The sequence below is a fragment of the Myotis nattereri genome (genome assembly GCF_964212035.1).
Source record: "Myotis nattereri genome assembly, chromosome: 1".
In the NCBI taxonomy this organism is placed as follows: Eukaryota; Metazoa; Chordata; class Mammalia; order Chiroptera; family Vespertilionidae; genus Myotis; species Myotis nattereri.
This window is the reverse complement of record NC_138075.1, coordinates 158810545-158954723: the sequence shown is the minus strand read 5'-3', so window position 1 is coordinate 158954723 and position 144179 is coordinate 158810545. Positions and strand designations below refer to the sequence as shown.

General features: G+C 39.8%; 1 long non-coding RNA gene across 1 annotated transcript; it reads left to right on the top strand.

Moving 5' to 3' along the window:
* Nucleotides 1–74411: 74411 nt before the first annotated feature.
* On the top strand, nt 74412–131932 carry LOC308515004. The gene is made up of 5 exons (XR_013995631.1): nt 74412–74640; nt 119644–119813; nt 127116–127258; nt 127924–128014; nt 131326–131932. It is a non-coding gene; the product is annotated as an uncharacterized lncRNA (long non-coding RNA).
* Nucleotides 131933–144179: the final 12247 nt, after the last annotated feature.

Sequence of the window (144179 nt, the reverse complement as noted above, 5' to 3'; positions counted from 1 at the left end):
TTGCATTATAAATACTATGTGCAATCATCAGCTCCAGGTGTAGGTCGACCCCCTGGTTTACTCCTATGTAATTTGAAGACATGACATTAAAGAGACCATTCTTCTGCACCTGGGATAAAAGAATAGTAGCAACTCAACACTGAAAATAGTTTTTTAGTAAGAATTAGTGAATAGCTTGCTGCATTTGCTGCTTCAGAAAATTTTCCTCATTCAAAACACCCATCCCATCCCAGCACTCACTGTTTTCAAACAACTTTGTAAATAACCAGGCTTCAATAAGTGATAGTTACATAGCAATTAAGAATGGTCCCTTCCCCAGATGGCTTAACCTTCCCTGCATCCTCAATCTGCCAGGCAGAGGAGGGCTTCTAGACACTGAAACAGAGTGTCCCTGGGTATCAGTGCTTGTGTGTGTGTGTGTGTGTGTGTGTGTGTGTGTGTGTGTGTAGTGGGGGGAGGGACTTGAATAGGAAAAGAACATAAACATCCATCTCATCTCCCATGGAGGTAGCAAAATAACTCTAGAAATTGATCATCTCCTACAAAGCTTGGATATTGTGTTGATGATGGACAATAGTCCTTAAGTACTTGCTAAGCCACAGCTTGGAGATGCTGGCACTGCCTTGGGATCTGGTTCAGTGTTGATGATGAATACTCTGGAATAGAGTGCTTTTGTTGTCTTTACATTGGAATTTGTTAGTGTTCTTAACTGAGATGGGGTAGATTTAATCTACATTAGCTGTCCACCAAGGAACTGGATGTGAAGGTGGCTGGATGACATGATCATAAAATAAGTGTTCTCCAAAATATGGCTAGTAAATAGTTTACTAATCTTTAAGACTGATGTACACAAAGAGCATGACAGCTGCTTAATATTTTATGAACCAAGCTCTGATGTGAAAGGCTGACAGGATCTCCATTAACTAGAAAGAATATACCAGGGCCACCATTTATGAACCTCTGGATGTTACAGAACAGAAATAAATGACTTGCCTACTAAATATCTCTCATCAGCAGTATTAGACTCTGTCCAGGAGAGTGAAATAGACTATATTCGCTATAATGCTAATTTACATTGCCAGTAATGAGTGTACATATTTAACTCATAGATAGGAAGTGTTATTGTACATGTAGCTTATGTCTATCCCACTCAGACTGATAAAGAAGTCTCTAGACAATTATAATTATGGGCAATTTGTAATAATAGTAAGAGTTGCTTTTTATTAGATATAATAAAAATCAATTTCACATTCAATTACCATTCTTGGCTATGCTGTGATAGATTTTTCTGGATAAAGCTAGTGTCAAAATAAAACTACTACTAATAATAGGAATACTGTTTTTCAGGACAATATTCTCCTTTTAAGATCAAAATACACTTCTTTAACTAAGGCCCCATTTGCACTTTTGTTTCATTTGCTTGGTGATAAAGGAACTTAAACAAACATTTCCATGTGCAATAGCACAAAGGCTCTTTTCAGGAGTGTGAGTACCATAGTAATTGAAGAAAGTGGAGAAAAATGGACTACAACAGGTGTGAGCTGAACATCAATTCAGCATTGATACACGCCTGCATCGCAGACAGACTCCCGAGTGGGGTCCATGCTATAGGATTAGTTACTCCCAAAGTCTTCTGCCGATTTAGGAAGATGGATTAGTATACTAATTTCTTAGGTTCAAGAGTCAGTCCTCTAAGCTTGAGGCCTCTCTTGTAATGTTATTTAAATAGTGTTTGTTTCACAGAAAATCTTCAATAATAATATTAAATGTCAATGTCAATGGCTACAAACATGATAGTGAGGAAGACCACAAGTGTCTGCTGTACTAGGATCCCATTTCTAAGCCTTCACACCTGGCTTCCTTTTGCCCTTCTGGCAAACTGCCTTTTATTCTCTATGTCTTTCATCTTATCATCATCTACTCCCAGAGAGTTTGGTGATACTACTTATCCCTTCCAGGTACATTTGTTTTGTGATAATAAAGAAAAGGGGTATATCGCAAAGTGTGAAAATTCAAGAATCTGTGAATTAAAATTAAATCCAATGGGGCGGTTTGTTTAGGGATGTTGCACAATGAGCTAGACGTGTGTCGTCCTGGGCTCTAATTTGAGGGCATCGGTTAACTGTGATCTTGGGGTAAATTGTTTAATTTCTTTGGGGACAGAAGGATATAATGTAGGAAAAAATCTTATCAAAACTAAAAGAAAGCCTGGCAGGAGTGGCTCAGTGGTTGAGCATCGACCTATGAACCAGGAAGTCATGATTCGATTCCCGGTCAGGGCACTTGTCCAGGTTGCAGGCTTGGTTCCCCATAGGGGGCATGCAGGAGGCAGCTAATCAATGATTCTTTCTCATCATTGATATTTCCAACTCTCTCTCTCCTTCTCTCTTCCTCTCTGAAATAAATACAAAGTATATTTAAAAAAAAAACTAAAAGTAAAAGCTCTGCATACCTGTCATAGAGTCAATTTTCTGCCCTTCCTGAAATGAAAGCTTTTCTTGAATGAGGTTATAGAGACAAGTCAAGGAGTGTTGGCCACTTTGGACTCTTTGCAGTGACTCCTTCATGACAGTTTGTCTCTGTCCATGCACATACTAGTGACAGTGTCAAAACCCCAGAGGAAAGAAAAGCTATGCAAACAACAGTCCCTTTCTTCCTGTAAAGAACTATTGTCTCACACTGGAAGCAATAATTGTTTCCTCAATCACTGGTTGAGATTCCTTGGATGTTAGCCAGAAAGCCTTCTGGAGTTCCCGCTAAGTAACAAGTTAAAGACTCATAAAAGAAATACGAGCATCATTTAGAAAAACTCAACTATTGGAGTTACTTGGAAAAGCAAATAACTCCACATACTCTGTGGTGTATATTATCTTAAAAGGAGCATCATGCATTAACACAATATTCTACCCTGTAGGTTGGTTAACAAAGAGTAGTCCAGATTCATGGCTTCAGACATCACTGGGGTGTGACATCATTACTACTGCAGTGGTGGAAGATGCTCAGCCAACTATTAACTGACTTGTTTTACTTTTATGTAAGTAAACATAAGAAAGTGTGTGTGTAAAGAAACACAACTAGATTTTGTCTGGCTTGTAATGAAACGATAACACTTTTCTTGGATGGTTCAAAAGAAAATGCCATAAATAGTTTATATGAACTGTGGTCTCCTCTGGTCCTAGCCTGCAATTTGTTTCTTTGCTCAGATGACTAGAAGTTCAGTTTTAAGGCATTTAACTAACCTGTGGTTTCCAGAGATTGTAGAAGAACCAACTCTGTTTAAAAATACTCCAACCAGCTTGTCTCATTATATAAATATTTGTCTTCTATATGACATTCATTTAGTAACTGTTAAAAATCCTTAATTCAATTATTCAACAAACATTTATTCCATAAAAGAAGAACAGAAAGTGGCTAAGAGACCAGGTGATGGGTGATGAGCTCAGCATGGACTTGTGGAGTTTGTGTCTGCTGGTTGTCCGGTGGAGCAGTCCAGCAGGCACCTGGATATGCATGTTTGGACCTGATAACTGGTTTAGAAGCCATCAGCATCGGCTGTGTATGAAGTCACCCTGAAAAATTATGGGGTTGGCAAGTGATGATGACAGAGGGAAGCCCATCAAACAGTAACAGTTGATGGTGTACAGAGGAGCTGACTAAAGAAGTCATCAGACAGGCAAGAAGGCCAGTCCCATGTGCTCTTTTGTGACATTACTTGTGATGTTTCTCCATATAACTTTATCTGAAGTTGTAATTCCAGAAAAGAGATATTTAGGGGAATTTATGTATTGAATTACAGTGAGTTTTATGAGAATATTGTTTGCCATGCTAAAATTTATTATTTTATATTCTCTAGTATACTTGTAGTGAGAGAAGAAATGGATGTGTATAATTAGATTATAACCAGATACAATATATAACATATTCATTAAGCAAAATTTTAACAGCTATTTTTTTAAAGAGCTGAGCAACTCAGAAATATAGCACCACTTCAGAACCCTCTATTGTTAGGTCTAGGGCAATGATGTTATCAGAAATATATGCATATATTCAAATACACAAGGACTTAACTTTCACTGTCCATAAGAGATTTTTCTAGTCCTTCAGGTACTTATCTAAATAAGTAGTAGATACTGTCCCTCTTCTCAAGAAATACACAGCCTGTACTTCTAAACAAAAGCTCTTAAGTTACATCCAAAGTTATAAAACTACCTTGGTAATTTATTAGCTCAAAAGTATATGCTCACATTCTCAGAGTGTGAGGCATCATTTAAATTATGCTGTGATAGGAAATAGAAGATAGTGTTTGCAATCTCTTAAGAAAGCCATTTACCCATTCCTAAAGGTATTCCAGAGTGAAATTCTGTCATTCCTAAGGACAGTCTCCCAAATCATTATTCTTGAAAGTAAATTTTACTTTGAATCAACTTAAAATTTAGGTCATGAATTGCCTTCAGTGTAATTTTGTGTGTATGCGAATGGCGGTGGCAGTAACCAAATCTCAATCCTGTGTTAATAATGCTTGAGCATTTTTTTCAAGAGTCTGTTCATCTTGTGTTCACATAAAGCAGAAACTGATTGAGCCTCAAGGCCTCTGAACCTCCTTGGAGAAGATTATTTTTCCTTTGGATTTATGCAAACACACCCAGGCATGCACACACTCACACACACACACACACACACACACACACACATGAGACAGTCTTTCAAACTTTTCTAATGAACTCTACCCTCTGAAAAATACATTATCCCAAGAGCAAAAGGTCTCTTAAAAGTCCCCACATACTTTGCCACTCTAGTTTTTTCTTATTCCTCTCATTTTATTTTATTTTTTTACATCTTTTCACATTTCTTATTAAGTACCAACTATCTATAGGTTTCATTCATTGAAAATCCTTCCGGATAAATAGATATAAATAGAAATTACATATCTACTTGTGTGTGCAAAATTGAATTTAAACCTGCATTAATCATTAACACAGTTTATGTACAGAAACTAAGGGTTGTAGTAACTTTGCTGGCTGCAGGACTTGCATTGGAAACTAGATGGTGTCGTTCTAAGGTTTAAGATGATCCCGTGTTTTGTGAGACCAACCAGACTGAAGTATGAAGTAATTCACATATGCAATGGAAACTGGGTAATCCTGGGCTCCAGCATCGGAGGCTCTGTCCTCACTCTTGCACAGCTCCACTGCTGACCTTGCACAAGACCATCAGCTCTGTGAGGACACAGACTGTATCTGTTTTGCCTGTTGCATCTCTAGTAATAATGAAGAATTGTGCTCAATAAATATTTGACAAATGAATGAATGCTGAGTGGACATTGGATGGATGGATGATGACCCTAGCCCAACCACAAGGATGGATTTTTTTTTATTTTGACACTGGGAAATGACAGCTTTGGTGGTGCACACTAACGGGGTCTTCTATGTTAGTTTTATACTAAGTTAACAAAGTTTCAGTAGATCCCCAGCAACATATAGTTGAGTGTATACATCACTCTAAAGAAAATGCCTCCAAAATCTGGGCACAAGTCATCTTTGACAATTAAAAGAAGTTGAAGTACAATGGCTATAAGTGGCCATCTGCAGACTAACCCACTCTGAGAAATGGTTTAAAGTGCCTTCAGCTAAAGCACCTAAAATGCTCCTATAAACACATTGAAAGACATATGTATGCTCAAGCAAGAATGGAATGTTACTAAAGAGTGTTGTGATCCAATAAATTGCATTAAAACTCAAGGGCCTGAAGTAACTGCATCATGCACATAAAAAGGAAAATTGGACAATAGTAATCCATCAGGGTTTATCCATTGAGTCATTCTTGGCTGCCAGATCCTCCCCAATTCATCTCCCGGAGATGGACTTCTTTGCCTTTCCATAGGGTGGCCCCATTCTCAGCAGGAGAGATTGAAAGAGTTCCAACCCTTTAGTCTGGACCTCAGCATTGAGCATCTTTTCTGTTTGCCTGACTTTGTTTTAAACTTATCTTAGTCTGACCATTGTGCTAATGTCATCCAAGCAAGAAACACACTGAGTATAATTAACAATAACCTTTGGTTCCCTGACAGGAAAATGCTATTGACCTTTCAAAAATATGAACCGTGGAGTTCCCTATAGGATGTTACAAGCTTTGTGGGAAGATGGTCCCAATGGTCTCCAAGTTTGGGAAATTCTGTATGCTATGTCCAATTTAAGTAGACTTACAATTCAAATCAGCATGTTAAAGATTGAGAAGTGCTATGGTAAAGAAATCCATGTGTCTGTTTGAGCTCAACATTTACCAGTGTTTGTTGAATAAATAAATTTTAAAAAATCAAGCCAGGAATTTTATTTCCTGAGTCCATGTTCATCAAACATCCTGACAGTTCATTTGATGCCCAAGATACCTTGATACCAAGAAGAATTACTCTATAAGGTACTTGTATTTTAGCAAACGGAATCTTGTATGCAGAAAAGAACTTTAGGGGCCCATGGACTCCAAGATAGAGAGTGCTATAATTATTTCACAACATTTGTCAAGGGTACAGAAAATGTGAGGGGCTTGCTTATTTTTGTCATCCTTGCCCTCAGATAAGAGTGACCTCCCCAAGATGCTGCCACTTGGAAGGTCCTTGCAAAACTATGGCCATTTTCTTTCATTAACTGCAGCCAATATAGACCATCACTGCCTGGTTACCCCTGTTCATTTCTTCTTCTTTATCTGGTAGTTGGGAAAGGATGTGATAATTCTGCCTCATATTTTTTGTTAAAAGTAACACATCTGCTTATGTTTTGTGTTTGTTTTTTTTTTAAGTAGCAGCCCTAGCTGGTTTGGCTCAGTGTATAGAGAGTCACCCTGTGGATTGAAGGTTTGATTCTGGTCAAGGGCACATGCCCAGGTTGAGGGCTCGATCTCCAGTGGGGGGCATGCAGGAGGCAGCTAGTCAATGATTCTCTCTCATCATTGATATTTCTATTTATCTCTCCCTCTACCTTTCTGAAATAAATAGAATTATATAAAAAAGTAGCATTAACATCTTGAAGAAACCCTGGGAATTACATGTAGATGGCAAAATAATATAATAAACTGAATTACACATACTTTGCTTTAGTTAACAAATCAAAGAGGTTGTATAGAATATGCAGCTTAGAGTGAGCAAATAGACAGATAAATGCAACCACTTTCTTACACTGATCTTTAGATCATTTACATGAAGGATCTGATACCCAGTGATGTTTAGAGTTTATAAAATATAAACCATAACAGTGCCTATCTTATTTGGTTATTGAGAATATTAAGTTAAAAAATACATACGAAGTAATTAGCACAGCGCAAGGCATGACACAGGGTAGGGATGCAAGCTATTTCAAGTATATTGATCTGAAAATGAAAGGTCCTTAACTCAGCTTACCAGGCTTGCTCTCCTCCCCCAGCCCCCAATTATACTCTCCATCTGACGTTCCCAGCGCCATTTTAGGCTCCCACTTTTGCCTTCTTTGGCCAAGTGTCTGACATTTACATGAAGACATGGTGACTCTATTTTGAAGTGTGGCACTTCCAGGGCCTCATCTCAAGGTCTTGTCTACCGTGGTACCCTGGCCAGTTGAGATTCCCTCACTTCTGTGCTTGGTCTGGGGTAGATAAGTCTATCTATTTAACTAACTTTGAGTGTCACTCAGTAGGGACACTCATGCCCCTTTCCGGGGTCATTGCTTTTGTTTCCAGCCACCTCTCATTTCCTCTTGCTCAATGCTGACCATGCATTTGCCTCAGACTTAGCCACCTGAAATCTTCCCACTCCTTCAACAGAATTTTTTACAGGAACTTGAATTTCAGAAGCTAGTTTTATTTCTAAACACTCTGGCTCTTGTCAGGGCCAGATTTGAAACCATGGAGCTTGACTAAGTAGTTACTAATCTGTTTGGTTTCCATTTAAACTTCTTCCCCCCCCCCCATATGCTCATTACTGTGGTTTATATTCAGCTTCTGATGATAGCTAACCATTTTGTGAAGCCTGGAGCATAATAGGTATTAAAAGCTCAAGCCTTCTCATGCATCTGCTATTTGTTTTCCCTCCCTCCTAATTAGTGGGTCTACATTCTCCTTTGTCTTGTTTCTAATGTATTTGTGAAATATTGTCTAGCTGCCCTTTGTTTCTCTTGCTAGTTGCATCTCATATTGTGCTTTGGCTTTCCGGCTCTGTCCCCATATCACACGTGCCCTATTCCCTTACCCTTGCCTTCAGCATTGTGCCCTCATTTTCCCTTTGCATGTCATTTTCTCCTGGCAGCTTAAAACTCAGCGTGGGTTTTGCTTTCCATAGAATCACTAGCTGGGTGAAAGCTTGAGGACAAGCTCTCAAGTGCTGGAGAATAAGAATATTTGGCTCTTATGGTATATAGTGCTTGGCAAAAATTTTAAAGTATTCAAGCATGTTCTGGAAAGTTAACCTACACTGACCCAGCAGGCTTGTCGTTTGGCCATGGTCTGGGTAATCTAGAGTTTTCAGTAATAACGTTGGTTGATTTTAGTGACAGTTGGACAGAGTGTCAGGTATGAAAGGGCTTTCACACCAGCTCTTCTGGTCCTTTCCCACTGCCCTGAAAATTGGGAGAAATATTGGGATTCTCCATAGATCTTTAAATACATGCTTATACAGTTGTCAGGGGACAGTCTAATGTTGTCATATAGTTTTTAAAATGTGAAGCACATTCAAATATTTTGTCTATTGCCTGACCCGATGAACTGAAAGATTTAGTAGACCCAATTCTGAAGTGAAATACAGAGCAGTGAAGTTTGTAACTGTGGTTTGGATTTCCTCAGCTAGTAATAAGGGTGGAGCGGGGGGGGGGGGGTGCTAAGGGCATGGGACCCCTCTCCTGCTTAACCAGCCAGAATTTCCTGGGCTCATCTAGACTGGAGGCCTCCTTATATCCCTTGGGCTACAAAGACCACATCTGTCACTCTAGAGTAACTAGGAGGCAGAGAGCCTCACTGATTCACCTGTGTCTCATAGGTATCTCCAGAACTAAATGTTTGCTGGTTTAACCAGGTCTAACTCCATGTTCTCATTAGCTTTGAAGACAGGACAGGCCTTTCAGCCTGGCCTAGCTCAGCATCTGGGAGGTGGTTTTTATCAATGGAAAAAACTGCATTTGTTCACCTATAAGAAAGCTTTCTTGAGGAGAATGGGACCTGACAGGAACATTACAGACATTCTTTAATTTTCAGCACTTTGCTTTCATGGAATACATCTGTCAGGATTATTTTTCTTTTCTTTTTCTCCTACAAGGAAGTCAAATTAGCTATTGACTTGTGAAGTTCCAATGCTTCTGCAATGTTATCCTAAATGGTACTAATGCAGACACATCTAACATATGATAACAAAAGCTGTCAAAAGTAATGTTGTGGTCATTTCATTTATTAAAGTTCCAATTCATTCACTCATAGTCTGAATTTTTATTTTTTTATTTAGCCTAATATTAGCCGCATTTATTTGCTTAGAAGATTTATCCAAAGTATACATATGTCTCTGTTTTAACAGGATTTCCTGAGCCTGACCCTTTAAATAATTGTTTCTAGAGATCAGTAGAGGTTCTGCTTCAAAAATACATGGAACCTGCCCCCAAACAGCCAAGTAACTTGCCCAACTCCTATTCTGGTAGTTTAGCAACTCCCCTTATGCTAAATTCTGTTTCTAGTTTGCTAGTTGGCCTATCTCCCTAATATCTATGCCAGACTTCCCTTAGCCCCGTATTCATATTGAGCCGCAGATCATCCTATTTGATGTTGTTTTGCTTTTTTGTTGACTTAGTGCACTTCTGCTATTTTTTACTAAAACTTGGCTCTTATTTATCCCCCTCCTGACTCCTTTCGGATTGAACTCTTGACAAATTTTTGTCCACTTGGAAAGCTCGGTTGGCCTCACCGCATGTGTCTGGCTCCCAGCAAAGTGCTTCCCTATCCACCTGGGGAAATCAATCTTAGATGGTAGCCTCTCAGCTTCTCTGTCCTCTTCTGCACCTCGGGGGCCTGGGTCACTGATAGGATGTTCCTTGAGTATGCTGCCTTTTGTGTCTCTTGCCACCTTGTAATGTGCTATATCTACTCTGACATCCATCAGGTAAAGGTATGTACCAACACTGGGTTCAAATATTTAGCTTCTTTCAGGTTCTGTGCATCACCACTTAGTACTTAATTAAAAATTTTACTGAGTTTTGATTAATACTTTTCAGCTCAAGGTAAGAGAGAACTCCTCCTCTTGTAGTGTTTGGAATTACAGGATCATTACATTCAAAGGGTTCATAAACATCCTCCAGTATAGTCCTCTCCCAACATCTAAGAGAAAACTAGAGCCCGTAGAGATTAAGTCCCTTCTCCAAGGTCACACACACAGTGGCATACCAAATTACAGGCACATATATCCTGCTTTGTATTGTATTTTTCCTTTATCACAGTCGTTTCAATCAGACACAATTAATGTACACATGTTTGTGTGAAATCTGGGCTGGTGTAAGTTCAATGTTTGTCTTAGGGCCATTTCTAAGTATAGTTCTGGACCTAGGGAAAGCATCACCTTCTCACACCTGCTCACAACAATTTTAATTAAGATCAGAGAGAAAGATAAAGAAGTGACAAAAAGGGAAGCATCATTTTCCCATGAGAGTAGAAGATGGGTTAGGTGTTGTTGCTGAGAGACCGCCCTGGTCTATTAATGACAGGAGGAGATGCTAAGTGTGATTGGGGTGTCCAGATAGCTGGGTGGGTTTCAAGAAGATAGTGGGTGGTTATGACACGACTTGTCACCTTTTCAATGGAAATGAAATACAATAATGCTAGCGAGGCCATTGTATTTGTACGAAAAACTGGCACACCCCAGGTGTGGGCGGCTAGAAAGCCAGTGAAGGAAATGCCATTTTATAAAAGATTTTCTAGCACATTAACTGCATAATTCCTCAGCAGGATCGCACGCTCTGTGCAAAGCACAGCCCTCTCCCACATAATTGCCAGAGTGGGATTGCTTCTGGAAGAGTGTCAGAGCTCTTGTGGAGAGTTATGGCAGCACTTCAGCACCTACTGAGACTACGCCCTCGTCCTGCTCCCTTCGCCTCCCTTTTTAGTGCTGCCAATCAAAATTGCTCCCTAAAACTGGGCTCATTTCATGAGATGTCTGACATTAGCACTTGCTGATGTCTTCAATGCACTTGACTAAGGTATTCAGGCTTCAAAGGTGAAATACGGGCTCTGAGTGTCAGCCTGAACTCCAGGAGAGAGTCACATGTCAAAACATCATACAGTGGGGCCTTGACTTACGACTTACGAGTGTCCCGACTAACGAGTTTTTTGAGATACCAGCTGTCTCTCGGCCGATTTTTTGCATTGAGTTGACAGAGTAATTTGAGTTAACGAGCTCCTTAACAAGCTCGGTCTCAGAACGAATTAAACTCATAAGTCAAGGCCCCACTGTATTTCTTACTATATGAGCTGAGCTGACCAAAGTCAGGATTGTGAAGGGTTGACAGCCTCCCCACTTTTCTCACTATACTCTCATGTCCTTCTTCATACCCAGAATTCTCATACCAGGAAGGCAAAACGTGCATACATTGGCTAAAAGAGTGAACTCAAGGGCAGACAGCCTGGGTTTGGATGAAAACTGGCTCCACCTCTTTCTCCTTCAGGGCAGTTACCACCCAGACTGGGATGCCTGTATCTTATTTCAATTCTCCTCAAGCTGTTCCAAAGTCCAGTCACAGAGTAAAGGATACTCCCAATAATGCCTGCGGATGACCACAGTGACTGAAGCTTGGATGAGATAAATGGCAGGGAGCAAACTTCAACGAATGTTAGATATTATTATGTCCCTGGTGGATATTTCATGGCAGAAATTAATACATTCACATCTTAATTAATTTGTGAATTTTTCATGCATCTCTCTAGCAGTTTTAGCTTTCAACAACGAGTGAGGCCATGTACAAGATCACGGGGGTCCCTCAAAGGGTGGGAAAGCCGGCCTGTGTTAGATAAATGGAGTTAAACACAGCCACACAAGGCCGGGCTTGTTTGATCATAGTGCATGTAGATACCAGGCTGAGAAAGATGCTCCTGCACTGAGTGGGCTGTGGCAGAACTGATGATTTTATCCAGGACTAGGGGAACGTGTCCCCTTCCAAGCTTCAGAGGAGTCGAGGGAGGAAATGCAAACTCAGCAGAGATGAATTTTTCTGTTCTCTCTCTCTCTCTCTCTCTCTCTCTCTCTCTCTCTCTCTTTCCCTTAATGCTGCTGAATATTTATTTTCTGCCATCTTCTCTCTCCACATCTAGGGACATAATTTACACAGGACCCCCAAGGGTAATTAAGCCAGCAGTTCCTTTGCCAGGAAAATGAGAAAAGCCAGCTCTCAGTAAATTCTGAATTCCACTACGGATGTTGCAGAAACAGAACTGGAAACAGCTGCAGTTTATCTGGGCTGCCGAGTTGACTATAATTTGCTGTTACCCTCACCCTTACTACATAGCAATCAGTGTACAGAAGTACAGAATTTGAAGATGATGAATGTTTTATTTCTCAAAATAAACAGTGGCAATTTAGAAACACATTTATGTATTTTACATTTATTTTTTCATAGAGTAAAAGTATATTGGAAACTTCCTTGGTGTCAGAATCCTCACATGCACTTGTCAAACATATCATCATGACAAGCTAATGTGGAATTTGGATTTAAATAATAGACTTCAGATATATTCCGTGAAGTTTCTGATTGTTTTTTTTTTTTTTTTTGCACTGACTGAGCAATGCTTATTCCTTACTTGTGGCCAGGTATTTTAAAGGTGTCAGTCGTGCGTTCCAAAAGTTGGTGCTAGACCAAGATGTGAGGACTTTTTTAAGTTAATTTTTCATCCACGTAGCAAATTCCAGCCACTGAATAAGTTTCCTTTGTTGGAGTAGCCTCCTCAGTCTCATCATTTGCATATTCATATTCTTCATATTTACAGCCCTCTCACGTATTCTCACCAGAGCTGGTTATTATTATTGTCTCTTACCAAATCTAAGATGCATGGTTTTTAAGACCCAGCGTTATTTCATTTACCACTAAGCAAGAAAAGGTACTGCCCACTGCAATATGCTACACCAGTAGTTGTTAGGATGTTTCCCTGTTGCAGAGATGTTCAATAAGAAAAAAATCTGATCTTAGAATCCATGAAATATGTAATCACTACTTTTCAGAGGAGAAAACTAGTGTAGTGACTGATAATAGGACACATGTGTAACATCTTAATCAATAAAGAAAAAAAGTAAAAAAAAAGTTTACATAGAAGCTCCCAAGATCTTTCTAACTTGGCGTTGTGACCTTGAGTAGTCACAAATTCCCTCCGTGCTACCTTTTTTCCCTTTGTTTAACATGAAGTTAGCAATGATGATAATAGAGTAATAGCAAGGCACAGTGGGATACTGGGCTAAAAGGGATGTTTTGAATTCAAATAATCCTGCTGGCCCCTGTCAAGGTCACTTGATTTCTCTTTTACCAGGTGGAATGAGGTTCATTTTTCCTAATTATTAAATAGAAATGTTCAAGTGCTATATATTAGTGTTTGAAAATTATGCAGTAGTAGGAGAGATTTCAGATCAAATTAATGACTTTTAGTGAGAGCAATTAAGACAATACATGATGTAACTTCGAGGAGGATTTGGGATGATCTCATTGTATAAATATGGCTGATTTTAATACACAGCATAACTATGTGATTTCATGAGTTTACACAGCTAGTGCATGCCAGCTTCATTACATATATGGAATTAGTAGTGAAGACTTGGCATGATGTGTATAAAACGTGATCAGATACTGTGCAGAGTCCAGCTGTGGACAGACAGCTCAGAGAGTGTTTCATGTGTTCAGTACCCTCTCACCATACTTGGGTTTTTTTGTTTTATTATTTTGTTTATTTGCCTATTTATTTATTTTCAAAATCTTTATTGTTGAAAGTTTTACACATGTCCCCTTTCCTCCCCCCCCATTAACGCCTTCTCGCCCACCCCTGCCCCCTGCCCCAGGCCTTCACCACACTATTGTCGGTATTTTCATATCTCCTTTCAAGTCAAAATGCCACAGGCAAAGCGTTTTGGTCCTTGCTGCTATTACACATGTATATTATCTCTTCTGTAACTCCTTCTTTTTCATCAATGCCAAATAGCTGTGCTTTGCAAAGCATCCAGAAGTCATCCTGATTTTGCTGATGAGGGAATGGAGGGTACAATTTATTGGGTGCAATAATTTGAATCGCACCAAATGGTGACAATGGCAGTTTCAGGAATTAGCACTCATGCATGTTCTTGAGTCCTTAGTTCTATGTTTAAGCCAAGGTTCAAACAATCTTTGGCTACTTGTTTTCTTTGGAACATGATCTAAAAAGCATCTCTCTTGCCAATGTGGCTATCTCAGACCCCCAACTATTTTCAATCACACCAGCTGCTCTCCTCACCAGGTAACGAATCCACAAGCTTATCGACTCTTCCTGCCTCATCTTAAGCCTCTGCTCTCAGCCAGGACACATGGCACTGCCCTTAGGACACTTTCTGGACCATGAAGCTTCTGGCACTTGATCATCTTATCTGCCTTGTGCTTGTTGCCTCATGTGTTAGTGTTCTTTCAGTGGGTTACTGTGGAGTAGGAGGGGCCATGTCTTTTTTATTTTATTTTATTTTACTTTATTTTATACTTCAACTGGATTTTTATGAACATATGACTATTACTTCATAACAAAATCCATATTTGATTCAGTTTAATTATCACCCATCAGTAGGCCAGTTGTGTTCTTAACCAAATGATTGAAAACCAATCCCATGAATGGATGAGTCTATAGCTAGTCTAGGGCCATTTCTCTCAATAAATTTCTTCCTTTCCACTATTCCAAACTGAGTTTTACCGTCTCTCATTCCAGAATATTTGACATCAAAAACTTTATATTTGCAAACATTCCCTGAGGACCTAGGGATAACATCTTCTAAAGCCCTCAGGGGTTCTGTGTACTTGGCATAGAATGTGAATGAGCTGTCAGGAGGCAACCATAAGAAGTGGATGGCTTTAGGGTGTTCGAGGAGGTGATGGATGGTGGGAGGTCTGCTGGCAAGAGGAAGCAGCTAGGCTTTTGTTTAGAGAAGGAACCCAGGCTTTGCTTACATACATTACTTTTGCCCTTTCTTTGGAGTTAATTTGGAGGGTGGGAGGGTCTGTAGCAAAGTGAATTTTGAATGTTTGTATTTTTAAAAATTGAAAGTCTTTAAAGGAAGTAGATGCTTTGTAACAAACTTATGTTATATCTTTTAGATGAAATGATGCTATCATCTTGGCTATGTTACTGTAATTTGAACTATTATGAGTGGGAGGCTCTGCTAAAACAATCTTGAGATCATAGGATGAACAGTTTTCTGTATTACTCTTGTTTTTGGCATTTCTCTCTCTTACTTTATACTGAATGAAGAAGAATTTTATTTAATTTGACAAAAGCATTTACTCCTATGAGTTGATAGATTTCATCTTCTTCTTATAAAGTTTTGAAATAGAAAAAAGGGGAAAATATTCTGACCTTAACAAGTTGATATAGAAGGCTAAAGGAAATGCTGCCCTTTCAACAAATCAGGACTGGTGTGAGGGTGATCTGGTTGTGACATCATGGCCCTTTGATAGCTAGAGTTGGTAGGGTAATGTCCTTTCTTAAGTATGGCATAGCAAACTCAGAAGAAAGGGACAAAAATCCCCAGGCCTCCTGAACTGTTCAGGTATTAAGGTACCCACCATTTGGTCCATTATTCACGCTTAGCTTGAATCTCTTAATGGACACTGATTATTATCATTGTGCCATAATCTGTAAACAAAAGAGTGGGTGTCCCAGAGGACCTCTAGAAAACAGCCACCTTCACATCCTTTTCATTGTGTCAGGTGCACTACTGAATGGTTGAGCCTCCCTTTTAAGCAAAATGTATCTTCTTAGAAAAGAAATAGGCTAAAATTATCAGAAGAGTATTTATTTTAAGTTTACTAGAGAGGCAAGAGTGTTGACTTGTCTTCCCACTAAGAATAATAGCTGATCTTTCCATCTTCTGATGACAAAGAAAATTCCAAGAAGAAACTAAAGAGTTGACTGTGGGTTTAACAGGAGGGCAGGAGCTTCCAAGAAGAAGAAACCAAAATGTCTTTAATTGATCCTGTTTAGAGTTCCCAGAAGTATCTGCACTGAACCTTCCAGAAGGAAGACATTATATGCATGATAGTAAAGAAATCATTTTTTCCTGACGTAATGGTATGGAACTATTGACACTTGGTGTCCTGAATTCTAAGTCCTGTCACTATAGATTTTGCCATCAGAAACACTAATATTTACTGAGTTCCAACTGTAGGAAGATAAAATGAAGGGGAGGCATGCTGATTGATGACAGAAAATTTCTAAATTGTTTACTTTATTTCTACCTTGATACAAAGAGCTACTTAGTTTATAAAAATTGAATAACCAGAAAGAAAAATTAGGGTAACTTTGACAGACTCTCATGGTCCTTTAGGAATAGATCTGTTTCAATACACATGTGATTTAAGGTTATAATAATTTAATTCAGCAGATACCTATCTATTCAAGGTCTAATAATTGCAATCTCTTGTTGGTTCTATAAAAACAAGTTAGAGGAAAAATACACAATTCTTGTATTGAAAAATATTTTAATCAATTTGAAAGAGAAACCATGATTGCAAAGCATTAACCTCAATAAAGAAAAAAAATTATAAGGATATATGCACCCCTATATTCATAACAGCACAATTCACCATAGCTAAGATCTGGAAACAGCTTAAGTGTCCATCAGTAGATGAATGGGTTATAAAACTGTGGTACATCTACACGATGGAATACTATGCTGCTGTAAAAAAGAAGGAATTCTTACCATTTGCAACAGCATGGATGGAACTGGAGAGCATTATGCTAAGTGAAATAAGCCAGTCAATGAAGGAAAAATACTACATGATCTCACTCATTTATGGATAATAAAGACCATTATAAATTTATGAACAAAAATAGATACAGAGGCAGAGCAGCCTCGAACAGACTATCAAACTACAGTGGGAAGGCCAGGGAGGGTGGGAGGGCAGGAGGTGGGTGGGTAAGAGATCAACCAAAGGACTTGTATGCATGCATATAAGCATAACCAATGGACATAAGACACTGGGGGGTAGAGGAGGCCAGGGGATTGTCAAGGGCAACAAAAAAAGGACACATATGTAATACTCTTTGTAATACTTTAAGCAATAAAACAATTAAAAAATTATAGTAAGCCTTTTTATGGTCCTTATTGTGGGTTATAGGCTGTTCTAAGTGGTTTATATTTATTCCTTTAATTTTTACAACAACCCTTAAAATAGGTGATTTTTTTTTTCATGTATAGATGAGGAAACTGAAGCACAGATAGGTTGATATAACTTATCCAAGGTATCATGGTAGAACTAATGTCCCAGCTCAGGAGAGCAGTTGCAGTTCTGTATTGATTACCACTACACAGATACACACACACACACACACACACACACACACACACACACACACACTGTCCCACAGACAAAAAGCCCCATGCTAGGGGGGCTTCAAATGTTGACTTTATTTACTTACTAGAGGCCCAGTGCATGGGATTCATGCACTGGGGGTGGGGGTGGGGTCCAGGCATGGCCTGTGGGGATCAGCCTGTGGTGGGAGCACTGCTCATCCAGGTCAGCCAAGCAGCTGTGGACCTACCCTCTGAGCAGCTGCTCCCCGGTCCGGCATTTTCAGTGGAGCCGGAGCACTCACCTCTCCAGGGGACCCTGTAGGGGCGGGCCCAGGGACATTAGCAATCTGAAGCAGCAGAGTAGGCCTCAGTTCTGCTGTGGCCACAAACCCATCTCCCAGCCTCTCTAGGGTCAGCTCTGCAAGCCCGGCGGCAGCTCTGCATGGCCTGCGGGCTTCTGGAGGAGGCAGAAGGGAGCAAGGAGGAGAAGCCTGGGGGAAGGAGGCAAGGTTCCTATCCGTGGGCTGGGGGTTCGCAGGCTGCTTATCCCAGTCAGCCAAGTGGTGCTCCCATGGTGGTAGCACACTGACCACCAGGGGGCAGCTCCTGCATTGAGCGTCTGCCCTCTGGTGGTCAGTGTGCGTCATAGTGACTGGTTGACCAGTCATTCTGGTCATTCCACCGTTCAGTCGTTGGGCTTTTAGTATATAGGATTATATATGTATAGTGACATACTATTTTGCAAACAGTCAGAATAATATGTTTTTAGAAACAGATATGGGTTAAAAACCCTTGAATCGCTGTCTGTCTAATGCACAACTTCATCCATACTCCCTCACAGGCCTACAGGGCCTCCATGTCCTTCTGAGCTCCTCCTCTCCCTTATCCATCACCCATTAGTTCCCTGGCCTTTCTATTCTGGAAACATCCCATGCTCATTCTCTCTTCAATCCCTGTGCATTTGCTATTTCTTTTATCTAGAAGACTTGTACCTGAGCTCTGTGCATGGCTCACTCCTTTCTTATTGAGATCTCTGCTCAGATATTACCTCCTTGGATATGATCTACAATGGTCATCCCATCACCTCACCCACACATTTTCTTACTGCTGTTACTTTCTTTTTGATGCTATCACTACCTAAAAATTCATCATTTATGTATTTGTTCACTGTCTGTAAAACTTCTGCTAGAACATAAATCCTAAGTAGAGCTGTATTAAATCCATTTTGTTCACTGCTACCGCCCCAGTGACAAGAACACAGCCCCATACAGTATCGGTTCCTATAAGTATTTGGTAAATAAATGAATGACTAAATTAAAAAAAACAAAAAACAAAAACCTGATAAAACATCACTCCAGGGAAGATAAACATTTTGTCAGGTAAAAATAAGTTTAAAAGATTTTGATATTTTATATACAACTCTCCTCATTCTCATGTTTCCAGTACCACATCTCTGAATAGTACAACCTAAAAGAAGCTCTGCTGAGAACTTATTTTTCTAGGTAGGTAGATGCGGGAGGAGCTAGGAGCCTTTCTGAATCAACTATTAATGACTGACTTTTCATCAGTGAAAATGTCAACTTTTCATTCAGGCTAACAGCATTTCGAGGTTTGTGAATAAACATGACTATCATGATGCAGAGTGCATGTAGAGGGGTCATCACTAAAATGAATACTCAACCAAGAAATCACTAATAAATTAATATTAATGGCAATATAATTTTAACTTATTTTCTAGAAAAGGGGGAAAGCATCTAGTAGTGTTATGCATGGGCAAGGACACAGGTTCAGAAGCCGAACTCTTCCTTGGTCATGTAGAAATGCCTGTGCAGATGTTTCACCTTGGTTGCTGACATAGCACAAATCAAGTTCATTGGCCAGATCGATGCAGAGTCACTGGAGTCCATTCCACCTTCTAACTCACTGTTGTGCATGTTGATAGGGCAACTGAAAACACTTAATTCTTTGAGTCCTCCAGGAATGTGTTAAGGTACCACGGAGATTTCCTGGAGTGGGACTGCAGTGGTCACTGTCCCACTTTTCCAAGACTGCACCAAAGCTAAAATAGTGTGTTGGCGGGACATATGGTTAATCTTGAAGAAAATCTGCCAAAGAATGGCAGGAAAGTCTCAAAGATTATTCTCTAAATGAAGGTTTTCCTCCTGGGATGGGCTGGAAATATTTCTGTAGTAGAATGTCACAAGTAGACATGATAGAAATAGAAAAATTTACTCAAAGAAAACTTCATGAATCCATCATGTCCCATCTCACTGCAGCCACCTCTAATTCTTCCAGTACCTCAAGTCATTTATATAAGGGGAATTAACACATCAGTAGGAAATAAAGTTAAAGTTTTTTATCCCTGAGTGTGTCTAATTCTGAAAAAAACTACATATTTCTCAGTGAAAGAATGTTCTCAGCTTGCCCAACTATACAGCCACCTTAGGATTTAAGACATTTGATCATTATTATTTCATTAATAGAAAATATGCTTCTCTTTCTTTTATGAAATTTGGGTGAAGAAAGTATTGAAACGATAAGCAATTAGATACAGGCTTAACCAATATTCCTGACATTCTTTTCTGTGGAATATTGGAAAACCTCCTTGAATAATTCCTAATTGGGGCCATGGTTTAGAGAAATCTGACCGACAGCACATTAAAGATGGCTTGAGCAGTTCAAGTGCATGCTGAGGCTCTCTGATCTAGGTTATTTGGCTTAAGGATTTGAGAAAGCAAATGGAAGCAGCTGCACTAAGGATTTTCTGCAATTAGGTTCATGCAGATTTGGGAAGTTGCTTATTAGGTCTGTCACTTTCAATCCATCTGGTATTTTCATGTGTGAGTAGGACTGCGAGTAGCTCAGTGGGGTCAGTGGCTTTCCTTTTACCTGCTAGACAGCATTGCGCAACCCTCAGGGCTTATCTGCTGGAGGCAGGATGCACAATTTGGCTGCCAATTGCAAAACACATGAATTTTTAATTTTTCTGTGTGAGACAGCACAGACACTTTCTAAGAGTTCCAGTTTGGACCAGTGTAAGCCTTAGGTAGCATTCCCAAGTTGTTATGGCTTTTTAATTTTAATTTTTTTCTAAGTGCTCTTTCCCCTGGTGCCTTATGTAATACATAAAACTAAAGGTAAACACTGTGGAAAGCTGGTTATTTCACTTTATTTTATCACCAGTCTACTATTGATTGAGAAAGCTACAGATGAAATTAAATGGTACTTCTGGAATAGGACTTTACTCCTTCAAACTTCTGCTAAATTTGAGGACTTTTAATATTAGTGATTATATCTGATCTCAAATTTTTAGCACCATTCTCCCTTATACCTTTCTCCCCAAAATGTGGTTATATGGTGTCAGCCTTCATTTGGATAAAGGAAACTGAAATTTAAAGACATTCAGATGAATGCCACATGATATTACACATCCTGCTCTTGCCACAACTTCCTCTGTTTCCCATCCCAATTACCATAAATTTTCAATGCAGTTTTGGTGATGCACTTATTTGGCAATTTTTTTTTTATTACCACTTCCTCTCTACCCACTAACTTAACTGCATGGGATTATGCTGAGGAATACCGTATCCTCTGAATTATATGGTTATGATTAATCCCAGGACTAATTCCTAATATTTGTACTGTGGTTTTTTTTTGTTTTTTTTTGTTTTGTTTTGTTTGTTTGTGTTTGTGTGTGTGTGTGTGTGTGTGTGTGTGTGTGTGTTTTGTTTTGTTTTTTTGCAGTTGCAGCTGGCCTCTTTAGACTTTGAGAACAGTATTTTCCAAATAGGCACAGAGTTTATTGGTTTCTCCAGCTTGTTTTATTTCATTTATACTCAGAGTTTAAATGTGCCAAAAAATGATATCCAGGTATGCCCTGTTTTTTCTGGTAATGTGGTGTCATTGCAGGGACACGGATTTATTTAGGAAGATGAAGTAGCTACTTATTCCCTTTCATATTGGCAATTGTAAAGTGGGACCTGGAAAATATTCAACCTCTAGCCTGTGCATTTTGGCAAATGGTTTCCATGCTCTCCCTCCCAAAAGGGGTAGGGTGAGGTTGGTAAAGTGATTCCATCACTTAGCACAATGCAGCTTTGAAGGAAAAATAAATAAAACAAATAGGCCTTTGAAATTGGTGGTAGTGTCAGATATTCCACAAATTGGTGCAAATGCTGTTAGGTATTTTGCTTTTCAAAATTGTTGTTTCCTTGAAGTATTTCTAGATGTTAATAGAGGTAGGATTAGATGCTGCCTTTCATGTTTTGGACTTAGATGCTATAGAATCAGGAAATAACTACAGCCAGGCTACTGAAAAATAAGAAGAAAGAAAAGAAAAGGGGTCATTTTAATGTAATGTTGAAGTCCTTAAGACTTGAGGCAGGAGCAGCTGAAGTAAGACAGCGAATTGCTTATGACCAAACGTATAATCTGAATACCAAACATCCCCAAATATCCACCATCTGGTTAAAGTATAGCCCTTGTCCGAATCTCCTCTATGGAAGATGATTTTAATATGCACGGGACATGGAGTGGTGTGGCAAATGATAGGTGCTCCATGTATGTATTCTTCCATAGCCCTGGGTTAGAACTGTTTCCTAATGTTAATTTCTGAAGTCTCTTCTCTTCCTTAAGTTTTGTCAAGTCCTGGACCTTCTCTCTTTCTTAATGAAAACTAGAGTGGGGTAGGGAATGGGTGGGTCAGTATGGTGGCTGTCTCTGGAAGTCAAGTTCTACCAAATGATTTCTGGTATGCTACTTTGGTATTAGAAGAGAAACAAATATTTGAGAAGCTTTTGATACTATCTGAAGAGGCCTTTAAGAGTCCTACTCACTGCAAAATCGGTTAGCAGTATAGATTCTCTATGAATTGGATTATTTATCACTAGACATACATATGTGTGGGCATGCACGTGCACACACACATACACACACACACACACAAGGCTGCAACACTCCCAACATAATCATTCTGAGAATTTGATGAGAGGTGGGTGAAAAGTAAAAGAGTACAGGACTCAAGGATAAAGAACTGATAATTTCTTACTAAAATGGACACCCTAAAGAAGATTTTCTTCTTTTTTTTTTAACATAGAGTAGTACATTTTATTAATTCTAGTGTTGGGTATGAATTATTTTAAATACATGCCCTGTTATTAAAATATAATTTGATTCTTTGTATTTTCTTTTTTAAAATTAAATTTATTGGGGTGACATTGGTCGAGATGATCATATAGGTTTCAGGTAAAGGTTTCTATGTCACAAGATACGTATATTGCACCATGTGCCACCACCCAGAAGTTTTTCTTCTTGATTTTACTGTTGCAAGAGGTTTAACAATTGATTCAAAGTAAAACTATTTTTAAGTATAAGTGAAGACTGACTTCTTCCGGAAAGATGGAATAGATGTACTTTTCCTTATTCCTCCTGCTGGAGTTCCTGGGTATTATGTATAAAACAAATATGAGAAGACACTGATAGAACAACTAGACAGAAAGTCTGCAAAGATATAGAAGAATTTAACAATACCATCAATCACAGCACTGAAATTATACAGTGTGTTCTCCAATAACAATGTAATCAAACTAGAATGAATTTGGGAAAGATAATAAAAATATCTAAACTTATTAAAACTAAACAGCCTACTTCTAAATAATCCATAGGCCATGGGGAAATATCAAAGGAAATACTAAATATTGTACTGAATAATAATTGATGCACTGCATATCAAAATTTATGGGACACAGCTAGAACAGTGTGGGGAGAGAAATTTTTAGCACATTAAATGCATAATTAGAAAAGAAGTAAAGTCTCAAATCAATAATCTATATTTTCACCTCAAGGACCTATCAATAGCAGAGCCAAATAAACTCAAAGCAAGTAAAAAAAGAAGAAAATAATAAAGAACATAAAACATTGAAAGAAAAAGTATGTAAATAATATAGCATTTTAAAAATAAACTGTGAAATATCTAGCAAGGATGAAAAAAAGAGTATGTAAATTACCAATATCAGAAATGAAACAGGAGACATAAATACACAACCTACAGACATGAAAAGAACAATAATAAAATACTGCAAAAAACTTTACACACCAATATATTGGAAAACTTTGATGAAATGGACCACTTCCTCAACAAACAAATAACCACAATTCAGCCAACATGAAAAGTTTGTATAGCTGTATAACTATTAAGTTATATTTTAAATTATTCTCTAAAGACAATTTCCAGGCCCTGATGATTTCACAAGAGAATTTGGGACCCTGATATCAAAACCAAATACATAAAAATGAATTAATATCAATTCTACACTATCTCTTCCCCCAAAAAACAAAACCAAAAAACAGAATAGCAGGAAACATTTCCCAATTCTTTTCATGAAGCTGGTGTTATCAAAATTGGACAAAGACAATTCACAGAAAGAAAACTGAAGACAAATTTTCTTCATGAATATAATACAAAAATCCTTAATAAAATATTAGGAGTTAGAATTCAGCAATATATTAAAAAGAATTATACATCAAGGCCAAGTAGAGTTAATTTTAGGGATGCAAACCTCATTCAATATCTGACATTTAATTAATGTAATACACCATATTGGCAGACCAGAAATAAATAAATAAATAAAATGATAGCAACAACTGATGCAGAAAATATTTGCCAATTATTTATGACAAAAACTTTTAGGAAAAGATGAATAGAGGACAACTTCCTTACTTGATAAAGAACATTACAAAAAACCTACAACAAACACTATATTTAGTTATTAAGGACTGAATCCTTTCTCCCTGGGATCAATAGCAAGAAAAAGATGTCTGCTCTTCATTCATATTCAATACAGTGCTAGAAATTTTTTGCCAGTTTACTAAGGCAGAGAAAGACATAAAGATCAGAATGGAAGAAACAAAAATATCGTACTCTCATATGATATTATGGCCTATATAGAAAAACCTAAAGTATATACAAGCAAAACCTCCTAGAAGTAGTATGTTTAGCAAGGTTACAGAATATAAGATAAACATATAAAAATGAATTGTATTAGAACTACTAGCAATGAACAGATGGACACTAAAGTTAAAACTACAATATCATTTGCAAATGATAGACAACAAACTTCAATATACTTCACATAGATTTAACAAAACATGAATAGGAGTAATACATTTAAAAGTGTATAATGCTGATGAAAGAATTCAAAGAAAATCTAAGTAAATGGAGAGACATACTATGATCACTGATTGAATGACTCCACATAGTAAAGATGTCAATTCTGCCTAAGTTGATAAGTAAGTGAAATGCAATTCCTATGTAAACCACAGTTTTTTGTATATATAAACAATATTATTCTAAAATTTATGTGTAAAGGTGAAGAAACCAGAATATTATCTAAAACAATTCTGAAAAAGGATTCAGTGGGAGGAATCAGTCTAACTGATTACAATATCTATTACATAGCTATGATAATTAAAACTTTGTGTTATTGGTAGAACAAGAAATGCCTAGATCCATGGAATAGAATAGTAAAGAACCCTGAATTAGACCAATGCAAATATGCCAAATTGATTTTTGATAAAAATGCAGAGCATTCAATTGTGTTAAAATAATTAGACATTCATAAACAAATAAATGAGCCTGAGGGTGCTCCCATCCAAGGACAGGGGAATTGGCAGGGGAAGAGATTAACCAAAGAACTCATATGCATATATGTATAACCCATGGACACAGACAATAGTGTGGTAAGGCCTGGGGCTGGAGGTGGAACCAGGGTGAGGGGGCTAATGGGGAGGGGAAGGGTGACATCTGTTATATTTTCACAAATAAAGATAAATTAAAAAATAGATGGGATCTCTCTGTATTATGTCTTACAGCTGTACATGAATCTACAACAATGTCAATTAAAAGTTCAATTCAACAATAAAAAGCTAAGTGAATACCCTAAGTAATAATGTTCCAGGCAACAAAGTAAAATAGATCTTACCCCCAAATGCCACATGATTATTATTTAATGCACAAATGAGATTTGAAATAGAAGCTTCAATTTACAGGTTGCAGTTCCCATGCCTCAAGTAAACGTTACGGAAACACTGTTCCTTGTTCTAGCTTATATGGTGAGGCTGACGTTTACCCTCATGGTTCATGGAACTTACACTTAGCAAAAGTGAAACGTAGACTGACTTCACCTGCCTCCACGTATGTCCCACTCTTGCCCTAGTCGTGGTTTCTGGTGCCTGAAATCACCATTACTGGTGCGGGATTACCATTCTGTGCAATCTCATCCCAGCCTGCTTCCATTTGAGAGACCCGCATTAGCACTCTTCCCTTCCTTTCCCACCCTTGCCCCAATTTAACCTGCCCATCCAAGTTACCAAGCGAAGAAACTAGAGCAGTATATAATCAGGTGCAAATTACTAGTAAGTTTACCCCTCCTTCTGGATGTGTTTCTTTTTAAAGAAACAAAATTAATTTAAATTACTCTCCTGTTGGTAGAATGCTTTGGGGAGACCCAGTTGTTCATAGGTGGGTAGTGGTTGTAAAAGAGTAGGAAAGACAAAATGTAGTCTCTCTTTGACTTTTCACATCTGGATTTCAGTGACAGAGAACCAGGAGGGCTAGAAAAACGCCAAACTTGTATGTTTCTCCTGCCCTTTCTTCTGCCTGCAACTCTCTCCCACCTCCTTCTGGTCCTTCTCTAATTTGTAAGTAAATAGTTTAATGAGACCATTAATTGCGTTACATTAGTTTGCGTGCAAATGACCTTTTTAATGAAATGGGGTAATCAAAATTTAGATGCAAATCCCTACTCCCTAATTTTTCATGGATTTAACACTCTCACTCACATGGCTTGTTGTTGTTACACAGCGCCTTCCAGCAGCGTGGCTCTGCATTAGCTATTAGCTCTGTGATGGGCAAGAGGGTAGAGGAAGGGGAAGCTTGACTACACTCAGCCAAATAAAGCTTCTCCAAAAGGCATTGTCTCGTGAACTTAGAAGGCATCATGCACAGTATGTGTCTAGTCCCGCTCATCTAACTGCGATCTTATGTGGCACATTTTTCTTCCTCATCTCTTACTCATTTTGCAACCACTGGCAGTCAGAGTAGTTGAGCTCCAAGTGTTCTCTCTTAATCATCCAAGAGACTTGGCCCTGTTTCCCCATTGTTAGCCAATCTGCCACTTTTGGCCTGACCACCCACCTCCTTTCCCAGTTTCAATAATGCTGCCCTCCCCTGGTTCTCATTAATACGGGGCTGCAAGCTGTCTAGTCATAATCTGCCTTTGGATAGGTCATTGGCCTTTCAAACTTAACACTTTCATAAATGAGCTGCCAACCCTACCATAAACCTGTGTCTCTCCATTTCTGTCTCTGTTTATGTTCTCTTGTTCTTGGCCCTCTGCTTCATAAATGCAGGTATGTCCCCAAGAGTTACGCTTTGGTGCTCTCGTCTTTTCTTTTCCCCCCTTACTTTCTTTTACCACCCCATCTCCCTTCACCATTGATCCCTGCCTCCAATTCGTGGTCACCCCGCCTTCCCTGTTGCATTTATCACAGACCTTTGACTATAGTTAGGGGTGTTACACACTCCAGATCCTGGAGGGCGAGAGGCACAAAGGAGCAGGTAGCATTCACTGGGGGACGATTTCAGTCTTGTTTATCATAAAGACCTTCAGTTTCTATCTTGTGTTATAGGAATAAATATATGTTTTCTTTCCTTTTGTCTGTCAACCTGCTTTGGGGCAAGAGCCATCACTATTCATGTATGTATCCATCCAAACAAGTATTCAGCAACAGATGCTTAGTGAGTACCCACTGTGTGCCAGGTCCTGTGCTAGGGCTTTGGGAACATGAGGTAAAAATATAAAGAGCATTAAGAGCAACCAGGTTTCAAGGACAAAGCTAAGAAAAAAAAAACAATTAACTAGGATACCACTATCAGAGTATAGGTAAGAAATATAGGTACCTTCCAAAGGAGGGGTGGTATTGATGGAAATAAGTAGACAGATGTGAGAGAGATAAAAGGCTTACATAGAATCATCTTTCAATGGTATTTACTGAATAAATGAAGCAACTTTATTTGCCATAAAAGAAAGGAGTGGCTTATTAAAAAAATCAGGATTTGGAGCTGTACAGATCTGTTTGAATTCCTCTAAACTCTTCTGTTTATTAACTGTATGGCTTTGGGCAAATTACTTAACTCTCCAAGCCTCACTTTCCTTCTGTATAAAATAGAGATATGGGCAAAACCCACCTCATAGGTTTTGTTTCAGAGATTAAATAAGGAAATGCATGTAAGCAATTAGTAAGGTCTGGCATGAACAAAATGATCAATACATTACCATGGCTATTAAACATTGTTACTGTTATTAAATGACCAATATATTACTACTATTTACATGATGATAAATGTTAAATGTAACTACTTAAAGAGTGACAAATTGAAATATCACTCTATTTAATAGAAATAAATACTTTTATTTCAATTAGATTGTATACACTATTTCCTGGGAAATGTGGATCAAGTCTAACTAGTGAGTTTGCTCTGCTGGGACGGAAGGAGCCATTGAAGAATACAGCAAATAGAAGTGCCCAAATGTGTCTGTCTCCACACACACACACACACACACACACACACACACACACACACACAGTCCAAAATGGTTAATTGGAGTCATTTTGACTGTGGCACTGTCAGAAAACAACAGATAGCTATTTCATCTACTAGGAATGCTTATTTATTTATATCTTTGATCGTGGTTTTCTTCAAAATTAGCCGTCCAAAGTGACTGACCTTTATCGAAGAAACGAATTTAAGTTTTGCCACAGGCTTCTTTCCTTCTGTGGTGGGTTTCTTTTCTGCAGGCTTCTTCTCCGCGGCTGGTTTCTTGGTAGATGCAGCCTCTCTCCCACCAAAGGCGGATTCTGCTTCTTGATGCCGACAGCCTTCTTTCCTTCCTTCCCGACCACAGGCTTCTTGCCTAGAACCCCCTTCTCATGTGATTTGGTTTCTAGAGTTGCTGCTGCTTTATCCACCTGGAGAGTATGGTTCTTGGCCTAGAGAAGAATGGTCTTTGCATAGGGATTTAGGTTCCACATGATGCTCAGGTTTTTCAGGGGAGTCTTCTTCAGGATTCTGCGATGAGTTTTCCTGTGCGGTGCACAGAGGGCTCTTTGGGTCCTGGGCTTATCACGATTCTGCTTCGGTGTGCATTGAGCATCGTGTGCATGGGAAGGTTGTAGTTACTTCTTATGAGGGAGGCAGCTCTACGCCAAGTGCCATATAGCCATCTAACTTGCGGAAAGCACTTTCAGTCCAAACGCAGAAACAGCCCACATGCCCACTAGGAGCAAGTTTCAAAATGTTCAGTTTGCTTATATTAAGCAGGTAATTTCAGGGATGTTTCTGAAGGCTTTGATGATACTGTTGTCCTCATTACAGATGACGCAAGGTCCCCTGTGCTGGATAGGTTTCTCATTTTGCCCTTTCCAGCTCTCATTTGCTGAGAGGCATAGACCTTTTTTATGTCAATCCAGGCCTTAAGTTTCTTTCCTTTACACACACACACACACACACACACACACACACACATACATACACACAGACACACACATACACACACAGAGACACATACACACACAGAGACACACACACAGACACACACACACAAACACACACACACACACACACACTGAGTGGCCAGATTATTATGACCACCTGACATCTGTAGGCAAATTAGCTATAATTTCGCTCTGAAGTTGCTAGAGGGCCAGACCATTATAAATAGGGAAGCAGGTTGTTTACCGCGACAGTAGAAGTGATTTTTTTCTGAAGGTATGGGTAAACAACACGATTTAACAGCCTTTGAACATGGGATATATTTGAACGTGAGTGGCCAGATTATTATGACCACCTGACGTTTGTAGGCAAATTAGCCATACACTGCATCCTATGGGATATGGGAGCCAAAGACCTGTTCAAACACCTTTGCTGTCTGCAGTTACCAAGATAAAACGTCTCCAATTCGCACAGGAACACAAGGATTGGACAGTCGAGCATTGGAAAAAAGTCATGTGGTCCGATGAATCATGTTTCCAGTTGCATCATGCAGATGGCAGAGGGAGAATTTGGCGGAAACAGCATGAAAGCATGCAGCCCACATGCATGAATACAACATTCAAGCTGGTGGGGGCAGTGTTATGGTTTGGGGCATGTTTTCCTGGCATGATTTGGGTCCTTTAATTCGTGTGGAACAACGTCTGAATAGCACAACACACCTAAGTATCACTGCTGATTGAGTTCATTCTGTCATGTTGATGGCGTATCCCAATGGAGATGGCTTCATCCAACAAGACAATGCGCCATGCCATGGTGCTTGTATTGTGCAGGAGTGGTTTCAAGAACATGAGGGAGACTTTATCTTGCTTAGGTGGCCCCCACAATCACCAGATCTCAATCCAATTAAGCATTTGTGGGACGAAGTTAAAAGAGCCATCTAGCAGCTGGTTCCACAACCATCAGATCTCACAGAACTGGACAGTGCTATTCATCAGGCATGGTGTCAGATTCCTCGCATCACCTTTCAACATCTCACGGAGTCAATGCCAAGAAGAATCGCAGCAGTATTGAAGGCAAAGGTGGCCCAAGGAAGAACTGATGGGGTGGCCATAATAATCTGGCCGGTCATAATAATCTGGCCACTATATATATATATATATATATATATATATATATATATATATATATTATTGATTTCAACAGATGAGCACACACCATGGCAGGGAGAGGAGAAGGCCCCACTCCACTCAACCCAGTGGCTCCCACAGGAAAACTTCTGCTAGAAATTTTAATCTTTTTTTTTAATGAAGGGAGAAAGCACGAGGTGCTCAGTGGAACAGTTCTGGTTGTCTGTGGACTGTGCTGTGCTCAAGTACAGGGAACATTTATTAAAATATGGGTGATTTTCCAGATACCTTTGAGGTCTTCAACAGATAAAGCTGCTTTGATAACCTTAGGTTCTGTACTAGTTCTTGGTTAAGGGGCTTTTTTGAGATACAGAGTGGAAAGGGTAATTTTCCTTTTACTATCCAACATATTAAAGCTGCACAGCTATTTACTGACATGGTGAATAGCTATCTAATGTTCTCCATATAATGTGAACTTTGTTCTTGATTCTCTTATTTACAAAGGAAAAATTATTTTAATGAGGTAAGGTAGACTTTGAATGCAATCCTTAATTGCTTATAGACTAATATTAACTTAAAATAATTCTAGCAGATGGTATCCTAATACACCCTAGATGGGTTTCTTTTATTGCTGTTCAGCTAAATTGATCTACTTTGTTGTATGTATCCTATATAATAAAAGCCTAATATGCTAACTGTCCGATCGACTAGTCGGCCATTCAACCAATAAAAGTGTAATATGCTAATGATATGCTAAGGCCGCTCAACTGCTTGCTATGACATGCACTGACCACCAGAAGGCAGACGTTCAATGCAGGAGCTGCCCCCAGCTGGCAGGCCCCAATCACTGGATGGGGCCTGCCGGACAACCTCCTGGTCCCAACCCCTGGTTGGCAGAGCCCCATCGCCTAATTGGGGTGGCAGCAGACGTGGCCCCTTTCCCAGGGGGACTGAAGGCTGGCTCCCTCTTTGGGGCCAGTGGCTAACCTCCTGGGTCTCTCCCCCAGGCCAGCAGGCCCGAATTGGCCTGCCACCCACCTGCCATAGTGGTGGTTGGCTCCTCCCCCCAGCTGGCAGGCCTTGATCCCCTGATCAGGGCTGGCCGGGAGGAGGAACCAGGATGTTGGCCAGCCGGCAAGCCCTGATCTCCTGATTGGGGCCAGGACTCGGACTGAGATGGGGAAGTGGGGGTGGGCACCCGGGTGGGGGCGACAGGGACGGAGATGCGATGAGGATGCAGGGTGTCTGCTGAGCTCGCTCTCACTCTCCCTGCTTCCTTCCCCCAGGACACTAGGGCTCATGCGCCTGGAGAAGACCCTGTGCTCAGGTGCCGGAGCCCGACCCTCACCTGCACAGACTCTTCCAGGTGAGCTGGGCCACAGCCGCTGGGACTGTAGGTGCCGGTCAGGCTCCCCGTGGGTTTGAGCAGGAGCTGGTCTGTGAGGCTGGCTGGGAGAGAGCCCGCTGCCTTCCCAGCTGCCTTGCAGCGCCACTGGGCAGCCCAGAGGCCCATGCTGCACCCCGGCCTGCGGTACTCGGCTGCGCTCACCGCATCTCCACGTGAGGACTTGGGTGCCATGACTCAGGCAGAGGGGGGGATGTGGGGGTCCAGTGGCCCAAGTGCTACCCAGGGCCCAGAGGTTAGCTGAGACCTGCCCTTCCATGCCAGACACTTGAGCTTCGATCACCAGCCAGGACTAGGGACTGCACCCATATGTGAATTTTGTGCACCAGGCCTCTAATAGATTCATATGAATGCTTGTCTGAGATATCAAAAGTCCGGAGTTTAATCATATTATACCTCTCATACAGGTCTTTGATAATGATTGTAACATTGAGATAATAAACATTTTGGGAACATGAACTATGCCTTTTACATAATCTCCCTCCACTCACTCTCCTGTGCCAAGTACTGGGCTGAATACATAATAGATGTTCAATAAATCCTTACTGATTTATTTAGTGTTTATGAGAACTTTACTATAGAATATCATGGTGAGTAATTTTTACATATAAATAAAATAATAAGCTGAAGAAGAAAATGTCAAATCTTCCAATAATGTACCTATTGCTTTTTTAAACTAATTAGAACAAATCAATTAGATTTTGTATGTATCAATTTTCCCATTTGTAAGATGAGTTATGGAAAATGAATGACTCCAATATTAAGAGAATTTGGAATATACTGTGGTATTTCAATGCCATTTCTTTGGGAATGGTCAAGACATTGGGTTACTCACTTTTCACATTTTATCAATCAGTAACAAAATGTCCATATAGCCTTAGGAATGGAAGTGCTTATATCAATCCAATTTGACTTTAAAGGAAAACATTATTAATTCCAATATTTCAAAATCTACTTCTATTTATCTTGTGGCAACTGTCTTTTAGTGCCTTTTTAAAGGAAAAGTAGTCAACTGGACATATGGTGATTCTTACAGAATGGTAGATAGTACAAGATTAAAATTCATTCACTCACTCAATGTTTATGAAGCACAGGCTCTGTGCTGGCAAAGACTGCTCTACTTTTCAGCATTCACCCTCTATTGTGGGAGATATTAGCATAAACCTCAGGGATTTCACTGTAGTAATGCTGTAGGGCCCTGAGAAGAAGGAACCATTGGGTCCTCAAGGGGTGAGCATATATGCTGCTTCATGTTGTCAGGAAAAGGCCAGAGGTAGGTTGGCAAAGTGGCACTTTTTAGGCAGAAGAAGCATCAGCAGCAGAATTGAAGCAATGTGGGCACAGAGAAGGCAATGGCTTATTAAGACATTTGAGCTGTGTACTAACTGCCATGAGATTGAACTCATTGTGGTAAAATATATATAACAAAATTTATTGTTTTAATGATTTTTAACTGTACATTTGGTGGCATTAAGCACATTTACCTTGTTGTGCAACTATCACTACCATCCATCTCCAGAACTTTTTCCTTCTTGCAAAACTGAAACTCTTTACCCATTAAATAATAAATCTCCATTTCTCCTTTACTCCAGCCCCTGGCAAGCAACATTTTACTTTGTTTTCTCTATGAATTTGACTATAGTTTTTTCATATAATTGGAATCATACAATATTTGGTTTTTTTTTATGACTGGCTATTTCACTCAGTACAATGTCTTCAAGATTCACCAATGTTGTATCATGTATCAGAATTTCCTTTATTTTTATTTTTTAATATATTTTTATTGATTTCAGAGAGATAGAAACGTCAGTGATGAGAGAGAATCATTGATCAGCTTCCTCCTGCAGGCCCCCTACTGAGGATCAATCTGGCATCCAGGTATGTGCCCTGACCGGGAATCAAATCATGACCTCCTGGTTCATAGGATGATGCTCAACCACTGAGACACCCTGGGCCAGGCTCCCTTCTGTTTAATAGTGACTAATATTCACTATATGTATGTACCACATTTTATTCATTCTCCAGTGGATGAACTTGGGTTGCTTTCATCTTTTGGGTATTGTGAGTAATGCTACTATGAACATGGGGGTATGGGTATTTCTTTAGAATAGTGATTTTGTTTCCTTTGGATATGTACTCAAAAGTAAAATTGCTGCCCTGGCTGGTTTGGCTCAGTGGATGGAGTATTGGCTCTCAGACTTCATGGTCTGGGGGTGGGGAGGGTTCAAATCAGGTCAAGGGCAAGTACCTCAGTTGCAGGTTCCATCCTGGCTCTGATAGGGGTGCTTGTGGGAGGCAACCAATCGCTGTGTGTCTCTCACATTGATGTTTCTCTGTGTTTCTCCCCCTCCCTTGCACTCTCGCTAAAAAAAGAATCAATGGAAAAATAGCCTAGGGTGCAGATTAACAACAAAAATGTCTCCTCCCCATTTCCAGAGGCATTTGGTGGTAACAGTCTTTGAGAAAGCTCTATTATTTAAAAACATAAAAAGTGAAATTGATGGATGATATTGTAATTCTATGTTTAATTTTTTGAGGAACTGCCATATGGCTTTCCACAGTAGCTACAGTTTTACATGCCCAAACAAGGCTTGATATTACAGGATTTTAAGCTAGGGAGAGAGACTGAGTAGTTTGGTTTAGAGAGTTCACTGTCTTCCTGCTGTGTGGAAAATGGATAAGAGGTGGGAAGGCTGGAGGTAGGCTGTCATGTAACCAGTTTAGAGATGAGAAAGATGTAAACTAAGGCTGGTCCTGTGTGGATAAGAATAGTATGAGGGAATGAGGTATAGGGGAGGTAAAAGAGTATAAAGAGGAGATAAATGGTGATGGAAGGAGACTTGACTTTGAACGGTGAACAACACAATATACACATGATGTATTACAGAATTATACACTTGAAACCTATATAATTTGATTAACCAATGTCACTTGAATAAATTCAATAAAAAATAGATGATAAGTTGCAGAGATTTATTTTTTGAGAGGTGCAATCAAGTGCTTAATGAAGTTATGCCATAGTGGTATTACTGATAATAGTCCTTGCCATGAGGGAAATTAAGGAAAGAATAAATTCTTAGTCACTATATTACCTCAGAAGGGGTGGAGAATGGAATAGCACAAGCAGTGAGAGGGAGAGAGAAAGGGATGAGAAAAGGAAGAGGAAAGAGTGGAATATGAAAATCCAAGGAAAAAAGAAAAAAGACCAAAGAAACTGATCTGATGTATATATTCATGAAAACATGACCATATGGGTTTATATGCAACATAAATTTTTTTATTATTTTATTAAGATGTACTTGAGAAATGGTGGACAAAGGAAGAGATGAGGGAGGTATAAATGTTTCTCAAATAAGAATGAGGTAGTTCTAGAAAATTCCAGGTAGTTCAATCACTTTGATCATTTGGTTTAACTGAATTGCCTGTTTAACAGAGCAAAAAGAGCACACTGGTTTTGTGTGTGAATGTAAAAGACACTTTTGTTTCAGAGACGAGATAGGAATTCACATTCCAAAATGATTCACAAATACTCTTTCACGAAAGCAAGAAACTTACCATAAACAGTTGAGTTCAGCTGAGAAAATCCTAAGATTAGAAATACAGTCGAGTTGCCACTCATAGTCGGGGAAACATAGGGCCCTCTTCCTATGTTTTTAAGAGAAATTAGAAGGAAGATTATCTTCTGAAGATATTGAAGAGAAAGAACAAAAGAGTACCAAGTGAATTAAAACTATTTCTACTGGAGATGCTGCTGGAGACTTCATTTAGTCATATTTTAGAGTGGATATGCAATGCAAACAAGGGTAATTTCTGTGCAAGACAATTCTGCCTTTATTGAATATGTCTGGATGGAGTTTTTGAAGCACACTGAATACAATGCATTGAATAGATGTTAATGTTAGGGAAGGGGCTGGATTGAAGTACCTAAACTCATTTGATTATTCTTGAGGAAATTTTCTTGCCAAGCAAGTTTCTCTAACCTTGATCTTGGGAGATAAACTGCCTCAGCGCAGGCAGAATCAAGTGGTTTTCTAATTGTGATGAGATTTAAGTATTCTTTAGCTTGCCCCTATAGACATTTAAATAGTATTGATTTTCTTTTTCTTTTTGTTTATAATAGTCACAGGAGAGCAAATAATGATTAATTTTGTAAAAACTTCATATCATCTACCCAAATAATGCTGTATTTTTATATGACCTTCTTATTTTCAGCTTGGGAGGTCATCTTTTGGAGGTGAAATATCTCCCATTCTAAGACTCTTCTTTTTGTATGAAGGTTTATCTTCAGTTCCACATAGCCTTTCTTTACTAATTGCCTTGGGTAACTTGTATCAATTTCAGATTTATGGTTTCCACATGATGACAATCCAATTTACCTCATAGGAACAAGAGGATCATTCTCAGTCCAGATCCTTCTAGTAATTCATAACTTACCCACACATTCCTACATCCTTCACTTCTGCCTCCTTTTCTTTATTTTTTATTCTAATTATCTATCTATTTATCTATCACTTATCTATATTTTTACATTATTGTATATGAGTGTATGTATGCATGAATAATTTCAAAATTATTGTGTATGTGCTGTCTCTCTGAACAGACATTATCACAAGAAGGCACTTCCATTTCTTTAAAAATATATTTTCTTCTCCAAAATCATTAAAGATAGGCTTGACTTTAATGAGCACTCATTAGTGTGTCTGACTGAACGAAGTCCAAAATGTCACCTCAGTAAAACTTTATGGTTCAGAGAAGGACATTTTCCAGAGAATAGTCCTACTAGGCGAACTGGCAGATGTCATGTGATAAAGGATAAAAGTGATTTCTGCTCACAGCAGTTTTGCAAGTTTTCAAACCGAAATTTCCAACTACAGTCTCTGCCCCCCTCCCCCCCATAATTTTTAACGATAGGATTGTTTCCAATCTGGACAAAACTGACCTATTTTGCTATCTGTAATCAGGCAAATCAAAGGCTCATATTACCCGTGTCTTAATATCAAATGGACATTAGTCTCAAAAATGATGAACAATTTATTAAAATTCAAGTATTTTAGTATTTTTATTCCATGACAATATGGCAAGAGTGATGTGTTTCCTCATGACATGCCATGCCAGGGAATTTTATTGGAAGGATCATCAAATGTGATTTTTCAGATAACTAACAAAGAATTATCATGCCATAAAACACTCTGTACTCTGCCCTGGAACCCTAGAAGCTCTGAATACTCTGAACCTCTGCACCAAATTGTTACAAAACTGGAAGTTTGTTCTAAATAATGTGCCTGGTATGCATGTATAAATATAAATCTGCCACACTTTCCCCCTAATCTGGGATATACTCATGTAGATTGAAAATTAGACACAGACAACAGTTGGTGAAGGCCAGTGGGGGACAGGGGGAGGGTTGGGTGAAGAGGGCAAAGGAAGAGGGATAGGCGACATCTGTTAATAGTGTCAACAATAAAAAAAGAAAACAAATGGAAAACGAATTATGTTGCTGAAATTATAGAGTTTATGAAGCTATTGAATTGAAATAATCAACTTTACTCCTGAAATCTTGCCATTTTACTCACTTTTCTCACATTTAAATTTTAATTGCTTTCAAATAATCCATGGTCTACTTTATGATAAAATTTCTTCAGCATATTGAAAATCCCAAGTATTGCCCTAAAAGTGGCAAAATGTTTTGGTATGTGATGTCTAGATGGTAATCTTTAACTACAATTGTTATTTTTACTTGACTGGCTTATATAGAAATCCAAGTTTAATGAAATTGAGTGCTGCATACTCATTGAATTATGTGAATATTTGGGGGGCCCTAACTGAAATGATTAAATGATGTAAATTAACAAATGAGAGAAGATACATGAAAAACACAACATGATTGGATGCTATCAAAATAATGAATGCTAGGCTGAGCTGACACAGAAAAATGTGTCTAGTTTCTACATGGTCAGAGGTGAGGAATCTCAGTGCACTGTCAGTATACATAGACTTTTCTAATTAAATTTTTTTAATCCAGGGGCTGGTTGTCACTCTGGGTAAAGGCTGTGACAGGACTAACATGTTTTGACTCTTTGTTAAGAGAGGTACTTTACAGAGCTGAGGTGTCATTCTTATTAGGTTAAACTATTATCCTTCAATATTTATGTTCTGCACAGTGTGGATTACATGAAGGGGACTTTTAGTGAAAAAGTTGGTTTGAAAATACGTTACTCATACATGAGATGTAATGGTGCTCCTAGAGGCATTTTGCAGGACTGGGTGTTTAAGGTCCATGTGGAACTGTGTTCTCTGATGATTTAATGAAGATTTGACAGGGACTCCCATGGCTTTTCTTGGAAGTTAATTTAGCTACCATCACCACTCCCCCACTCACAATGTTGCCACTTTCAGTTGGGGAGAATGTTCAAGTATATCATCTCTGTCTTTGCTGAGGATTTTGAACAAAAACACCTATTCTCTATGTGATTGTTTTTCCTTAAAGAAAAAGAATGGAACCTATAGTAATTTGCTGGTTCAAATTAGTATCAATTTCTAAGAATATATCTGTTTAATTTCTTTATACTGTACTAGAGGCCTGGTGCACAAAATTTGTGCACTGGGTGGGCGGGGAGGGGGGGTCCCTCAGCTCAGTCTGCCCCCTCTCACAGTCTGGGATCCCTCAGGGATGTCCTACTGGTGGTTTAGGGGAGCAGGGAGCAGGCCTAAGCCATAGTCTGGCCTCCCTCTGCAGGAGGTGACCAGTGGGCCGATTGGTATGGTGCAGGCAGTGAGTGGCCGGCCCCATCCCCAATTGTGCCACAGCCACTGGTGGCCTCCCTCTGTGGGAGGCAACCCCAGCAGACCTATCTGGGGATGGTGTTGGACAGCCCTGCCCTGAATTGCCCCACCGCTGCTGCCACCCATGGCCTCCCTCTGCAGGAGGTGTCCAGGTGGGCGATCAGGGGATGGCACCAGCCCCCATCGCCCACTGCCACTGGTTGCTGCCGCTCCCCCACCCCATTGCTGTCCCCTCCCTATGCCTGCTGGCATGCACCTTAGCTGGCCTGGTGACACCTGCTCACCGGCCCTGCCCCCCACTGACCAGTTGTTCTGCCATTTGGTCGATTTGCATACTACACTTTTATTATATAGGATTGCTTTACTTGGAGAAAGATTTATCCACCAAAATGAGCTCTAGAAGGAATGTTTTTCAAGGTGTGGTCCTACATTTTAACAGGCAACCCAGATGAGTGTTATGCATTGTATTATTTGCGAGGATCTCTTTTGAAGTGTGGCACTTCAGTAAAGAGACATTGGCTCATTAAAATTATGTCTCTGGCAGGCCCACATTCAGTATCTGATTTTTCTTGTTAAAAATTGAGCACCCAATATCTCTTTATCAATCTATGTAGACTCATAATGTTTCCACATCTTGAAACTCCCCATACTCACAGAGCATTGAGTGACTTTGATAAGAATTTTAAGGGATCATGCAGGAAAGCTAATTTATGTGATAGGAATGTGTAGTAGATAGATAATATCCTAGATTAGGAGAAAAGATGGCACATTACCCTTCCATGGTGGTGGCTGAAGGCAGAAAAACAAACATTGCAGCAAAGAAAGAGCACTAAGTCTGTCTCCTGTCCTAATTGTTTGGCTATTGCTGAACTAAGCAAGCTCCCTTACACTGTTCCTTTTCCTCAGTACCTTCTCCCAATAATTAGAATCACTCATTCAACGAAGTTGCCCAAACTGGAAAACCTGGGCTAATACCATTTGCTTTGTTTGGTTTCATCCCTGTGTAATCAGCCAAATAGTTCCATCAGGTTTCCTCATAAATATGTCTCTGATCCACTGCCTCTGTCTAGTCCTAGTCCCCAACATCAGTCTCTCTTTTTCTTGGGCCCCAAAACACTGCAGCTGTCTAAATTTATCCTTCCCACAGCCACCAGAATGGTTCACTTAAAATGAAAGCAAGACCAGGATGCTCCCATGCTTGACATTCTTCACTTTTCTTCCTTCTGTGGAATAAAATCTAAGCTCCCTGCTATGGTATATAAGACCCTCAGTGGTCTGTCCTCTACCTACTTCTAAGGCCGTTGCAGAAGTCAGGCCTGACTGGTGCTGCCAGTGGCCGGGACCTGGGCCTGACTTGCTGCAGCACCAGCCACCATGGACCCAGGCCTGACTGCTGCCCCAAGCCCCCCATGCCCCCCTTCCTGTGTCCCCTCCGGGGCTGCCTGAGCCGGCGCAGCAGCACAGCAGCTTGGGCATCCCCCCCTGTCTCTGTCTGTCTCCACTCTGGGCCTCACCTGTGCCCGCAGCCTCCTCCTGACCCATCCTGACTGTTATGGCGTCTTGGCTAATTTGCATATTACCTGTTTTTATATATACAGATTCCCACAGATTCCCATAGAGATAAATCTTTATGTTGAGAGACAGTGGATACAATGATAAAAATGTCGAAACACTATCATAATAGTAATATTACCTGTCATTTATTGAGCAGTTAATCTCTTTGTGTTTTAGTATCTATAAAATGGGAATATTTGTAACTGTGTGATGATTAAATGACAAAATACATGTAAAGTGCATATGTAGTACATAACGGTCTATGGCCAAGTACTCAATAAGATTTAATAAATCTAGGTACCAGGCACCAGGCAAAACACTCTCCAGAAACCATCTAATTTGCTTCTGAACATAAATCTATGTGGTAAGTATTTTTATTTCCATTCTTACAGATGATAAAACTGAGGACCAAAAGTTAGATAATCTGACCAAGTTATACACTGAATGAATAACTTCTAGAATCTGGATAGTTTGACTCTACGCCCATGTTTTTCAAATATTTAACTAGTTCAGTCATTTGTTTTGGTGGCTATATATTTCTTTCAGAATGAAGACTAGGATTAATGGCTCCACTTTACTGAGTTGTTAGGCAATATAATAAGAAAATGCTCCTATCAAATGCTTTTAAAAATAAATAATAAATCAAGTTGGCTTACTAAAATGAATGTTTCATAGCAGTAGACTATAACTGGTTTATTTCTACTTTAGGGATGTTTGGCTCCCCACAAACTATTTATTGGGATTTGCTTATGTAATAAATAATACACTGGCTTTCATTATTATATAAAAGAAATCATTCAATAAAAAATTTTAAAGCAAAAACAGGGACCTAAAAAAGTCATAAATAAAAGTTTGTGACTGTTGTATTACAAATACAACTTACCTTACTTCAATTTCTCATTCCTATTTTGCTACAAATATTTTTGTATTATTTAAATGGTTATGCATGAAAACCATCATTACTAATTCATTTGGTATTCATTATAAGACCTTTAATCATGATGTACTAATTTAATATAAATGTGGATATAATGTATAATTTCTAAATGATTCATTGTAATTTACCAGTTAAATAGACTATTGTTATTTCAATAGCTTCTCAAACACACATCAAAGTAAAATGTTTTGTTTCTTTATATAATAGCCAAAGTTAAAGAAAGAACCAAAGCAGTTCCCTTTCTTCAGAATGTAGATACAGTAGCGTAATATCCAATAGAAAGGTGGGACCATAGAAATCATGAAAAAAATCCAGTCTAAAACTACCCACAGTCAAAAACACAAACAAATGTACTTTGGTATGTTTATACTGAAATTTATGGAGGTAAAATACAAACCTTCAGATCCACTCCAATCCATGAGACAAACCATTCAGAAGAAATAAGCAGTTTGGCTTTTCAAAAGCTGAGACATAAGAGAAGGAAGCTTTTGACAATAACCACCCAGCCTTAATGTGGCCCTGACTTCTCACATGGTGACTTGGCCCTTTCCATCTGTGCTGGGAGTGAGACACTGGCAACTCATGTGTAATAATAATTTTAAAAAATTGAAAATACAAACCAAGAAGAGGTGTCTGGAAAGAGCAAAATAAGACATTGCAGCAGCCACATGTTGCTCTCTGAGAGCCATTCCAGAAACCATAGAAGAAATCCTCTCCACTTCTGAAACAGCCTCACCCCACGACTCAAGTGGAAAATGCTTATACATCCTCTAGTCAAATGACAAACATCCCTATGCATATACTACAGAAAGGGAAATTTTATTTCCTATTGGGGGAAATTAAGGGAGGAAGGGACAGAAAATGTAGTTGACCTACTTACCAACTTGCTGCCTTGAGTTCTTTATAAGTGCTTTTAGGACCCTTTTCCATTGTCTGACCTTCAGCTAATTCTTCCTCATCGCTGTTGGATCTGCTTTAAACCTCCTGGCAACAGCTTCCTAAATTCATGCAGAAACCCCAGAGGAACTAACCCGGGCATGTTTACCACAATTATTTTTAAAGAATATTTTATAGAATACACTATAAAGATAGGAAACCTTAAATAAAATAGTATTCAGTGGTATGAAATGTGTATGCTGCTTTTGTACAGAAGACAAAAAATACACTTTATTATGAAAGACTCGTTTTAGCTCTGATGTTTAGCAGTTGCTGTCTCTAAATCACAAATAACTAAATCATGGTATTAAAAAGCCATCGCAGAGGCCAGCATCTAAGCTTTCTTGTGAGTGTGTATGTGTTTGCGTGTCGGGGTATGCTTAATGAATCAGTCAGAACAGGAACGGTCTGGGTTCTTTCCTTCTGTGTTCACAGTATCTGTTCATTGTCTTTCTTATTGCTCTGTCTAGTCCAAATTTGGCAGCAAGAAGATTAGAACCCTAATTTCCCCACTCTCAGCTCATCCACACACCCTTGGAGGCTCTCTGACCTTTCAGGAGAATTAAGAGGATAATCCTGCAGAAGCTATAAGGTTTCTTCAATTTCCAGATGCTGCTATTTTCCAATTCTATAATTCTAATTCTACTCTGCTCCAATAAAAGCAATTAACTCATTTTAAAATGGTGTCTTTCTTCACATCACTGCCAACTATAGCAAGGAAAGTTTCTGATCATAAACACTGACAATTATGTGGGTAATCTCATTTGCTCTCCTGTATTTCCCTACATTGCAATCTCCAGATTTTTTTTTAACACAAATAAGCTTCCTATTCATCTTGATTATCCTGAGGTTCTGAAATTTGGCTTTGCACTGTTATGCCTCTTTCAGAAATGGGCAGGAAAGAGACAGTTAATTTCAGTGACAATTGTTGCACCGCCCCTGGGAGGATTCTGGGAAGGGGTGCTTTATAAACACAAAGCACGCTGCAAAGAAGGTTGTATTCATCCACATACCATCTCATGAGGTGGGTGTGCTGTGAACATTGTTAGAACAAAGCTGCCAGTGCCACAAATAGAACAGAGATGATTTTCTTTCACTGCACGAAGAGTGACAACTTTTCCCTCATATTTCTTAAGGGGAATGATTCACTGGATTGCTTTGTGCATGCCAGCTTACATGTATTTGTCTGATCACTCACAAATGTCACCTGAAGACTTGTTCAGAGGAGAAGAAATATCCCAAGCTTATAAGTGTATACATACGCAGAAACTTCCCACTGCAAACCCCATGGGAAGAGATTCCTATGGTATATTGAAATATAAAGGGTAGAGCATCTGTTGAACAAGAAAATGAAAACGTCAGCTCTGGACAGTCATGCCTTACAAGTGCAGGTCCTTTGCATTACTCATCATTGCTCTTAACATTTTAATAAAGATTATGCTGTAACAGCGTGAATTTTATTTTAGCAATGAAGCTAAGAAATGGAAGGCCACGTAATTAAATCTATTATCAATGACTGAATAAAGAGATGTAGAATTGACTCTCATGTGAGGCCAATCACTTTAACAGACCGCGTGAAAATTATTACTCTAATGCACCAGTGAAATGTTATAGTGTCTCTTGAGGGCAATTCCTGGTAGCATCCGAAGGAGTACATAAAGAGATATGACCATGAAGCACCATCAAGAAGCTATCTAAAAAGAACAATTAAACAAAGGACTCATAACTCTATTGGAATATTCCCTCTTCCTTATGACTAATTGGGAATGCACAATTACAAACCAAAACCCATATCCAGAAAAGCACATATACTCCCTGTCTAATTATTAGGTGTACTAATTAAGATTGACATATGATTTATGTCAGTGTTTTATTTGGTATGTTTAATTTTTAGACTCTTCACATGATGGAAGTCAAGTCACTTTTTAAAAAAATATATTTTATTTATTTTTTACAGAGAGGAAGGGAGAGGAATAAGGAGTTAGAAACATCGATGAGAAAGAAACATCGATCAGCTGCCTCCTGCACACTCCCCACTGGGGATGTGCCCACAACCAAGGTACATGCCCTTGGTTGGAATCGAACCTGGGACCCTTGAGTCCGCAGGCCGACGCTCTATCCACTGAGCCAAACCGGTTAGGGCAAAGTTACTTTTTTTGATCATTAAAATGAGCAAACAATGGCTAGTTGTATATAGATAGGAGAATATCTCATATTCCTAACCCACAAAAAGATCACAAGTATGCTATTGACAGCTCTCTTGAGAAATACAATTTTATAACTTGTAAAGTTCAGGAGTAAACATTTTCTATGTACAATGCTTTGAATTGCCTTTTTGGAGTCCTTCTTTCATTTTCTCATTGGACAAACTGAAGTCTTTAGACTAGGCTGGTAGATGGAATGGATATAAAATGAAACTAATCTTAGGAAGACCTGACTTCTCTTTTCATTTCACTAACTAAGGTGAAGCAAAACCAAAGACAGTGAGCAATCTTGAACTTGGTCAAACTGGTTGATTTTATTTATGGGCAAATATGTCTTCTTCATATTGTGAGGGTAAAATTGGCTAATGTAAAACTTACTTCACGTGTAGGTGGCTGAGTGATGACAGAGAGGTCAATGCCATTGGAGGGAGTTTTTGTCACTTACAGTTTCCAAGAGAAGAGGGCACACCAGGACATGGAGGGGAAAGCACCAGGCTTTGTCAGAAGGCAGAAGAGTGACAGGAATGCAAGTCTCAGAGCCTATGTTTTGTTCCACAGGAAGGAAGGTGCAAGGAAGGCTAGCACAGCCTTAGGATTGGATAGTTTAAATAATTTCAGTGGGCCATAACATTGGCCCCTGGTTGTCTAGTACCTAGTTCTGGGGTGATTTGGAACAGGGGAAATATTGGCCCAATGTGTGAGAATTAGAAAAGGGAGGTAGTTGGAGGGTGGACTGGTGATTGCTTGGTTTGTATATGTTTTTGCAGATGTTTGCAGGCGTGATGGTCTGAGTGTCTGTGTTTACCTCAAATTAATATGTTGAAATCCTAACCTCCAATGTGATGGCATTAAGAGGTTGGGCCTTTGGGAGATGCTGAGGCTGTGTGAGCAGAGCCCTCATGAATGGAATTAGTGGAAGGGACCCCAGAGAGGTCCCTAGCGCCTTCTGCCACATGAGGACAAAGGGAGGAAGGTGTAAGCTGTGAGCCAGGAAGAGGATCCTCACCATAAGAAGACCATGATTGATTTTGGACTTCCAGCCTCCAGAAATGCGAGCCATACATTTCTGTTGGTTATAAGCCACCCAGTCCACAATATTTTATTATAGCAGCCCAAATGGGCTAAGATGGCCAGAAGATTTACTGTCTTTAAAAATTAGCTAGGCCCTGGCTGGGAGGGTCAGTTGGTAGGAGCATCTTCCATACGTCAAAACCTTTCGGTTCGATCCCTGGTCAGGGTGTATAAGGAAGACAACTTCACCCTCTCCAAAAATCAATAAAAACATATCCTTGGGTGAGGATTAAAAAAAAAAAGGAAGAATTAGAGTCCTGGGAAGAGCAGTCTGTCAAGAATTAGCAAGGCCGCCCAAGATGTCAAAGCATCATAAATTATAGACAATTTAAAAGTATTGTTTGAAAAAGAAAATTTTCTTTAGTGTGAATTTGACAAATAATACAAACTTTATTGCTGTCTTGAATAGTCACAATGCCTATTAGCATATTTAAGTTTATGTGATATTCTACAGTAAAGTAACCTTCTTGTAAGTACTGCGCGCTAACCGATTGCGCCACTGGAGCTCCAGCCTTCTTAATAGTGTTTAACCCAAAATTTCTTACATTGATTGGCCTATGCAACCAACACCTATTGATATTTAGCAGAACAATAATCTTACAAAACCATATATTTTAAACCAATTTTTTCATATTTTAAATTCTGTGGGTTTTATAAATCTTCTGTTGCACATTAATCATAACATACATTTCACATACTCTGTGTATTCATAATAATTTATGCTTCAAAAATTAATATATGCATTGTGATATTTGGGAACAGTTATCTTTCTAAACAGAGGTTTTCTTCATGAAATGAAAGGTATAAATACAATCACCAGTTTCTAAAGTGGAATAATCTTCTCAAAGACATTTAATGTGCAAACAACTTGCAGTTCTTTTTCAGAGTACATGTGTAAATAATTATTGTTCACCCACTTACAGCAGTTCCTACAATGCTAATTCCTATATGTGCTTAAAGATATAGGAAAAACAATTCTTAACATTAATAAGTTTAAGAAGATCCAAAACATGGCAATTGAGGATTCAGAATCATGCATTGCTAGAAATAACTTTTGCCTAAATTGGACCTTTTCCATATGCAATGAGACCTGATACTGTATTATTTCATGTGCCACTAAGCCCACACTTGTGCCAGGGAATAATTATTTTGAGTTATTAGAAGGAAAATGAGGCATAACATTTGCATGATTTCCTCTATACTATAGAAATGAGTCAACAATTTACTATTAAAAGGGGGAAAAAATCATCCCATAAAATCTTGAGCTCTTCAAAGAAAGAAATGATATTGTTGTCCTTCATCATCTTCTCAAGTCTCACTGACCCAATTATAAATTTTCCAATAGCATCATATGTAATCCAAATGGAAAAGTACTGACAATATCTTAGCCCTTCCAGAATATCTGTTAATGGGATGATATCTCTGAGTCTAAAATGACCAACTCAAAAGGGGAAAATGGAGAGTAAGAAAGTCCATTACCTCAGCTTCAGAGTTAAATTGTTACTGAGAGAATTTTTTCTTTGTCATGCATTTCTGACTCCTCCCTCACTCCTGCCCCCTGCCCCAGATTCTTTTTATGGTAGTTAAAAGCAAAAGCTCACTTCACTAGTTTATGAATTCATTCTTCATTCAATAAATACTTATTATGAGCCCAAATAGCCAGGCACTTGGTGGAAGACAAAGTCCCAGTGCTCACAGAGCAAAGTCTAACACTAGTAACAACCAATCTTACCTAATAATAGACAAACATGTAAATTAACCATCCCTCCGCTACACTCACCAGCCAATCAGGAGAGTATGCAAATTAACCCAACAAAGATGGCGGTTAATTTGTATACATAGGCACAAAGCTGCAGAGCGAAGACTGAAGGTGGCTCCGGCTGGAGCATTGAAGACTGAAGGGGGCTCCGGCCAGAGCAGTGAAGACTGAAGGCTCCGGCCAGAGCAAAGGCCTGGGTCCCGGGTGCCAGAGGAAAACCAGTGCCGGCAGCCAGAGGAAGGGAAGGCCTATTGCACAAATCTCTTTGTGCAACAGGCCTCTAGTAAGAAAATACACAATTAAGGTCATAAGTAAGTAAACATGAAATACATAGCAAAATATGATATACAGAAAATAAAAATGTTGATGTGGAGGTGAATGTCTTGTTCGCTGCTATGAATTCAGTGGTCAAGGAAGAAATCTCTAAGGAGATGACTGAACTGAATGAAAAGAAAAAAACAGGATATAGCGTTCCATTAAAATATTTCTCCTTTCAAAATACACTGGGCAAGATTCCTCATCATCTGAATAATATTGATGTGTAAGTAATAAAACATGATTAATGATATTTGGAGATAAAAATAAGCTAATGGAATGTTTAGAAAAGAAGGATTTATTGGAATATAGATGACTCTTTGAAGTAGTTGTTAAACAACCACCTTCAAATGCTTAAGCTCCATACAAAATGCGTTTAATTTCCTTTAATTTGGGAGTTAGGAAACCTTGACCTTCTTGTCCTTTATAGCAATGATTCTCAAATGAGGTAGTCTCAGACTCACTTGGGAAACTAGTTAAAATACAAATATCTCATCTGTACCTCTAGTGATTCCAATAAGGAGTATATCCCAGTATTGCTATGACTTAACCTCAAACTGAAGGAGCACTAGGCTGGGCCAGTAGAGCTTAAGCTGTAGGTATCTGCATGCAAAGAAAGGAATTGAGTTAGAAAGTGGGAAAGCTTGTTCTTTAGTGAACTTCAACAATGAACTAAGGTCAAGGGGATTTACCAACCAGGGGTTTTCTAAAGGGATTGATGGAAGTCTGGGGTCCTTGCAACATTACTCTGAGGCCTGTAGTGTGAAACTAGAGTAACTCTTCTTTTGACTTTTATATATTGGGCTTGTATATATAATTTCACTTGGAAAAATGCTCTGTTTATTAAAAAATTACACACCATTGAACTATTCAGTGGAGAAAGAGCTGAGAACTATAACTCCATGGCCCAGGCAAGGCCCAGAGTCCACAAAAATTCTAGACACTAGAAATGAAAAGTGAGATCCTGGGACCCAGACCAAATCTATAGGTCAAGCTTAATAATGCTTGGTTAATATTTTTAATGCTCAGTTAAGCTTTCTTTGCACAGAAAAAGGTGAACAAGGTTAAAATGTGAATAATAATTATTATTTCCATTTATTAAGAAGCCATTAAGTTACAGGACTGAACACTTTATGTCATTTATTCTGAACAATGAATCTTTGAGGAAGTGTTAATATTTTAATTTTCAAAGTGATTAAGCTGAAGGTTGGAAATATTAAATAAGTGGCCCAAGGTCCACTGGAAGACCTGAGATTTAACCTGGATTGGTTTGATCCCATAGATCATGTTCTTAATCACAACTTACAAGATCTCATCTTAGAACAAGTAGGGCCTGTTTTTAGTAGGGAGAATTATAGACAAGTTGATGAAGTAGTCATGATACTTAACTCTTTTCCATCACAACTTTTATGCAGTTTGCATATCAATCCAGATAAACTATTACTAATAAATACTGAGGGAAATGTAGAAAGATGGCACCCTTTTACTTCTCCACCTATTGCAGAATGTGAAAGGCAGTCCTTGCTTGAGGATAAAGGAAGTGGTATAAGAAATCAGGGATGTACAAGTTGTTTGCCAATGAGATATTGGAACATGAACAATAAGCCAGTCAAAGAAAGACAAGTGTCACATGATCTCACTCAGATGTGGAATCTAATGAACAAAATAATCTGATGAATAAAGTAGATCCAGAGATATTGAAGCATGCAACAGACTGACACAATTCAGAGAGAAGTGGCGCGGGGGGGCAAGAAGAGATTAACCAATGAACTTACATGCATATATGCATAATCCATGGACAGAAAATAGTGCTGGGAAGGTCTGGGGAGGGGATATTTCCAGGTAAAATGGGACAATAAATATATATTTTAAAAAGAAATGAAGAAATTGTCCAGTTTTATCAAACCATATCAAAGGAAACCAATTACTTTAACCAATTCTTTATACTTTTACCCTCTGGTTGTTCCCAAACCAGATAAAATATTCAACTGCTGTTAGTAATTTGCACTTTATTGTGAATGCTTTTACAGCTAAAATTGTTCCAGACAGAAGTGATGGAGGTCTGCTTCCAGAAATGTGTGGGGCTAAAGAAAAGCATGATCTATTGTGTCCATGAGCTACTAAATCTTATAACCACAGACCCTGCAATGTTATTCAGATTTAATAATTTATTTAGAATTCTCTCTCATGCATTATATTCCTGATGAATCCAAATAAAACTCAAAAATATATTTTCCTCTAATTATTATATAATTCTCTTTTTTCGTTTTGGACAAATTTAAAGAGGGATTTAACTTCTCTGTTTTTTAAATCTAAAATTAGATATAATAACAACTAGTGCCCCAGTGCATGGATTCATGCACATTGAAAGGAAATTAAGTAGAAGATGGCTGGTGGGGAGGGACTGGGCAAGATGGGCCAGACACGCCCTGTAGCCAACTTCCCGTGGTTCCTTCCAGGCTGGCCACACCTGGGGCAGTGCTGCAGCTTGAAGGGCATCTGCAGAGTGAGTGGGGTCCCTCCGGCAGATGGAGTCCCTCGGCCTTGCCTGTGGGGATCAGGCCAAAACTGGCTCTCTGACATCCCCTGAGGGGTCCCAGATTGAGAGAGGGCAGTTCTCAGGTGTCACACCCAGGAATCGGGCTTCCTCCTCTCTGGTTCTGGGGTGCATCACCCAAGAAACGCCATTGCCAAGTCACTGCAGCTCAGCAGCTCCTGAATTGAGCATCTGCCCCTTGGTGGTCAGTGCACATCATAGCTACTGGTCAGAGCATCTGTCCCCTGGAGGTCATTGCATGTCATAGCTACCAGTTGGATGGTTGGACAGTAGCTTAGCCTTTTATATACATAGATGCCTAAACTGCATTAGATGCTGTAAAGAGAAATGTGTACATTAGGTTCTTCTTTCACAATTAGGAATTTTCTGATAAATGTTTGAATCTCAGTAAACACAAATCAAATGTACAAAACATGCAATATATTATTTTATAATAAAAAAGTATAACTGCAGTTGTAAGCTTCAAAAACTAAAAACAGCCTAATGTTGGCCAGATTTCAACTTTTTGTAGGTGGAATCCTATAAGGTAATAGAGAAATAAATAGTATTGGCATCCACAGTTTTTCCCAGCCACGTCTTGGCTTACCTGCTGACAAAAGCAATTTACGTGCTGCAGAACATAATCTTCTATCAGACAAAAGATAGATAAACTGATGGCCATGATTTTTCTTGAAGGCCATGCTTTTCTATGTAGGAAAACTGCTCTTATGGAAACTAGTTTGTGTGATATTTAATTGATGCTTGGCAGTGATTCAACAATAAGAATACTGAATCAAAACACCTGTAAAAGAGTCTTATGCTCATAGCAATAATTGCATTACAGCTATTCTCAGGATATAAATAACCTGCCACATTATATGCAAAGTTTATTTTTCTTGGGTAACATGCATTAATATTCTTACTAAAATAATATAAGTTATTGAAGTATTCTATGTATAGAGTTTAAAATACTTTAATTTATAAAGAATAAATTTATGAATTCTTTAATTCATAAATTGGTAAAGTTTGTCTCTCAAGAGCCAGATTATAACTATTCTAGGAGCTATGGGAATACATTTTCTGTTTCATATTTCTCTCTCTCCTCTTTCCTCCCTATCAAACTCCTTCCTTTTTTCCCCTCTGTCTTGCTTTTTCTTTACAACGCTTAACAATATAGAAACATTTTCAGCTGAAGGGTCTGTTAATCATGTTTACTTTTTAGGAATATTATATAATGATAATGCTCTGCCAAGAAAAGTATTGAGGCAAGAAGGTAGGACATGGATTGACCAGGCTTTTAATTAACAAAGGATTACCTCCATAATTTTGGATGTCTGAATGCTCAACAGGTATTTCCATTTTCTCTACCTACTTAGTTATGAATATGACTTGGGCAAACCAGAGAGATAAAACATTTCTGGGCCAACTCATTATATTTCAGCAGTCATGCAAAAACCCTCTGCATCAAAAGCAGCACCAATATAGGGGGGACAGAACAGTAATTTTAATTATCCATTATCTCCAATAATCTTACACTTTTAAAGACTCAAATTTTTTAGAGCAGTTTTAGTTCACAGAAAAATTGAAAAGAAGGAAGCGTAATTTTTCCTATACTTCCTGTCCACCCACACAAACATGCATAGCCTCCCTGACCCACTACCACCACCCCCCACCAGAGTGGTATGTATGTTATAATCAATGAACCTACATTGATACATCATCATTACATAGTGTCCATCCTATATAATAAAAGCCTAATATGCAAGTGTCCTGTCGACTGGTCGGCCATTCAACCAGTCAAAGCGTAATATGTTAATGATATGCTAAGGCCACTTAACTGTTCGTTATGACGTGCACTGACCACCAGGGGACAGTCAACTGGTCAACCAGTCGCTATGATGTACACTGACCACCAAGGGGCAGACACTCAGACCAGTAGGTTAGCTTGCTGCTGGGGTCTGGCCAACCAGGACTGAGTGAGACAGGCCAGACATGCCCTGGAGTCCTCCTGCAGCCCCTCCTCGGCTGGCCAACCTCCTGCATCCCTCCCTGGCCCTGATCTTGCACTAGTGGGGTCCCTCAGCCTGGCCTGCACCCTCTTGCAATCCAGGACCTCTTGGGGGATGTCAGAGAGCTGGTTTTGGCCCAATCACATAGGCCAGACAGAGGGACCCCACTGGTGCACATATTCATGTACCAGGCTTCTAGCCTATATAATAAAAGCTTAAGTGGCCATAACGGGTGGAACAATCAGAATGACGGGTCGCTATGATGCACACTGATGACCAGGGGGCAGATGCTCAACATAGGAGCTTCCCTCTGGTGGTCAAGTGCACTCTTACAGGGGGAGCGCCACTCAGCCAGAAGCCGGGTTCCTCAGTGGCCCGGATGAGCGCAAGCAGCTCCCAGCCCTGATTCAGGCTCCTCCCTCACCACCTGCCACTTGGCTCCCAGCCCTGATTCAGGCTCCTCCCTCACCACCTGACACTTGGCGCACTGCTACATCCCCTGAGGGGCCTCTAGTAGTTCATACTCGAATTCATTCTTGATGTTTGTTGATTCTATGGGTTTGGACAAATATTCAATGATATGTATCCACCATTATAGCATCATACAGAGTAGTTTCACTGTCCTAAAACCTTCTGTGCTCTGCCTAATCATTGCTTACCCTCCAACCTCTAGAAACAACTAATATTTTTACTATCTCTCTAGTTTTGTCTTTCCCAGAATGTTATACAGTTGGAATCATACAGTATGCAGCCTTTTCAGATTGGCTTCTTTCACATTGCTGGATATACCACAATTTATCCATTCACCTAGTAAGGGACATCTTGGTTGCTTTGGCAATTATGAATCAAGCTGCTATAAACATCGGTGTGCAGGTTTTTGTGTGGTGATAGGTTTTCAACTCTTCTGGGTACATACCAAGGAACTCAAGGGCTTGATTAAAGTTATATAAGAAAGTAGAGCTGCAGAGTAATTACAAACAACAACCTCCTTTATAAACATGAATATTATGACAGTGAAGCAAGTTGAAATCATGGGATTTTGCCATGGACATTCTTGAGTTGAGAAAAATTTTTAAGTTATTTTTCAATTGCTTCTTACTAATCTCTGATAACCAACTCTCTGTCTCAGAATAGGTATTAGAGCACAAGAACCCAACAATCTTAGTATTGGAAAGCAGCAAACTGTAGTAGAACCAGGTACCACAGTCACTCAGAAGTGATAGTATACAAAATAAAAAATAATTATCAAAACCCTTACAAAAGAGAACCTAAATCGCTTAAAAGTGGAATACTATATACAAAGAAGAAAAGAAAATGTCTGCTTACTCAAAGAAAAATGAACTCCATTATCTTAATTATACAAAATTGGAAGTTTAAGGGCTCATAATTTAAATGTTAGCTTTTATTCATAAAATATACAGAGATTGTCTGAATGAAGTGTTTACAAGTAACCAGAAACATTTTTTTTTTTGTTAGACTTAAATTACCTATAAGAACAACATATATTGAGCATATGAGTTAGGGGGGGAAATATTTCAATTTTTACAGAATGGGTTCTATGTTCTTTTAAACCAATGATTTGAATTACACTTGTTACCCACAAAAAGGCTGTCAACTTATATAATTGCATTTTTGTTTCTTTCTACATGATAATGCCACCCTGAAAAGTTGATCTGGAAGTAAAAAGAGAAAATTATTTTTCTATTGTTTTTTTTTTTTTCTCTGAGTGGCCAAGCACAAGAGCTTGAGTAATTCTGCCAATACCTGACTTGGGACATTGATAACTCAGTGCCATTGCCTTTTTGAACATCTACATCTATCTGAGTGAGGCAGAGGCAGACTAATGTGGTAAAAAAGGCTGTGGTCATGGTGTCTGAGAACATGAAACCAGAGGACAATAGGCACCTACTGCATGCTTCTGAAAAATTTCTATAATCCCTTGTGCCCACAGCTTCATTTTTAGAGTGGTTATAATAATAAATACCCTATCCCATCAGAGAGATGTACAGGGAAGGCATTATTGTGCTTATAGAAAAGTGCTTTAGAAATGTAACTTTAGGGAGTTGTTCAAAATATTGCTCATAAGTACTGTTTCCAATTAGATAGCTCCTAAACTGTTTTCTAGAATACTGCTTTGGATGTTCTGACTTTGACATCTTAGTTCTCCTCTTCTTCATATTTCCTGTGTTGGGGGTACCTTCCCTATTCATGAGCAAAATCTTTCAGATCTACTTTTTAAAAATTTTTATCTTTACTGATCCCCTCTACCCTGCACCCGCCCCTCCCAGGCCTTTACCACACTATTGTCTGTGTCCATGGGCAGTGCATATGTGCATATAAATTCCCAGATTAATCTCTCCCCACCCTGCCTTCCCTCTGAGATACTTTTGAATTATGTCTTAAGGCTGCCCTGTTTTGACCACCTCCAGGGCTAACATCTTAGTCTTGGCCTCATCATCTTTACAGAACTAACCTAACTATTCTGCTTACTGCCATGTGTCTTTCTTCAACAGGCTATTCTCCACCATACAACATACACTGTAATCCTTTAAAAATAAATATTGTATCTTGTCACTTTTCAGTTCAAAACACTCCCAATGATTTCTTCTCATGCAGGGAATTTTATCCTAAATCCTCACCATGTCCTACAACACCCCACAGGACACGATGGCAAATATTGGTTTTTGTGTTTTGTTTTTTCTACAGCTCATGAGCTAAGAATGGTTTTCAAATTTTTAAATGGTTGTCACATGAACATTATATACAATTTAAATTTCTGTGTCAATAACTAAACTTTTATTGAAACACAGCCATGTTTATTCATTTACATATTGCCCATGTTTGCTTTCATTCAACTACAGTGCAGAGTTGAGTTGTTGCTACATAGACAGTATGGCCTGCAAAGCCTAAAATGTTTACTATCTAGTTTTTTTAAAGAAAAAGTTAGCAAACCTCTACCCACAGGGTCTGACCCGTGTCCTTTCCTACCACTCTTCTCATTGCTATTCTGCTCCAGTCATGCTGATAGCTTACTCTTTTATGCGTGTTCTTGCTACACTGCTATTTTATATGCTGTTTCCTTTGGCTCTGAGATATCCTCTGACTTCCTGTCTCTCATCACTCTAGAATATGTTACCTTTCCCTGAGAGATCTTCCTTGACAATCTTACAGAAAATAGCACGGTGATAAAATTCAAAATACACACAATAATTTTTAAAGATATAATTCCTAGTTTGTTTGAATTCAAACTCTTTCCATTTTAGATGTTAAATATTTTAGTTGTTAAAAATCAGTGTTACATATCAGATATTTGATGTTCAATGACTCAGATGTAGTTTAGAGGACAAATTGAGAGTGAAAAATGACATGCTTCTCCTTTTTTAAGCTCTTACAAGGGTTTAGTATGTGGCTCTGGACAAAGAGTTTAGCATAAGGAGCCTCACTCAGTTTTATCTTCAATGACTTAATGTATTCCCCTTGAGTTGCATAATAAATAATGATAGGCAAATATAGGCATATAACCATTTCATTAAAATAATGCCTCAAGAACAGCAAGAACAACCAAACATCTCTGCAACACATTATGGCATATATCATCCTCACCGGGATTTCACTCTTAAGACTTTTTCTTAGAAAAGTGTCTATGTTTACTAAAATCTGCAAAATGCATACCTAGGAATAGCACCTTTATTATTTTCCTAGGGTTGAGAGTTGTTGTAAAAAAGTACCACAAACTGGGTGGCTTAAACCAACAGAAATGTTGTCTCAATGTGTTGTCTCACAGTGCTGAAGGCTAGGCTAGAAGTTCAAAATCAAGGTGTTAGCAAGGCTATGCTCCTCCTGAAACCTACAAAGGAATGAATCCTTTCTTGCCTCTTTCTAACTTCTGGTGGTTTGCCAGCCATCCCTGATGTTCCTTGATTTGCAGCTACATAACTCTAATCTTTGTCTTCACATCACTATATTTATAAGGACACTGGTTATACCATATTAAGAGCCCATTTTACACTAGGATGACTTCGTTTTAACTTTACCAATTCCATCTGCAATGACTCTATTTCCAATGAGGTCACAAGGTGAGGTACTGGGAATTAAGACTTCAACTTATCTTATTTGGGGGGGGCGGGGAGAGGGGCGGGGAGGGAAACACAATACAACCCGCAGCAGTACCCAAAAGTACAATGGCAAAGATCTCACAATGCTGTTAATTCACAGAGCTTTTTATGAAATTTAAGGCTTCCAATTCTTAAAATGAGTGATATGTGAGCATATTAACTATTTAATAACAGAGTATAATGACAAAAGGGCATGTTTAAAATTGACATACTTGAAAAAGTTTAAAAAATCCCTCTTTGTATAGTTTATTTCCTACATTTTAAAGAATACCTGTGACAAATCAAACACAGAGAATTCACAAATATGCCTACAAAAGGCACTTATAGTCATGTCAATTTTTAAAAAATTCTTACCCAAGAATATGTTGTTGTTGTTTTTTTAATTGATTTTAGAGAAAGAGGAAGGATGAGGGAGAGTGAGAGAGAGAAACATTGATTGGTTGCCTCCTTGTACACACCCTGACCTGGGATCGAACCCAAAACCTAGGTACGTGCTCTGACTGGGAATCCAACCTTTCGGTGTATGGGACAAAACTCCAACCAACTGAGCCATATTGGCCATAGATATGTGTTTAAAGATACTGGGATGTGTCCAATTATAGACCAAAGCTTGAGAGAATTTATTCTTGAAAAAAACACTGGAGAGCATTATGCTAAGTGAAATAAGCCAGTCAATGAAGGAAAAATACCACATGATCTCACTCATTCATGGATAATATAGACCATTATAAGCTTATGAACAAAAATAGATACAGAGGCAGAGCTGCCTCAAACTGATTGTCAAACTGCAGCAGGAAGGCCAGGGAGGGTTGGGGGGCAGGAGGGAGGGGGGTAAGAGATCAACCGAAGGACTTGTATGCATGCATATAAACATAACCAATGGACATAAGACACTGGAGGGTAGGGGAGGCCAGGGGATTGTCAAGGGCAGGGAAAAAAAAGGACACATATGTAATACCCTTTGTAATACTTTAAGCAATGAAACAGTAAAAAAAAACACACATACACACACATAATTATAGAACATACGTATTGTTTATTTCCCAATCCCCTGGCTAGAGCAGAGGAAAATGGTGGTTGAAATATGCAGACTGGTCAGCAAATTTTTTGAAATCAGGGCTGGAAAAGCACTTGAAATGAAAAAAAAAAAGTCTTTAGAGCAAGATAACTGTAGAGGAATGAAACCAAAAAGTCCATAGTGTCTGGTGACAGAAGATAAACTGTGCATGGTGAGGGCAAATACTGTGGGGCCTGGTAAAAAAGCAGGAAGAGGTCAGAAAAGAATCAACTTTTGAAAGATAAAAGAAGCATGGGTCAAGATATATAATTTTGCTGCTTTTTAAGCTGAATACATTTTCCAGTTGCATGAAACACAGCATTAGAAAGCTGAAGCCTCAGGGATTTGGAGTGTCAAAAGTGAAATCCTAAGGATATGCCACAGAAGCTTTATTTAGAGGAAATTCTTAGAAGTAAAGAAACTATAGAAAGGGTGAACCCTAAATCCTATATAATGAAAGCCTAATATGCTAAGTGTTTGACCCTTCGACCAGTCACTATGATGTGCACTGACCACTAGGGGGCAGACACTCTGACCAGTAGGTTAGCTTTCTGCTGGGGTCCAGTTGGGGTTCAGATAAATGAAGTACCAGAAAAATTATATTACAAATAATGAAAAGTAAGATGTTTAAGTTATATAAATGTATGCCTTTCTTCAAATCTCTTTAAAAGAAAAATGATTGTTTAAAGCAAAAAAACCCATACAACTTATTGATGAGTTCATACTGGATGTAAATGGAAATGCAGTGTATGGCAACAATAGCTAAAAAGTTAAATATAGTGTTGAAAAATTAACAATATTAAGTTGAAAATGAATATTATAATTCCTAAGCAATCATAGAGTAAAACTCAGAGAGATATAACTAGTAAGACAATAAATACATTGAAATAAAAATTTGAAAACATCTGATTAACACAAAAGAAAGAAGTTAATAAAAACAAAGTACTTCTATAGGAAAAAAGAGACTTCATAATGAAAAAGACAATACAACAATAACCTATAACAACTATACTATAAATGCATATACACCTAATAAAGATTCAAAATACATGGAGCAAACTCCAAAAAAACTAAGAGGAGAAATAGAAAAATCTACTATCATGAATGAAGACTTTATCTGACTCTCAGTAACTGATAAAGCAAACAAAAAACCAGAAAGAAACGATAAGATCAGAAGGAGACTACTAATCTAAATGGTAATTATAGAACACTACTGTAGAATAAACATTCTTTTAATAAATATTTGAAATTTTCACCAAAGTAAGCCATATGTTAGGACATACATTTAAAATTATATTAAGTTCCCTGACCAGAAGGGAACTAAACTAGAAATCAGCAAAAACAATACATGTAGAAAAGATCCAAATATCTAAAAATTAAACACACTTAAAAAATAGGAAAAGAAGCAATAAAAAATTAAAATTATTTAGAATAAAATAATAATAATCAATAAAAGTAATTAAATTTTTGTGAGGTATGGCTAATGTGGTAGTTAGAAGGAAATTTATAGCTTTAAAAATATATATTAAGAGCCGAAACTGGTTTGGCTCAGTGGATAGAGTGTCGGCCTGTGGACTGAGAGGTCCCGGGTTCGATTCCGGTCAAGTGCATGTACCTGGGTTGCGGGGACATCCCCAGTGGGAGATGTGCAGGAGGCAGCTGATCGATGTTTCTCTCTCATCAATGTTTCTAACTCTCTATCTCTCTCCCTTCCTCTCTGTAAAAAATCAATAAAATATATTAAAAAATAAAATAAAATAAAAATATATATTAAGAAAAAAAGGAAACGCTCAAATCAATATGAAAGCTTCTGGAGGGTACCCCCAAAGATTTTATTCATTAATCCCTAGAACCTATAAAAACAGGGTGGGCAAAAGTAGGTTTATGTGTTCACATGAAAAATAATACAACCATTTATAAATAATAATACAAGATTAAACTGTTTCATGTATTCACAACTGTAAACCTACTTTGACCCACCCTATATGTGACTTTAGATGGCAATTGTGAATAATAGTGTGAAACTTGGAAAGGGGAGATTATCTTGAACTCTCTAGGTCAGCCCAGTCTCGTTACACTGGGTCCCTAAAAGTGAAGAATCTTTTCCAGTTAGGTTAGGAGGTGAGACAGAAGAAGAAGGAAGGGAGATTTGAAGTGTAAGATAAACCTGACCCATCATTGCTTGCTTGAAGATTGAGAAAGGAACCTATAAGCTAAAGAATGTAAATGATTTTTAGAAGCTGGAAATGACTGTCCATTATAACAACAGAGAAATGGGAATCTCAGTCCTACAAGGAATTCAGTTTTGCCAACAATCCAAATGAATGAGAAAAGGGATCCTCCACTAGAGTGTCCTGAAATAAATGTGGCTCTGCTGACACTATGACTTGAGTCTTGTGAGATTGGTGTCAGACTTATAATAAACTATCCTATATAATAAAAGCCTAATATGCTAAGTGTCCAGTCATCCGGTGACGAGTCGACTGTTCAACCAAGTGTAATATGCTAATGATATGCTAGGCCACTCAACCACTTGCTATGACATGCACTACCACCAGGAGGCAGACAGTAAATCGGTTGACCAGTCACTATTATGTGCACTGACCACCAGGGCAGACACTGCAACCGGTAGGTTAGCTTGCTGCTGGGGTCCAGCTGATCTGGACTGAGCAAGATGAGCTGGACATGCCCTGGAGCCCTCCTGCAGTCCCTCTCCGGCCCCGATCATGCAATTGTGGGGTCCCTCGGCCTGGAGAGTGCCCTCTCGCAATCCGGAACCCCTCGGGCAATGTCAGAGAGCTGGTTTCAGCCCAATCCTACAGGCCACGCCCCTCAGGTGGCCGCCAGATGCAGGGCTCATGGCTGGTGAGGTGGCGCGAGCCTCTCCCGATTGGGAATGATTGGGCGCAAGCCTGTGGCAGGCACTGTAGATCCAGGATGAGTGCGAGTGGCAGGTAGGAGCTGCAGGTGGTGTGGGACTGTGGGTTTTGGTCCGATGTCTGCAGGCCACCAAGGGAACTACCTGTGCATGAATTTGTGCACTAGGCCTCTAGTCTATAATAATAAAAGTGTAATATGCCACTTAGACCGGATGAGCTTCCAGATGAAGCCCGGGCTGTGAGAGAAACCCAGATCCTGGGTGCCTGCCAGCAGCTGGAGGGAAGCCTGGTCCCAGGTGCCAGAGGGAAGCTGGTGCCAGCAGCTGGGTGAAGGAAGGCCTACTCTTGCATGAATTTCATGCATCAGGCCTCTAATAAAGAAATAAACTTATATTGTTTAAAACACTATGTTTGTGGCAATTTGCTATAGTAGAAGTAGAAAACTAATAGATTGATGTTTTTAAAGAGATAGAAAAGAGAAAGTACTAATATTAAGAAAAAGTAGATACTACCACAGATCCTACAACATTCAGAGGATAAGGGGACATGAACATTTTATGTAACTAGAGGCCCAGTGCACAAAATCATGCATGGGTAGGGTCCCTAGGCCTAGCCTGTGATCAGGGCCATCTTCTGTCCGCTTGCCAGTCCCCAGTCCCATCCCGCTGCCACCCACCCGGTTCCCCATGGTTCCCCATTCGCCATGCTGTAATCGGAGCTTGCAGGCCGGGGGGAGGGACCGAGAGGTGGTCAATGCACCTCATAGTGACTGGTCGAGCGGTCATTCCGGTTGTTACACCGTTATGGTCGTTGGGCTTTTATTATATAGGATTGCGATAACTCAAATGAAATATACAAATATCTTTAAATAACATAAATTACCAAAGCTAATATAAAAGGAAACAGAAAATTTAAATAAATGAAATTGAATTTGTAACTAAAAGTCTTTCTACAAAGAAAACTTCAGGCCCAGATAGCTATAGTCTATCATACATTTAAGACAAAAACTACTAATTCTACACAAAATCTTCCATAAAATAAAGGAGGAAGAAATATTTCCAAACCTATTTTATGAGATCAGTATTACTCTGAGAGCACACTAGACAAAGACATTACAAGAAAATAAAGGTGCCAACCAGTATCCCTCATACACAGAAACACAAAAATCCTCAATAAAATATTAGCAAATCAAATTCTCAGTATGTAAAATGACAATACCCTTTTATTGTACAAACTCTTAGCAAACTAGAAATAGAAAGGAACTTTCTTATGTGATCCAGGGTATACGTAAAAAGCCCTCAATTAAAACCATACTCTGGAAAAAAAAACAAAACTGAATGTGTTTTCCCCTAAAATTGAAAATAACTCAAATATGTTCACTTTATTTCTATTTGATATTTTACTGCAAACTTAGCTATTTTAATCAGTTAGGAAAATAAATAAAACAAATATAGATTAGAAAAGATGAGTGGTTTTGATCAGAGTTGAGAGGGTATTTATAAAATCCTAAGAAACATATATGTAAAAAACACCCACCAAAACTAATAAATGCATTTGTTAACATATCTATCCAGGAGGTGTGTATACAAAAACCAATAGTATTTACATATAACAGCAACAAAAGTTTGAAGATGAAATAAAAAACACAATTCTGCTTAATTAACATCCCAAAAATCACATATTTAGGAAAACATTTAACAAAAATATTACACATATTTAAGAATAAATTTAACAAAAATACTCAAAATTACAACCCATTTCTAAGGCTAAAGAATAAATAAATGAAGATCAACTAATAAATGTTTATAGACTGAAGACTCGATTTAGTTAAAATGTCAGTTTTATAAATTGACCTATATATTTAATGCAACTCGAATAAAAATTTCAGCAGTCTTTTTATTTGGCAAAAAAATGCAAGGTAATTCTAACATTTATATGGAAATGGAAACAACTTAGAATAGCCAAGGACATTTTGAAAAAGAAAAACAAAATTGGAGAACTTACTCTACATGTTTTCAAGATTACTAGCTAGGGTAATCAGTCAGTACAGTGCAGTGGAAACATAGATAAGTAACTAAATAGTACAGAATAGGGATTCCAGAAAATGGCCAACATATATATGATCAATTGATTTTGGTAAATGGTCCAATGTAATTAAATGAGGGACACAGTAAGTTTTCCAGTAATGATGCTAAAGTAATTGGATGTTTGTATAAAAAAAATAAAACTTATTTTTATTTCATACCAAAGATAGCAATTATAATAAAAACTAAAATTATAAAACTTATAGAGGAAAACATGGGTAAAACAATCTTTGTTATTTTCTTTTTTAGAGAGAACACAAAACGTATGAACCATAAAAAATATGCAAAGAACTACAACTCAATAAAAAGAGAACACACAGGACAATAAAAAGTGGACAAAAAATGTGGACACTTCACAGGAAACGAATGGATATCTGAAGAGATGCTCCATATCATTACTTCTCAGGAGAATGCTGATTAAAGCCACAGTGCGATATCACCACATACCCATTAGAATGTTAGCAAAGATGTGCAGCAGTTGGAACTCTCTTGTATTCCTTTTACACACTTTGAAAAACTGCTTGGTTTTTCCTAATTAAGTCAACATACACCTATCATAAGACTCAGCATTTTCAATTTTAGGTATTTACCTGAGAGAAACAAACACCTATGGCCACATAAAGATTTGAATATAAAGGTTCGTACAACTTTGCTCATAACTCCCAATGGAAACTACTCAGATGTGAATAGATAAACAAATTATGGCATATCCACACAATGGAATGTCACTCAGCAATAAAAGATCTACTGATGTACATAACATATAAATCTCAAAGGCATTATTTTAAATGAAAGATGCCAGACACAAAAGAGTATATACTGTATGATTGCATTTACACATAAGTTTATAAAATGCAAAATTAATCTATTCTGACAGCAAAAAAGTGGTTGCCTAAAGGCAATGTGTGAAGGATAGGCTTGACTGCAATCCTATGGGTGGAATGTCTGTACCTTATTGCTGTAGTGGTTTCAAGGGTGGGCATGCTAATGAAAGCTCATCAAACAGTACACTTATGGGTAGAGCATATTGTATGTAAATTACAAATCAATTTAATTGATTAAAGCCCTTTCCAAATATCTTTCAAAATTAGGGCAGATTTTTTTTTTTATTCACTCTCAACCCCTCATTAAATAGGTCAGATAAATAATAGGCTCAGCATAATAAAAATATCAAGAAGTATCTCTTTACCAGAAAAGCATGTCACCACACCCTTATTTTCTTCTAATAACCTTTACAGAAGATGACTACTTAGAGAGTATTATCTCTCTTTAACATAGTCTTTAAAACAAAGTGGTGTTTTTACATACAAATATTATAGAATCAGAGATGGACAAAAGAACGTTTGTTCATTTCTCCATGTCCTGCTCATATCATCCTGTAACTAGTAGATTCTCAGGAATCCTAAATGTATTGCTCAAAAGCTACTTTAAAAAATACATAGAGTGTGGTGAAAACCTTGGGGAGGTAGAGGCTTGGCAGAGAGGGGTAGAGGGAAGAAAAACAATGGGGGGAGGGGGATGCCTGTAATATGTCAACAATAAAAATATATATACATAGAAAATGACACATTGTACGATGTGGTTGTAAAAACTTTAGTAAAATGTTTCCCAATTCCTTTGAATGTTGTTTTGTTTCAGATGACTATCACTTGTTAGATCACTCATGACTATTCACGCCAACTAGTCCCCTAAGAAAGTAATCCAGAAATCCGAGTGAAGCCAGAGTTACAGGTTAAGAAAGATCTAACTTATTCCAGATGAGCCAGCCCACAATCTAGTAGATTTTTTACACAAGTAGAACATCAGAAGTCTTTCCATTACCGTCCTCACTTGCCATCTCTTTTATGAAATCCACTCCTCGCATCTTATCACCTCTGATTTTATCATGTGTTCACTGCCTCTGTCTTCATCAGCACGGGTGAATGTGGCTGTAGTACAGGGTGTCTTACAAATCAGGCAAGAGAGTTACAGCGATATACAGGCCTTGGTATATGTTGGCCCTGGACACCTCTGCATTATGCTGGTTGTCCAGTGGTAATTGTTAATATTATCACTTTTCACTCTCAAAAGTGCTCTGATTTAAATGAAAAATTATATACTCACTCTAACGTAGACCTTAAAGACCTTTATAAGTCAGACTTTTACTCTATGATGGAAAGCATTGGAGATACTTTTGTAAAATATCAGTTTAATTAAAATCATGTATTTAATCAAGTTGGTAGTGCATGGGTATTTTCAATTTTAAAGGTGCAAAAGTATATAGAAATGTATAGAGTAAATGCAAGCCCTTTCTCTCACCCCTGAGCACCAGGAATCCCATTTCCCTTCTTCCAAGCAACCATTGCTATTAGTATCTAAGTATCCTTTTATTTAATTACATTTTTTTAAAAAAAATTCTTTATTGTTTGAAGTATTACATATGTCTCCTTTTAACCCCATTACCTCTTCCCGGCCATCCCCCCCACCCACCCACCCCCACCACCACCACCACAGCACATGCCCTCACTTCCCTAGTGTCTGTGCCCATTGGTTATGCTTATATGCATGCATACAAGTCCTTTGGTTGATCTCTTACAACTCCCTCCCCCCACTGCCTGCCCTCTGAGGTTGGATGATCTGTTCAATGCTTCTGTGTCTCTGGATCTATCTTTGTTCATGCGTTTATGTTGCTCATTATATTCCACAAATGAGTGAGATCACGTGATATTTATCTTTCTCTGACTGGTTTATTTTGCTTAGCATAATGCTCTCCAGGTCCATCCATGCTGTTGCAAATGATAAGCATTCCTTCTTTTCTTTTCTTTTTTATAGCAGCATAGTATTTCATTATGTAGATGTACCACCAATTTTTAATTCATTCATCTTCTGATGGACACTTAGGTTGTTTCCAAGTCTTAGCTATGGTAAATTGTGCTGCTATGAACATAGGGATGATTGTCCTTTCTGACTGGTGTTTCTGATTTCTTGGGATATATTCCTAGAAGTGGGATCACTGGGTCAAATGGGAGTCTAGGTATTTTTATGTCAGGGTTTGACTAGAGGAGTGACATAATCTGACTTCTATTTCTAATGGACCACTCATGGTGCTGTATTAAAAAGAGGTTGGGGCAATCCCTTCACCTTTTTCATCCAGCCCCCCAAACCCCTTACCCTCTGACAGCAGTCTGTTCCATGTAACCATGTCTCTGATTCTATTTTGTTCATCAATTTATTTTATTCATTATATTTCACATCTAAGTGAGATCTTACAGTATCTGTCTTTCTCTGATGGGCTTATTTCACTTAACATAATAATCTCCAGGTCCATCCATGTTGTTGCAAAAGGTAAGATTTCCTATTTTATTTTATTCTAGTAGAGGCCCAGTGCACAAAAATTTGTGCACTGGTGGGGGAGGTGGAGTGGGGGCGGTGTCCCTCAGCCAGACTTGTGCCCTCTCATAGTCTGGGGGGATAACCACCTGCTGGCTTAGGCCCGCTCCCCAGGTGGCAGATGGCAGGCCCGATCCCTCGGTGCCTGCCCCGCCTCCCCAGGTCGCACACACTGCAGGGCCGATCCGGTGGTTGGGGCGCCGCCCCGGGTCAGGTCACACACGGGATGCCTGGGTGGGCCAGTCAATCGCTGCTGCCCCGCCCAGCCACCCCAGGTCGGGTCGCACACGGACGCGCGGTGCCCCGGGTCGCAGATAGCAGGCCCGGATGGAGGCGGGGCAGGTGGGAAGGTGCTGTCCCATCCTGCCTGCAGTATGCAAATTAGCTGTCATCTTTGTTGGCAATTAATTAGCATATCATGCTGATTAGCCAATGGGAGGCATAGCGAAGGTACGGTCAATTACCATGTTTGTCTATTATTAGATAGGATTGTGCAAATGTACCACAGTTTTTCTGTCCACATGTATTACACATAGAAGCAGACAATAGTGTGGTGATAGCCAGAGGGGAAGGGGGTTGAAGGATAAGTGGAGGAGGCAAAGGGTTTAGGGAATGGGAATGGAAAGATACTTCACTTGGGGTGATGGGCGCACAATGCAGTGTGCAGATAATGTTTCGTTGACTTGTACACTTGAAACCTGTGTGGTTTTCTAAACCAATGTTACACCAATAAATTCAATCTTTAAAAAAGATGCTGAGGTAGAAGCATGGGGACAGTTAGGAAGTCATTACAATAATCCAGGTAAGCAAAGAACTTCTTTAACGTTGCTACCCAAATGCATGAGGGAATAGAAATGTGTATTTTTTTTTAACTTTAGAAAGAATGTACATCTATACTTTTGGGTTAGAACATCTTTCCCTACTCCCAAACATCAGTATTTGAATTTTTCCTTTTTTTTTTTTAATATATTTTATTGATTTTTTACAGAGAGGAAGGGAGAGAGACAGAGAGTTAGAAACATCGATGAGAGAGAAACATCGATCAGCTGCCTCCTGCACATCTCCTACTAGGGATATGCTCACAACCCAGGTACATGCCCCTGACCGGAATCGAACCTGGGACCTTTCAGTCCGCAGGCCGACGCTCTATCCACTGAGCCAAACCAGTTTCGGCTGAATTTTTCCTTAATAGTACTTAATACCACTCATAATTATAAATTTTGTGGTAATTTGTTTAAAATTGTCTTATAGTTTAAGCTTCATGAGGACAGGAACCATGTCTTTTTCTTTAATGAGGGTATATCAGTGCCTTTTATAGAACTGACACTTAAGAACAAATTTTGAATGAATAAATAAATGAACCAATGAAGAAATCACAAGTCCTTCAGTCTAGCTGGTCTTCTGACAGAAAAAATCTAAGACCAACTAATGTCTCCTCCACATCCTCCCATCAACCTGGGATTCTTAAAGATTAATTACTATGTGGGTGGGAATAAAGAAAAAGATGTAAACTAGTTTCTCATATGCATAGAATAAAAGGAAACCAGGGTGGCAGGATTAGGAGATACAGTATAACTAAGCAGTTTTATATTTACTCAAATAATTATATATATGTATATATACTCAAATAATATATATATATTATTTACAAAATTTTTAGAAATAGGCATTAGAAATAATCTAAATTTATATTTATCATATATTTTACATTATTAAAGTACTAGAGGCCCGGTGCACAAAAATTTGTGCACTCGTGGGGGAGGGGGGGGTCCCTCAGCCCGGCCTGTGCCCTCTCGCAGTCTGGGACCCATCGGGAGATAACAACCTGCTGGCTTAGGCCCTCTCCCCCGGGGATTGGGCCTAAGATGGCAATCAGACATCCCTCTGGCAGCCCAGGAGCCCTAGGGGGATGTCCACTTGCCAGTGGGGAGCAGGCCTAAACTGCAGTCAGACATCCATAGCGCTACTGAGGAGGCAGAAGAGGCTCCCACCACCACCGCTGTACTGGCAGCCATCAGCCTGGGTTGTGTCTGAGCAGAGCTCCTCCCATGTGAGAGCACCCTGACCACCAGAGGGCAGCTCCTGCATTGAGCATCTCCCCCTGGTGGTCAGTGTGTGTGATAGTGACCAGTCATTCCCAGTCCTTCTGCTGTTAGGGTCAGTTTTCACATTACCCTTTTACTATATAGGATAGAGGCCTGGTGCACGGGTGGGGGCCATCTAGTTTTCCCTGAAGGGTGTCCCGGATCAGGGTTGGGGTCCCGCTTGGGTGCCTGGCCAGCCTGGATGAGGGGGTGATGGCTGTTTGCAGCTGGTCACACACCCTTCAGGGTGGGGGTCCTCACTGGGGTGCCTGGCCAGTCTGGGTGAGGTGAGGGGTTGAGGGCCATTTTCTGGCTGGCGGGTGACTGAAGCTCCCAACCGCTCCTCTTTTTCTTTTTTTTTTATTCTGGGATTCATTTACCTTCTATGGCTATCATTGGAAGTGAGAGCCAGTTTTAGCTCTGAGGCTCGGCTCCAGCTCTGAGACTTCGGCTGCTGAAAGCAGGTATCTGGGTTTGTTTGGCTTCTGTAATTGAAACACTGTTGCAGCTCCAGCTCCGAGGCCGGCTGGCTGAAAGCAGGTTTCTGGGGTTTGTTTAGTGTCTATAATTGCAACATTGTTTCTTAGAGTGCAGCTCAGAGGCCTGCAGTGGCAGGCGGGGAACCTTGGCTTCCTCCATCACTGGAGCAAGCAAGCCTCCTGTTTGCTTCAGCTGCCTGGCTACCGGCCGCCATCGTGGTTGGCAGTTAATTTGCATATCGCCCTGATTAGCCAATGGGAAGCATGTCGAAGGTACGGTTAATTACCATGTTTGTCTATTATTAGATAGGATAGGCTGTAAACTGACTTTAAAAATATTTCACTAAAGTGTCAGAAATAGGTATTAATATACACCTAAGAATATTTTATGTCTTGAAGCAAAGCATTGCTTGGAATACTACTCTGCCATAAAAAAGGATAAAATATTTCCATTTGCAACAAAATAATATGTATCCTGAGGGTATTTTGCTAAGTGTAATAACTCAGACAAAAAAAAAAGGGACAAAAACATAATTTTACTCATATGTGGAATATAAAACAAAAAGGTAACAAATAGCCTGGCTGGTATTGCTCAGTGGTTGCATGTTGACCTATGAACCAGGAGGTCATGGTTCCATTCCAGGTCAGGGCATATGCCCAGGTTGTGGGTTTGATCACCAGTGTGGAGCATGCAGGAGGTAGCTGATTAATGATTCTCTTTTATAATTGCTGTTTCTCTCTCCTTCTCCCTTCCTCTCTAAAATCATCAAAAATATAGATTAAAAAAGATAAAAATAAACAAAACAAATTCATAGATATCACAGAATGGTGGTTACCAGAAAGGAAAGGATGTGGGGAGAGGGCGAAATGGGAAAGGGGATAAAATTTATGGTAATGGATGGAAAGTAGACTTTTTGTGGTGAGCACAAAATAGAGTATACTGATATCTATACTAATAAAAGGGTAATATGCTAATTAGACCAGGTTGACCAGACATCTTCCAGTCGTCTGGTCCTCCTTTCAGAAAAAGCCATGGTGGCAGGGTCTGAGGCAGAGGCAGTTAGGGGTGACCAGGCCAGCAGGGGAGGGAGGTTAGGGGTGATTAGGCTGGCAGGTAGAGGGGTAGGGGTGATCAGGCAGGCAGGCAGGTGAGTGGTTAGGAGCCAGCAGTCCCAGATTGCAAGAGGGATGTCCCAGATTGGAGAGGGTGCAGGTTGGGCTGAGGGACTAACCCCCCAAGCATGAATTTCATGCACTAGGCCTCTAGTCAAATTATAATATTGTATACCTGGAATTTATATAATGTTATTAACCAATTTATATCTATACTAATAAAAGGGTAATATGCTAATTAGACCTGGAGACCTTCTGGACATCCTTCCAGTCAAAGCCATGGTGGCAGGGCCAAGGCAGAGGTGGTTAGGGGTGATCAGGTCAGAAGGGGTGGGCAGTTGGGGGAAAACAGGCCAGCAGAGGGGTGGCAGTTGGAGGCGAGCAGGCCAGCGGGGGTGGGGGTATGGCAGTTGGGGGAAAGAAGGCTAGCATGCAGAGTGGTTAGGGGCAATCAGGCAGGCAGGCAAATGAGTGTTTAGGATCCAGTGGTCCTGGATTGCAAGAGGAATGTATGATTGTCAGTTTAGGCCCGATCTCTTTGGGACCCCAGATTGGAGCAGGTGCAGGCTGTGCTGAGGGGCACCCCGCCGCCCTGTGCACGAATTTCGTGCACTGGGCCACTAGTCTATACTAATAAAAGGGTAATGTGCAAATTGGTCCTGACGTCCTCACAGTCACGACCAGATATGCTAATTAGTCATGACCAGTAGGCAAACTGACCATCACTCCAACACAATAAGAGAGGGATATGCTAATTAGCTCTGATATGCTAAGTAGTCATGACCAGTATGCAAATTGACCATCACTCCAACACACAAGTTGGCCGCCCCCATGTGGTCAAAGATGGCCACCCCCATGTGGCCATAAGATGGCTGCCACAGCCCTAACTGGTTTGGCTCAGTGGATAGAGTGTCGGCCTGCAGACTGAATGGTCCAAGGTTCGATTCCGGTCAAGGGCATGTACCTTGGTTGCGGGCACATCCCCATTGGGGGGTGTGCAGGAGGCAGCTGATCGATGTGTCTCTCTCTTATTGATGTTTTTAATTCTCTATCCCTCTCCCTTTCTCTCTCTAAAAAATCAATAAAATATATATTTTTTAAAAAGATGGCTGCCACAAGATGGCCTGTAGGGGAGAGCAGTTGTGGGTGACCAGGCCAGCAGGATAGGGCAGTTGGGGGTTACTGGGCCAGCAGGGGAGGGCAGTTGGAGGCGATCAGGCCAGCAAGGGAACAGTTAGGCATCAATCAGGCTGGCAGGGGAGTGGTTATGGGGTGATCAAGCTGGCAGGCAGAAGCAGTTAGGGGCAATCAGGCAGGCTGGCAGGCGAGCGATTGGGAGCCAACAGTCCTGAATTGTGAGAGGGATGTCCAACTAAGTGGGCAGTCAGACATCCCTTGAGGGGTTCCAGATTAAAGAGTGTGCAGGCTGGGCTGTGGGACACCCCCCCTCCAGTGCACAAATTTTGTGCACCGGGCTCCTAGTATATATATAAAAGGCTAATATATGCAAAGTGTCCCCTCGGGAGTTCGAGCGGGAGATTGGGAGTGCAATTGCTTGCTATGATGTGTGCTGAACACCAGAGGCAGTGTGGAACATGGTGGGTGACCAGTGGCGATGGCGGGGTGCTAAGGGAGTGAGGGAAAGAGGAAGCGGGGAGGCTGGGAGGCAGGGAACCTGATTAGTCCTGGTTGCTGGCCAGGCTTAGGGACCCTACCTGTGCACAAATTTCATGCACCAGGCCTCTAGTGTTACATAAATTAAAAAAGAAAAGCATTGCTATACATTTTAGTTTTAAGGAGAGAGAGATTATTTTTATTTTCTTGGGTCACATGTGGAAGCATTTTCATTCTTTATATACATTATTGTTGTTCCATTGCAATGTTTCTCTCTGGTCTTGTGAGCATGACCACGTCAGCATAGAGAGAATAGGTATTGAAATCAAGGACTGGCATAAGCACATATCAACTCTGCACAAATGCAGAGGCTAGGACTTGTAGTTCATTCATTGATAATTCCCTTGTACTTTGTTTAAACCACTAAGCCACATAAGTAACATACTCTTTATCTTCCTTTAAAGTCACCCATGTTCAGCTAGATGGAATAAAAACATTTTACTGTTGGATGGGGCCACTTCCTCTTTGTAAAGATGAGGAGACAGAGGCCTAAGAAGATTAAGCAACGTATCCGTGGATAATTAGGGATTAGGATGGATATATACTGATATTTAAGCAAATGGCTCTTGCTTCTTTTCTTTTATATTAAAAAAATACAGATACTAAGACTCTTTGTACAATAATATTTTTTTAAAAAAACACAATAGAAAATACATATGCCATTGAAAAAGAACTGAAGCAAAGGTGGGAAGTAAAGAATATGCCAGTTCTGAGAGGTTAGAAGCAATATGTTTTAATTTCTCATGATCCAGAGAGCCTAAAACAATACTATTTTCATCATGGGCTACTTAATTAAAGCACACTTTCTAATTTACCAGTTGAATATCTACTACATGGTCATTCTCTTGATGGGCAATATATGGCTTTTTCATTTTTCAATTTCCCATAGGTTAACATGATTGACACTCAGTATACATTTATAATAAATTGAGCAAATATTAAGTGTCATATTTTCAGAAAGCATTACTTTGTATTTTTATGGTGACTTTGTATTTTCATTCTGGCATCATGTGCAATTTTGTCTGTTTGTATGTCTGTGTAAAATAACTGTTTACTCTCTCCATAAGGCATATTCCATTTCAACACCTGTGCAATTAGAAGGTGAAAACTAGTCCCCAACGCCACAAGGGCTAAATGACAAATGCAGAACTACTGTGAAAGAATTTTGCTCTTCAGATTGTAAAGTCAGAGCACTTCAGAGAGGGAGGAAGAAACGATAATCTGATATTCTTTATGCTTAGATATCAGAATCTGCGCTTATTCCTGATTCCTTTTCTATTAAAAAAATAGGATAAAATCTAACGAAAGTAACTTTGGTGTTATTCAATATTTATTAATGGGGAAAGAATATAACTGCAGCAATCTATAGTATTATGGATTGATTACTGGTTCAAATGACAGAGTCCTACAGTGAAACCCATAATTTCACATTACGTTCCGTAAGAGATGATGGCAGTTCTTCCCATATAGTGGTATTGCTAGCCCGGAATCTTGTTACCACTCCTAGTTTGAGAGGTTCTGCTTATCTGCACTCATTCTTATTTTGAATCAGGAAGACACCCTCCCCCAAAGGTTTATTGGCCTTTATTTTTCACACATGAGATTTTGGTCAATTAGAAACTGAGTAGAACATTTAAGAGTTTAAGTAGAAAGGTAAAATTGGAGTGAATCTTTAAAAAATTAAAGCAACGTGCTGTGATTTGACTTGCATTTAGCTCTTTGTAGCTATTTCTAGTCACTGATTCTATGGAAAGTAGCTTCAGAGTTACTTGCTTGTTACTGGGCAACCATTTATTCCAATTATAACTGAAATGTCCCTAGTAGACAGTTACTGGTAGATAAAAAACAGATTTTAAAAAATGAACTATTAAATCCATAGTATTATCTCTTGTTGTATGAGACAGAAATTATTCTAACAATTGACACTTTCTAATGTTCCAAGGTCTTTTTAGACATTTAAAGCGATCTGGGAGCATTGGTGAGGACTCAGGGGAGGAGAGCACAGTGCAGAGCTGTTAAGTGTAAAAATGACACAATTAGAATAGCTACAGAGTCTAGCAGTCAGATTTTACCAGTGTATGGAATGCCACATTCTCGATCAGATGCAAATGGCATCCAATCTTCCCACATTCATAGGAGGCTTTTTCTTCAGAAAACATTGCTAATGGACAATTGGTACCTGCATTTTTTTTATGCTCTCCCATTACATTTTTAATTATCTATTAAAAAGCAACACCAAACTATCATAGTTTATAAACACTGGAGAACAACAGAAAATATCCCTTGACATTTTATGTGTTTTTAAAGAGAGCGAGAGAGAGAGAGAGAGAGAGAGAGAGAGAGAGAGAAGAGAAGAGAAGAGAAGAGAAGAGAAGAGAAGAGAATATCTTTGTTCCAAAGGTTCATTTCTTAAATCTATTTTTATTTATTTAAGAGGAGAAGGGAGAGGGAGAGAGAGATTGAAACATCAATGCTGAGAGAGAATCATTGATCAGCTGCCTCCTACTGGGAACTCAGCCTACAACCCAGGCATGTGCCTTGACCGGGAATCTAACTGTGACCTGGATCATAAGTCTACATTGGCCAGGCTGTTCCTAAGATTCTTGACACAAATCCAAGCAAACTTATTGACAAGTCTAAATCTTTCCATGTGTCTACTAGCTTATGAAGATAGAATCTGGGTAATCTCAAAAAAAAAGTTTGCCACATGGATATATTCTCAAATGACATGTTTGGTTTGCAAGAAAGAGAAGATTCCTGTTTTCTTCTTTATAATATTATAACGCAGTCGAAAATTCACTGACCATAGTTGCAAATTGACATCAACAAAATTTACATGCACAAAAGGAATAGATGGTAAGAGATTTAACCTGCTGAACTTAATCTCATAGTCAACAGTCATGCATTTTGAAGTGTTTCTTAAATGGCTTGATCAGCTTTAACAGTAGTGAAAATAGCTAGTTTCTGAAAATTTACACCATCTAGCTTCAGTTTCTCCTCATAACAGAACAACAGGCATGAACTCTGTCAGTACCGGTGCCAAGCAGAGTGTACAGAAATACTTGTTGGATTTAATTGGGTTGAATTAAAATTAGTCCTTTTAAAGAATAAAGTTAGTATCCCAAGTTCAAAGTCCCTAATGATCTAGGTTCTCTACAGTTGACTGTCTAATCAACTCCCGGCTAGTTCCAGATGAAAGGTATTAAAATACCTTTACTCAGCACTCACTTTAGTCTGTTTCTTTATCTGTGCTCAGGAAGTCTTGGACAATACAGTGTAACTTAAAAAAAGTTCCATCATTACACTTCCTGTTTGATAAGTAAACAACGAAACAGTTATGGTCTCTCACACACCTATTAAAACCCATAACACCCCTGCAAGGAAGTAACTTGGACAACTCAAGAATTCTCCCTGACAGGACACTGAAACGACAACCCTAAAAGATCAACAAATTGCCACAGTGTGACAATCTTAGCCCTGTTGCAACTGGGCAGCCAGTCAATTCGCAGAGAGCAGCATCATCAGGGGACACAGGAATGCTGTTATCACCCATTATAAGTATGACGCGAAGGTCACATATCAGGCAATTACACCTTTTCATTACATGCTAACCCCTCACGGCAGGGAAGCCACGCTTATGACTGCATTAGACAGACAAAGCCTTCAGCTCTTTTAAAAAAATAAAAAGCAAAAGAAAAGATTTTTAAAAATTAAATTCGTTTTCTTACCAGCACGTTGCAGCACCAACTCGCTCCCAGGAATGTTGCCTTTACAGGTTTCTCTTTTAATTATCCTGGAAGCAGGGGTGGGGGGAAAGTAAAGAAGAAGCAGGGTGGTTAAATTAGCGTGCTGGAATCTTTTCAGTTTGTCGCAGAGTAGAAAAATAAAAAAGGGGAAAAAAGGCTCAGTAATTTAAATTTGCTCTCAGTTCAGTCTGCATCGTTGGGTCCCGCCCCTTCTTCCTGCTGGGTTCCACTACCTGCAAGCCTGGAATTGACAGCTACTGTGCAAACAAAAAAAGGCAACAAGCATGCTGGGACCATTCTGTCTGCAGCTTGGGTCTCACTTGTCCTGAAAACTAAAAATCATCAGTGGAAAGGTATTCTACATTTTTATTTGGAGCATCTGCATGTAATTCCCTTCCATTTTAATTGCTTCACCACAGCTCCTGGTAATGGGGTCTGATTAGTGGTTGGGTGTTTTTCCTTTTGTTTTTGTCTTTTTCTAAAGCTGAATAATAATTATAGTTATTATTATTATTTGTATTTTTGCTATTGTTCCCTGCTTACTGCTGTCCGTTGCATTCCTTACTGTCCTGTCCTCTCTCCCAAGACACATTCTCTCCTGACTTTTCCTTTAATTCATAAACACTGAAATTTCCAGGAATAATGGGAATGTCAATATACCAGGGCTTTTACTTCTCCTTTGATATCTCTTTTTTGAGCATGTAGTGTTGAGAATTATTCAAGGGATAGAGGGCCTAGAAAGAAGATTCCATAACACCAGACACTTCCCAGAAGGATCAAATATTAATGCAAACAGCCTTTGCAACCAAATCCAAAGTGTTCATTTTCATATTTATGATTTGGAGAAAGATCTAAAAATCGTATAGATAAATGTGGTCTACTTTTCCAATTTAACTTCAGGTGAGTCCAATAGAAAACCACTTTAATTTTAGCAACAAACGTAAAACTGTTCCTTAATGTGCAGCACACCATACAGCCCACCCTTCTGTCAGAATGTAAATCGCTTACCCAGAATTTACAATGAGTTTTTTTGGTTGTTTTCTAAATGTTCATTTCAGATGAGGCTGTTATAGACTGACTACATTGGTACTAACGTTATTTCAAGCGTGCATGTAGTATGCGCTATCTATAGGTTTGCCTCCTGATCTGAAGCACTGATTCTGTAATGGTACATAGCATTGGTTCTCCTATTAAGATTTGGATTTTTGCTAGATCCTTCTAATGCTTTACCATGAGTTCCATGCTGATGGATGTTTCCTGTCACTTAGTTGGGGGGTGGGGTGATTGGCGAGTAAAAGACAAAATGCACATGGTTCTTTGCAACGGAAGAAATCATGAAAGTTACTCTTATTGACACAACAGCATTTAATCTACTTTTGTCTCTTAGTTTTTATATTTTTTAAAAAATTTTCTTATCCCTACCTCAAGCCATTTAAATGAACTTCACTATTTCTGCATAACTTGTAGAACCCTGAAAATCAAGAATGGATATGACTTAATGGACTTTAATGAACTTTATAAATATATTTAGACTCTCCTATTTTACTGGTTAGATCAGTGGTCAGCAAACTGTGGCTCGTGAGCCACATGCGGCTCTTTGGCCCCTTGAGTGTGGTTCTTCCACAAAATACCGACTTCTGCGCATGGGCCACGAAGTTTCAATCGCACTGTACATGCACGCCCACACGTGGTATTTTGTGGAAGAGCCACACTCAAGGGGCCAAAGTGCCGCATGTGGCTCGCGAGTCGCAGTTTGTTGACCACTGGGTTAGATAAATGAAACAATGTGAACTTACTGTCATATGTTACTTCTGATATGCTTGACCCAATTTACCTGAGATGAGGTGAGTTACAGCAAAGCGCCTTTTGTCATATAAGGTAATATATTCATAGGATTCAGGGGTTGGGACATGAACATTGGTGGGGGGGGGATTTTTTTTCTTTTTTTTAATTTTAATTTAAGTCAGATTTTTAAGAAGAGAAATGATTAATAATATAAATTAAATATACATGATTTAGTTTCATAAATGGGTAAAAAATTAACAGAGTACCAGACCTCTATGTAGTCATTGAGGTCTCATCATAAAATCCAACCCACTAAAAATTGAAAGAACCACGGAAGCAAATAACAAAAGGACATATTTTTCTTGTATTAAAACCTTTATCTGGATTATTTCTTTTTCTGCAACAAATGCCTTTGTTGAACTCCCACAAACAGCTGTAGGGTAGGGTAGAAATATAAGGTAGGTCAAGTACTCCAGAAGCCGTGTTAACTTCCCAGGTAGTTAGGCAATCAGCTTTAATGAAGCAGTGGTAAATTACACCAACGTACTAATTATGGTACTTTGTCACAGCATAAAATGCAATAAAACCAACTCATGCCTTGACTTGGAAAGTGTGATGTGTATATTTTTCAAAAGATTTAATTGAAAAGAGATTTTATTTTCCTGAAGCATTCTGTAATTTCACGTGACATTTTCTAAATAGTTTTCTTTTAAAAAAGAGGGCCAGAAAGATATGTAGAGCTGAAAATATGTAGAAGAAAAAATTATAGAGAAGAAAAAATACATAGAGCTGAAAAAATGATAATGGTTCTTTTAAACTGGTATCTCACTTTATAGTTACAAATTTTTATGACTAATACTAGAGGCCTGGTGCACAAATTTGTGCACCAGTGGGGTCTCTCGGCCTGGCCTGTGGAATCGGGTTGAAACCAGCTCTCTGACATCCCCCGAGGGTTCCCAGATTGCAAGAGGGCACAGGCCAGGCCAAGGGACCCCACTGATTCACGATTGGGGCCTGGGAGGGATGTGGGAAGTTGGCCAGCCAAGAAGGGACCATAGGAGGGCTCCAGGGCATGTCCAACCCATCTTGCTCAGTCCCAATCAGCTGCATCCCAACAGCAAGTTAACCTACCAGTCAGTGTCTGCCCCCTGGTGGTCAGTGCACATCATCGCGACTGGTCAACCAGTCGATTGTCTGCCCCCTGGTGGTCAGTGCATGTCATAGCGAGCGGTTAAGCAGCCTTAGCATATCATTAGCATATTATGCTTTGATTGATCGAACAGATGACTGGACAACCGGGAACTTAACATATTAGGCTTTTATTATATAGGATGGTAATATTAAATAATTTGGTATCATTGTAACATAACACTTAAATAATATTCTCTATATATAAAAGCCTAAGCAACCATTACGACTGAACAACCAGAATGACTGGAATTAGTGAAATGGCCAGTCAACCAGTTGCTATGGTGTTCACTGACAACTAGGGGGCAGACGCTCAACACAGGAGCTTCCCCAGGTGGTAAGTTTGCTCCCACAGACAACCTCCCATGGCCAGCCAACCTCCACCAGTGCCTCCCAAAAGCCGGCAAACCTCCCATGGCCCCTCCCTGTCTCTCCCCCAATCTGTCAGGCCCTGATAGGCAGAGCCCATCCAGCAGCTGGCAGGCCCCAGACAGCCTGGCACCAATTGAGACTTGGTGAGATGGCCCTAATAGTCCCTGATCTCCGGCCAAGCCTAGGGACCCCACCCATGCACAAATGTTGTGCATCAGGCTCTAGCCTACACTAATAAAAGAGAAACATGCAAATTAACCATCACTCCACCACTCCACCACACCCATAAGCCACGCCCACCAGCCAATCAGGAGCAAGTATGCAAATTAACCCAACTAAGATGGCGGCGGCCACGGAGCTGGAGCAAGCAGGAGGCTTGGGTTGCCCCCGTTGATGTAGGAAGCCAAGCTTCCTGCCTGCCCTGGCTGGCCCTGGCTCCATTCAAGGCTACAAAGTTTCAATTATAGAAGATAAATAAATCCCAGATACCTGCTTCCAGCCCAAAAGGAGAGGCTGGGAGCTTGGTTGCCTGGGGCGTGGCCAGCCTGAAAACAACCCTCAGCCCCTTACCCAGGCTGGCCAGGAACCCCAGTGGGGACCCCCACCCTGAAGGGGGGGTGGCCAGTCTGAAAACGGTCCTCAGCCCCTCACCCAGGCTGGCCAGGCACCCCAGCAGGAACTCCCCCCCTGATCCGGGACACCCTTCAGGGCAAACCAGCCAGCGTCCACCCGTGCACCAGGCCTCTACCCTATATAATAAAAGGGTAATATGCAAATTGACCCTAACTGCAGAATGACTGGGAATGACTAATCACTATGACACACACTGACCACCAGGGGGCAGACGCTCAACGCAGAAGCTGCCCACTGGTAGTCAGTGTGCTCCCACAGGGGGAGCTCTGCTCAACCACAAGCCAGGCTGATGGATGCCAGTGCAGTGTTGGTTGTGAGAGCCTCTCCCGCATCCTCAGCAGTGCTAAGGATGTCCGACTGAAGCTTAGGCCTGCTCCCCGCTGGCAAGTGGACATCCCCCGAGGGCTCCCGGGCTGCCAGAGGGATGTCTGACTGCCAGCTTAGGCCTGATCTCCCGGGGAGCAGGCCTAAGCCAGCAGGTGGACATCCCCTGAGGGATCCCAGACTGCAAGAGGGCACAGGCTTGGCTGAGGGACCCCCCAATGCACAAATTTTTTGCACTGGGCCTCTAGTATATAATGAAAGGATAATATGCAAATTGACTGAACAGTGGAACAACTGGTTGCTATGACACACACTGACCACCAGGATACAAACACTCAATGCAGGAATTGCCCCCTGGTGGTCAGTCCACTCCCACAGGGGCAGCACTGCTCAGCCAGAAGCCCTAAGCCAGGCTCATGGCTGGCAAGCACAGTGGCAGTGGTGGGAGCCTCTCTATGGCAGCGCTAAGCATGTCTGACTGCCGGCTTAGGCCTGCTCCCAGGCCTAAGCCAGCAATCAGACATCCCCCTGGAGTGTGAGAGGGCACAGGCCTGGCTAGGGACCCCTCCTCTGCTGAGTGCATGAATTTCATGAACAGGGCCTCTAGTTTTAGATACTATACAAATATGCACAGAGCAGCGCATGTTGGTCTATATTCTGGAAATCTGTTTTATTTTATTTAATTTAAATATTTGTATTGATTTCAGAGAGGAAGAGAAATGGAGAGAGAAATAGAAACATCAGTCATGAGAGAGATTTACTGATTGGCTTTTTTCTGCAAGCCCCCCACTGGGGATCAAGCTCACAACGCAGGCATGTGCCCTGGCCAGGAATCAAACTGTGACTTCCTGGTTAATAGGTTGATGGTCAACAACTGGGCCACAACAGCTGGGCTGAAAATATCTATTTTAAATGAAGAAGAAAAAATATTTTTATGGTTCTCATTGCTAATTACAATTAGCAGAATATTAGTCTTAATCAAATAAAAAGCCCTGACACTGAATTTTAGAGAAGGAATAGTCTTTAGTAAATGTTTGTGCTCAGAGAAACTTAACATCAGCATGGGTAATGCTAGTTGATTTCTTAAGTATAATACATTTTACCTTTTGTGTTATAATTGACAATGAAATATTTCTCAAACTTATTGAATATTTTTAAATTATTTTTATTGTTTTTGGTAAATGTCTCCCTCATTCTAAATCAACTGTGTTCAGTGTGATTTTATTATTTTGTCTTTGTGGCTGCAAAACACTGACTAATGGATGTTATATTGTGACCCTGATGTCTTAATAACTATAACAGTCAATGAATAATGTTTTTGTTAATTTCAATAGAATTCTGAGAAAATGCTCACATTTACTCTAACACATCGCTGTCATTATTAATCCCTTTAATCTGATTAACCAGAAAAATATCTTACCACTGTCATAAAAATGGTTTACTACTCTTTGGTTATCTTTTGAATAATATTTCCATTGTTAAATTAATTTTATTAAATTTATGAAAAAATTAATTTCAGTTTTTAAAAATACACACACAGCCCTAGCTGGTATGTCTCATGGTTGGAGCATCACTCTGTGTACCAGAAGATGTTGGGTGTGGTTCCAGGTCAAGGCACATACTTAGGTTGTAGGTTCTATACCTATAGGGCACATATGGAAGGCAACCAATCGATATTCTCTCTCACATAGATGTCTCTCTTTCTCTCTCTCCCTCTCTCTCCCTCCTGCTTCTTCTGCTTCTTCTTCTCTCTCTCTTTCCCTCCCTCTTTAAAATCAATAAAAAATACACACACATAGACTTCCAGATATTAAGAGATTTTCACAATCATTTTCTTTGGAAACAAGTACATACAGGGTTGTGGACAGTATAGTCTGGGTATCCTATCTAATAAAGAGGGGAATATGCTAATTGACCTCATGCTGTCGCAAATATGGCGGCACCCACAGCCAATAAGGAGGGAATATGCTAATTAACTGCCATGGCCTCAAAGATGGTGGTGCCCACAGCCACAAGATGGCCAGCAGGGGAGGGTAGTTAGGGGTGACTGGGACAGAAGGGGAGGGCAGTAGGGGTGACCAGGCTAGCAAGAGGGCGTTTGGGAGTAATCAGACTGGCAGGGGAGCAGTAAGGCGTCAATCAGGCTGGCAGGGGAGCAGTTAGGGGGTGATCAGGCAGGCAGGCAGGTGAGCAGTTGGGAGCCAGCAGTCCCAGATTGTGAGAGGGATGTCCGACTGCCGGTTAGGCCTGATCCCAGGGATCAGGCCTAAACCGGCAGTCGGACATCCCTCAAGGGGTCCCAGATTGGAGAGGATGCAGGCTGCCTGGGGGACCCCCCCCTCCCCAGTGCACAAATTTTGTGCACTGGGCCTCTAGTGTAAATTACAATCAGATCATCTCAGAAATTGATATTTAGCCTAGGATAGAACAAATACCAGAAGAATATTTTAAACTTCCATTGGTCATGTCTATCTTGTTGCCTGCCACATTCTTTTTTTTTAATTTAAAAATCTCTTTTTCTTTTATTTATTTTTTAATTTCTTTATTGATTAAGTTATTACATATGTGTCCTTATCCCCCCATTGCCCCCTCACCCCCCACTCATGCCCTCACCCCCCTGGTGTCTGTGTCCATTGGTTATGCTTATATGCATGCATCCAAGTCCTTTGGTTGATCTTTCCCCTTTCCCTCCACCCTACCTTCCCTCTGAGGTTTGAGCATCTGATTGATGCTTCTGTCTCTGGATCTGTTTTTGTTCATCAGTTTATGTTGTTAATTATATTCCATAAATGAATGAGATCATGAGATATTTATCTTTCTCTGACTGGCTTATTTCCCTTAGCATAATGTTCTCCAGTTCCATCCATGCTATTTCAAATGGTAAGAATTCCTTCTTTTTTAACTGCAGTGTAGTATTCCATTGTGTAGATGTACCACAGTTTTTTAATCCACTCATCTGCAGATGGGCACTTATAGACAAGCAAACATACTACAAATGGACTACACTTTCAGAGTGAATTCTATTCCGAAGAGAAAGGCAGCCCATATGAGAGTTGGCTCAAATCATTAAACATCATGGTCCCTTTAATAGAGGTGCTGGGAACAGGTGATGTACAAAGTATCATTGTCATTTTATAATGGGAAACTATTAATTTCTATTTCTGAACTGAAAGTATACATTACTCCTCTAATAGGTATAATAACAAACAAGATATAACCAGAGAACAATGTAAGCCATGGAAAATGTAAATGAAAATACCTGAGTTTGAGACATATGTAAAGAACTAGAACATTTTATAGAAAAGTGCATCACCTGGTTAAACTGGCTGCTAGAACTTTGCAGAGCATATTGGAAAGAAGCAATGCAAATTCCTTACAAATCAGTTATAAGACATTGTATTTTGAGAAAGTTAAGTGAAAGTAAAAGCCCAAGGAAACTGCAATCCCTATACCAACCAAGGACAGAACAGAATGACATGGAGCTCTTTGAATAGTATCAGAACCATTCGGTGCCAAAGAGGAGCGGTGACTTCTCACTTAGATAAGAGGTGGCTAGCAGCACTATTCATTCTGTGGAGGCTGCAGGGAGCTTCAAGTTTAGCATAGTCAGGAAGATGGCGAGGCCGCTTGGAACATGTTTAATCAGAAACTTGGTTGGAAAGAGTAGGGAAGATGGCCAATTTCTCTGGGTTTAGCTCTCAGGTAAGTGAGCAGTGGAGAAACATAGTGATGAAAATCATGAGCCTGTAACAGAAAGCACATAATGAGATCTTCAAGAGAATGCCAGAAAATCAGAGAAGGATTCCTGGGATGGCAAAGGAGGAGGAACTCAAGTGACAGATTGAGCAATGAAACCAGCAGCAAGAAGGAATATGGAACAAAGTGGGATAAAATAATTTAAGCAAGATGATTTGGATTACTTGAGGACATCCAATTCTGCAAAGATTGCAAATATTTATAATCGGAACTGGAATAGACTAGACAATATTAATACAAAATAGCAAGTATTTGGGGTATTTTTTTATTCCATATAAATTTTTGGAGTATTTGTCCTAGCTCTGTGAAATATGCCATTGCTATTTTAATATGGACTGCATTGAATCTGTAGATTGCCTTGGGTGGTATGGACATTTTAATGATGTTGATCCTACCAATCCATGAACACGGTATATTCTTTCACTAGTTTATATCTTCTTCTATCTCTTTTTTCTTTTTTTTTTTTTTTTAATATATTTTATTTATTTTTTACAGAGAGGAAAGGAAAGGGATAGAGAGTCAGAAACATCGATGAGAGAGAAACATCGATCAGCTGCCTCCTGCACACCCCCTACTGGGGATGTGCCCACAACCCAGGTACATGCCCTTGACCGGAATCGAACCTGGGACCCTTCAGTCCGCAGGCCGACGCTCTGTCCACCGAGCCAAACCGGTTTCGGCTCTATCTCTTTTTTCAACATCCTGTAGTTTTCTGAGTACAGGTCTTTTACCTCCGTAGTTAAGTTTATTCCTAAGTATCTTAATTTTTTTGTTGTCATGGTAAATGGAATTGCTTGTTTAGTTTCTCTTTCTGAGAATCATTATTGGTGTATAAAAAAGCCATTGTTTTTTGGGTGTTGCTTTTGTATCCTGCTACATTGCCAAATTAATTTATTTAATTTAGTAGATTTTTGGTGGAGTATTTAGTGTTTTCTATGTCAATATGTCATCTGTGAATAATGACAGTTTTACTCCCTCCTTTACAATTTGGATGCCTTTTATTTATTCTTCTTGTATGATCACTGTGGCTAGGACTTCCAGTGCTATGTTGAATAAGAGTGGTGAAAGCAGACATCCCTGTCTTGTTCCTGTCTTAGGGGAAATAGTTTTTGTTTTTGCCCATTGAGTATGATTTTGGCTGTAGTTTTGTCATATATGGCCTTTATCATTTGGAGACATATTCCCTCTATTCCCACTTTACTGAGAGTTTTTATCAAAAAAGGGTGTTGGATTTTGTCCAATGCTTTTTTGCATCTATTGATATGATTATGTGATTTTTGTCTTTCAATTTATTTATGTGATGTATCACATTTATTTGTTTGCGAATATTGTACCAGCCTTTCATCCCTGGAATAAATCCCACTTGGTCACGTGTATGATATTTTTAATATATTGCTGGATGCGATTTGCTAATATGTTGTTGAGGATTTTAGCACCTATGTTCATCAGGGATATTGGCCTGCAATTCTCTTTTTTTGTAGTGTCTTTATCTGGTTTTGGAATTAGGATAATGCTGGCTTCATAAAAAGAGTTTGGAAATGTTCCTTCCTCTTCAATTTTTTGAAGTAGTTTGAGGAGTATAGGTGTTAGTTCTTCTTTGAATGTTTGGTAAAACTCCCCTGTCAAGCCATCAGGACTTGGGCTTTTGCTTGCTTAGAGATTTTTGATTACTGCTCCTATTTTATCAGTTGTTATTGGCCTATTCAGGTTTTCTGATTCCTCCTGATTAAGTTTTGGGAGGTTGTATTTTTCTAGGAATTTTTTATTACATCCACATTGCCCAGCTTGTTGGCATATAGCTGTTCATAGTATTTTCTTACAATCCTTTGTATTTCTGTGATGCCAGTGGTTACTTCTCCACTTTCATTTCTCATTTTATTTATTTATTTGAGTCCTCTCTCTTTGTTTCTTGATGAGTTTGGTTAATGGTTTATGAATTTGGTTTGTCTTTTCAAAGAACAGTTCTTGGTTGCTTTGACTTTTTGTATTTTTTTAAGTCTCTTTATTATTTATTTCTGCTCTAATCTTTACTACTTCTTTCCTTCTACTGACTCTGGTATATTCTTGTTGTTCTCTTTCTATTTCTTTAAGTTGTATCTGCAGCAATTTTGAGAAAGAAAAACAAATCACTATACCAGATTTGGAGAAATCACTATACCAGATTTCAGGCTATAATACAAAGCCACTGTAATGAAGACAGCCTGGTGCTGGCACAAGAACAGGCTTATAGATCAATGGAACAGAACAGGGAACCCAGAAATTGACCCAATCCATTACACTCAATTAATATTTGACAAAGGATACAAGAACATACAATGGAGTGAAGACAGTCTCTTCAATAAATGGTGTTGAGAAAATTGGACAGATACAAGCAAAAAAAAAAAAAAATGAAACTAGACTACTAACTTACACCATACACAAGAATGAACTCAAAATAGATAAAAGACTTAAATATAAGTTGTGAAACCAAAAAAAAAATCCTAGAAGAAACCATTGGCAGACATCTCTCATAGCAATATGTTTACAGATACATCTACTAAAAGAAACTAAGGAGAAAATAAATAAATGGAACTACATCAAAATAAAAAATAAAAAAAAACCTTCTGCACAGCAAAAGAGATGATCAACAAAATGATAAGAGAGCCCATTGTATGGAAGAACATATTTGGCAATGATATATCTGATAAAGGGTTAATATCAAAAATATATAAGGAATTCATACAACTTAATAAAAGGAATACAAACAGTACAATTAATAAATGGGCAAAGGACCTAAATAGACACTTCTCCAAAGAGGTCATACAGATGGCCAAGAGATATATAAAAACAAATCCTCAAAAGGATGCAAATCATCAGAGAAATGCAAATTAAAACATCAATGAGGTATCAACTCACACCTGTCAGAATGGCTACCATCAACAAATTAGCAAAAATAATTTCTGGTGAGGATGTGGAGCAAAGGGAACCCTAGTACACTGCTGGTGGGAATGTAGAATGGTGAAACCATTATGGAAAACAGTATGGAGTTTCCTCAAAAAGTTAAATATGGAACTGCCATTTGACCCAGTGATCCCACTTCAAGGAATATATCCTAAGAAACCCAAAGCACCAATCAACAAGAATGTATGCACCCCTATGTTCATAGCAGCACAATTTATAATAGCTAAGATCTGGAAACAACCTAAGTGCCCATCAGGAAATGAGTGGATAAAAAAGCTGTGGTACATTTATACCATGAATACTATGCAGCAATATAAAAGAAAAATCTCTTACCCTTTGTGACAGCATGGAGGGACCTGGAGAGTATCATGCTAAGCGAAATAAGTCAGTCAGAGAAAGTATCACATGATCTCACTCACATGTGGAATCTAAGTAATAAAATAAGCTGATGAACGGAGTGGATCCAGAGACATGTAAGCATAGAACAGAGTGCAGAATCTCAGAGGGAAGGCGGGGGAGGGTGGGTGGATGGGAGGTAACCAACCAAAGACCTTCTATGCATATATACATAACCCATAGACACAGACAATAGGGTGATGAAGGCCTAGGGCAGGGGGTGAGGGGTGGGGTGTAGTGGTGGCAGGCTGGAAGGGGTCAATGGGGGAAAACGAGGGTACATATGTAATACTTTCAACAATAAATAATTATTAAATGAAAACATATGTTAAAAAAAGAAAGAAACAGAAATAGCAAGTTGAAGGCTATTCGCAAAGCAATTTCATTGTAGTGGTGGTATCAACTGCCAGATGGCATGGGTGAAAAAAGGGCAACATTTCATGGAGTTAAAAACACACACTTTAATTTAATTAGAACTTATTTACCATCTTCCTGCAGTCCTATCTGGCAATGCAGTTTAGTTTAGGTTTTAAGTAGGCAAATAAGGGATATGAAAAACTAGACTTAAAGGTCCCTACTTCCAATCTATTTGGAATATATACAATTGAATTTTAAGCTTTATGTTAGAAATCTTTCTGTATCATGTAGAGAAAACTTTGATATGGCAGAGAAGATAACAAATGTACATAAATGCATTTATAAGTATCTCTTACCAACATATGGCATTCAATTTGGCAGGTACTATATATGTGTATCATTTCAAAGGAGACAATTTTATGGCACACCTAATAGTCTGAGAAAATGTTTGTTGGCTAAGCAAATACATATACATGAAGTGCACTTTAATGTACCTTATATTTAAATAAATATCTTAGAAATCACACAGTGTAAATGTATGATGTTGTTTCAAATGGTGCACTATATTTTTTTTAAACTTTATTTTTATTGTTGACACTATTACAGATGTCCTCATTCCCCCATCCTATTCCCTCACCTCCTCCCAGCCTCCACCCTCCCTTCCCTCTGGCCATCACCAAACTGTTGTCTATGGGTTATGTTCTTTGGCTAATCTCATCACCTTCTCTTATTCAGTCCCTCTACACACACACACACACACACACACACACACACACACATACACACATACACACACACACACACACCTCTTCCCTCTGACAGCTGTCAGGCTGTTTCATGTATCCATGCCTCTGTTTCTATTTTGTTCGTCAGTTTATTTTATTCATTAAATTCCACATATAAGTGAGATCATATGGTACTATGTAATTTCATACTGATCTGAACTGGGATTATTCTACCCTTGTTTCAGACCTATTGTAGCTTACGATTTTTCTCAAATTAAGATCCTTATAACCGACTTATAAGGAAGTTGAACCCTCCCATACAAAAGTTGCTCTGCAAAATGCTCTTTCACATCTATTTTCTGATTCTGTTAGTCAGGCAGAATCAAATGAATTTGTCACTTTGATGTAGGGATATTGCAATTTATAACAAAACTCATAATTTCTTATCAAGCCACTAGTGAGAAGAACAGAGTTATTTTTCTCAAGCCATGATTTTCTGTAATTACCAGAAGTGACATAGTTTTTGTTTTAAATGTAGGAAGAAAAACAAAGGGGGTGACACAGTAGAAAAGATTAGACTTAAATCCTGAAAATATTATTTTTTTTCTGGAATAATTTAACACTTTTCTTTCATTTAAAGGGCTTCAAACTTGGGGATTGCAGGTGTAGTTTTCCAGGACTCAACTTACATATATAAGGAGTAGCATGTTAAAATGATCAGTTGAATAATTGATGGTTATATCTTCATGCTCTCTCTTGCTCCCTGTTTTGTGCACCATCAGATAAACTTTCTAGAATTTCCACTTCTTTCCAAACACAGTTCAATATATATCATTGTTGAAAAACAAACAAACAAAATAAAAAACAAGAATAGCTATGCCTAAGCTCACTATTGTGAAAGGAAAATGTTTTACTTTATAATTTTGGTGGAAAGATAAACCAGTATATTGTCATAAAAATTTATTTGTATATTTTATTTTCCAAATTGTTCTGTCAAATGACATGATGTGCTTAAATTATCAAATATCAAAAGTGCATGGAGAAATGATGCCATGAAGATCCAAGTGCAACTTCTTAAGAAGCTAGTGTCTCAGAAGCAAGGGGAAGTCACTGAAGTATATTAAGCAGAATCAAGACATTATTATATAAGTATTACTGAAAGACAAATCTGCTAGCAGCATCTAAAATAGGTTGAAGTGCTGGGAATTTCGTCAACAATACTATACTACCCTGATGATAATTTACCTTGCATGGTTAAAAGGGATTTAAGGTAGTTTTGAGGGAAACATACAATGTTTCGACAATGTAAAATACAATGTAAAGATATGGACAAGAGGGAAAAATAAGGGTACAAATACAAAAGAAAAACAGCAATTAAATTAATAAACACAATGATACTATTTATTGTATACCTTTGGTGGAGGTACTGCAATTAGATTTAAGCTTCCCCAAAAAAGGTGAAGCAGAAAACCCAGCTTCCTGTGTCATACTCTTCCTAAGATGAGAAAAAAACAGTTGTTTAGCAGAAGTACAGATCTTTGAGGTGGGAAATTGGAGAGGCACTTCTCTCATAGATTCTCATGGAGACGTCCCAGAATGTTGTATTAAACAACTTTCTCGACACAAACATTTATATTTTATATTCACTGGGCCTGATTTTGGTCATACGTGGGCCAAACCTCACTTCAAAGTGCAAGTGATTATCATTTTATGTGGAAAAATGAATAATCAAATGCTTCACCTCAGCCCTAAAACAAACAAGGAAAACAGCAATTAACAAATCAATTAAACAAATATCAAGCACACAATTTGTGCCAGGCACCTTCTTAGTCACTAAAAATACAACTGAGAACAAGACTCAATATCTGCTCACAGGCTAATGGCATGAAGACAAGTTAACAGACAATTGTGATAGTGAGTGTAATAATGGGGAAAGTATCCTATCTAATAATAGACAAACATGGTAATTGACTGTATCTTTGCTATGCCTCCCATTGGCTAATAAGCGTGATATGCAAATTAACCACCAACAAAGAAGGTGGCTAATTTACATACTACAGGCAGGGCGGGACAGCGCTTACAGCCAATGCACTGCCATCCAGGGCAGGCCGGCTGCTGGGGACGCCATCGGTGGGTCCCAGGGCAGCAAGGCACACCCGCCCCAGAAGCTCCCAGCAGTCGGCCGTGCCTTGTCACCCGGGACCTGATCAGCGGATCCCTGGGCAGCAAGGCATGCCCACCCCAGAAGCACCAGAAGCCGCCTGATATGGTAGTAACTCTATCAGTAAGCACTCTGAAAGTCAGTGGCATAAATGCACCAATTAAAAGACAGATTATGAGGGTGAATCAAAAACAAAACCCACTTTAAATATAAGGACACATATAGATTAAAAGTAAATGAATTAAGCTGCAGCCTGTTTTTCTCAGTGGATAGAGCATTTTTCCATGGACTGAAGGGTTCCCAGTTCGATTCCAGTCAAGGGCATGTACCTCAGTTGCTGGCTTGATCCCCAGTCCCTATCAGAGCATGTGCAGGAGGCAACCAATCAATGTGTCTCTCCCTTTCCCTTCACTCTCTCTAAAATTCAGTGGAAAAATATCATTGGGTGAAGATTAACAAAAACAAAGTAAATGGAGTAAGTAACATTAAAGAGATTATAAGAAAAATATATTCCAAATTTTGTTAGTTGTATAATGGTTATGTTTAAATTATTAACACCTAAGAAATTGGGTGAAAGGTAATATAATATGCTATAGTATTTTATAGTTTTTTTTTACATGTATGAGATTATTTCAAATTAAAATATTAAAAAATTAAAAATTAATAAAATATTAATTGAAATGTATCTGCATTACATGAAAAATCTCCTAATTGCTTCTAGCATAATTTATTAAATTGTGCTAAAACTTACAAGGGTTCAATTAAAAAATATCTTAATTCTAAATGATATGATAGAAAATATATAATAGTGCAGTTATAAGCACTTATCTGAAAATAAAAATTTAAAGAAGTGAATTTAAAGAAGGGATTAGCCAAAGAAAATATTTGCACAACCCCATGGACACAGACAACAGTAGGGTGATGGCCAGAGAGAAATGGGGAGCAAAAGCTGGGTAGAGGGAGCAAAAGGGGGGAAATAGGGACATCCTATATAATTATAATAAAAGGCTAATATGCAAATTGACCGAATGGCAGAATGACCAGTTGCTATGATGCTCACTGGTCACCAGGGGGCAGACGCTCAATGCAGGAGCTGCCCCCTGGTGGTCAGTGCACTTCCACATGGGGAGTGCCACTCAACCAGAAGCTGGCTCATGGCTGGCCAGTGCAGTGGTGATGGCAGGAGCCTCTCCCACCTCCATGACAGCACTAAGAATGTCCAACTAACGGTTTAGAGCCGATCCCTTGGGGGCCTAAGCCTTTAGTTGGACATCCCCCTAGGGCTCCCTGGCTGCCAGAAGGATGTCTGACTGCAAACTTAGGCCTGATCCCCCGGGGAGTGGGCCTAAGTCGACAGGTGGACATCCCCCAAGGGGTCCTGGACTGTGAATGGGCACAGGCTGGGCTGAAGGACACCCCCCCCCCCCAGAGTGCACAAATTTTTGAGCACTGGGCCTCTAGTAGTACAATACAGGAAGACAAAGAAAGTATAGTTCCAACTAAGACTTGAGGGATTAGAGATGGCTTCCAAGAAGAAGTGACATCCTTAAGAGAAAAAAGAAAATAAGTAAAGAAGAAATTAGGGAAATGGAAATAGAATTGTCACATTCAAAGGGAACAAAGGAATGGACAACTTTACTCAAATGAATTTAGAATATTTAAAAATTTCTTCACATTTAAGTGAATTAAGGGGAAAACAAAATGAGTCTGTTAATAGACAAAGTAAAATGATCAAGACTAATAATTTTAAAACTATCAAAATTTATTTAGAAAGAGTACTATGTAATAAACATTTAAATGAATATATTCAAAACTATAGAGTAGTATGAGAAAGTATAAGAACATCATTCACAATAAAATCTCTGCATATTTTCTTCCCAGGGTAGTGCTCTGTCTGGGTCCAGTTCAGATTCTTAGTACCTGACACATGCCCAGGATTGAAAATGGACTCCACAGCTAGCCCAGCTCCTCATCCCACTCCTGAAAGATGGTCTCCTCTTTAGAATTTGACTCTCTTTAGTCCTTATTGCTTCTACAGCTCTATGGCATATTTAAGTGTTTTACGTGTATAACGTATCTGAACCTTCACATTCTTCTCAATGGGAGGGTTGTTGTGCTGTGAACACCTCCAACCTATCCTTCCCAAAATATAATGTTATTTGTGCTTATTTTTGAGCTTTATATAAATGATACCAAGCTGTATTGGGCCTTCTGAAATTTGTTGTTTCACTCAGTATTAACTATCCAATAAGCATGCCGATATTATAGCTCTAGATAATGAATAGGCACTCATGTAGACTATTTCATTGTTCATACAACATAATTGTTTGTCTAATCTCCCACTGAAAAGTATTTGGGCTGTTTCTAGATTTTTTGTCATTTGCTTTTGGTTTCAATGTCATCTATTATCTGTTCCACATTTCTGTTATTTTGCTGTGATAAGAAGCACATGTTCGCTGCTACATACTTCTTTTAGTTTTTAAGCACTATACACCGAGGACTATATTGTTGGTTTACAGGATCAAGTCTCATAAGTATGCACTTGCATGCCCACAATAGAGTAAGCAGGCAATCACAGCAACCACAGCAAGACAAGAGCAAGACAACAAAAGCTCCAGATCCCTCAGGAATGAAAAAGTATTGGTATTGCTGACCTAGCAAGCAACTTAAATCAGCTGAAATATTGGATGAGAATAGGAAATTTTAACATATATACTATAAGAGTCCCAGGAGATAAGAATAGAGAGAATCAATGAAGGGCAATATTTGAAGGAATAATATATGAACATTTTCCAGCTATTTCATGATGAAAAATATAAAACCACAGCTTCAGGAAGCACCCAAATAAAATGAATTTAAAAATTTACAATGATACAAAATGAAGACAAAAAGAAAATATTTTTTTAAAGCGAAAATATTTTTAAAGGAGGCTTCAACTTCCATCCATGATTCAAGAACTAACTGTTGTAGTAACCTTCCTTCCATGAACAGTTATGAAACAGTAGAATGTCTGAAAAAAACTGTTTTCAAACATTAAACTATAGGCAACTCGGGACTGTTATCCCAGAGAGAAGGGAACACATGTAGTGAGCACCATATTCACCTCAATTCTCTGCCCAGGGAGAGACTCCCAAATGCAAAAAAGTAGCGCTAAAGCAGAGCATCATGGTCTCGCAGGCATGAGAAGGCTGAGAACACAGTTCAAAGCTATTGAAGCAGCTGAAATTTGCAGGACAGGTTGCCAGGAGGAGGAAGCAATGAAGAGAGAAACTCATGAGTTGCTTGCTTAAGGCGAGGGTGAAATTCTGCATTGCCTAGCAGAGAGTGGCTGCTAAAAGTTTGAGAGTGGAACCGAGAGATTGCACAGTTCTAGGAAATGCTGGTACTCTGACCCAATTTTAATGGAAGGACCTTGTGAACACCTTTAGAATTCAGCTGATAATACCAGCATGGTTATACCTTAGGGATAACAATGATGCCCCAAAATTTACTGTAATATTTCTTAACAAAGCCTAAAAGTAAGCTACAACAAAATTGAGTAATGATGCCAAAAAATTAACTTTGTGTTTTAACAAAATTCAACATTCTTTAAAAAAAAGACATTAACCCGACTTATTATACCTGATTACCCATACTAACCAGCATCCTTGCATATTCTGTAGAAATTATAACAGGCAAGAAAATAAATATGTATATTTATTTAACCCAAAAGAAGGCATAAGATACAAACAACTGAGCAACAATGGATAGGACAGAGATTAAACAAGTAGAAAGATGGTAGAATTAATCCAAAATATATCAATAACTACATTAAATGTAAATGAATCAAACACTCTGATTAAAGAATAGAGATTATTGGACTAAAAAAGTAAGAAGCAACAAAATGCAATCTATGAGATTTGCTTTAAAATAAGATACAACTAGGTTTAAAGTAACAGAATAACTAAGGTATATTCTAGTACTATGGAAACATTAAGCATATAAAAATAATGAAATTTATGAAAGCATATAAAGTGCTAAATGTATAGCAAACTATGTATATTTCCAGATAAGAAGTATTGGCAGAGATAGAAGGGGATATGTTATACTGATAAAAAGCTAAACTCAACAGGAAAACATACAATCCTAAATGTGTATGTGCCAAAATACAAATCAAGGTAAAAAAATATGAAGCAAAGCTCATAGAACTACAGAGAGAAATAGACCAAATTTAAAGGTGGAATTAGAGATTTTGACTCTTCTCTCAGAAATGGTTTGACCAAGTAGACAAGAAATCAATAAGGATATAGAAGATCAGACCTCAGAACATTACACCCAGTAACTGAAGGATACGTTTTAAAAAAATTTTTTTAAGGGTACATGAAACAGTCACTGATATACTGACTCCTGGGCTTTAAATAAGACTTAGTGCATTTCAAAAGATAAAAAAATATAGAAAAAAATTAGCAGTATTATAACACATTTTATAGACCTTGTAAGAATAAGAAAATATCTAAAACTAATGTCAGTAAGAAATCAGATAAAAACTTACAAAGGCTTTGAAAAAATTATATTAACCAGACACTGGGAGAAATAGAAACCAGCAAGTCTTTATTATTAAAAATATTAATATAATTATAATACTATATCTTTCTGCAAAAAAAAAAAAAATATCCAGACTGAGATACACTTACTGAACCCTATCAAATGAATAATGTCCATTTTTACACAAATGTTTTCAAAATGGGCGAGAACAGGATATTCCTCAATTAATTTTATGAAGCTATCATGACTGTAATAACAAAGCCTGACATAGACATTACAAGAAAAAATGTACAGTCTGAAATATTTTATGACATAAATATGTGCCTACCCAATTGCTCTGCAATTCCACACTCAGAAATTTTACTAAGATCAATCAATAAAAATACATATCCTCAAAACAATTATACTTGATGTTAATAATTGACTTATTCACAATAACCAAAAACTAAAATAAGAATATGTTTAACAGATTATGTGTAATCAAATTTTGGCGATTCATACAATGAAATACTAGTTAGCAGTAAAAATAAACAAACTAGAAAGGCTTTATTTGTTTTTTACATTTATTAAGTTAAACATCTATGGAAAATTTTAGAGGCAGTCACTAAAAAATTGATTTAGGGAGCTTAAATTTTAAATCAGTAGAGGGAAATATGGAAAATAAAATAGGCAAACAAACAAAATGAAAAAGTTATAAAAGAGAAAGAATTGTAATTGTACAACGCAGGCACAGTCTAATCACTTTACACATTATAATTCACTGAATCCTTCAACACAACTTTATGGGTTTACCACTATCCTCATTTTATAGATCAAGTGAGTGTGACATGTAATTTCTTAAAGCTACTAAGTAGCAGATTCAGGACGAGGCTACAAAGTCCATTATTAGAATCAATATCTTGTTCATCCCAAAAAAAGTGAGAAAAAGAAGTCTTAAAAGATTGCAATGGAAGGAATTCCAAAATAATAATTATAATAAATGTGGATGAGCTAAAGTTATTAAAAAAAGATTTTTCAATAAAATATCAAAAGCTATAGCTTTAAACGCTATCATATAAAATGAAAAAGCTGTAAGGAAAAAGATAAAAAAAGATACATAAGAAAACAGAAAGTAAAATAAAGATCAATGGGTATATTCATATAAAAATGTACTTTAAGACAAAATATATTGAGGATAGAGAGGATCACTAGATAATAATAAAACATACTATTCACCTAGAAGTAATAATTTGCAAACTTCCATGCATTTTAAAGTAGGCCCAAACATATAATACACAAATAAATGGAATTATTTTTGAGGTCCAGTCCATGCTAACAGTGAATAAATGTTGATGAGGTCATTTAGACATGACCTTGAGCCCTAGCTTGGGTGAATTTATATTATCCACTATTTTAATATTAATATTAATGTGATGCATCAATTACCATATTGTTTTAAAAATATGGTAAAATGGACCGAGCTAGTTTGCTCAGTGGATAGAGCATTGGCCTGTGGACTAAAGGATCCCAAGTTCGATGCTAGTCAAGGGCACATGCCCAGGTGTGGGTTCATTTCCCAGTGGGGGACATGCAGAAGGCAGCCAATCAATGATTCTCTCTCATCATTGATGTTTCTATCTCTCTCTTCCTCTCCCTTCCTCTCTAAAATTAATAAAAATATATTTTAAAATATGGTAAAATGAACATTCTTGCCAGTAAGATCTTCTCTCATTATTATTATTTTTGCCTTAGTTAAATTTATAAGGCAAAAGATATACACAATTCTCAAGGTTTTGACATATATTACATGTCAAAACCAAATAGACTAAATTTCCTTCCAAGAAAATTAAACTAATTTACAATAAAATATTGACATATGAGAATTCTTTATTTTTAAAGGCTTTATTAATTTGATAGATAAATTACAATTACATATATTTTTATTCAATTTGTTTTCTAGATTATTTAAAGACCTTTTTTCATTGATATTAGTCATTTATATATCTTGTTGGGAGTTTGTTTTCATGTTTTTCCTAACTTTCTGTTTTGATACTCATGTTCTTATTAACTAGTGAGAGCTTTCATATATTAAAGATATTGAACTTTATATTTTGTGAATATTATTTCAAGTTTTCAAACTTAAGTGTCCTTATAGACAAGTTTACATTTTTATTAAGAAATGTAGAGGTTTGAACTATTAAATTCTATCAGTTTTGTTCCTTTTTTCTTTATCAGATTGAAATATCTTGTTATCGTAAGATTATGTGATAATTTTCATGTTTTTATATTTTCAAATTAATATACACTAAGTAACTCCTATTTTAATTTAAAAATCACAATAAAATTTGTAAATAACTGGAGACCCAGTGCATGCATTTGTGCACCAGTGGGGTCCCTCGGCCTGACCTACGGGATTGGGCTGAAACTGGCTCTCTGACAGCCCTTGAAGGGTCCTGGATTGCAAGAAGGAGCCGGCCAGGCCAAGGGACCCCACCAGTGCATGATTGGGGTGAGGGAGGGACACAAGAGGTTGGCCAGCAGGGGAGGTAATGTGGGAGGGCTCCATGGTATGTCCGGCCTGTCTCGCTCAGTCTCGATTGGCCAGACCCCAGCAGCAAGCTAACCTATCAGTTGGAGCATCTGCCCCCTGGTGGTCAGTGCATGTCATAGCGACTGTTTGGTCAACTGTCTGCCCCCTGGTGGTCAGTTTACATATAGTGAGTGGTTGAGCTGCCTTAGCATATCATTAGCATATTACACTTTGATTAGTTGAACGACCGACTAGACAACTGGGCACTTAGCATATTAGGGCTCTTATTATATAGGATTAGAATTTAGTAAAATAAAAGTATAATGAAATAAATTAAAATTATAAACCAATACATGCTGAATGCAGTAATAATAGTAAACTGAGGGAAGTTGAGAATCATGAATGTTTATATTTGGGGATAATTAAAGTAAAAAGAAATATAAAAGGGCAATAAATAAACCAAAGATTAGAAACAATGACATACTGGTAGAACATAAAGATAGATACCAGCTGTTCAAAAACTTAATAATTGTTTCTTCAAAAGGATAATGAAACTGACAAACTGCTTGTTAAATGAACAATATTAGCAACAAAAGGGGACATAATTAGAAACAGGAGAATGAAAATATAATTAGAGAATATCATGAACAATTTGGCGCCCTTAAATTGGAAAACTTGGACCAAATAGATTAATTCTTAGAAAAAAATAAGTTATTGCAGAACGCTCAAGAATAAATAGGAAACATACTTTTATTATAACCACAGCAATAAAATTAGTATTAAAGATAATCTCATGAGCCTTGGCCAGGTGGCTTAGTTAGTTGGAGTCTCAACGCATACACCAAAGGGTTGCAGGTTCCATTATCAGTCAGGGTACACACCTAGATTGTAGGTTCAATTCCTGGTTGGGCCTCAAACACAAGGCAACCCATCAGTGTTTCTCTTTCACATCAGTCTCTCTCTCTCTCTCTCTCTCTCTCTCTCTCTCTCTCTCTCTCTCTCTATCTCAAAATCAATAAACAAATGCTATGGTGAAGATTAAAATATATAATCTCATAAAACTTCCCATAAAGGTCACACAGCTCAAAAGAAAAATTTTAAAAATTTCTAATTAAGGATAAAATATGTATGTTTGCATAGTGTTGTTTTACAAGGTGTAAAAACCTATTATTAAGCAGTAGACAGTGTGGTATTTGCCCAAGGATAGAGAAAGTGATCAATGAAACAAAACAGAGAGCATGGAAATAGATCCATCCATCCATAGAGACTAGTGTCAATTTTCACAGTGAATTCTACAAAATTTTGAAGGAAAGATCATTTCACTTTATTCTACTTCTTTTAGAAAATGGTAGAAAGTGAAAATACTCTCAACTTATTACATGAGACCAGAAAATTTCTGAATCCAGTCTCAATTGTGAACATATATCCAAAACATCTTAAAACAATATAATCCCATATTGTATGAAACAGACCAAGTTTACATATACGTATATATGCATATATAATATAATCATCTTATTAGTAGACTTAAAGATAACTATATGATCAACTTAATAAATGTAAAACTAAACTAATTTTAACACCAGTTCTTATTTATATTCTTAGAAAACTAGGGCATGTCTATTTAATAAAGGATAGCCTAAAAATATCATTCAATTTTTTTAACCTTTATTGTTGAAAGTATTACATATGTTCCCCTTTTCCCCATTGACCTCTCCTCCCACCACAAAGCCTTTCTTAATGCTAAAAACTTTTTTAAAAAGTCCCTAAGAAATATCTAATATCATCATATTGTTTGAGCTTTGTATTGGATGCCCTCCTAGACCCTATAAAATGAAAATAAAGTAGATGCAGAGGTGTAAGAATGAGAAATTCTCTTATTACAGAAGACATGATTGTGTGTGAAGAAAATGAAAATCAATCTACTTATTAATTACTAGGGGCCCGGTGCATGAAATTCGTGCACTAGGTGTGTGTGTGGGGGGGGGGGGGAGTGTCCCTCAGCCCAGCCTGCCCCCTCTCACATACTGGGAGCCCTCAGGCGTTGACCCCCATCACCCTCCAATCGCCTGATCGGCACCTTGCCCAGGCCTGATGCCTTCGCCAGAGGTGTCAGGCTTGGACAGGGGACCCCCATCTCTCCCCGATCACTGGCTCTGGCCGCCGCCCAGGCCTGAGGCCTCTGGCCCAGGAATCATGCCTGGGCAGGGGACTCCCATCTCCCTCTGATCGCTTGCTCCACCCCCCCACCCAAGCCTGATGCCTCTGACCCAGGCTTCAGGCCTAGGCAAGGGGACCATCATATCCTCCCCAATCCCCGGCTCCGCCTCCCGCCCAGGCCTGATGCCTCAGCCAGAGGAGTTGACCCTCATCACCCTCCGATCACCAATCACCGGATCGGCCCCTTGACCAGGCCTGAGGCCTCCGGCAGAGGTGTCAGGCCTGGGCAGGGGACCCCCAGCTCCCCGCGGTTGCAGTCTCCGCCCCTGCCCAGGCCTAACGCCTCTGGCCTAGGCGTCTGGCCCAGGCAGCGGGGACCCACAGTGGCAGCGGGGGGCACCGCGATCGTGAGCTCCGCTTTAGGCCCAGGCAAGGGACCCCTAGCTCCTGGGACTGCCAGCTTCGACCGTGCCCAGCTCCCATCGCTGGCTCCACCCCTACTTCCTGCTATCACTGGCCAGGGTGGCAAAGGCGCCTGATTCTCCGATCATGGCTGGGGGGCAGGGCAAAGGCGGCCCCAGGGCCGCCTTTGCCCTGCCCCCCAGCTCTTACCTCCCCCCTGGGTTTCAGATCACTGTCAGTGGCAGGGGGCTTCTTCCTGCTTTCCCTTTCGCCTCCCTGCATTGTACCTACATATGCAAATTAGCTGCCATCTTGTTGGCAGTTAACTGCCAATCTTAGTTGGCAGTTAACTGCCAATCTTAGTTGGCAGTTAATTTGCATATAGCCCTGATTAGCCAATGAAAACGGTATCACCGTACGCCAATTACCATTTTTCTCTTTTATTAGTGTAGATTATCAACAATAGGATATTTGTAAATGAATCTGAAAAAAGAAATAAGTCTAATTTTGTGCATGACAAGAATAAAGCCAAATGAGATTTTATTGAGAGCTGATAAAAAAAATCTAAAAAAAAATAGATAAATGTTCATGAATTGGAAAGCTAAGTGTTATATAACTCAGTTTCCTTACACTGAGAGTACATAAGGAAAATCAATATGCTCATTATCAGTCCTGGGATAGGAGGTGTCTAATGTAATAGATATTATCCCATGATTGGCTGCCTTTCTTGCATGAGGGTATCATATTGAGAACTAGGTTTGGGCTTTGCTGCTGACAGGATTGGTTATTTCAGAACAGCAAAGATAGTCATGCATTTGTGAGAAAGTGTCTTGGTGAAAAAGAATCAGTGGGCTGGGTGAAAACTTGAAAGGATTAAGCAAATAAAGAAAACCATAGACAGATAACAGTATCATAATTACCAGAAGGAAAGAGGGTGGGGCAGGTAGAAGAGGGTAAAGGGGGATAAATGGTGATGGAAGGCAACTTTACTTGGGGTGGTGAACATACAATACAATGTATAGATGCTGCACTATAGAAAAGTACACCTGAAACTTATATAATTTTATTAATCAACTAGAGGCCCAGTGCATGGATTCGTGCACTGGTGGGGTCCCTCAGCTTGCACCCTCTCGCAATCTGGGACCCCCAGTGTATGTCGGACTGCCAGTTTTGGCCCAATCCCCACTGGCCAGCAGGAATTGGGCCAAAACCACACTCCAACACCGCCTGCTACTCCTGTCTGTGGCTCCCACTCATCATGGACCTGCTGTGCCTGCCATGGGCTCGCACCATCAATCCTGATCAGGAGAGGCTTACGCTGCCACAGCAGCACTCATCAGCTGTGAGCACTGCATCTGATGCCCCTTGGTCAGCTGAGTGGTGCTCCCACTGTGGGAGCGCACTGACCAAGAGGGGACAGCTCCTGCATTGAGCATCTGCCCCCTGGTGGTCAGTGCGCATCATAGTGACTGGTCGTTCAGTTATTCAGTTACTTAGGATTTTATATATAGACTAGAGGCCCGGTGCACAAAAATTTGTGCACTCGGCGGGGAGGGAGGACCCTCAGCCCGGCCTGTGCCCTCTCGCAGTCTGGGACCCCTCGGGAGATAACGACCTGCTGGCTTAGGCCTGCTCCCGGGTGGCAGAGGGCAGGCCCTATCCCTAGGTGCAGCCCCTGGTCTGGCTCAGAGCAGGGCCGATTGGGGATTTGGGGCACTGCCCCCTGTCATGCACAGAGCAGGGTGGATCGGGAGGTTGCGATGCCACCCTCAGTCACGCTCAGGGTAGGGCCGATTGGGGGGTTGGAGCTCCGTCCCCTGTCACACTCAAGGCAGGGTTGATGGGGAGGTTGCGGCCCCACCCCCTGTCATGCACAGAGCAGGGCCAATCAGGGGGTTGGGGCAATGCCCCCTGTCACTCACAGAGCAGGGCCTATCAGCAGGGTTGGGGCTCTGTACGCTGTCATGCACAGAGCAGGGCCAATCAGGGGGTTGGGGCGCTGCCCCCTGTCATGCACAGAGCAGGACCCATCAGGGGGTTGGGGCGCTGCCCCCTGTCATGCACAGAGCAGGGCCAATCAGGGGGTTGGGGCGCCGCCACTCTCACACTCAGGGCAGGGCCGATGGGGAGATTATGGCTCTACCCCATCGCACACAGAGCAGGGCCCATGGGGGGGCGGGGATTGGGGCACCACAACCTGTCACACACAGAGCCGCAGGGCCATCCGGGGGTTGGGGAGCTCCCCCCATCAGGCACAGAGCAGGGCGGATAGGGAGGTTGTGGCCCCGCCGCCTGTGACACCCAGAGCCGCAGGGCGATCAGGGGGTTTGGGCGCTGCCCCCTGTCACGCGGATCCCGGTGCTGGGAGGCCTCGCAGCTCCACTGATCCCGGTGCTGGGAGGCATATTACCCTTTTACTATATAGGATAGAGCCCTGGTGCATGGGTGGGGCTGGCTGGTTTGCCCTGAAGGGTGTCCTGGATCAGGGTGGGGGTCCCCACTGGGGTGCCTGGCCAGCCTGGGTGAGGGGATGATGGCTGTTTGCAGCTGGTCACACACCCTTTAGGGTGGGGGTCCCCACTGGGGTGCCTGGCCAGTCTGGGTGAGGGGCTGAGGGCTGTTTTCAGGCTGGCGGGTGACGGAAGCTCCCAACCGCTCCTTTTTTTCTTTTTTTTTCTTTTTTTATTCTGGGCCAGCTTTAGCTTTGAGGCTTGGCTCCAGCTCTTAGGCCTCCGCTGCTGAAAGTGGTTTCTGGCCTTTGTTTACAATGTTGCGATCCTGCTGGCTGAAGCCCGGCGGACTAAAGAGGGTTTCTGGGGTTTTGTTTAGCTTCTATATTTGTTACATAGTTGCTTAGAGTTGCAGGTCAGAGGCCTGCAGCGGCAGGCGGCAGGCGGGGAACGTTGGAGTCCTCCGTCACTGAAGCAAGCAAGCCTCATGTTAGTTGGCCTGGCTGCCGGCCTCCATCTTGGCTGGCAGTTAATTTGCATATTGCCCTGATTAGCCAATGGGAAGGGTAGCGGTCGTACACTAATTACCATGTTTCTCTTTTATTAGATAGGATGTCACCTCAATAAATATAATTAAAATAGAATCAGTGGGCTCATGCATAGCCTCCATTTTGGTCATAGGAGATGGTCAAGGAATAGGGCCTGCCTGATGTTCATCCACAAACACTGTCTATCTAGTTGTTGAGTGTCTCTCCTTTTGGTAGGTTTAGATTGCTCCTACATTCATGGATCCATCACATGTCTATTTTCCTCTTGTTTGTTTACAATATTTCAGTGTAGTGGCTTCCAGGCTCTTGGCAACAGCTATAGCTCAGGAATCCATGCATCTTCTCACTTTATAACTTAAGCATAACTCTTACTTTCTTTACTTCTACTTGAGATCATGTTATTAAGAACATGATATCTTTCACTTTAGAAGTAAAACAAAAATGAATATTTTTTTTTCTCCACAACTCATCATGTGCCTTCATTATGCAAAAGGTAACAATGTCAATTTTCAAACACACTATTTAACAACAACAACAAAATACTGGATGATATGGATAACATAGCTACTGTTCCTTCTAACTTAAGAAACTAAGTACAAGACACAAAATCAAGAATTTCAGGTATCAGTGCCAGTTTGGAGAAGTTTTTGTGCAAGTCATCCCATCTCTCATAGAATGGATATTAGAAGGAACTTGAAGAAGTTCCTCCAACATTCTTGTGTACCATTAAAGTTTTTCCTGGTTTAATATGGACATACTAAAGTTATACTTTTACATTATTCAAAGGAATATTTGGTGGCAAGGAAAAGTATACTTCTCTATAACAGCTTTGAAGAATCTAAAAAGTAAACATCCTATATAATAAAACCCTAATATGCAAATCGACCAATGGTGGAACAACCGGTTGCTATGACGCCCACTGAATACCAGTTGGTACAGGCTCAATGTAGGACCTGCCCTCTGGTGGTCAGTGGGATCCCATAGGGGAAGTGCCACTCAGCCAGAAGCCGGGCTCATAGCTGGAGAGTGCAGCGGTAGTGGCGGGAGCCTCTCTTGCCTCTGTGTCAGTGCTAAGGACCCCTCAGGGATGTTAAGCTGGCCTAAGCCGGCAGGCAGACATCCCCAAAGGGGTCCTGGACTGTGAGAGGGGGCAGACTGAGCTGTGGGAACCCTGCCAACCCCCCAGTGCATGAATGTCATGCACCGGGCCTCTAGTCCTATGTAATAAATGGCTAATATGCAAATTGACCAAACAATGGAACAACCAGTTGCTATGACATGCACTGACCACCAGGGGGAAGACACTCAACACAGGAGCTGCCCCCTGGAGGTCAGTGCGTTCCCACAGGGGGAGTGCCACTGAGCCAAAAGTTTGGCTTATGGCTGTTGAGTGCAATAGCAGTGGCAAGAGCCTCTCCTGCCTCCGTAGCAGCACTAAGGATGTCCAACTGATGGCAGGGAGCGGGTCTAAGCCATCAGTTGGACATCCCCCAAGGGCTCCTGGCCTCTGAGAGGCTCAGGCCAGGTTGAGGGACACCCCCCAAGTGCACAAATTTTGTGCACTGGGCCTCTAGTTGTTATATAAAGCTTATGTACTTAGAAAAGATCTATATTAGGTATGCATAAGCCCCCCATGTACATAAGTCAGTGAAAGAAACTAGTCTGAGACATAAAGGAGAGAAGAGATAACTAAAAGAAAATAAGAATTTGTGATAAATTTCAAACTAGATATAGTGTTTCATAGTGGAAAACTCTCATTTTCAGGTAAATGTCAGGGGCTTCAAAATTTTTCAGTCATTTGTTAGCTGAGTGACATTACAAACTAAAGCCAGTTTTCTCCTTTGTAAAATGAAGGCAATATGACTGCCAGGGTGCTGTCTTGATATGATATTCTGTATGCCTTTTACTATCTTAATACTATTTGAGGCTGTGTTCTACTTGTTGGGATGCTTAAGTGCCTTGGTCATCTTTTCTGAGATTTTTTTTTTTTTTTTTTGGTCACAAACAAATGAGACTATTTTGACCCTAACAAAGGGGAAGACCCAGAGAAGCATGTTAAAAATTCTTCAAGTTTATGTAATCCCCAATAGTTCTTTGGAAATCTCACTCTAATAATATTCTTTGACTCAAACAATGACATCAAATTCTGTCATTGTAGTGTAAAGCTTTATTTTCTGATATACAAAGACAGATCAGCTCTGAAGCTCCAAAGAAATGCTGGAAAACTAACAAGATGCTCAGGTCTGTAATTCCACCACATTATACATTTCTAATAGGCCTACTTTATTCAAATACATGGCCAATTATCATGCATTGTCAGACATATCCAACACAGCATCCACATAAGGAAACAGTCTATTTTATCAATTGCAGTAATTTTAGCTGCTTTAACAAATAACCCCAAACGTTCAGTAATGTAGTCATGCTGAGGTTTATTTCTTGCAAAAGTAACAATGGAATATGGATCTTCTTGGATTCTGGAAAACTGTCCTCCATGCTGTTATATAGGGACCTATGCTCTTTCCCACTTGTAGCTCCATCATATTTCAGGGCTCTAGAGGCCTCGGATTCCAGCCAATAGACAGCAAGAAAGAGTATACTGTTTCTTAACCCTCTTGGCTAGAGATAGTACATGCATCACTTCTGTTCTCATTCTGGTCATAATATAAGGACAGCTGGGAAATGCAGTCCCTGAAGGGACAGTTACTCTTCAGGGTGACTCTGTGCTGTGGAGGAGAAGTATGGATGTCAACAATCAACTCTGACCCATCTGATATATTAATTAATAGTAGGAGGCTTGTGTTAGCCCTGTCTTTTATTATATACTAGAGGTCCAGTGCATGATATTTGTGTACCAGTGGGGTCCTCAACCTGGTTTGCACCCTCTCACAATCCAGGATCCTTCAGGGGATGTTGGACTGCCAGTTTCGGCCCAATCCCCACTGGCCAGGCCAAGGGACCCTTCCGATGCATGAGGGACCCTACACTGGACCAGTTTTGGCACAATTCTCACAGGCCAGGCCCAGAAATCCCACCAGTGCACAAACCCCTGCACCAGGCCTCTAGTATGCATATAATATCTTTGGTTAATCTCTTCCTTCCCTCCCCCTCTCCCCTTCCCTCTGAGATTCATCAGTCTGCTCCATGTTTCCATGCCTGTGCGTTGAGCTTTTGCCCCCTGGTGGTCGGTGCACGTCATAGCTGCCAGTTGAATGGTTGAATGGTCAAACAGTCGAATGGTCACTTAGGCTTTCACATATAGATTGATTTCAGAGAGGAAGAGGGAGGGAGAGAGGGACAAAACATTAATGATCAGAGGAATTATCAATCGGCTGCCTTCCACACTCCCTCCTACCGGGGATGAAGCCCAAAACCCAGGCATGTGCCCCTACCAGGAGTTGAACTGGGACCTCCTGGCCCATAGGTTGACACTGAACCACTGGGCCACAGTAATTGAGAAGCTCTGTCCTTTAATGCTCAGGTCACTGTGTTTCTTTATTAAGTGTCTTCTCACACATGTGTTTTTATCCGCTTCTTTAAACCATAACTTGGATTTTGGACTTAGTCCTGTCCCAAAATTAGAACAGTACTCCTGCATTTATGACGTGAATCACTAAACCAGGAGGGCATACGAGAAGCAAAGTGGCTATTAGGCAAAGCAGTGCTGGATGAATTCATATGAAGGTAGTCTTACCCAGCAGATTATTTTCCTTTTAGATTATTAACTCCAAGTTCCTGTTTAATACTAGAAAGAAGAGCACAATCCTTGTCATTAAGAGAACTGCCACTGAAGACTTGCCCCTTTTGACATCAGTTTCCTCACTGCTAAATGAAGGGTTCAGACTGAAGGATCTACAAGTTCTCTTTATGCTATAAAGCAGCGGTTCTCAACCTGTGGGTCGCGACCCCTTTGGGGGTCGAACGACCCTTTCATGGGGGTCGAACGACCCTTTCATAGGGGTCGCCTAAATATATCCTGCATATCAGATATTTACATTACGATTCAAAACAGTAACAAAATTACAGTTGTGAAATAGCAACGAAAATTTTATGGTTGGGGGTCACCACAACAAGAGGAACTGTATTAAAGGGTCGTGGCATTAGGAAGGTTGAGAACCACTGCTTTATAGTATAAAGTCTCTAAAGCATTTGATGGAAGCCTATAAAATTGCTTGCTCATGTCTGACGCCCTTTTCCATTGTGATATGTCATCCACTTCATAGCCCCCAGCAGCTCTGTTGTAGTGTTTCTAATCATGAAACATTCTTTCCTGTCATTTTCTCAATATCTGGAATCCAGCCTATATGCTGAAATTCATAACCAGTCTCTTGAAGGTTTATGATTGAGCTTATGATAACAGAGCTACTTAACCCTTTAAAACATATTCCCTAGGTAGATATCACTCTTTTCTCTTCAAATCTAATTTAATGCCCATGTACGTGATCCATTTGATGGGACCATCTGTTTTTTTCTTCTGCCAAAGACACTCTGCACATTTTGGCAGCTTCTATCAGTGTACTCAATAAGTCATGCCAAATACAGTGGAAATGCTTCATGAGTCCAAACTCTGAAAACATCTTAAACTGATCGTTGATTTGTGGTGAGTCAAGGAGGACTGGCCTATATGCCTTAAGGTCTTGAAGAGCAGATGGATAAGTTAATGAGACTACTATTCACAACTGACAATGTAGAAGTAATTTAAATGTATAGAATTGTGACATTTATAAGCTTTTACACCTAGAGATCTATACCTCAATTTTGGGATTTACAACCATAATTCACATTAGTGCCATTGTGATCTCTTTTGTATATATAACCCTATGCTCACTGATATAGCTAATTGGTTCAGAAGAAGGTATAAGACTCATGCTGGCTCCAGCTTAGCCCTTCCAGGAGGTAGGTAGATTTAGAATTCATTCAAGCTAACCCCATCAGGGGGCAGGTGAATTTAGAACTCAGATGATGTCTGTAAGAAAAACAGCTTTGACATTACAGATCATTCTGAATATTGTAATCTGGATTAGAAAATGAAAGGTAGTATGTCATCAATGAGAGAGAGAGAGAGAGAGAGAGAGAGAGAGAGAGAGAGAGAGGAAGGGAAAGAGGAAAAATTAAAAAGGAGCAAAAACATTAAAATGAAGAGAGAGTTTTGATATCATTTATGCTTCTGGTTTTTCCTGAGCCCAACTCTATTTCTCTTTTTTAATTCCACAATATATTGGACTATTTTAAAAATAAACTCTCTCCCTTTTTGTATAAGCAAGTACTATCACTTACAAACTAAATATTAATATATATATTTATTAATAAAATCTCTCTATATATAAAAAGCCTGTGGCCCTAATGCCATAACCACCAAATACAAGCATGGATGGGCGGGGCTGCAAGGACAGCAGGGTGGCAGGTGGGTGGGTGGGGCGTGCACGGATGGGAGGGGATGTGAGCACAATTAGGCCACATGGGTGGGCAGGGCCATGATATTTCACCTGGGCTTCTAATATATTTATAAAGGCGCTTTTATAGTTCTTATTTGTATAACAGAAAAACCCAGTTCTGTTGAAGTCTAGCTTTAAAAATTACTAATTCTTTGTCTTTGTCTGCATCATTAACCTCTTTAAATCTTATTTTGCTCATTAAAATTTGGCTGGAAAATGATTGCAGAATTAAAGATAAGGACACAGAACAGTAGATACAAAGTAGACAGTAAAGAAACAACTGCTATTATTATTCACTAGTGTCCTCAACTAGAATAGAAATTATCTTTGGTCTGCACAAAAGTTTTCATAAATTAATTGGTTCATTCCATTCTTTTTTAATTTTTTATATAAATGCTTTATTGTTTAAAGTATTACATAAGTCTCCTCCACCCACCATTGACTTCTTCCTGGCTGCCCCCATCCTCCAGCATATGCCCTCACCCCCACCCCTGCCAAGTCTGTGCCCATTCGTTATGCTTATATGCATGCATACAAGTCCTTTGTTTGATCTCTTACCCCTTCAACCCCGCCTTCCCTCATAGGTTGCACAGTCTGATGCTTCTATGACTCTGGTTCTATTTTTGTTCATCAGTTTATGTTGTTCATTATATTCCACAAATGAGTGAGATCATGTGATATTTATCTTTCTCTGACTGGCTTATTTCATTTAGCATAATGCTCTCCAGTTCCATCCATGCTGTTGCAAATGGTAAGAATTCTTTTATTTTTTGTAGCAGTGTAGTATTTCATTGTGTTGATGTACCACAATTTTCTAATCCACTCATCTGTGGATGGGAACTTGGGCTATTTCCAAATCTTAGCTATGGTGAATTGTGCTGCTATGAACATAGGGGTGCATATTTCCTTTCTGATTGGTGTTTCTGTTTTCTTGGGATAGATTCCAAGAAGTGGGATTATTGGGTCAAATGGAAGTTCCATTTTTAATTTTTGAGGAAATGCCATACTGTTTTCCACAGTGGCTGTACCAGTCTGCATTCCCACCAGCAGTGTAAGAATATTTCTTTTTCTCTGATCCTCTCCAGCACTTATCGTTTGTTGATTTGTTGATGATAGCCATTCTGACAGGTGTGAAATGATACTTCATTGTCGTTTTGATTTGTATCTCTCAGATTATTAGTGACTTTGAGGATGTTTTCATATGTCTCTTGGCCTTCTGTATTTCCACTTTCAAAAAGTGTCTATTTAGGTCATTTGCCTATTTTTTTAATTGGATTGTTATGTTTCTTTTGTTAAGTTGTATGAGTTTCCTATAAATTTGAGAGATTAAACACTTATCGGAGATAACATATGTTCTCCCATGCAATGGGCTTTCTTGTTGCTTTGTTGATGTTTTCTTTTGCTGTGCAGAAGCTTTTTATTTTGATGTAGTCCCATTTGTTTATTTTCTTCTTAGTTTCCAGTGCCCTAGTAGCTGTATTAGTAAAGATATTGCTATGACAAATGTCTGCTATTTTGCTACCCATGGCTTCTTCTAAGATATTTATGATTTCCCATCTTATGTTTAAGTCCTTAGTCCATTTTGAGTTTAGTTTTGTGTATGGTGTAAATTGGTGGTCTAGTTTCATTTTTTTGCATGTGTCTGTCCACTTTTTCCAACACCATTTATTGGTGAGACTGTCTTGACTCAATTATATGCTCTTGCCTACTTTGTCAAATATTAATTGAACATAATGGCTTGGGTCAATTTATGGGTTCTCTGTTCTGTTCCATTGGTCTATATGTCTGTTCTTATGCAAGTACCAGGCAGTTTCGAGAACAGTGCCTTTGTAGTATAGCTTAATATCTGGTATTGTGATCCCTCCGACTTTGTTCTTCTTTCTCAAGATTGCTATGGCTCTTCAGGGGCTTTATTCCAGATGAATTTTTGACATGACCCCAGGGCTATCGCATCCAGAACCATTGGACTGTGAGGGGTGTTGACCCCTTGGACACAAAGCAGGTAGTCCAGGGCCAGAAAGAGAGCCAAATGGGGAGACAAAGAAAAGAAGGACTCGCCAGAAAATGAACTAAATAAAATGGAGGCATGCAATATGTCAGAAAAGGAATTCAGAATTAGGGTCATACTGTTTATAAACCAGATGGATGAGAAAATCAGCAATGTATGTAAGAATCAGGAGGACATAAAGAGTGATATAGCTACAATAAAAACCACTATGAAATCTTTAGACAGTAGACTAGGGAAGTGGAGGACCAAATTATCGAATTAGAAAACAGGGAAGCAAAACTCACCCAATCTGAACTGCAATTGCAGAAAAAAAATCAAGACAGGAGGAGAACTTGAAGGAGCTTTGGGACAACATGAAACAAAGCAACATATGCATCATAGGGGCGCTGGTATGAAAAGAAGAGGAGCAAGGTTTAGAAAACCTATTTGAAGATATAATGTCAGAAAAATTCCCTGATTTAGGGAAGAAAAAAAGTACACAAGCAAGGAGAGTCCCAAAGAAGGTGAACCCAAAAGACCCACACCAGACACATCATAATTAAAATGGCAAATGTTAATGACAAAGAGAGAATATTAAAGGCTGCAAGAGAGAGACAGAAAGTTACCTACAAGGGATCTCCCATTAAATTATCAAATGATTTCTCAACAGAAACACATCAGGCAGGAAATAAATGGAAGGAAGTTATCAAAGTGATGCAAGGGACTGGATCCAAAAATACTCTATCCAGCAAGCTATCATTCAAAATTGAAGGGGAAATCAGTAGCTTCACAGATAAAAAAAAAAAAAAAAAAAAAAAAAGGCTAAGGAAGTTTATCACTACCAAGCCAGCAATGAAAGAAATGCTAAAGGGACTGTTTAAAAAGAAAAAAAAAGGGGGGGGAGGGGGAGAAAGAACACAGGCACAAAAAATAAAAATGACTACAAACAAATACCTATCAATAATAACTTTAAATGTAAATGGACTAAGTGCTTCAATCAAAAGGAGCTGAGTGGCTGAATGGATAAGAAAACATGACCCATATGTATGCAGTCTACAAGAGACCCACCTCAGAACAAGAGACTCACAGAGACTAAAAGTGAAGGGATAGAAAAATATATTTCAGGCAAATCAAAATGAAAAAATAATCAGGGTTTATTCCATTATTGATATGCAAGAGCATTACTCCTTCAGCGTAAATGGAAGAAAAGTTTTTCTCCTTTCCAAAATATTTTCCTTGAATGAGTGATTTGCATATGAGCACAAGTCTTATTATGCTTATCCTCCACTCTGAGAGCAGAGGCTGCAAAGAAATGGAGTCCTTAAAGCTGTGATACTAAATAAGGCTTAACCCAGAGGCTCCAATCTTCCAATTTCCTGTAGAGAATTGCTAAAAATTAACTAAATACTTGGTATTCTTTTAATAACATACTTCGTTAATATTCTATTTATTATTTGTTTTGACCTTCTATTACTACATATCTATCTGTACTAATAAAAGACCAGGAGACCTTCCGGACATCTTTCTGGACAAAGCCATGATGGTGGGGCCAAGACAGAGGCAGTTAGAGGTGATCAGGCTGGCAGGGGGTGTAGTTGGAGGTGAGCTGGTCAGCAGTGGGGGGGGGGGGCAGTTGGAGGTGAGCAGACCAGCAGGGGGAGCAGGTGGGGTGATCAGGCTGGAAGAGGGGGCAGTTGGGGTCAAGCAGGTTGGCAGAAGGGCAGATCTGGGAGAGCTGGCTGGCGTGGGGTTGGGGGTAGTTGGAGGAAAGCAGGCCAGAAGGGAGGGCAGTTGTGGGTGAACAGGCCGGCGAAGAGCAGTTGGGGTGAGCTGGCTGGCAGTGGGGGCAGTTGGAGGCGATCAGGCCAGAAGGGGGATCAGTTGGGGGAGAGCTCACTGGCAGGGGGGAGTTGGAGGTGAGCGGGCCAGCGGGGGGACAGTTGGGAGGAGTCAGGCTGGCAGGGGGGCACTTGGAGGTGAGGCTGGCAGGAGGGGCAGTTGGGGGTGAGAAGACTGGCAGGGGAGCAGTCAGGGGTGATCAGGCTGGCAGAGGGGGCAGTTGGGGGCAAGCAGGCCAGCAAGGGGGGGGGCAGTTAGGGGTGATCAGGCTGGCAGGCAGAGTGGTTAGGGGTGATCAGGCAGGCAGGCAGGTGAGTGGTTAAGAGCCAGCAGTCCCGGACTGTGAGAGAGATGTCCCACTGCTGGTTTAGGCATGATCAGGTCCCAACTGGCCCCCTGCCAGCCTGCTAAACTGGCAGTTGGACATCCCCTGAGGGGTCCCAGATTGGAGAGGGTACAGGCTGGGCTGAGGGACACCCTCCCTCCCATGCACAAATTTTGTGCACTGGGCCACTAAAATATCCTATTTAATAATAGACAAACATGGTAATTAACCATACCTCTGACATGCTTCCCATTGGCTAATCAGGGCTATATGCAAATTAACTGCCAACCAAGATGGCGGCCGGCAGCCAGGCAGCTGAAGCGAACAGGAGGCTTGCTTGCTCCAGTGAAGGAGGAAGCCAAGGTTCCCCGCCTGCCGCTGCTGGGCTCTGAGCTTGCACTCTAAGAAACAATGTTGCAATTATAGAAGCTAAACCAGCCGTGGGCAAACTACGGCTCTTGGGCCGGATCCGGCCCGTTTGGCTGTTCTATCCAGCCCGCAGAGCCGAAAGAGCGGAGGGTTCTCTTGCTCTACCCTCTGCTCCTTCACCAGCATCATTATTAACATGTATTAGTTCACACAAACACTCCATCCATGCTTTTGTTCCGGCCCTCCGGACTAGTTTAAGAACCCATTGTGGCCCTTGAGTCAAAAAGTTTGCCCACCCCTGAGCTAAACAAACCCCATGCTTTCAGCCAGCCGGCAGAGCTGGAGTTGCAACAGTGTTTCAATTATAGAAGCCAAACAAACCCAGATACCTGCCTTCAGCAGCCGAGGCCTCAGAGCTGGAGCCGAGCCTCAGAGCTAAAGCCAGCTCTCAGCTCCAGTGACAGCCATAGAAGGAAAATAAATCCCAGAATTAAAAAAAAGAAAAAAAGGAGCGGTTGGGAGCTTCAGTTATCTGCCAGCCTGAAAATGGCCCTCAGCCCCTCACCCAGACTGGCCAGGCATCCCAGTGGGGACCCTCACCCTGAAGGGGGTGTGACCAGCTGCAAACAGCCATCATCCCCTCATCCAGGCTGGCCAGGCAACCAAGCGGGACCCCCACCCTGATCCAGGACACCCTTCAGGGAAAACCAGCCGGCCCCCACCCGTGCACCAGGCCTCTATCCTATATAGTAAAAGGATAATATGCCTCCCAGCACTGGGATCAGCGGAGCCGCAAGGCCTCCTGGCCTCTGGAGCAGCATGACAGGGGGCAGTGCCCAAACCCCCTGATTGCTCTGTGGCTCTGTGTGTGAAAGGGGGCGGGGACACAACCTTCCTATCCACCCTGCTCTGTTTGTGACAGGGGAAGGCAGCCCAACCCCCCCAATGACCCTGCCCTGAGTGTGACAGGGGGGAGTGCCCCAACCCCCTGATTGGCCCTGCTTCTATGTGTGACAGTGGGCAGTGCCCCAACTCCCCTATCGGCCCTGCTCTGCGTGACAGGGGGCAGCGCCCCAACCCCCTGATCGGCCCTGCTCTGTGCATGATGGGGGGGGACACCGCAACCTCCCCATTGACCCTGCCTTGAGTGTGACGAGGGCGGCGCCCCAACCCCCCAATCGGCCCTACCCTGAGCGTGACTGGGGGTGGCATCACAACCTCCTGGTCCGCCTGCTCTGTGCATGACAGGGGGCAGTGCCCCAACTCCCCAGTCGACCCTGCTCTGAGCCCGACCAGGGGCTGCACCTAGGGATTGGGCCTGCCCTCTGCCACCTGGGAGCAGGCCTAAGCCAGCAGGTCGTTATCTCCTGAGGGGTCTCAGACTGTGAGAGGGCACAAGTGGGGCTGAGGGACACACCCCCCCGCCAGTGCACAAATTTTTGTGCACCAGGCCTCTAGTGTATATATAAATTCCTAAGCAACCATTACAAACAAGAGACCAGAATGACTGGTTGACCAGTTGCTATGATGCACACTGACCACCAGGGGGGCAGACGCTCAATGTAGGAGCTGCCCCTGGTAGTCAGTGTGCTCCCACATCCAATCTCCCATGGCTGGCCAGCCAGTGGTGTCAGCCCCCATCCTGGTAACTATTGCCTCCTCTCCCTACCCCACTGGGGCCTTCAGCCCAGGCTGGGACTGGTAACCGGGAGTGGGTGGTGGTAGACGCGGCCTCTTTCTCAGTGGTGTTGAGGGCCGGCTCTTTCCTTGGTGCCAATGGCCAACCTCCCAAGCCCTGTTCCTCTCCCCAGCCAGCAGGCCCCTATTGCTCTGCCGCCCGCCTGCTGTGGTTGCCTTGTGAAGGTGAGGGAAGGAGGAGAGGAGGCAAGAAACCAACCGTGAGGTGGTATGGCGCCGGTGTCAACATGCTGCATCCATTCCTTCTGTGCCCGGTTTGGAAACCTTTGCCTCCTCTTCCAATCCCACTGGGGCCTTTGGGCCCCACACTGGGACAGGGAACTGGGAGTGGGTGGCAGTGGATGTGACCCCTTTCCTAGGGCGGCCAAGGACCTGCTTCCTTCTCAGGGCTGGAGGCCAAACTCCTGTGCCTTGTCCCTTCCCCTGGCCGGCAGGCCCTGATTGGCCCGGACTTGATTGACCAGATTGCTGGCCAGGACTAGGGACCCCACCCATGCACGAATTCATGCACCGGGCCTCTAGTATATTACATCAGACACTATCTTAGTCCATTGAGGCTACTAAAGAGAATATCATAGACTGGCTGGCTTATAAACAACAGAAATTTATTTCTCACAGTTATGGAGGCTGAAAATTCAAGATTAAGGCTCTGACAGATTCCTATCTGATGGGAGCCTGCTTCCAGGTTCATAGAATAATATATTCATTATGTCCTTACCTTGTGGAAAGGGCCCAGGGACTCTGTAGTATCTCTATTATAAGGGCACTAATCCCACCATGAGGATTCCAAACTGATGATATAATAACCTCCCAAATGCCCAACCTCCTAATACCATCATACTGGAGGTTAAGTTTCAACCTGTGAATTTTGAGGGGACACAAACATTAATTCTATAGGATGAAAGAGACAAGATAGAAATAGTTAGCTTTTCTCCCTCTCTCAAAGAAACAACAATATAAAACCATATTTTCATTTGGTTGAATAATCATAAAATAGAAAATACATATGTAATTTTAAAGATTTTTCTATTCTCTCTTTTTTCTTACAAAAAAAAAGCAATGCTAGAAAGAAAAGTACATTCCAAATTGATTAATGAACATAGCCTTTGAATGATGGATTAGAAAATGTATTGCACTCAATCCATAAAAAAGTATAATGGTAGGAAATAAATTTGCTCAATACCAAGGTTTTCAATTATTATCAAATAAAACATTTCCCTCATGTCTTTTACTATTAAAGTCAAGGAAGGCATAAGTGCCCTGTTTATGATGATTCAGAGTGAGTACAGAAGATTCATGGTGGCTGGTTTTATTCAAATTTATCATTGAGTATTAAAAAACAATTTTGAAAACCAATGTTTTATTTCTTATTATATGTCAGTACAAACAAACCATCATGAATTTTTTTGTTAATCCTCTCCCGAGGATATTTTTCCACTGATTTTTAGAGAGAGTGGAAGGGAGGGGGAGAGACAGAGAGAGATATATATACATTGATGTGAGAGTGACACATCAATTGGCTGCCTCCCTCATGCACCTGACCCTCAACCTCAGGGATTGAGCCTGCAATCCAGGTATGTGCCCTTGTTCAAAATCAAACCCATGACTCTTCAGTTCGTGGACTGACTTTCTATCCACTAGCCAAACCAGCTATAGCCAAACCATCATGATTTTTAAAAGCTCAAGCATTCACTATAAATAGCCATTCTTCACATATTTTGATTTTACTATTTTTTAGAGAGTTAACTCTAATTTTGCTGACTAAGGGCATACCAGTTGAGAATAATGACAGGCACATAATTACCACTCAAAATTATTTTCCTTTGAGTTAGATTTACTCTTATGCTATAAATACATTTTTTGACCTTTAGTATTTGAAAAAAACATTTTATCTCTACAGAATTTATCATCTGTCTCAGTTAGGATTATTTACTTGTCTGTTTCACTAAGTGCTAAACAAGTTAGATGAAATCGAGAGGGAGAACAAAATGGGTTTTATATTATTTCTCAAGTAATAAATACCACTGATAAAATATCATGAAACTTTATTTTTTCTAATTATTTAGTGTACCAGATTTTCTATCAGATAAATTATTTACTGGACTTTAAAAAATTGCAACCAAATTGCATGATTGAAAGTTTAATGCTGCTCATTTCTACTTCATATAGCCTACCAAGCTCCCTTCCTATTTTATTGCTCTTTTCCTGTCTTTGTTTCTTATTTTTTAACTTATACATCATTAGATCATTTTTTTTTAGTTTTTTTTTTAAAGAAGTTTATTTATTTATTTTTTTTTATATATATTTTATTGATTTTTTACAGAGAGGAAGGGAGAGAGATAGAGAGTCAGAAACATTGATGAGAGAGAAACATCGATCAGCTGCCTCCTGCACATCCCCTACTGGGGATGTGCCCACAACCCAGGTACATGCCCTTGACCAGAATCGAACCTGGGACCTTTCAGTCCACAAGCCGACGCTCTATCCACTGAGCCAAACCGGTTTCGGCTTTTTTTTAGTTTTTTAAAAGTCCCTGTCTACTCCAATGATTTAGAGTTCTGTAGGTAATACCATGCTTCTTTAAACCCAACCAGCAGTTGTCTTATTTGCTTATGGCAATTCAATGATATCCTAATATATAAAAACCGTGAGTCCGTCATAACCAGAGGCTCAACAAACCAGAAGTCAGTCCTGTAGTCAGCACTGGGTCCCCGTGGTGACCCAGCACTGACAGCTATGGCAGTGGGCGTGGTGATCCAGGACTGACTGCTGAGGGGGCTACAGATCAGGCCTGGAGAGAGGCCTGAAGAGAGAAGCAGGGTCTGATCCATAGCCTCTGTGGCATCTGTTGATCAGCACTTGCCTCTCTCTTTTTCTCCCGGTCTCGCCAGCAGCCATGCCTCCATTTCTCTCCAGGCCTCCACCAGGGCTGCTGATTAGCCCCACCTTTCTGATCAGGCCTCATTGATAGGCCCAGTGATGCTGACTGGCATAGAAACTGACCAATCAGAACCAAATCTGGGTGAAGCGTGAGGAGCCAATGGCTGCATAGGAGGCAGAGATTTTGATGCTTACTGGCATGGAAACCGACCAATCAGAACCAAATTGGCTAGCAGAGGAGGGCAGTTGCGGGGGGGATCGGGCCTTCAGGGGAGGGCAGTTGGGGATGTGATCAAACTGGCAGCGGAGGACAATTGGGGGCGATTGGGTTGGCAGGGGAGCAGTTGGGTGTTAATCAGGCTAGCAGGGGAGCGGTTAGTGGGTGATCAGGCTGGCAGGCAGAAGTCGTTACAAGCCAGCAGTCCCAGAGTGTGAGAGGGATATCTGACTGCCGATATCCTAAACCAGCAGTTGGACATCCCCCGAGGGTTCCCAGATTGGAAGGCTGCAGGCTGGGCTGAGGGACATCCCACCAGTGCATGAATTTTGTGTACCGGGCCTCTAGTGTTATTATAATACTAGAGGCCTGGTGCACGAAATTTGTGCAATGGGGGGCCCTCAGCCTGGCCTGCACCTTCTCGCAGTACGGGACCCCTTGCTCCTTATCGCCTGCCTGATCGCTGCTTCTTACTGCTTGGCTAGCTGCTCCTTAGCGCTGCCGCAGAGGTGAGAGAGGCTCCTGCCATCACCACTGTGCTCACCAACCATGAGCCTGGCTTCTGGCTGAGTGGCGCTCCCACTGTGGGAGTGCATTGACCATCAGGGGGAAGCTCCTGCATTGAGCGTCTGCCCCCTAGTGGTCAGTGAGCATCATGGTGACCAGTCGTTCTGGTCATTCCACTGTAATGTCCATTTAGACTTTCATCATATAGATAGAAGCATAAAATAGTAAAATGTTTAAAAGACAATTTTTGTTATTATGTCAGCTCTTCAAATGCATATTTACATGGACATGTTACTCACTGTTCCATTGCCTTGATGTTTGGGGCATTTAAAAAAAAAATAGTAACAAACAGCAGTGATAAATTTCAATGGTTTTCTGGGGAGAAGCATTTCAGAGAGGCACTGTCCTTGGAAACCATTCAATTCATTCTTATCAAAAACACAAGAACAGGGTACAATGTTTTTTGTGTTATATAGCAATAGAGGTACAATTACAATGTGAGGATAAGATGGTAAGGAAGGCAGATGTGTCTAGTGGAATCACATTGCTCAGTGACCAGAGCTATAGTTCATAACATTTACAGGTCTTATTTTAACCAATCACCACATCAAAGAATCTCAGTTCCACCATGATAAAAACCTAAGCTTTTGCTTTTCCTTTTTTAAAATGTTAACACAATTTTATATTTATGTGATTTTTGTTAATGCCTCACTAATGACTTTGTAAATTCCGTCATACCTGGTTTATTTTTATGTACTATTACCAGTACTTGCTCTATAACTGGAGAATCACTGTCAAGAAATATATTGTGTCCTAAGGACGGAATATCTTAAACTCCACTTTGATTATGCCAACTGATCAAACAGCTAGCAAAGCCTTGAGAAAGGAGATTTAAACAGGATCGCAAGAGGAATTAATTCAATGTGGGGAAACAGGGGCCATCACAGATTGGTGCACCAAAAGCAAAGTGTGAAAGATTAAAAGCATAATTTAGGTTTTCCTAACTAGAGACCATTGTATTGTAATGAGCAGTCCAAATACAAAGAGACAGATAGATAAAGTAGGCACATTAATAGTAATAACTAGCAGTAACTATAGCAGCAGTGATTGTGAAAGTGGAAAGCCCTAGGCATTAGAAATCTGATGCTCATAAGGGCACAGAGAATCTCTGTACATTCTATAGACAGGATCATTCTGGAAACCATATGGGAAGAAGACAGCTGACAGGATGGGGACAGGCAGAACCCAAGGAGGCCAGAAAAAGAACAAAAGCTAACTCACCCACTCAGAGTGACAGATTCTATAAATCTTTAGAATTGGTAACAGGCAGTCCATTGGAGGCATAATTTGAATTTCTTTTGAGTTCAAATTTAGATTTTAGTAAGACTATACACACCTACATAGTATTGATTTATTTTTTATCTATCCCTCTGCCAAATACAGTTTTAACAATTTTGATTTATGAGTTAGAAAATTAATAATTAAACTCAGATGGATTTAGCTGATTACCTGGTGATGATATAGGAACTTGGGCAGGTTCTGCTTTAATGGAATCCTCAGGCGGCAGTCACAGGCACCTGTTAATAGCTGAAATAGGGAATTTGGGGGGGTGGGGGGGAGACTATAATGTTTCTTGTCTTATGTTGCTAGAGATACATGCACACAGAGCAGCTTTTTCCCCCTTCAAATATTTGTTATTTCATGGGAGAACCATAGTACACACACACACACACACACACACACACACACACGACCTTGTCTACATCATTACTCATTGGAAGCATTTCTTCTCCCTTAGTTTGTGCTCCTCTTCACAAGAGAAAAAACAAAACAAAACCAAAACAACAACAATAAAAACACAGGCAGAATAAAGTAACATTGTTTGTCAATCTCTTTCTAAATTTGGAATCAGTCCAAAAAACCCAGGAGGAAGTTCAACTCAGCCACAGTTAATCTGCAGAAAATCCACCTCACGTGACCTGCCTCTATCTCCATCACTACTAATCTTTTCATGTATTCTTTATAAAGAATCCATTGAACTTTAATTAATATGAAGATTCAGGTTTCCATCTGATTTAAATGTGATTGGCGTCATGCTGCTTCTAAAAGCAGAACAAAGTGCAAGCATGGTGAAAGTAAAACTTTAAACCTGCTGCCTGCCACAGCTGTGTTTTCTCATCGCCAAATCCTCTCTAGTATTTCCATGATGCGTGACAGTAACACATCAATAGCATTTTGTGGGAATCTTGATGTCCATACCTATAAACAGGGACATACTTGAAGAATTCCTATACACAGGAACGACATGATTCAATATCTGTCAAATGAATCAGTTGTCTTTAGTTCAAGCTAAAAATGGCTGAAGTTTCACAGTAACTATGTATATGTTTCCCAAAGAGTCAAGGGGGTAAGGAGGATAGTTAGAAGTGGACACACACACACCTACATCATTTTGCCCTTTGCACACATGCACATTTCTGCTCGTATTCCGCGAACTGTGTAAAGTAGACACAAATGTGTTCTTGGAAGGGAGCAGAGTAGCACAAGGCACCTTTCTCTCAGTTCCCAGTCATTAGCATTCTGCTTGTCATGGACCAGGCTGCTCTCATGTTTATGCATTCTGCGTATCCATGTGTATGGGGTATGCGTCCTGATGGTGCATAGCGCCTTTTGCAAGGGCTGATCGTAATCCTACACCCTGCTTCCTCCATAGAATGTAGTATACTGTCATAGCAATGTGCAAAGGCCTAAAGAGTGACTACGAGAGCAAAATTCACACATTGTTCATTTCTATAAAATATCCTTGGCATTGCATTTCAAAATGTAGTCTGTTAAAAAAATTATTGAACATCCCTCCCTTTCTCTGCAGTTATGGACCCCCTTCATGACCGGTTGGCCTTCTTTCTCACATGTCTTCTCACAAGCAATTCCTGGCCAAGAAAGGGAAGCAGGATTTTGCATTTCTTCTCATGGATTTTTATGAAAAACGGGTGATAAAATCAAGTACAATTCAGAAATAGACATTGGAGAAGAGCCAAGGTAGGTCCATAAGGAATGGTTCATATGTTTATGCTGCATCAAGGTCATTAACATCTTGTTATACCAAATTGAAACAGCCACCACTATCTGAATATGTGTTACTGAGAAAATAATGGCTTTTTAATTTATTTCAAAGCCTCTTTGTTGGTAGACTGGTTCAGTAATAAATATGTGAGATATTTTGCTTGAAAAAGAAATAAAATTTAAAATTAAGAAATGTTTTAATTCTGTCTATTGTTCCTGGTCAGCTTAGTTCTATGTACATCTATCGTTATTTCCCAGTATTGCAAATTGTGAAAAGTATAGGTCATCTCTTACCAAGCAATGTGATTATAGAGATTCTAATTTAAATTTAAACATTCTTAAGAAGGTGTCTCTTATAAAAAAAATTTGAAATTCTAGTTAATTTACTTAAAATTTGAGGCATTTTAACTTATTTTCAGTTTCATATAATTTTTCCAGTAAAGTCTGATAAGTACAAAAAGGACACTTTTACATATATGTATACACATATACAAACCTATATACACATGTATAAAACCATCCTATCTAATAATAGCCAAAAATGATAATTGACCGTACCTTTGCTACGCCTCCCATAGGCTAATCAGCGAGATATACAAATTAACCGCCAACAAAGATGGCAGCTAATTTGCATACTGCAGGCAGGGTGGGACAGTGTGAGCCGCCAGCACCAGCTGCCATCCAGGCCCCGTGAGTGACACCAGAAGCCACTTGCTTGCCGCCCGGGACTGGATCTGGCCCCAGCTGCAGGCACGCTGGCCCCACAAGCCCCAGGAGCAACCATATATGGCAGTAACTCTATCAGTAAGCACTCTGAAAGTCAGTGGCATAAATGCACCAATTAAAAGACAGATTATGAGGGTGAAACAAAAACAAAACCCACTTTAAATATAAGGACACATATAGATTAAAAGTAAATGAATGAAGCTGCAGCCTGTTTTCCTCAGTGGATAGAGCATTAGCCCTTGGACTGAAGGGTCCCCGGTTCGATTCCAGTCAAGGGCATGTACCTCAGTTGCTGGCTTGATCCCCAGTCCCTATCAGAGCATGTGCAGGAGGCAACCAATTAATGTGTCTCTCCCTTTCCCTTCACTCTCTCTAAAATTCAATGGAAAAATATCATTGGGTGAAGATTAACCAAAACAAAGTAAATGGAGTAAGTAACATTAAAGAGATTATAAGAAAAATATATTCCAAATTTTGTTAGTTGTATAATGGTTATGTTTAAATTATTAACACCTAATAAATTGGGTGAAGGGTACATATAATATGCTGTAGTATTTTATAGTTTTTTTACATGTATGAGATTATTTCAAATTAAAATATTAGAAACTTAAAAATTAATAAAATATTAATTGAAATGTATCAGCATTACATGAAAAATCTCCTAATTGCTTCTAGCATAATTTATTAAATTGTGCTAAAACTTACAAGGGTTCAATTAAAACATATCTTAATTCTAAATGATATGATAGAAAATATATAATAGTGCAGTTATAAGCACTTATCTGAAAATAAAAATTTAAAGAGAATGGCCAGTTGCTATGATGTGCACTGGCCACCAGGGGGCAGACGCTCAATGCAGGAGCTGCCCCCTAGTGGTCATTGCACTTCCATATGGGGAGTGCCACTCAGCCAGAAGCTGGCTCATGGCTGGCCAGCGCAGAGGTGGTGGCAGGAGCCTCTCCCACCTCCATGGCAGCACTAAGAATGTCCAACTAATGGTTTAGGCCCAATTCCTTGGGGGCCTAAGCCTTTAGTCGGACATCCCCTGAGGGGTCCCTGGCTGCCAGAAGGATGTTTGACTGCAAGCTTAGGCCTGATCCCCCGGGGAGTGGGTCTAAGTTAACAGGTGGTCATCCCCCAAGGGGTCCCAGGCAAGTGGGCGCAGGCCGGGATGAAGGACCCCCCACCCCCCACCGGTCCTCTAGTAGTTAAATAAGTGGAATTTAAATAGTTTGATTTTAATGTAATCTCTTTTTGTGCAGATATCTATTCCTTATTTTTTATTTTATTTTTTGAAATCACCACTAATCCCCCTACACCCTCTTCCAACTGACCCCACCTCCCTCCCCCAGCAGTCACCACACTGTTGTCCATGTCCAGGAGTTATTTCTCTCTTTTTATCTTTTTTGCTCAATCCCTCCACCCCACCCCTGCCCCCAATTGTCAGCGTGCTCTCTTGAGTCTGTCTCAATTTTGCTTCTTAGTTCAGTTTGTTCATTAGATTCCACATATGAGTGAAGTCATGCAGTACTTGTCTTTCTATGATTAGCTTATTCACTTAGCATAATACTCTTCAGGTCCATCTATACCAGGGGTCCTCAAACTACGGCCCGTGGGCCACATGCAAATACAAATATTGTATTTGTTCCAGTTTTGTTTTTTTACTTCAAAATAAGTTATGTGCTGTGTGCATAGGAATTTGTTCATAGTTTTTTTTAAACTATAGTCCAGCCCTCCAACGGTCTGAGGGACAGTGAACTGGCCCCCTGTTTAAAAAGTTTGAGGACCCTTGCCGAAACTGGTTTGGCTCAGTGGATAGAGCGTCGGCCTGCGGACTGAGAGGTCCCGGGTTCGATTCCGGTCAAGGGCATGTACCTGGGTTGCGGGCGCATCCCCAGTGGGAGATGTGCAGGAGGCAGCTAATCGATGTTTCTCTCTCATCGATGTTTCTAGCTCTCTATCTCTCTCCTTTCCTCTCTGTAAAAAATCAATAAAATATATTTAAAAAAAAAAAGTTTGAGGACCCTTGATCTATACTGTCACAAAGGGTAAAATTTTCTCCTTTTTACTGATGAGTAGTATTCCATGTGTAAATGTACCATAGCTTTTTTATCCACTCACCTACTGAAAGGCACTTGGGCTGCTTCCCAATCTTGGCTATTGTAAATGATGCTGCAATGAACATAGCAGTACATATATTGTTTTGAATTAGTGTTTTGGAATTCTTTGGATATATTCCCAGAAATGGAATTGCTGGGTCATAAGGCAGATCCACTTTTAATTTTTTGAGGAAATCTGTACTACTTCCCACAGTAGCTGCACCAATCAGCATTCCCACCACAGTGCACTAGGGTTCCCTTTTCTCCACATCCTCACCAACACTTGTTGTTTGATGATTTATTGGTGACAACCATTTTGACAGGTGTGAGGTGATATCTCATAGTGGTTTTAATTTGTATTTCTCTGATGATTAGTGATGTTGAGCATCTTTTCATATGTCTATTGGCCATCCGTATGTCCTCTTGGATAAGTTACTACTCAGGTCCTTTGCCCATTTTTTTAATTGGATTGTTTGGTTTTTTGGTGTTGAGTTTTATTAGTTCTTTATACATTTTTTATATTAAGCCCTTATCAGATGTATTGGCAAATATGTACTCCCATTGAGTGGGTTGTCTTTTCATTCTGTTGATAGTTTCCTTTGCTATGCAAAAACTTTTTAGTTTGATGTAGTCCCATTTGAGGTTTTTCTTTTTTTCCCCCTTGCCCAAGTAGATACATCAGAAAAAAATGTTGCTATGAGAAATGTTTGAGATTTTACTGCCTATATTTTCTTCTAGAATTTTTATGGTTTTGAGTCTAACATTTAAGTTTATAATCCATTTGAGTTTATTCTTATGTGAGGTGTAAGAAAGTAGCCTAGTTTCATATTTTTGCATATATCTGTCCAATTTTCCCAACACTATTTATTAAATAGACTGTATTTATCCCATTGTATTTTTTGCCTCTTTTACCAAATATTAATTGACTATAAAGTCATGGGCTTGTTTCTGGTGTCTATTCTGTTCCATTGATCTGTCTGTTTGTATGCCAGTACCATGCTGTTTAAATTACTGTGGCCGTGTAGTACAGTTTATTAGGTTGAATGATTCCTCCAAACTTGCTTTTTTCTCAAAACTGCTATTGCTATTTGGGGTCTTTTGTATTTCCATATACATTTTTGGGGTATTTGATCTAGTTCTGTGAAATATGCCAGTGGAATCTTGATAGGAATTGCATTGGATCTATAGATTGCTTTGGGTAGTATGGACATTTTAATGATATTAATTCTTCCTATCCATGCACACAGATATGTTTCCACTTATTTGTATCTTCTTCAATTTCTTTCTTCAGTGTATTATAATTTTCTCAGTACAGGCCTTTTACATCCTTGGTAAGTTTATTCTTATGTATTTTATCCTTTTTGAAGCAATTATAAATGGGATTACTTTTTTTGTTTTACTTTCTGGTAGTTCATTATTATTTTTTAAACAATACAACTGATTTCTGGATATTTATTTTGTATCCTGCTGCTTAGCTTAATTCATTTATCAATCAGAGTAGTTTTTGATAGAATCTTTAGGGTTCTCTCTGTACAGTATCATGTTACCTGCAAACTTCTTCTTGTCTGATTGCTGTGGCTAGTATTTCCAGTGCTATCCTATCCTATATAATAAAAGCCCAGTGACCATAATAGCAGAACAACCAGAATGACCACTTGACCAGTCACTATGAGGTGCACTGACCACCTTTTGGTCCCTTTCCCCAGCCCGCAGGCTCCTATTGCCAATGGCAAATGGGAACCGGGGTGGGTGGCGGGGGATATGGGTGGCACCAGGCCAAGGCCCCCACCCTGCCATTCGCCCACATACAGAGGGCAACCCGTGGCCAGGAGGGGGCTGGCAAGCAGGCAGCAATGGCCGACCTCTTGTCCCTCCCCCTCCCCCGCCTGCAGGCTCCTATCACCAGATGGCAAATAGGGAACCAGGGTGGGTGGTGGCAAGATGGCCCTGATCACAGGCTAGGCCTAGGGACTATACCTGTGCACGATTTCATGCGCCAGGCCTCTAGTGTTCAATAATAGTGGTGAAAGCAGATATTCCTGTCTTGGTACCAGTCTTAAGGGGAATGCTTATAGTTTTTGCCCATCAAGTATGGTGATGGCTGTGGTTTTTGTTATATATGGCCTTTATTACATTGGGGTATATTTCCTTTATTCCCACTTTTCTGAGAGTTTTTATCATAAATGGGTGCTGGATTTTATCAAATGCTTTTTCTGCATCTATTGATATGATCATGTAGTTTTTATCCTTCATTTTGTTTACATGGTGCATCACATTTACTGATGTGCGGATATTGCACAAACCTTGCCTCCCTGAAAGAATTCCCACTTGATCATTGTGTATGATCTTTTTAAGTTATTACTGGATTTGGTTTGCTAATTTTTATTGAGGATTTTAGTATCTATATTCATCAGGGATATTGACCTATAATTTTCTTTCTTTGTTAAATAAGTGGCACGCAAATAGTAGACTCTTTATCTGGTTTTGAAAATAGGATGATGTTAGTGTCATCAAGTGAGCATGGGAGTCTTCCTCTTGAATTTGTTGGAATAGTTTAAGAATATAGATGTTAGTTCTTTGAAAACTTGGTAAAATTCATCTGTGAAGCCATGTGGGCCAGGGCTTTTGTTTGATGGGAGTTTTATTTTATTACTGTTTCAATTTCACAAGTTGTAATCTGTCTATTCAGATTTTCTTATTCTTCCTGATTCAGTTTTGGGAGACTGTATGTTTCTAGGAATTTATCCAATTGAATCCAGGTTATTCCATTTGTTGGCATATAGTTGTTCATAATATTTTGTTACAATCTTTTGTATTTTTTTAGTATCATTTGTTACTTCTCTTTCATTTCTGATTTTATTTATTTGAATCCTCTTTTTAAAAAAATCCTCACCCAAGGATATGTTTAGTAATTTTAGGGAGAGAGAAAGGGGATGAGTGAGAGAGATAAAGAAATATTGATGTGAGTGAGAAACATTGATTGGTTGTCGCCCATTCATGCCTGAATGGGGATCTAACCTGCAAGGTAAGTATGTGCTCTGACAGGGATGTGAACCCATACCTTTTTGGTGCATGGGACGATGCTACAATCAGCTAAGGTTTCTGAATAGGGAAGATCCTCTCTCTCCTCTCTTCTCTTCTCTTCTCTTCTCTTCTCTTCTCTTCTCTTCTCTTCTCTTCTCTTCTCTTCTCTTCTCTTCTCTTCTCTCTCTCTCTCTCTCTCTCTCTCTCTCTCTCTCTCTCTCTCTCACACACACACACACACCTTTGATGAGTTAAAGTTTTGTCGATCTTGTTTATCTTTTCAAAGAACCAGCTCTTGGTTTCATTTAACTTTAGCATTTTTTTAATACTCTATTTTGTTTATTTCTGTTCTGATGTTTATTATTTCTTTCCTTCTACTCACTTGGAGCTTTGTTTTTTTGTTCTAAGTTCCTTTAAGTGCAAAATTAGATTGGATATTTGAGCTTTACCTTATTTCTTGATATAGGCCTCTAATGCTATAAATTTCTGTCTTACGAGTGCTTTTTCTGTGTCCCACAGATTTTGGGTTGTTGTATGTTCACTTTCCTTTGTTTTCTGGTAGTTGTGATTTCTTTTTTGATCTCATTGTTAACCCATTCATTGTTTAGTAACTTATTATATAGACTCAATATTTTGCTGTGTTTTCAGCTTTCTTCTTGTGATTTATTTCTACTTTCATAGAATTATGTTAAGAGAAGATGCTTGGTATGATTTAATTCTTTTGAAATTTACTGAGACTTATTTATGTTTGACTATGTGGTCCAACTTAGAAAATATTCCATGTGTGCTTGAAAAGAATACATATTCTGCTTCTTTGGAGTGAAATGATCTGAAGATATCAAATCAATCCATTTGATCTCTTGTGTCATTTAAGACCACTGTCTACTTTATGATTTTCTTCCTGGAAGATCTACCCATTGACATAAATGGGATAGTAAAATCTCTACCATGACTGAAATACAGTCAATCTCTCACTTTATGTCCATCAAGATTTGCATGACCTATTTAGGTGCTCCTATGTTGGGTGCATACATGTTTATAAGGATTATATACTGTTGTTGGATTGCTTTCTTTGCCGTTGTAGTTTCCTTTTTTTTTTGTCTCTTACTATAGCCTAGGTTATAAAGTCTATTTTGTCACATATAAGTATTGCTAACCCAGCTTTTTTTCCCCATTTGCATGAAGTTTATTTTTCCATCCCTTTACTTTTAGTTTATGTGTATCTTTCATTCTGACTTGGGTCTCTTGAAGACAGTATATCTGTGGATCTTGTTTTATATCCATTCAGCAATCCTCTGTCTTTTGATTGGAGCATTTAAGCCACTTACATTTAAAGTGATTATTGATAGGTTTGTATTTATTGCCATTTTATTTTTTTAACTATGTTCCTCTGTTCTTTTTCTCCTTCTCCTTCTCCTTCTCCTTGAAGCAAACATTGCTTCAGGGGAACCCTGCTCACGGGGAACATCCAACAGTTGAGATATCCTTCCAAAACTTCAGTTCCATCTATGAGAGTTTGGACAGCTCTCTTGAACTTCTGCATTTCCTACCAGTCTCCATGTGGTTTCTTCTGTAAGTCCTTTGTTATAATTCTTCTCTCCAACTAATCTTCAATTGGTTATTTAGAATTATTTTTCTGTAATTTAGTTATAATTCCGGTTTGGTCCTGAGGGGGGTTTGTGTAGATTCCATTTACTCTGCCATCATCTTGGATCTCCTTAATGTAATACCATTTGAAGAAATATAGTTCCAGGGATGGGACAGAAAAAGAGCTGATGACCATCATTGTTCTTGATTAGCTTGGGTCTTAAATTAAAAAGGTCCAGCGTGCTTCTACATTTTTACATACTTGTTTTGGTAAGTTCTGGGACATTTAAATTGAAGTGTGTCTCATTTAACCCTGCATTTCTATTGAAGGATTCAAGACCTGCAAAAGCATGGGGATAATTTGGGATGCTGGGATAGCAGACAATTCTCCATGACTCTTTGGCAGTTGCATGTCTCACAGATAGAGGTGCTATCAGCTTTTGTTCTGCATTACTATTCAAGAATCCATGTATGCTAAACATATTTGAAAACTAGGGATGGTATCTCTCTCCAGAGCAAAGGGCAGACATAGTTACTGTTTAGTGTAATAAAGTTAACGTATCTCACAGGGGAAAATGTCAGGCAGGCTTATTGCTCATTATAAAAGATTCGTGTTCTCTAAACTCCGGTTTTCTTTTCCTTGTGTACAGTTATTACCTAGCTCTTTTTGTGATGCCATGTGAGAATTAACATGTGGGGAAGTGGAACAAGAAATACTGATGCTCTGACTCTGCAATGACTGTTAGTAATAAATTTTCCTTTGTTTCTGACCCAGAAATCTTGTGTCTTACACCAATATCCTTAAAAATGTGTCAGGCTAAAGCAGTGGTCGGCAAACTCATTAGTCAAGACAGCCAAATATCAACAGTACAACAATTGAAATTTCTTTTGAGAGCCAAATTTTTTAAACTTAAAGTATATAGGTAGGTACATTGTTATTAACTTAATTAGGGTACTCCTAAGCTGGTCTTTGCTAAGAACGTCCTCAATCTGATTGAGGTACGTTCGCTGAGGTCAACCCCTCCCAGCTCTCCCATCCACACTCGTCTTGTATACTTGTTTCAGATTGATGGGTGTGGATGGGAGAGTTGGAAGGGGTCAACCTCAGGGAATGTACCTCAAAACAATGTACCTCCCCCGCGCTGCATATCCCGTGGCCCGCCTGTGCTGCATCTCCTATTGCTTGACCGACCGACACCCCCCTACTTCTTCTAACACCACTTCTTCAAAATAGACCCACCCAGGCCGAAAACCGACTTCTGCGCATGGGCCACGAAGTTTCAATCGCACTGTACGTGTGCACCCGCACGTGGTATTTCGTGGAAGAGCCACACTCAAGGGGCCAAAGAGCCGCATGTGGCTCACGAGCCACGGTTTGCCGACCACTGGGCTAAAGTATGCACTTGCAATTAGAGTAAAATGCCAGGACCTTTATTGTTATTGACAGCTAGGTATTCGGGCTAGTAGGAATGCTGATTCCCTATTTGTTATAGTTTCATTTTCATGAATATCAAATAACAGAAATATTTTATTTGGACTGATCAGTAAGCCTATGTTTTAGACCAGAAATTAATAACTATCACCTCCCACCCCCTCCATAGGCCAAATCTGGCTTGGCATCTGTTTTTGTAAACATGGTTTTGTTTGAAAACAACCATGCACATCACTTACATGTTGTTTATGGCTTCTTTTACACTACATCAGGACTGAGTAGCTGCAATTGTATGGACTGCAAAGGCTAAAATATTTACTATCTGGCTCTTTAGAGAAAACAATTGCTGGCTTTTATTATATAGAAAAATAAGGCAACCAAATATTCAGGATACCATTAGTTGATTTAGGAATATTTAGGGTAGAAAGATAAAATAGAAATTGTATGATAGGACGACAGGGAGCTTGACAGTTAACCACAGACAAACTCACTGACTGTATACACTACACTTGTGTAATGTACTCAACAAATATGCAAGACATAATCACATAACCTAATTCTTCAAGACCCAGCTCAATTTCTAAGCCTATTCTGATTTTATATTGGGAAATTTATTTTTTCTCCTCAGAGCTCCCTTAACACTTTATCTTAAACATCTTCTATAACCAATTTTCTGCCTTATGTTATGTTTACATACACATGATTTCTCTTGCTAGACTATATATTTCTTAGGGAGGAATCCATATTAAAAATAGATTAACAAACTGTTACTTCCATGATCCAACTTTAGGGATAATGATTCACCTTTATGGACCTATACATTGACTTTAGCAAATCCCCTTTCCTTTTTTTAAAAAGTAGGAATCATTAAAAGGTTTTTCTTTTCCTTCTGTAAGTTTAAATAGCAAACTATGTCCTTAAACTGAAAAAATTAATTATGTTTCAAAGTACTGTCTTTGTGGAAGATTTCATTTTCCAATTATACTTCTAAAAGTCTAATTTCATTTCCTTAGTTGGTTTCAAATTAATAAAGTGTGGGGGTGACATAGAATGTAATCATTCCTGTTGGCAGGGTAAAGCACATACACACATGATTCTTTTTAAGAAGGTGATGCTAGAAAAGATACAACTCTGAGTTAGACATAACCAAATGTCAGAAATAGAAGAAGAGGGTGAGTCAATCAGTTGCCACAAATTTCATGTTACACAATCATGGTAGCAGGATTCAAGTAGGTATGAGTGGAGTGGCACAGGACTGTAGATCAACACACAGAAGCAAAGTCTTGGAGAAGGAAGATACATCAATATGTCAGAGGGGTTACTGAAATGAGTCACTAGGGGAGATGTTTCATGGATAGATGGCTTAATACTCTATAAGAAATTTAGGATGAATAATAACAATTAATAATAATAACAATAGCAATATTATTGAGTATTTGTTAAGAGCCAGGCACTTTGCTAAGCAATTTAAATGTATCTAATTGTCATAAACCTTCTAAAGCAAAGCTGATTGTTACCCTCATTATACAGATGAGGACATCTTGGTTTAAATAATGTTTAAGGTCAAGCAACTAGTAAGTGACAAGTGAAATTTAATTCAAGATAAAATCATCTCACTCCGGATCACTAACTTTTTAGTAATTATAGTCTACTGCCTTCAGATAGGCAAAGCTACTTTCCAGGAGGCCATCTGCTCCTATGAAGGAAAGCCTTAACTGCTGGAAGCCTCAGTAAGATGGGGTATTGAAATAAAGGGGTTAAGATACACAGTTTCAGGTATGATTATCATTTGAAGCTCATTTAGTCCCCTGAGACATGCCCTTTTGTTGTCAGTCCAACCATCAGGGAGAGGTTATTATTGCTCTCTAAACAACTCCACTTGCTGACAACAGCACCACATACACTGGTATTTACAGTTCAGATGTTCTTGCTTCCACAAATTGATTTCTGTGCCATTCACACTTGCAGGAAGAGTATTCTTGTCTCAAGCCACACCATTAACATATTTAACACTTTTGAATAAGAACAGGCAAAACTTGATCGAAGTCTTTAAGATGTGCTACTAATAATTTTTCAGGCAAATCTCATTATGTTTCAATGCTTTCAGAAGAGTTCAACTCTACAGTAATTATGACATATGCCAGCTGTTGGTCCAGAGCTCTAGGGTTTCAACAAATGCTGGAATCTCTTCAGAGAAACCCGCAGCTTGCAGTAGGACAAGAGGCATGGTGGGAGGAGAGTCAGAAAATAGCGCCCACCCTGGTTTTACTGTTTAATTCTTAGTCTCTTAGTTTCACTCTGACCTTAAGGAAGTGTAACTGAAAGAAAAGTAAAACTTGTATAGTCAATAGGATAGAAAAGTAAAAAAAAAAAAAAAAAAAAAAAAGTTGAGTGAACAGAGAGAGACGCTTAAAGTAGAAATTCAAGAATATTGAAGAAGTACACCTCTCACACAGGACAGAAATTAGAGAGTTTAAGGTGGAGTGATGTGTCGAGTCTCATGTGTTTGCCCAGACATTGAACTAAGAATAATCAGATACTAAGACAGTCCATATTGGATCACTGTTGGAACTCAGAACACATACCTGTAGACTGAAACTAGATTATTTTACTCTTACAGCCAAAGGCCACCATCAACTTCATGGAGAAGCGCAAAGCTGAAGGAACAAGACCGCATGTGTTTCTTTTTATCATATAGTGACAAGGTTTGTTTTTGGCTTTTCAGCTGCTCCTCACCAGCCTTCAAATTCTAATAGAAGGAAATTCTTTTAAAGGGAAGAGCAAAAGGAATATGCGTATTTTACAAGGCTTCCAGCACTTTGGATTTAAACAATATGGCATCAATATGAAATAAGTGATTGCATTTATTTCTGACAATTCTAACTAAACTACCTGTCACTTAAAGTTCAGAATTATGTCTTACTATTTTTTGCACTCTCCCTTAAAAACATCTATTACAGTCATTGGTATATCAGAGGAGCTTATTAAATATGTAATGAGTCAGTATCATGATTTTTATAAGTTGTACAGATTGATGTAGCTATAATAATAAATACTCATAAACTATATGCAATATAAAATTTCTTCTGATTTTTTCTACATCTACTATTCCATGTAATGACCACAAGACATACTCAGTTAACTGCATTCTATTATTTTCACATGATGCTGTTACCCTAGTAGGAAGTCAGTATGAGACCAATAAATGGATGTCAGCTCTGATCATGAAACTAGGCTGTTGCCATTTCTTTACTGGACTGTTGCCATTTCTCTATTGAAAACTAACTGTAGAGCCATAAATGGTGTTACAAAGTTGGCAAATTCATTTTGTTAATCAAACCGTGCATACCCAAACTAAATTTCACTTCCTCCTGAAACTGACTCTCCCACGTGTTACATACTTCAAGAGTACTGAAAATATCTGAGGAATACTTTGTAAAGTATACGATTGTTTAACCACTATGCTATACCCCTGAAAGTAATATAAAATAATATTGAATATAAACTATAATTGAAAAAATTTAAAAAGATTTTCTCTCAGTTTACAAGAGTGAAATCTCTAAGTCATCTGGGGCATCTGCCTCTTCTTTGCCATTCCATATCTATTCCATTCTAAATGTTGCGGAGTTCACCAGCATTAAGTGTTTTGAATCTACTACCTCCTTTTCATTTGCTCTGCCATCATTCTGATTTAGATCATATTTAGTTCTATTTGAGCCATTGCAATATATTTTCAATTGGCCTTCTTGAGTCTAGGTTCTGCCCTCTCCAATAAAACTAAGAGTTCTGCCAGACATATTTATACACACTCATTGTCCAAAAACAGTTTAATTACTTCAGACTGCCTAGTAAATGCAAATCTATTCTTCACATATTTTTAAGAAGGGTTCTATAAAAATTAGCCTTACTTCTATCTAGTAATAAGCCCGGGTGATTTTGATCACCCATCACCTCTCAAAGTCCCTTTTTCTTGATTTAAAAATGAAGAGGTTGCAAATGTTTCCTTTTTGGCTATTGTTGATTTTATACCTTAACTATTCATAGGGTAACATGTGTGTTGCACATTAAATAACTCAAATATCTTGCTATTATAAGATCTGCACTAGAGGGTTCATAAACATGAACTTATGGGAACTTTGCTGTTGTTGTTTCACCAAAGAGCAAAACATGAATTTTATGTAGATGACACTGTATAATCTTAATGTTCAAATAAAACCAAATACGTCCTTCGTGATTTTGATGAAAGCTGGGAATCCTCTCTACAGAGGAATTACACACTGAATTTTATAGGGTAAGTATGTAAACTCTCTGAGGGTCTATGGAATTACCCTTCACTTTTCTGATTTGACATCCTTTTTCATACTATTCTATGATTTACATTCTTTCATCATATCCCAGGTAACATTGTGAGATCTAATTCAAATGTGATATTCTGCGTTGTCTTCTTTACTCTCACTAACTGGATATGAATTACCCATTCTCTAACCCCACCCTGGCATTTTGGGTACATTTCTCATAGTACATCTGACATTCTGCCTCATACTTAATTCTTTGTATTCCACTCTAATTCCCTCTACTATGGTGCAAGAACCTAGCAAGCAGGACTGTTATCTTATTCCCTTTGCTTCCTCCTGAACCCTTCAACACACTGCCCTCACCCTGATAAAGAGTTTGAACATGAAATATATTCAGTGAACATCTATTAAATCGACTAATAAATGTGTTAAGGCATCGGTTTTAAAACACTAATCTAATTTTTCATTTACTTGTGTATTCATTTGGTCATTAATGAAAGTAATTTGCAAAATATTTTAACAATAAATAACTGGAAATAAAAGGCGAAGGTGAGCCACCTGGTATTAGAACAGCTGTAGAATTTCATGGAGTATTTCTGAGTCTAGATTTTGTTCAGATTCTGTGATAAAATTATGTTAGTCACCGTGACACTAGGGTCCACTTTCACAACCATGAGTTCAATGTTACATTTGCAATGAAAAATGTTCAACCTTGAAGAACTTCTTTTTTAACTTGGAGAAAATACAACCCATGTCCTCAGTTCCTCAAAGAGATACTTTAAAGATGAGGAACCTCTTCATAGGATAATTTGTGAAAGCACCATTTACTTAACAAGATAGTGGTTTGCTTCCTGATGACAGGGTAAACAATCCATTTTGTGTGTGTATTCCTGATATTTTTTCATTTGTTTCTTTATCTGATAAAATGTATTAATTAATGTATTTATTTATTACACTATTACAGATGTCCCCCCCTTTACCCACCTAGACCCAGGCCTCTCCTTCCCCCCCTCTGGCCTTCTGATAAAGACAAATATTTGACCCTACTTAACTGTTGACTAAAAAAGTCTGTGTACTTCCATTGAATATGGTTTGTATGTAGTCTAAACAAGACTAGAACAGTGGGTTGTATTTGGGTATAGGATGGTGACTCTTTCCTATATGATCTTGCAAGGCCTCCAGTGAACAAATAATCACTAAGCAGGTTCTAGCTTCAATAAAGAAATAACACCATCTCCTCAGGTCAGAACTGCAAGACTGAATTTCCTGGCAGAAAAGGAAATGGCTTTCCATGCCCAGGAAGGCTGACACGACGTTTTTTTTCAAATTAGAGGAAATTTTCTCAACAAAACTATATGCACATTGCCTGTGGCTGTCACACTTTCAACTTTCCACAACTTTCCACTTCATACAATAGGTACTGACACACTTATACTACCTTTCTTTTGCAGGATTTAGTTATTAGGGCTCATGGAAGAATGAACATTTCAGGCCTTCTAACGGAGCTCTGCGCAAGAGAAGTTCTTTATGGGAGGAAAGCTGAGCTTCAGTCAACAGGGCTATGTTGTGTTGTGTTGTATTTGTTTATTTGTTTGTTTGTTTTGTTTAAACCAAGCTGAGTCCTGGCTCTGAGGGGTGCAGGAGACAAAGTGAGGACATGGGCAAGTTCTGAAAGGTGATGGTCTCTAAATTAAACCCATAAGTCTGGAGCTGGCTTAATCACAAGTTGTGTTCTGTAGCAGTTTTCTTTCGGTGAGAGGCAACTTCCTCTCCTCACAAAAGGTTCATGTCTTCCTACCTCCTCTTCCAGTCACAGCCCTGTGATAAGGGAAGAAAGAGTTGGGGCCCTTCACTCAGGCAGCCATTCATTTGTTTATTCAAGAGCATGTAGGAAATTCAGCCATTATGGCCCCAGCCAACAATTAATTATGAACAAGAAAGACAGTTCCCACTTATATTCTAGGAACTGGTGAGCTCCCTTAAGACAGGTTCAAAGATTAGAAGCCATCAGGGGAAGGAAGGGCAGGGAGTCTGTGCAAGATACTCAGAATCCCTTGTTTTCTGGGATAGCTAGAGCACTCTCCTACTCTGGTTGACATCTGTGACATTTTTAGTTAGATGAAGGGCTGCCTGGGTTTAAAGAGAAGTGGTGCCTGAACAAACTAACACTATAGATTGACAGGTGTCAAAATTTGCATGAGGCTATCCAGTATTTAGCTTTCTGGTTAAAGAATAAGTAAATAGCCTGTCCGGCGTAGCTCAACGGTTGAGCATCGACCTATGAACCAGGAGGTCATGGTTCCATTCCTGGTCAGAACACTTGCCTGGGTTGTGATCTCGGTCTCCAGTGTGTGGCTGCATCTCATCATTGATGTTTCTAGCTCTCTCTCTCTTCTTCTATTAAATCAATAAAAATATTTAAAAAGAATAAATAAATAAACCAATTAAAATTCTTTATTTTGCAATAGGATGTTCACAATTGGAACTCATCATTATTGAAAAGGTGAAGGCTGGAAAAAAAGGACAAAATGTTTTTCCAAAACTGCCATAAAGGTGTCTCTTAATGCTCTATGGACAAAAGTGGCCATCTGTTTTACAGGCTGACTCTTGGATCTGACAGAAGTGTCTCTGGTTCACCCTCATGGGTAGATAATGCAAGATGAGTTTCCATGTATTGTCCTTAGATTAATGCTGGATATTGGCAAAGTGACCCACAGGAATGTACTTCAGATTGGGATAGTAGTTATTTGTTCATACCTGTAAAACTATGTTCCATGATAGGGGATGAAGCAGTGGTTGTCACAATAGAAGAAACATAAATGTGAGAAGTTCTAGTTTCCTACCTTTGTGGGAATAAAATTACCCCTTCTGTCCCCAACAGAAGCACACACAGACACCTCTGTTGCCTAACTTTCCAAGTCCTTTAAAGAACACATTACATATCAGAAGAGGGGCCTGCTGCTACTATCTCTGCATTTTGCTATCATTCATTTCCACACTTACAGTATCTCTGTGGAGGCCAAAATGAATGAACATAAGAGCCCATGAATGCAACACTGATACTATCAAATGTCCTATCTCATCCACTCCCCCTAGCCCACTCAGTCTTTTGAGCAGCTATGAGCCCTTGTTTGGCACTTTGCATTTGAATCTTTTATTTGCATGCACTCCCTTAGCCATAAGATTGTAATTCAGATCAATTCAATTCCACTCAGTTTAAAATATTTATTCTGTACCTATTACATGTCAGAGACTGTGTGAGGTGCCAGGGATAAATATCCAAGACATGGTCCCTGGATCCCATTAAACAGTTTAATATATAGATAAGGAGGCTGACATTCTTTCCAAGCTGAGTAGAATAAGAACAACCGCTGAAGTAAGGCCAAAGGAACAGGTAGAAGGGCTAAAGGAAGAGGTGTAGGAAATGGTCCTTGGACATGTGACATCTGTGATAAGCTAGGGATATATTGATGTGTCTTAGTGAAGAGTAGGGAAAGGGAAAGGATAATTGTATTTCAGACAGAAGGCAAGCATGTGAAAAAGACTGAAACATGTAATATCTGACCCATTTGGAGAATGAAAGTAGTTCAGTACCAGTAGAGCATACTATTTAAAATGGTGGTGATCAGTAGGAGATAAGTCTTGGACTCAGATGATTAAGGGTTTTGTCTATTATGCTAAAGAGCTTGGATTTTTATCCTAAGGCCAAAGGAAGTTATGCAATGGTTTGTGCAAGTGAGTAATAGAAAGTATTAATTTTTGGTGCAGCATAAAAAATGGATTGCAGGAGCATGAGAATGAAGGTGAATGCTGTGGAATGAATGTTTGTGTCCTCCCCCAAATTCGTATGTTGGAATCATAGATTCCAAGATGGTGGTATTAGGAGGTAATTAGGTCTTGAGGGTGGAGCCCTCACGAATGGGATTATGACTTTATAAATTGTACCCAAGAGTTCTCTTACCCTTTCTGCCATAGAAGGACATAGCAAAATGATGTCTATGAACTAGGAAGTGGGTCTTCACCAAACACAGCATCTGCTGGGGTGTTGATCTTGGACTACTGAGCCTCCAGAATTGTGAGAGATAAATGTTTGTTATTTGAGTCTGCTTTAGGTTAAAGCAGCCTGAATGTGTTAACACATGGTACATTTGCAGTAAATTGAATAAGAAATGACTAAGGAGGTGGCAATCCTATCTAATAAAAGAGAAACATGGTAATTGGCGTACGACCGCTACCCTTCCCATTGGCTAATCAGGGCAATATGCAAATTAACTGCCAGTCAAGATGGCAGCCGGCAGCCAGGCAGCTTGAAACTAACATGAGGCTTGCTTGCTTCAGTGACGGAGGACTCCAACGTTCCCCTCCTGCCGCTGCAGGCCTCTGAGCTGCAATCAACTATGTAACAAACATAGAAGCTAAACAAAACCCCAGAAACCTGCCAGGCTTCAGCCAGCAGGATCGCAACATTGTAAGCAAAGGCCAGAAACCTACTTTCAGCAGCGGAGGCCTAAGAGCTGGAGCCAAGCCTCAAAGCTAAAGCTGGCCCAGAATAAAAAAAAGAAAAAAAAGAAAAAAAGGAGCGGTTGGGAGCTTCAGTCACCCCTAGCCTGAAAACAGCCCTCAGCCCCTCACCCAGACTGGCCAGGCACCCCAGTGGGGATCCCCACCCTGAAGGGTGTGTGACCAGCCTGAAAACAGCCCTCAGCCCCTCACCCAGACTGGCCAGGCACCCCAGTGGGGACCCCCACCCTGATCCAGGACACCCTTCAGGGCAAACCAGCCAGCACCCACCCATGCACCAGGCCTCTATCCTATATAGTAAAAGGGTAATATGCCTCCCAGCACTGGGATCAGTGGAGCCGCGAGGCCTCCCAGCACCGGGATCAGCGTGACAGGGGGCAGTGCCCAAATCCCCTGATCGCCCTGCGGCTCTGTGTGTGACAGGGTTCGGTGCCTCAACCCCCTGATTGGTGCTGCTCTGTGTGTGACAGGGTGTGGCACCCCAAACCCCCCCTACTGGCCCTGCTCTGTGTGTGACAGGGTAGAGCCATAACCTCCCCATAGGCACTGCCCTGAGTGTGAGAGTGGCGGCACCCTAACCCCCTGATCAGCCCTGCTCTGTGTGTGACAGGGGGCTGCGCCCCAACCTCCTGATTGGCCCTGCTCTGTGCGTGGCAGGGTACAGATCCCCAACCCCCCTGATGGGCCCTGCTCTGTGACAGGGGGAAATGCCCCAACCCCCTGATTGGCCCTGCTCTGTGCGTGACAGGGGGTGGCACCGCAACCTCTCCATCGACCCTGCCTTGAGTGTGACGGGATGGTGCCCCAACCCCCCAATCTGCCCTACCCTGAGAGTGACTGAGGGTGGAATCACAACCTCCGGATCGCCCTGCTCTGTGTATGACAGGGGGCGGCGCCCCAACTCCCCAATGGGCCCTGCTCTGAGCCCGACCAGGGGCTGCGCCTAGGGATTGGGCCTGCCCTCTGCCACCCGGGAGCAGGCCTAAGCCAGCAGGGTGTTATCTCTTGAGGGGTCCCAGAGTGCAAGAGGGCACAGGCCGGGCTGAGGGACTCCCCTCCCCCCCGAGTGCACAAATTTTTGTGCACCGGGCCTCTAGTTGGTTATAAAGAACTACTTAGGTGACATAACTAAAGAAGCTGGTGAATGAGAGGTGTGGGGCAAGCATCTAATCATGCCTACATTTGTACCTTGATTACCTTGGTGAATGCTGGTGCCATTAACAAGGAAAGGAATGGAACAGGAAGCAGAGAAGCTGTATGGAAATTTAAAGATAAAAGTTTATTTTAGACGTTTTAAGTTAAATTTTTGCACATTTGTACTTGTAGGATCATCTGAGGCAACTGCCCAGCAGGCAATCAGAAGTGTGGATCTTGCCCTAACCAGTTTGGGTCAGCGGATAGAGCATTGGCCTGCAGACTCAAGGGTTCCAGGTTCGATTCCAATCAAGGGCATGTACCTTGGTTGCGGGCACATCCCCAGTGGGGAGTGTGCATGAGGCAGCTGATCGATGTTTCTCTCTCACCGATGTTTCTAACTCTCTATCCCACTTCCTTCCTCTCTGTAAAAAATCAATAACATATATTTTAAAAAAAGAAGTGTGGATCTGGAGCTCCAGGGAAGAAGGCTGGGTGTGTGTCTCATCCTCTGTGTGTCCCCTGAGCCCACCACCTGGCCCTGGCTCTGTAGCTATTCATTCCAGGTCTTTGATGATGGTTGTAATTATGGCACTGATGGGGATGGATCTTTAATCAGATGTGTATATTATCAGTGTGATAGAATTTAAGCAAGGCAGGATTTTTCCCGAGGTTGGGCTTAAAACAAGTTGGATGGCACCATTAGATTATTTGCCCTATTGTGTCATTTCCTTTGATGTGTCCTTTGTTTGCATTTCTCCTGGGAAATACATGGTCCATGAAGTGATCTGATGTTGCCCACAGGGTACCATAGCTCCAGCTGTTGCCATGAGAAAAAACAGCTGTCTCCAGAGCATTAGGATGGTGCATTCTCTCAAAAGCAAGGAGAAAGAAAATATTGCTTTAAACATCATCATCCACTAACGTTAATCAGCTTTTGCCTCAGGCACTCCGTGAGGTGCTGTGTTATTTATTTATTCTCTCTCTATTCCAGCAGACCAGTGACCCATCCAATTTAAAACTTAAAACTTCCAATAATATGTTTATTTATGTGTGCAGAAAATGAAAGTATTAATCTATTGGGATAAATATAAGAAATTTGATTTAAATTGCTCTGAGGGATTAATGGTTTTTCAGAGACACTGTTCTTACTGGTAAACAATCGACTGACTTCCTTACATTAGAAAGTTTCATCAGTGGTATGTGAAATTGTTTTTCAGTCAACTGTCTATGAAAATTTGGGGAGGGGGTAAGAAATGCTGCTTCATTAAAGGTAGGCAGGAAAATGTTTTTTGTTTTGTTTTTTGTCTCATGTCACACTGGTCAGGTGCTCTCGGAGCTCACATGGCACTAAACTTCATAGTGTGTGGGATAGGGAAAGTGCAGGTGATGAAAGCACAGATATCCAGAGGCCGGGCATTGGCCACGGTCAGTCTTAGCTCTTATTGGCATGAGCCTAAGCCAGGTGGGTGGGGAAAAAGGAACTCAGAAATCAAAGGCAGAGTGAAAGGTGGAAGCCAAGCAAGAAAATCCAGTAACAGGAAAACTAGGAAGAGATGGATATAGAGGGAAAAGGTACAATGAAAAGGAACTTATTTTACCTGATCACACATTGTCCGTAACTGCTTTTGTCTACTTTGCACTGCTTATTTTCTTTTGTTGTTGAGAATTTTCTTTGTTTTTGCTCTATTTATTCCCTATATTCTTTGGGAGATTTTTCATTCCCTAGAAAACTATGATTAAAACTTATTTTATTTTATTCTTTTAATATATTTTATTGATTTTTTACAGAGAGGAAGGGAGAGGGATAGAGAGTTAGAAACATTGATGAGAGAGAAGCATCAATCAGCTGCATCCTCCACACCCCCTACTGGGGTTGTGCCCGCAAACAAGGTACATGCCCTTGACCGGAATCGAACCTGGGACCCTTCAGTCCCCAGGCTGACACTCGATCCAGTGAGCCAAACCGGCTAGGGCAAAACTTATTTTATAGAGCAAGTAATTTTTCTTTAAATTGTTATGTACTTATTGAATACTTCTCAAGTTTTAAGTCTCTATGTGAGATTGGAACTACGGGGATTACACATAAATAATTATGTATATTTTGCCAAACTGAAAGGAAAGGGCTAAAAGTCTGAAATGTACAATGGAAGCTAAGAAGCAGAAGAAATTACGCCTAGGTACACCAGAAAAGAGCAAAGAGTAGTAACATTTTCAGCTGGGCAGTGAGTTAGGGTTAATACTGCAGCAAGCAGAGGAATGTGGGGAAATCCGTGAGCAAAGACCCAGCAACGGCAAAGCAAATAGCAGTTTCAAAGAGGCCCTGACAACTCAGCCAGAGTGGCTCAGTGGTTGAGTGGTCGACAGATGAACCAGGAAGTCACAATTTGATGCCAGGTCAGGGCACATACCGGGGTTGCAGGCTTGATCCCCAGTAGGGGTGGTGCAGGAGGCAGTCAATTGATTATTCCTCATCATCATCTTCCTCTCTCGCTCCCTCTCCCTCTCCCCCTCCCTTTCCTCCTCCTCCTCCCGCTCCCCCTCTCCCTCTTTTTTCCTCTCTGAAATGAGCAAAGATCTATTTTAAAAAAGAGGCCTGACAAACCTGTCTAGGTATAATTTGATAAAATATTTTATTTATTCATGATTTTGCACAAGAATTTTATAATTCCCATTATCCTATCTAATAAAGAAAGAATATGCAATTTGACCATCACACTATCACAAAGATGGCAGCACTCATAGCCACAGGTGTGGCTGGACCTGCCCTTAGCCCCCCAGCTGCCCAGGGCTGGCCCGAGGTACAGGCAAGCCTCAGATATCCGCTGCCCAGCTGATGCCCAAGGCACAGGCAAATCTTGGATGTCAGCTGCCCAGCTGCCCAGGGCTGCCCAAAGCTCAGGTAACGAGGACCAGCCAAGGCTTGCAGCAGCAGAGGTGTGATGGGGGTTTTGCCTTCCCCTGATGGCCAGGTTGCCTCCCAGCCCTGCGGGCTCCTGGACTATGAGAGGGGGCAGGCTGGGCTGAGGGACCCCCCCCCCCCAGTGCATGAATTTTCATGCACCGGGCCTCTAGTTTTCTTAGAGAAATACTAAAACCATGAATTAAAACCCTATACATTTAATTATTATATGAATTTCAGCAAATATTATTTCAGACACTTTTTAAGCTCTGCAAATAGATTATAGAACTCAAGTGATATTTGATTGACTGAATAATTATAGTCACATGGTTAATCTTTCATCATATCAGTTGAGACTTTAGCTGGGCAGGGAATTAGGGTTAGTACTGCAGCAAGCTAAGGAATGCGGGGAAATCCATGAGCGAAGACCCATAGACATGGCTCCCCCATTGTTCATAGAACATACTGCTGTAAAGATAGCACAATATATTTGCATTAAAAACCCACCAAGCTCAAATCATTATTTTAAAATAACTTTATATTATCCAAATTATAGATTATCATTTTTCTGAGTGAAACTGAGGGACAGGGAATAGATAAGGCATATACTTTAGAGTCCACCATTCCATAAGGACACTCATCACTTGGGTATTTATTTCCATGAAATATCTGTACAGTGTTTTGCCTATGTTTATATTAGGATGCCTATTATTTTCTTATTGTTTTATAAGACTTTGTCATATATTAGGAAAATGAGTTTTTATAAAACCTGTGTATTACACATACAGTGAATTCTTGTTATTTGAAATAATTATGTTCTATAAAGTCATCATGAAGACGGAGTTAACGAATGATGAACCACTGCTCCTATATGAAATACAGGGTTAGGTTCCTGCAAGCCTCTGGTCACAACGTTTTTGTCAACTGATTGATATATCACATTATTCTATGTGTTTCCTGTGTAAATATATTTCTTTTGGTATATATTGTTGATTTATTATCATTAAACTCTTGGCCACCCTAGCAGGGTGGCTCAGTTAGTTGGAGCATTATCCTGTACACAAAAGGTGGCAGGTTTGATTCCTTGTCGGGCACGTGCAGGAGGCACACAATCAATGTTTCTGTCTTACATCAATGTTCTTCTCTCTATCTTTCTCTCTCAATATCATCCAGTGAGGATTAAAAAACAGAATGAAACATTAAACTCAAGGCCAATAGTACTATAACTCATGTCTATGAAGTTTGTCTAACATGCATTTTATAAATAATGCACAGAACATCATTCTTGAACTTTGAACAATAAGCAGCAATTTGACACTCTGCTTCAGGGACATTTGAAACAGCAAAATAAAAAACAAAAACCCCCTCAAAATGCAAAAAATATGAACTAAATATCCTGGGAAAAGGACACTTCATTACATTATGAGAGCTAAAACAAGAAGGTAGAGTCACTTTGTTTGGCCTCAGCTGGGAATGTGCACTTTGAGTGACTCAAAATGTTGCGACTCTGCACATGTCTGTATATGACTACGAAAGCACTGGGAGTATTGATTCTGGGGTTGCAAGTGAAAAATGGTATTAAGCAAATTCACAAGTGTGAAATCTAGGAAAAATGAGGATTGATGCTCTCTCTGTAGTTTGCTATTTACTCTCTTATTGTTGTCTTTTTGAATAGAAGCTCTTAATTTTAATAGATTCCAATTTATCAAAGTTTTCCTTTATAGTTGATGCTTTATATATCCTATTTAATAAATTTTTGCCTACCTCAGGATCAAGAATAGATTGCCCCATATTCTCTAGAATTTTGATATATATTTTACCTTTCACATTTAGGTGTATAGTGCATCTGGAACTGATATTTTGTATATGATAGAAGGTAGGGCTCATAATATTTTTTTCCACAAAGATGCCCTATTCACCCACATACTTATTACTAGATAATGCTTTCTGCACCACATTGCACTATCAACTTGGCCATAAATCAAATGTTCGTCTGCCTGTGAACTCTCTGTTCTGTTCCATTTGTCTAGTTTCTGTCCTTTTCCCAATAGCAACCTGTATTTTAGTTACTGTAGTTGAAAAATAAGCATCCCCAGCTGGTCAGGGTGTATGTGGGAGGCAATCAATCGATGTGTCTCTCTCACATCAATGCTTCTCTCTTTCTCCCTTTCTCCTGTCCTTTCCACTCTCTTAAAAAAAAATCAATGAAAAAAAATCCTCAGGTGAGAATTTTAAAAAACCTAAAATTTGAAAACGACATTATAAGAAAGCACTATCACAAGCCATCACCTCTTGAGTGTAGATACAAAAATCCTAATAAAATATTAAAAGATATATTCTAGCAATATGCAATGGAGCTACATCTTAACCAAATTGAGTTTATGTCAGGCATTTGCAGTTAGTTGTTTAACATTTGAAAACAGATAATGCAATTCACCACATAGACAAGAAGGAAAACAAAGAAAAAAAATCATATGATCATTCCAATATATGAAGAAAAAGCCTTTGATAGAACACTACATTAATTTAGGCCAAAAACCTCTTAGCAAACCAGTAATAGGAGCAGAGTGCCTTAATATAATGTAGAGAATCTAGAAAAATCCTACAGCAAGCATGTAATTA